The sequence below is a fragment of the Brachyhypopomus gauderio genome, chromosome 20 (genome assembly GCF_052324685.1).
Source record: "Brachyhypopomus gauderio isolate BG-103 chromosome 20, BGAUD_0.2, whole genome shotgun sequence".
NCBI lineage: Eukaryota > Metazoa > Chordata > Actinopteri > Gymnotiformes > Hypopomidae > Brachyhypopomus > Brachyhypopomus gauderio.
In genome coordinates, this window is record NC_135230.1 from 14752771 (window position 1) to 14879669 (window position 126899).

The 126899-nt window shown below is 43.6% G+C and overlaps 7 protein-coding genes and 1 pseudogene across 19 annotated transcripts; 4 read left to right on the top strand and 4 right to left on the bottom strand.

Annotated features, from left to right (window-relative positions):
* Positions 1-435: 435 nt before the first annotated feature.
* On the top strand, positions 436-4394 carry LOC143483973 (zinc finger protein Gfi-1b-like). 3 transcript variants are annotated; one of them, XM_076982370.1, is made up of 7 exons: positions 436-628; positions 1794-1932; positions 2325-2555; positions 3185-3357; positions 3523-3636; positions 3802-3967; positions 4181-4394. In XM_076982370.1, exons 3-7 carry the CDS (start codon positions 2348-2350, stop codon positions 4276-4278), a joined length of 759 nt encoding a protein of 252 aa, XP_076838485.1. In that variant the 5' UTR covers positions 436-628; positions 1794-1932; positions 2325-2347; the 3' UTR covers positions 4279-4394. The 3 variants fall into 3 exon arrangements, with proteins under 3 accessions (XP_076838485.1, XP_076838484.1, XP_076838486.1); XM_076982371.1 differs by lacking the exon at positions 436-628 and adding an exon at positions 673-1291; XM_076982369.1 differs by lacking the exon at positions 1794-1932.
* LOC143483969 (uncharacterized) lies at positions 4328-13820 on the bottom strand. 4 transcript variants are annotated; one of them, XM_076982359.1, is made up of 19 exons: positions 13679-13802; positions 13214-13485; positions 12360-12509; positions 12038-12156; positions 11210-11378; positions 10718-10821; positions 9957-10578; positions 8841-8965; positions 8206-8659; positions 7849-7991; positions 7524-7614; positions 6577-6699; positions 6264-6466; positions 5916-6013; positions 5646-5773; positions 5199-5379; positions 4858-5023; positions 4655-4724; positions 4328-4560 (listed from the first exon to the last, which is right to left on the bottom strand). In XM_076982359.1, the coding sequence occupies exons 2-19, from the start codon at positions 13410-13412 to the stop codon at positions 4520-4522; spliced, it is 3186 nt and encodes a 1061-aa protein (XP_076838474.1). In that variant the 5' UTR covers positions 13413-13485; positions 13679-13802; the 3' UTR covers positions 4328-4519. The 4 variants fall into 4 exon arrangements, with proteins under 4 accessions (XP_076838474.1, XP_076838473.1, XP_076838476.1 ...); XM_076982358.1 differs by having other exon boundaries at positions 13214-13490; positions 13679-13797; XM_076982361.1 differs by lacking the exon at positions 13214-13485 and having other exon boundaries at positions 4329-4560; positions 13679-13820.
* On the top strand, positions 13083-16310 carry LOC143483974 (epithelial membrane protein 1). 7 transcript variants are annotated; one of them, XM_076982372.1, is made up of 5 exons: positions 13083-13260; positions 15127-15245; positions 15409-15517; positions 15699-15839; positions 16054-16310. In XM_076982372.1, exons 1-5 carry the CDS (start codon positions 13224-13226, stop codon positions 16209-16211), a joined length of 564 nt encoding a protein of 187 aa, XP_076838487.1. In that variant the 5' UTR covers positions 13083-13223; the 3' UTR covers positions 16212-16310. The 7 variants fall into 7 exon arrangements, with proteins under 7 accessions (XP_076838487.1, XP_076838488.1, XP_076838493.1 ...); XM_076982373.1 differs by lacking the exon at positions 13083-13260 and adding an exon at positions 13847-13985; XM_076982378.1 differs by lacking the exon at positions 13083-13260 and adding an exon at positions 13850-13985 and having other exon boundaries at positions 15159-15245.
* A 1610-nt stretch (positions 16311-17920) lies between these two features.
* f8a (coagulation factor VIII associated) lies at positions 17921-24889 on the bottom strand. The gene is made up of 12 exons (XM_076982368.1): positions 24738-24889; positions 24316-24362; positions 24020-24092; positions 21706-21865; positions 21498-21566; positions 21093-21213; positions 20811-20903; positions 20150-20214; positions 19546-19627; positions 19377-19423; positions 18628-18683; positions 17921-18348 (listed from the first exon to the last, which is right to left on the bottom strand). Exons 1-12 carry the CDS (start codon positions 24794-24796, stop codon positions 18267-18269), a joined length of 954 nt encoding a protein of 317 aa, XP_076838483.1. The 5' UTR covers positions 24797-24889; the 3' UTR covers positions 17921-18266.
* Positions 24890-25595: 706 nt separating this feature from the next.
* nfam1 (NFAT activating protein with ITAM motif 1) lies at positions 25596-31163 on the bottom strand. Its single transcript, XM_076983013.1, has 7 exons — positions 30705-31163; positions 30443-30562; positions 27921-28187; positions 27416-27537; positions 27100-27204; positions 25859-25951; positions 25596-25761 (listed from the first exon to the last, which is right to left on the bottom strand). The coding sequence occupies exons 2-7, from the start codon at positions 30504-30506 to the stop codon at positions 25705-25707; spliced, it is 708 nt and encodes a 235-aa protein (XP_076839128.1). The 5' UTR covers positions 30507-30562; positions 30705-31163; the 3' UTR covers positions 25596-25704.
* Positions 31164-37231: 6068 nt separating this feature from the next.
* On the top strand, positions 37232-66843 carry LOC143484334 (uncharacterized). Of its 2 annotated transcripts, XM_076983014.1 has the most exons (4): positions 37232-37548; positions 39301-39441; positions 65135-65264; positions 65997-66843. In XM_076983014.1, exons 2-4 carry the CDS (start codon positions 39318-39320, stop codon positions 66358-66360), a joined length of 618 nt encoding a protein of 205 aa, XP_076839129.1. In that variant the 5' UTR covers positions 37232-37548; positions 39301-39317; the 3' UTR covers positions 66361-66843. The 2 variants fall into 2 exon arrangements, with proteins under 2 accessions (XP_076839129.1, XP_076839131.1); XM_076983016.1 differs by lacking the exons at positions 37232-37548; positions 39301-39441 and adding an exon at positions 64431-64641.
* Positions 57884-59004, top strand: LOC143484524 (alpha-amylase pseudogene; annotated as a pseudogene).
* A 7207-nt stretch (positions 66844-74050) lies between the features above and the next one.
* Positions 74051-111483, bottom strand: LOC143484135 (glutamate receptor ionotropic, NMDA 2B-like). Its single transcript, XM_076982680.1, is given in 15 exon segments — positions 74051-74164; positions 75038-76251; positions 78804-79042; positions 83009-83196; positions 85125-85285; positions 86741-86794; positions 86796-86971; positions 87988-88113; positions 88448-88601; positions 91082-91253; positions 99856-100064; positions 100277-100391; positions 108816-109008; positions 109831-110101; positions 111344-111483. Coding segments are annotated over 14 exon segments (3375 nt in total). The 5' UTR covers positions 111476-111483; the 3' UTR covers positions 74051-74164; positions 75038-75066.
* Between the last annotated feature and the right edge of the window lie 15416 nt (positions 111484-126899).

Here is a 126899-nt window from a genome sequence, read left to right on the forward strand (position 1 = left end):
GATTACAAGATCCTACAATCTTGTAATATTCGTAGCTTTCAATAATATGATGCCTTCAAACTTTTCAGCAATATTTGGAACAATTGGATAATAATTGGAAAACAGACCATTACCATATATAGTGATGCATTTTATCACCGAATATTAAGCAGTCTTGGTTAAAAAAAACGTATATTATACCTATGTTTAAAAGTGTGATCATTATCACTATTTAAACATTAAAGGCTGTTGCAGAAGAGCAATTTGTCTGCGGATTATAATTGTTTTGTAATGCGAGACAACTCAATGGAGATATTTATCTAGACAGGTGCTTTTTGCTGTGCCACATAGTCCCTCACGTGGATCTGTAACTGCTAAATACATGTCAGCGGAACTGACGCGTCAGTGCGGTCGCTCGGCGCTCAGCGCGAACGTTTCCTCGTGAAGTTTCAGTTTTACGCACGCGCAATAGTGCTCAGATTTATTGCTGATGAGACGAAGCGGGAATGAACACACTTGTTAACCTGTAAAGACTTGTTTTTAAATAACATATTCGCCTCATATTTAGAACTTCTCGCTGAAATACACCTTTCTTAATAACAATAGAACAGTAGCTACAGATTTGTGGAACAATTTTTACCTTCAACAGGTAAGTTCTAGCCAACTTCTAATAACTTATAAGGAAGATTAAATTAATTTAAATATATCAGTTTATTTTTAGGTCTTGTCTGTTTGTTTATACTTCAGAAAAGGTGAATATTTCGAAATAAGTAAAATTATGAATTTTCATACAATCTGTAAATAGCATTTAAAAGTTTAAAAATTAAATCAGTGTAGTAATGTAAAGATTCTAGCATGTTCTAAGAGTGTTTTATTTGTATTAGGCCCATTTAGTGTGCACAAACATTTGTCAGGTTGCATTATTGAAAAATGTTTTGGCTTAGCACACACAACATAAAACCTTATTTCTTTAATAAACAATTTATTGTTAAAAGTTTACAATTCGTTGTTTGACATCGACAATCTATTGTTTGCAGTTAACCTTGAACATATTTTGCATCATCAGTCATGAACTCAATGACTTGGTTATATACTTTTAAAACCCAACATTTCTTATGTAAGATCATTTAACTTGAAGTTTATTTAAACTGCAGCTGTAATAGTGTATTACAGTGTTTCTGCACCCAGTCCACAGGGCCAGTTGCAGGTTCCACGGCTTTGCTCTGTCCAAAATCCCCACAATAAGGTATCGGTTTAGAGCAAAAATGTGAAACCGTCTGGTGGGCCTCAAGACCTGAATTGAGAAACACTGGTGTGTTGCATTTACACTTTGACGAAAGAGGTAGCCTATACTAAGTAATGAAACACCTAGTTAACAGGCTTATATTTAAAATAATCCATCTGTAAACTGCTTCAAAGTAAAATTTGTACTCAAACAGCGGCGTTGACTGGTTTGCCCGGGAGCTTGTATTTCACCTCTAGTACGAATTGAGCTTAAAAGCAGTTGTTTGCTCCAGTGTTCCTCTTCACCAAACACCCTTCACGTTCACCACCTAGAAAACACTTCTACGAACACTGTGAGGACTGCAGCATCCATATATTATTAATCACTTTGTGAGGAAAAAAGAAGTGGAGAGCATTCTTACCTCTGAACTGAACTCTCACTCCTGCTGAAATCAATTTACATGCACTTGCATGGATGCTTTCTCCTCACTAATGAAACTTTTTGCATATAACATTTTTGTAACAGTTTGCATGCATTCTTTTAATGCAGACTTTTTGTGATTTGCTCCTTTTTTTGGGGGGGGGGGCAGCTGAGAAATGACAATCACAGCCAATTTTTGCCTAAAATTACTCCTTTGCTGTGGTTATCGGATGGACTCCTTTTCAGACCACATACCACACGTCTTTCTTCTGCCTCCAACAAGATTGACTCAGGTCAGGAAGGGCTAGGTAATTATCTGAGCTGTGTAAGATGTAGTAAAAAAGGACACCTCAAAAAAAAAACCAAAAAAACAAAAAACAATACCATCACCCACACAAACATGGCCTACTTTAGATCTTCAAAACCTCCAGCCGAGAATCACAAATTAGCACTGAAATCAAATCAACGTTTTTGGAGACATCACACATATTCTATACTGTTGTTGTAGAATTATAATAATATTATGTAGTAGACAAACCATCCACTTTTGAACCATGCAATTCTTTTGAAGCAAATCCAAATTCCAATTCAAATGATGCCACCTAGTGGACAAAGTCCTTTTCCTCCAGCCTCTTTTAAGGTTCTCTCCTGACTCTTGATCCTATGTTCTATTAACCTGACTGCTCCCCATTCTTTACAGCCTTCTGAGACTCACTACCCATCATGCCCCGCTCCTTCCTGGTGAAAAAACGCAGGAGGGGAGTGTCTCGCTCCCCTCGCCCGTCCGACTGGACACCTTGCCTGGGCATAACTGAGCCTGCAGCGCCACACAACTCCCCCATGACTCAGGAGAACCAGAACCAGAGTGTGGAACCCTCGTCTTCACAGGTGTCCAAAATGTACAGGGATTCTTTCAATACGTGGCACACTGGTAAGCACATGGTGGAAGTTCCCCATTCAAATCAGATCTGAAACCGGTCTTGGTGTCTTCATGACTAGGAGATATGGAGGATGAGCTTTTTGTTATGCAAAGCTTGCTAAATTATTATTTTTTCTAAACAACCATTGTCCAACTCCTCCTGTGCACTCTAAAGTACCCAAAACTAGCCTTTATAAGTTCGTCACTGCATACTGTAATTAACAAAAGGGTTCCATTTATATGCATTTAAATATCATTTGCTTCATTTAAGCCCTTTGACATACTAAAAAGGAAACAGCACCACAGCTAAGGATGAATCAAGTCTACCGAGTGACTTTCCTCAATGATAACACCAATTGTCAATCATTAGCACCCCTGCTCAGAGGCGGTCTTTGCATAGAGGCATGGCTAGGCAACTGCCTTGGGCCCCTCCAACTGCAGCCCACTGTAGGGGCAACCTGATTAGCTAAATTATTTCTCGCATATTAATGTTGATGGGCCCCCTAGCTAAATTCGCCTTGAGCCCCCAAATTGCTAAGTCCGCCACTGCCCCTGCTAGCACTTTGGGAGGAGAGGCTCCCATGCACTAATTAGCCAGCAAGGGATCATTCATTGGTTTTTGAACGTCTCCTTTGTCCCAGATAATACGAGTCTCTGTGAAGGTCCTTCCTTGGTTTCCTGGCACCACGTTGAATCCAGCAACACGCAGGACACATGGAGCCTGAGCACATTGTTACAGCCCTGCAGCAAAGAGCGATGCCAGAGGAGCCCCGTAACCACCCCCTCCACGTGGCACTGCCCTCTGTGCAGCAAGGTACAGCGCGGGCAGCCTCATGGCACGGCCTGCTCCACCACACCACCACCACCGCATCCCCCTGCAAGACTTGTGCAGCTTGCTTTGTGGACCTGAGCAGATGCTGCTGTCGGTCTAAATGAAACGTGCTGTTTCCTGTTCATCCTCCGCCGATGACACCTACAGGTCTTCTTCTCCATTCCTGGCTTGGAAGCCCATTTACACAAGTCCCATGAGGGTCAAAGGTCGCCTGTATTCTGTCACAAGGGGAACCAGCCTGCAACACCTTGCAGGACGAGGGTAATTATAGAGATTATTTTGTTTGCAGTCAAATCTCATTGAGCAAACATTTGTAACCAGGTTAAAATACGCTGGAGAACAGCCTTTTACTGAAGTGTGTCAAGTATGGTGTCACTAGAATCCTACCATAAATCTCAACTGTGTGTGTGTTTGTGTGTATACAAGGAGAGAACGTTCGAGTGTAAGGTGTGTGGGAAGGTATTCAAGCGCTCTTCCACACTCTCTACACACCTGCTGATCCATTCGGACACGCGGCCGTACCCCTGCCAGTACTGCGGCAAGAGGTTCCACCAGAAATCAGACATGAAGAAACACACCTTCACTCATACCGGTGAGCGCACGCATGCACACACACACACACCTTCACTCATACCGGTGAACGCACGCAAGCACACACACACACACCTTCATATATGCCTTTGAGACACTTAAATGAAGTATGCAGACCCAATTTCAAAACTGCATTATGTCAAAAGTAGACACGATTATACACACACACAGTGTTCAACGTGTGCACGGGTGCACATCTTCTCTTCTTGTGCAGGAGAGAAGCCACATGTGTGCAAGGTGTGTGGGAAAGCCTTCAGCCAAAGCTCCAACCTCATCACACACAGACGAAAGCATTACCGACCCTACAACTGAGAGCGAAAAAACACATGCACGGCCACAGGCAAACACGGATATAAACAAACATGAGACACGTGAGCACATATTTCCACACTGAAAAAGGGCTTTATGAGATGGCAATAAACATGTGAAACCAAATTATGCATTTTTGATTCATTTATTAGTTGTTCCAGGACTGCTCATATGCAAACTTATTTTTGTGAACCTTTGGTTGCCTAGGATATTATGAAAACAAAGCAGAGCGTGTTCAAAGACCTCAAAGGCTTCCTCCGTAGTCCTCTGTAGACTTCACTGACTCTACAAGTCCATAAAAACAAAAACAGATTTAATCTTCTAAAGAGAAAGGCAGTTGTGCAAATAACCAAATTATTACGTTTCACAAAAAACTCACGGCCAAAACATCCCTCTACGCAAGGGCCTTCAGAGGGCAAACACACCTCAGTCGCACACATAAAATAGATCTGGAAACACACGCGCACACACGAGCACACACACACGCAGCTGAAGACAACATAACGGGAGGAAGTTCTGTTTCTGCCCCAGGAGCCATGTCAGCTCTCCCCAAGGACCAGTTTTACTGGTTGAGATGTTTACCTCTTCTTCCTGATCTTCCTCCAAACCCCCAGGCTCCGAATGGCCACTATTGCTTTTCAGAAACTGGAAAGTGCTGATGGTAAATCGCTTCACATGATTGGCCACCGTTTCGTGAGGAGGCGGAGGGGGCACGTGGGATGCAGTCACGTCGAGAGGGTTCGGACACCTACAGAGCATGATGTGCATGTGCTTTCATGTCTAAACACACGATCATTCTTCAAAAACTCTCTGCAAAACTATCACTCTGCACAAAAAACACATTATCAACTACGAAGATACATTAAACAACAGCATGAACATGCCAGCAATAGCAGTGCCTACACTGTGTGAAATATACACACCCATCATGAATAAGGATCCATGCAGAGTGAGCAGACCGAGGGTAGGCCACACAGTAGTGCACCAGGAGCACCATGCTTGGGTCAGGAGGGTTCAGTAGACGCACCTCCAGGTAAAGGGGTTTCCCCAGCAGTTTACGCAGGGGCCGATGGAACTGAGGATAGTAGCTACTGTACTGCTGGTCTGGGATGGTCAGAAGTGAGAGTGTTAGAGCGCTCAGCAGAAAACGTCACAATCTTGACATTATCTTTACTAACAATTCTTGTTCTTCACTTTGTTACCATTATTAAGCGTAATTAAGCAAATTTCATTAATCAATTTACAGTTTGACAAGACAAAATTGTTAACAAAACCTATTGACCCTTTCAAGAATGATCTTTTGATCATTTCCACCAATAGCCACAGCAGTTTTTGTTATAGTCAACAGCATGGGAAAGAGGTGCGTATACCTTTAGCAATCCTGAGCTGAACTCCAAAAACTCCTTGTGCCTGAATGGATGGAAGGAGGGAGGGGCTCTTCACCAGGTAACCCACAGTAACCATGGCACCAGGCAGGTACCGACACTCAACCAACAACCTACAAGAGCCAGACAGTTAGCAATCAGCTAAAATGCTTTCCAAGTAAACATTGCAATACGTTTGTACTTTTAAGGCCTTCATATGCGTAGGAGTACTTTTTAATGTGTGTGGCATCCTGTAATGAAAGCAACTGTAAGTACCTAAAGGGTGAGTCTCTGGTGATGGTGCCATAGTTGACACTAAGGGACTGCAATGTGTTCAGAATCTCCAACATATAAATCACAGTGTTGCCCACTACCTAGCAACAACAGCATCTCGTTAAGTTACAGTCAAAATGCTTTGAACAAATAACATAAATCCCAACCTGGGCAAAGTGTCACAAGGACAATTTCACCTGCAAAAATGCTGAAAAGGATGTTTAAACCACCTGGACAGACAGTGAACAAACAGCTATTGATAGTTACTGATAGTTAGCCCCCATTTACACGCCTGTTAGAAAGCTTACTGACCTTAGAAAGTAAGCGTTTCATACAAGGTCTCATACATACATATCTGTGAACACCACAGCCTTCCAGTGGAATCTTAAATAAGGCAGCATCTCCAACCACCCTCTGCGGAGTGCAGGAGGTGTTGCCAGCAGCAACCAAGAAGGCAGGCGAGAGGGGCGGGTCCGTGAGGGGCGGGTCCGAGAGGGGCGGGTCCGTGAGGGACGCGGGAATGGAGAAAACAAAATGGTGGTCAGCTGTGCATTCTGAGGAGATAAGGGGGGGGAGGGGGGATAAAATAAGTTGGTAGATGGACGTTTCTGGGAGGTTCATCTGTCACGGCGGTTGTTGTGGAGGTGGGTGTGGGCCGAGTCACCGTCCATGGGGTAGTAGCAGTTTGCCGTGTCTGATGAGTAACAGCAACCCAGGTTATGACACTCAAGTGCGGAGGGGGAGCCGAGTCCACAGGGCAGCTGCTGCTCAGTCGGCAAACTACACTCTACCAGATAAAAACAACAGCATTACAACAGAGGCCGTCACATCGGTTCTGAGTGACCCCTATGTTACAATGGGGTCTTCATTTACATAAACCAGCGAGTCATCTGGCCAAATTGCGTCAGACCAAATCTGGTCAAATTGCGTGGTTCTCAAACTTTTTCTATCATTCCCCACCTCAGAAGAAGGGGAAATTCCATGCCCCACCTGTCCCATATCACCCAAACAAAATGGTAATAAAATACAAATGGGGGGTGGCGATCGTGATTTGTAGAAGGGGGGGGTTGGCAAACGTAATTTGTTGACGGGGGCGAGGGGGGGGGGGGGTAATCTAGCCCTGGTTCACACTGTTCCACAGACATTTTAAACATCCGGGGCTTATGCAAAACGACCAGGCATTAAAACGACAGGCTTAAAAAGGTTAATTTCTTCCAATTGCTAGCGCCCCACCTGCAATAACCATGCGCCCCACACTAAGTTAAGGGTAAATATGTCGATGAGTTAGCAGACGTCATCGACATTAAAAAACGGACTACTGCATCATAAAGTGAGACTAAACAACATTCTTGACATTAGTTTTAAATATGTTTATAATGTGCTACACCCAGGGGCGATTTTAGGATCTGGTCTTTAGGGGTGCCCAGCCCCTAGTGCTCACAGAGGCACAATACTAAAGTATTGCGCAGGTACAGAGCAATGTGTTGAGCCAGGGGGTGCTGAGCAACTTCACGGTGGTGCTCTAGCACCACTAAAAATACCCTAGCCTCGCCCCTGGCTACACCTATACACCAAGTTTTCTGTTGCAAGTTCATTTAATTTCTCCATTACCTTTGCTGGTAGGATCCTGACATGACAGCAAAGCCTCAACTGTATGACCATCTGCAATCTGATATTCCAATACAATTTTGTATTGGTCATCCTTAGAAAAAAAAAAAGATTGTTTGCAAACATGTAATTAATCAATGTTATTTCAGTAGTATTATAAAATCTAGACTTCTGGTTAATGTAGCTCTAACCAGATATTTTATGTGATAGTTACTGTAACTTCCCCATGGTTAGAGAGCACTGTTGTCTTTACGTTTAACACACCATGTATGTAAACCCCATTACAGTGGTTTCTTAATTTGGCAAGGATATGCACCACAACACAAACCTGATGGACCATGTGACAGGATGTGTAGGGTAGGAGGACATTAATGTAGCCAAGCTGGTCCTCATTCACCATGTATCCACACTGACTTGTGGTTGTATCTAGGGCCACTGGCTTCATTTGGTCTTTGATGCTGCTAGAAGGAGCTTTGGTGGGGGAGACATTATAACTGGCAAGACCCTGGGCAACAGGTATCCAGGATTAAATACCATAGAATATAAATGTACATGAATTTAATCTATCCCAACATCCCAAAATATCCATTTTCTGCCATACATATTTGAACAGTCTAGTTAAACCACTTAAAGCTCATTAACAAAAATCATGCCAAACTAAATGTGAACTAAAACCAAAACTCACTGTGAACAATCAAAGCTGTGATTGACCCAGGAGGAAGGGTGACACTCATATTCTGAGAGTAACATTTTACTTGGGGTGCGTCAACTTGAGGAGGCAAAGGTGTGATTTCATGGAGCAAAGTGTGTTCAGATGGCCAGGAATTCAATATATGTTTGGCCAGCTGGGAGGAGTGAACTCTGATTTTGGACAGAGCTGGGGGCTTTTCAGACAGAGGAGGCGGAGCCAGGGGTTTTCGAGACTGGGAGGGTTTAGCCGTTGGTTTGGATACACGGGAAGGTGAAGCTTTTGATTTAGACTTCAGAGTGGCTTCTGGCCAGATCCACGGTGCAGGTGGGGCTGTTGTAGCAGGAATCAGCACCCGAGGTGAAGCGTGAGAACACTGGAGTTGTACAGTACGATGTCGTCGCAGCGTACGGTCCCAGAACTTCAGAGAAAGAGACAGCATCGACGGGGACTGCAGAAGGGATGAGGACGTAAACGAGACGTACGACACCAAAAAAGTACAGGACAACCAACTAACGCTCATCACTCGGCGGTATAAATATACACTGTGTCCCTTCTCCAATTGTGACGTCTGGGGTTGTGGTCACACTGCTTTAAAGTGCAGACAGGACAAGAGCAGTGCTGTTCCTCACCAGAGCTCGCGTGTGACAGGCGGGGAGAGGAGAGAAGAGCCCCACCCACGTGTCTTCATTCAGCAGGGAGTATTTACAGCTCGCAGGAGTAGAGATCACGGGAACCCACACGTTCGTCTTCACGTCTACACAGACACAACAGCACGGCGGGCTTTCATCAGCAAAAGAAAACGATTTGGCCACATCTCTGTTCCACTCCATGCTGAACTATTTAAAGCATTTAGTCGACGCTGATCCTTTTATTTGCGAGACATGACGTGTGGCACCCAAACCCATGGTCTCTATGTGTTTGGCGCCTTGATATTCGTTCTACTACTTTAGTTAGAGCAGAAACCACTCTTACTCTGAGGAAACATTACTCATGGGTGGATGTTAATCACCGACCCTGCAGGTCAACTCCCAATGTGTTCTGCCAGCATGGTACACTGATAAGCTGCTCGCCACCCATAGCACTTCATATGAATTACCGTGGTTACAACAGAGTACAACTCTCAACCCTGATTTCCTGTCAGGTGTGTGAAGCTGCCGTAGCAGCAGTCTGTATTTCAAAACTAGGCCAGCACCATGGCATGGAAACTGATACAAAGATCTGTGTGATACTACACTGCAACCTCCATCAACCCCCACCTCCACCTTTTATGGACCACAATGGAAATCGGCCTTAACAAGTCATATTGTGTTATCTCCATCTGTGTCTATTATAATAGACATTCCCTCTTTCCGAAATGTAAGGAATATTGATTTCTTTGCCGATGACATTCAGGTCTCATTCTTCTTTCTGCTTTAGCAAAATCACTCAACCCACAAATATAAAGCTTGAACAAGGTGTTCCAATGATGTTCATTTCTGAGCCTTATTGACCAGCAACAAGCCTGCCCATTCACACCAATAACCAACAGTGTTTTCAAGTCACCACCAAGTTTAAGAACCACTCACCACTGCAGACTTTCCAAAGCCTTTCTGGTAACCAAATAGTGGTTTGGTTACCAAATAGTGGTTCACAATTCTGTACACTACACACAATCCACGCCAACAGCAAAGGAATCAACAACGTGGTCAAACCCCACGAAGATATGAGCCTCATCCACAGAGGAAACACCAAAGCACCCTTCCTACCTTTGACTTTAATGGATTCCATTTTTGCAGATGACAGAAGTACTACGAAATGATCCCTGCTGCAGGTGAAGGATGGTAGGGACATCTTAGGTGACGCACCTGGTGCCTCAGGAAATCCAGCAACCCGAGGCAACCAAGGCAGGTGTTTGCTGGGGTTAATCATCTGAGGCCTTGGGGTTGGTTTGGGAATAGGAATTCTCAGAGTAGGGTACTCCACAGTTGGCTGAACTGGTGGAAAAGGAGCTTGAGGGTAATGAGAATAGTTATAAGAGTAGAAGAAGGGACTTATGGGATAGAGAGTATGGCGGTGAGGAGGGTGGAGTCCCGTGGGAGGCTGAACAGGTGGAAAGGTCCCTTTGGTTGTAGCTGCTTTGGATGTCATAGGAGTGGTTGTTATACCAATGGGCGTAGTTGTACTCTGAGGTATTAGCGCCTGTGTATCAGGCACCGGTGGCATGTAATATAGTGGTATAGATCGATGTGGATGTTGTACGGGGGCTTTTTGGGCACTGCCGAATGGAACTGGCAGAACAAGGAGAGGTAAAGAAAAGAGTGTGGGAGAAGGCTGACACGTGAGAGTGAAAACCCTTCCATCCAGGAGGACCATAAGGGAACTTCCATCCTAAAGAAAAACAACAGAATCACACAATGAACCTGACAAAACAGCCATCCCTGATTAATCACCAGTGCATCAACTGCGACCCTACCGAATAATGGAGCAGTTCTGGGAGGAAGATGTTTAAAACCCCCCTGGAACTTACCATAGCACATAAGGCTGTGAATGAGATGATGAGCAAGTCTTCAGGTGGCAAACCCATATGAGATGCACACATGTCAGACACAAGAGGAACCCACTCCCCATACACTGAAGAGAACAGAAAAAAGGATTTCGTTAAATGTCTCAATGGATTAACCTTCAATTGGAACCTGACACCTAAAAATTAAGCTGATTGCAAAACTTGTAATCACACTGGCAAATTTGTTACAACAAAAACCAGAAACTGCAACAGAGCATAAATCATGTAACAAAATTTATTCAGGACTCTGCACCTGCCTTTTTAATCAGCATCTTTTTCTGGTGCAGCGTGTGGATACATTCATTTTATCTTCCTACACCATTACACTTGTTCCTACACAGTGAAATACCAAAACTTGACTGGCTACATTCTGATTATTTCCTAATCCTAATCTGATGGTATTTCCAAGTCCTAATCTGATTGTGTAAACTCGCATCAAGACGTGTTCCACTTCACCTCGGACACTAGATTTCTTCAGCGCTCCCACGGCCCCCCTCATCTCAATGACCATGCCGAAGTGAGAGCAGAAACCAGGAAGAGAGGCAGGGGTGGATACAGGAGTGATGGGGCAGGAAACCCTCACCGGTCTCCCCCACCACAGCAGTGGTAAGATATAACTGCCATTCTGAGAAGAGACAAAACACAGGGCAGGCAGGTTGCAACCAAACAAAAAGACACTGTAACAAAATACGTCGTCATGAAATAATTCCTGGAATATTTTTAAAGCCATAAAGATGTTCTCTAAGGATAGCTGTTCAAAACATGTACATTAAAATTATGTACAAAGTGGTAGACAATAAACAAACAACAATCATGTTCTCATTCTAAATCAAATGTGCCCCCCCCCCCCCAACAAAAAAAAACCTGTTTTTATAGACTGAAAAAACATACACACAACTTGATTGGCAAATGAATATTTTACACAGGAGGAAAGAAAGTGTAAGGGAATTTATAATTCATGATCTGTGACCCTTGATCTGAACATTGACCTTTTGTTCTATTATCCATGTGTCTGCCCCTCAGTTACAACTTCTCTTTTCCTTGCCTTGTGCTTCTCGCTACCCCCACATCCAGTCTGTCTCCACTGTCCCTCTTTGTCCAGTAAAGATCACACATTATTTTATATTTTACTTACAACGTTTTAAACCTCATTTTATTTCTTCCGTATTTACCCTCCTGTCTTTTTAAACTTCCTGACACCCCTTGTCTTGTGAATCTGTTCCCCTCTTTTGTAACACTGACTGTTCATGAACCCTGAGGGCTATGATCTACAGTCAACGGTACCTCGTGTAAGATGTAGCACCCATCATATGGAGCTATCAGGACCAGGTCTTTCCATGTTGCTCTCACAAAGAAGCCACAGTACGAAGGCACGTGTAACACCGACACCGGGGTCGCGTCCCCTGTAACGAGTCAGATTCAAGGGTTACACTATCCGCTTATTTAACGTCACGTAGCATCATTGTGTAGCGTTTTTAATAATACAAGTATTACGAAATGTGACACAAACAAATAAACAAACAAAAAACACCACAAAGTAACTAAAACAAGTCTACCTCCACCCTAATGTATCAAAGGTTCATTTCAGTGAACAAACCAGACAAACCTCTTTCCACAAGTAAATTGGTGTGCCCCCTTCCTTTAGCTGTAAGGGTCATGGCGGTTTCAGAACAATACACGGACACCCTCGTCTCCAGCCAGTCTGGTGTAGTATGCGGCCTATACATGTTTTCATCGGCTACTTCTTCGATGCGTCCTACACAAACAACATTCGGTGTTACACAACACTGATGTTTTCATCTTGTCGTTCAATTAAATATGGGTTCTCGCGGTAATAACAGAACAACACCTGGATAACCGGACTGAAATCCATCTCCTGCGTCTGAAGGCCCCTTTTGTGGGCCTAATTTTTCAAGTATCTCGCTTAAGCTGGGCGTACACTGTACGATATTTTAAATCGTGTACTCAGCTCCAGCTCAAACTGTACGACTAAATCGCAGGGTTTAAAAGTTCACAGCTCACGATTCATATACTCACACTATACGACCCGACGCTCTCATGCGATCTCACGAGGAGCGATTTGAATTTCAAACATGTTTGATATTCTTGCGACGCTGCGATTTCTGATCGGGAGTTGGTCGTGAGGTGTGAATCGCTCCTCGTTTACCTGTGTAAACTATACGATGCACGACACGCGATTGAGCCGAAACTCGGCCCGATCGAAAAATAGTCGCACGAGTGAAAAATCGGCTGAAAATGGGCCACAAATCGCACAGTGTACGCCCAGCTTTAGGGTGTCGTGTTTGTGAAAACCTGACGGACGAGATAATGAAGTGAGCGTATTTTTTCCTGGGAGAGAAAGTTCAGAGAAGTCGTAAGTTTCAGTTTTACGCCTAGGCAGCTCCACTTCGGGGCTCCCAGTGCCCCCACCCTTCGCCGCTGTTTTGGGGTGCTCTGTACCTCTCGACTGATGTCGCCACGGCCAACTCGCCTCTGCCAAAGAAGAGGTGCCCTCTTTTGATGTAGTTTGGTTTTGCACATCTATTTCTTCCTGAATGCTCCAGTTTACATCGGTTGCTGAGCCAATGTTTCTCAAACTAAGAGACAATGTTGCTGCTAAATATAAAAACGTCTTTCTTGATTGTTGATGGCAATACATGGCCTATTCGTTATTTCTGTACACATGCACGGACATCTGTCGGGTCACGAACGGGGAAACAACTTCACCTCACCTGTTCTTGTAAAAAAAAAAGCCAATTAAATTAACGTGGAGTTGATGTTGTCATTTTGTCGCTAGGTGTCGCTCCAAAACTGCATCTTTTACAGCAGCCATAAGCTGACTGAACCGCAGTTTTAACTGTCACCAGGCTTGACAAATAAATAAATAAAAATCTGTAGTGACGTGCTGGGTGCTTGTGGGCTTACAGTTGAGCAAACGGTGCAGGGAGTTTCTGGGAAAACTGATGGAGAACTGATGGTTTTCAAGCCGCCACTGTGTTCCTGGATGATTCGACCTTGCCTTGAGAACCGATACCGAAGGACGATGTCCAAATAAACGGACACGTAGTCGCGCAGTGTCGGCCCAATAAGAAACGTGAACAGCCTCTGCTTCCGATGTGACCTTCCTAAATACATCTAACCAGGGATGTGTAGTTATTAACGGAATGAGAAGAAGGAGATGAACTTAAACCAACGCGAGAAGGAGATGCGTTTGGGAACAGGCAGATAATACGCAAGTACCTGCTGCAAAAATATCCTGTTGTCTTTTACGATAACAAAGCCTGTCAACAGACAAGCAAACAGAATATATTATGATTTTAGTGTATGGTATTCGGCAAAACACATTTTATTATTATTTGTTATTATTATTATTATTATTATTATTATTATTATTATTATTATTATTAATTTTGAACTTTCGGAAATTTGCTGAAAGACTCTTGCAAGTCAACCTTGCGAGAGCAACATTACTGTTTTCTAAGTTCCCAGTCTAGACTGGTAAAAGTAATTGGGTGGGATGGGTGGGGTTTCCATTGCAGCAAAGCGGGCGGGAGGGGGAGACCGTCGGTCGGGGTGCGGAGGTGCCAGCGCTGCCTAGGTGTGGATACACACATTCTCAAAACAAGAAATATATTCAATGCGTAAATATTGCAGGTAACCTTTTAATATATGTGGCCTACAGTAGCGTAGCATGGCATATCTGGAATTATCTGCAGTGATGGGTGTTTTAAAAGTTAACGATTTAAATAATGACGTTTCTAAAATATATATATATACACAGATATAGGCTATAAATTCCAAAGAACTAACACGACAGCGCAGAGATTCATCGTTGATTACTGCGAAGTTCATCCTGCCTTGTGTTCAAAATCTGCATGCGGTATCCGATCTCATGACGCTGCACGAATTGTTTCTTTGTACAGGACATCTGTACGTGGAGAGGCGATGTTAACCGCTAGCAGAAAGTATTACGTGATTACACTGTCTTTAATGCAGATTTAAATCAAAATGAGATAAAACTGCTTTTTTATTGTTGCCCACATTAGTTGATTGGGATAAGAATCCATTGGGCATTAAGCGTATGCGTTGGCAGTAGGCATAGGTGTTAAACTGTTCAAGTATGCCTGACATTGTATTAAATAACAGGACAGAATTATTGTAAGATACGCTTGCCTATCCATCGGAAGCATGCGTCAAGAGCACACTAACCTGACAGATCAAGCATGGTGTCTAAAGGGGTCTCTCTCTCTCTACCTATCTTATCTCTTTGCATGCGACATCCGATCCCACGTGTGTCTGTGATTTTTCTACATTTGGTGCATTCCTAAATTCCTCAGTAGTCTTGTCATTGATTTCTTTTATATATATTTTAGGTAAAAAAGTCCGCATTGTCTTCCCCTCGCAGTCCAGGAGCATGTTGAAGGCTCTGTCTGGAATTTGTTTCCTGCATCTCACTACTATCTTCTTCTTATTTTGGGCCACTATCGATGATGTAAGTGGAACTTTTGGCATTTGTCCTCATGCCAACTTTTCCCTATAAACGCTATATCCGACATGGCTCAATAGTTCTCTAGATTTTATCCTTAATATATTTTTTCTAAGAGTCTAAAGAGTGATTGGTGGAGATTGGTTGATGGGAGGTCTTTTGTTTTTAGGCCTGGTGGTTTACAAGGACCATGTACACAGACTTGTGGGGCAGATGGGTGATGGAGAATAATGACGACGTGTGGGTACACATGGACATACCCACATCATACCGGAAAGGTGAGCGTGCACACACACACACACACACACACACAACGTGGTAGCGATGTCATTTTCAAATTCAAAATTATTTTAGTAGCATGGAAATATTGTATAATTCCACTGATTGTATTTAAGACCAAGAATCTGATGTGTGAAACTCTAATTAAGCCACCTTTAAATGTTATTTCATCTTCTGTAGATTACCTTCAGGCAGTGCAGGGCTTTGCAGTGTTGGCCTGCATCTTTGCTGTCCTCTCCCTGGGTGTTTTCATCTTTCAACTCTTTACATTGGGAAAAGGAGAGAGGTTTACGATCTCAGGAGTTGTGCAGCTCACATCATGTAAGTATGACACCAGACAGACTGTTTATCTAATATCTACTCGTTCCTTTGACTCTCCACCCATTCATCATCTGCTGAGTTCTGAACAGTTTCAGTTCATTTGTTCCAGTACTGGACATATAGAGTGTCCTCACTCAGCGAGCCTACCCTGTATAGTCCTGCCTTAGTCTTGTCTGACTCTTTGTCTCAGACTGGGAACGTTTCTCCTGTCTAGGTTTCTGCATCATGGTGGCCCTGGCGGTCTACACAGACCATTTCCACAGAGAGGAGGACGGCTGGTATGGCTGGTCTTACATCATGGCCTGGATTGGGTGGTTGCTGGCGCTGCTCACAGGGGGAATCTACATTGTCCTTCGCAAAAGAGTGGATTAAACCACAACAATGGACCAAAGCCAGGACACCAATTAAATCAATACATTATCAAAAAAAAAACACTGATGTTGCTGAAGGTGAACAGAAGCTAGGAAGAGCTAGGTGGCAAACAAGATAATGCTAATAAGTACCCAATGTCTTTTACATTTGTTTAACAATTTCTTTCTTGGTTTAATTATTCATTTTAGTCAAGATCTAGAGTAAAATTATATTTAAGAATACAATTATTGGACTAGATTAGATCCATATTGCAAAAGTGGACCTCTGGCTCCCAGTAGGAAGATAAAATCTTTTCCAGAACAAAATATCACATCAGTAGACATAGTCTTACCTCTCAAATCTTACACATTGGCCATTTGGGACAGAGTTCATGGTCTCATGCCCAACCATCACACAAAGCCCTGCTGAAATAACCACTATAGTCAAGTATATAGCTTTGACTATATTTGAATTGATGCCTTGTTGATAAATAAAAGTTTAAATCTAATTGACCAAGACCTCCCTATACTCCATAGATTACACAAGGAAGATTTCTGAGTACAGTATATGGATAAAACTGACCAGCATTTCAACAGAGGGAGAACTTGAAATGTTTGCAAAAAAAAAATTCAATTACTATCACACCAATAATGAATAAGAGTATTGTCAGTTTGAAATATTTAAAAAGGTCTTATAGCACAAGCTTAAAACATAGTATTTGATCATTAAGCCACTTTGCTCTGCTAAACAAATATAACTATAAACAAGTCAAATTTCCATGTCTATAAAAAAGCTGTAAGGCAGAGTGTCACAATGACGACCATAGCCGTTTTAAACATTTTAATATTTACATCTGCATATTTCCTATGAAATACATCTAAGAGCAAAGACAGCAAGAGTGAAAAAACATTGAGTTAGCAGAATTTAAGTTTCATGTTAATTAAAACATACCACTTGTATTCATTAGTACCCTTTAATGGAATAGTGAACAGAGGAGCAATGAGAGACCCAAGTTATGCAAAATAAGCTAGAGCACATGGACCTAATGTGTACAGAAAGACAGATGAATGTAAATATATAAATACTCTGTAGTAATTATAGTAATAAAATAATGCAAATCTAATTTAGATATAAAGATTGCCTAAGACATTTCCACCAGTTATTTCCATCTGAATGTCACATGATATTGTGTTTATGTTTACCTTGGTTTTGCATTGCATTTCCTTTGTCTGCAATGGCTTCAGCTTGGACGTATTGTTTTTCATTATTAAAACAACTGTTTTTTATTTAAATATTCTCTAGAGACACTTCAGTCAGGCTCAGGACCAATACAAGTATAAGATGAGTCATTTCTGTTATGTTTCTTACAGTCTGGTGCTGTATCACTTAAATGTGACTAGTAAATGCTATTAGAATACAAGATCTCTGTGGCTCTGCACACCCTCTGACACCTTGTTGTAAAGTGTATGCTTATCACACTATACAGAAAAGGTTTGTCATCTTGCTTGACAAAGATGATCTTGACCTGGGAAGATCTTCACTGGAACGACACTAAAGTCCCTTTACACTGCTGTTATGAAAGATCATGAATGTTAACATGATCATGATATGCTCATATAAAATATGGTGCTCCCAGTGCAAGTTGTATAGTAAAAGGTGCATTCCAGCTTTCATTGTAATGTCAAATGACAGTGTAAAGAAACACATTTCAATAATCACACAAATAAAAATCCGAACACAGCAACTTCACTTTATTTACAGAAATATCCAACAGACTGAATGTTAAAAACCTGTATTTAACTTTCACAATCCAGAATAATGTTCATGAACTCAAAATGGAGGACAAACTAAAAAGGTTCATGTTTAATGGCAGCCATTTTAAGAGTCGACATCAGGATTTTTTGTTGAGATGTCATTTTAAGTGCAACATAAAAATTTCTTTAACGAATCTCCTCACTTATAAATAGTTACACAGATGCATCACTGACCTTCTGTAAAAACCTCCACATAATACATTAGAAATTGGAAGAGGAATGTTTCATTGAGCAAGATTTTATAGGGGTGTGCAGGACTGAACTAAACCCCGTGACCAGAGGGGGTGATTCTCTCCTGGATGACTAGGTGGAGGAGATGATTCTGCTCTGCAGAGAGAAGAGGCCTGTATGTGTGTGTGTGTGTGAGAGAGAGAGAGAGAAGGAAGGGAAGATGGACAAAAAACAGATGGAGCGTTTAAGTGTAAATCCAAGAGAGAGGAAGAGATGGAGAGGATTTTATAATTATTGTCAAACTGGAATTAAACTTTTTTAATGAATTATTCATCATCCTCAGATAATTTGAAACCCCAAATTCAAAGTTCCTACTAATCTTTTATCACACTCAACTTTTGAATATGCCAATCACCATGTTTGAATGAGACAGTGAAGATCGAATAACTCACCATAGTTCTGTCTGGAGAGATTTTAGAGATTCTGTGTCTTTTTCTTGACATGCCATCTACAAAACAGAAGTCACACTGTTCCAGACAGCTGCACATCCTTACACAGACCTGAATCATGCTGTGGCTTTGTCTTTCAACAGAGATGTCACCATGCGAGTAGTGATCACAGTATCAGACATCTCAGTGTAACATCTCATCAGCGCCTCTACTTCCTCCACAAGCTGAGAAGAGGCAGGACATCAACACCCAGTGCGTGCACCTTCTGCAGAGGTGCCATCCAGAGCACACCATGTCCAGCCGTGCCGCTGTGTGGTACGGTGTGCGCACCACGTCCAGCCGTGCCGCTGTGTGGTACGGTGTGTGGCCCACCGTCCAGCTACAAGACCCTCCAGCGCACCGTGACAGCAGCTGAGAAGATCGCTGGCCCTGCTTTCCCTTCCAGGAGATACACAGCACCTGCCTCTCTCGTAAAGACCTCCACATGGCACCACCCACCACCCACACAGCTTCTTCAGCCTGCTGCCATCAGGCAGGAGACTGTGGAGATCCAGGCTGAGACCAGCGGTCTAAGGAGCAGCTCCTTCCACCACGCTGTCACTCCTTTCCTGCTCTGCCCCCGTTTCAGTGCGCATGACACCCATTAACTAGATCCTACATCCTGACTTTGAACTGCAGTGAACTAAAAATGAACCATGAAAATGCATAAAGGTTCCACACATAGAACCCCAGCTGACATGAAGGGAACGTACCACCACAGACTGCAGCAGGAGGAAGATATCTTCTGGGAGGAAGTTCACTGAAAGGGCAAAAATCAGTTTTCACTCAGTGAGACAAGAAAAAAAAAAAAAAACGAAGCCCAACGTGAGTCAGATATTAGTGGGTGTGGTGAGACTGCGCAGCCGGCTGCGATGTGCTGACCTTGGCCGTGCGAGTCGAAGGACTCCCAGGCATAGCGCTCCAGTGTCTGGGCGTGCTCTGGTAGCAGCTTCTGTGCTGGAGGCTGGAACACACAAATGCTGCGTTAAACACAACGCCCACTACGAGGACTCACCCAGGCTGGATTTGGGGGGGCTTTTTTGTTTTGCTTTTTTTTTTCCTGCCATGATGCATGGCAATGCATCTGCACAGATTCACAGAGCAGGGGTTTATGGGCAGTCAGCAGAATCGTGTGTTCATCTGCAGATCTGTGCAGCAAGCCAATGTGGACTGCTGCCCCCTAGTGTGCATTCTCTTATATGCAAGTATGTCGGACACCTATGCACACTGCCCACACAGGTATGAGGATTCGTGGACGAAGAGGCTACTACTATATTTTGGCCGATGCTACATTCCAGTGGGTTTACTTCTTGCCAACCAAGTAAAACCAAAATATCGCGTTTCTGTTGGTTTTACAGCCTACCTTTCATTCATTCCTTCAAATGCACAATGAAGCTGCCTCACACCCAGATGTCGATCACGACTCCCTCTCAAATATATAAATGAGGTCATTAGCATAATCATTAGCATAAAGGTTTGGGCCTACCTCAAGCAGCATGAGCAGCAGTACTCTGGAGAGCTCACACTTCGCTACTATGTCCATAAATGCACCTGAGTGGGTACAAGAAGGAAAGAGAGTGAGTTGAAGAATTCACAATTTTACTGACACACATGCACTGTATGTCGGAGCTTTTATCTCCAGTCTGATCTGGAATCAGTGGTGAATACTCTACCGATTAGTTTGGGGTAAAACATTACCACTGGCCCAGAATCCAGAAAGTTTATGGCAGATGGTGAGAGACGTAGCAAACACAGCACACAGCACTCAGAGAGCACTTAGACATATACACTTATGCATAATAGTGATAATGTGAGACCATCATATGGCTTTATCTACATTAAATGCTCTGGACTTATTTCCCCACCATACAAAACCTGACAAGCTAAGTGACGTGATAAGTCGAAGCAGCCATGTTGCAAATTGAAAAAACCAATCACGCAAGCCCACAAAACTGGCCACCAAATGCCTCCATTGTGTGATGAATCACACATGAAAAAAAATCAAATGTTATTCAGTCAAATGTTTCATTTGTTTTGATTTTTCAAAAGCTCCATTTATGACATCACTACAATATTCTGTATGAGATGAAGAGACGTAGGAGCTTCACATAAGTGTAACGCCATGGGAGAGTCCATTACGATCTCACCAGCAGGGGTGTTTGTGCCAGGCAGTTGCAACCCTCTCTCCTGACACATGACCTGCATTTCTGAAAGCACAGCCAACGCACCGTCGTAATCACCTGCCAAAAGAACACAACCATACCACAGCTTCTGAAACAATAGAATCAAGCAAAACCTAAAACTGGCCAATATAATTTCAACAATGTTTGCTTCTTTCTTTCCTTTATAATGCAAGAAGCAACCAATGTATCAACAAAGGTTGTGGATCACTGATTTGCAGGAGGTCTACTAGATGGCTGCATACTCACGGGTCAGGATTTTGCAGGAAGCCATCTCCCACAGAGACAACAGGGCCTCCATTGGGGACTGGACTTGGAGCTCTGCAGCTCGCTGGAAGTGGACTATTGCCTCTCCAGGCCTATTCATCTCCTACTCACACACACACACACACACACACACACACACACACACACACACACACACACACACACACACACACACACACACACACACACAAAACTCTGTGAATGCAATTGAAAGACAAAAAGGCTAGCCTTTAAATACACTGCACCTCACTCATAGACCAAGAGGTCCTGGGTGTGGTAGAGACCTCTAGTGTTTAACTCTCTAAGACAGGGACACAGATTGGCCACCAAGTGTCACCGCTGCGTGATGACTCACACAGCTGTCTAGCTACATCTGACAGTTCTTACCTTGAGAGCATTGCCAATTTCAAGGGAGAGACTGGCTGCCATCACTGGCTGGTTCATCTCAATATACACCTGTAAAACACATCAGCAGCACTGAGAATCCTCTCTCTTATTTAGCACTATACAAATGTGCAACAGTTTAAACGGCAAGAGTGCTCAGTGGCCAAGCTCTCCTCCAAGATCAGTGTGGGATTGCCAACAAACCCGGTACCTTTATGGCAAAGCTGTAGCAGTTGAGGGCGGCCTGCAGATGCTCATCAAAGCCTGGGGCTTGCAGTGCCCGGGTCTCCTGCTCTGAGGCTAGGAAGAGTCTGGCAGCATCGGTGAGTGCCAGGGCCTCCCCTGGAGCATTGAAAAGTGTCTGTTCGCACCTGGAGGAAAAGATAATCACGCTAGTAGCATAGTATGATCCCTTAAGAAACATTTAGGCATACTTCAGCATGGGCATGACATAATAGCAGTGCTTTATCTGTGTATTCATCAAGCACCTTGCCTGAAAACACATATAACAGCTACACTACCGTTCAAAAGTTTGGGGTCACTTAGAAATTTTCTTATTTCTGAAAGAAAAGCATTTTTTTTTTTCAATTTAGCTAACATTAAATGCATCAAAAATACACTCTATACACTATCAATGTGGTGAATGACTATTCTAGCTGTAAATGTCTGGTTTTTAATGCAATATCTACATAGATGTATGGAGACCCATTTCCAACAATCATCCCTCCAGTGTTCTAATGGTACATTGTGTTTGCTAACTGTGTAAGAAGGCTATTGGATATTTAGAAAACCCTTGAAAACCCTTGTGCAAGTAGGTTAGCACAGCTGAAAACAGTTTTGCTGATTAGAAAAGCTATAAAACTGACCTTCCTTTAAGCTAGTTGAGAATCTGGAGCATTACAATTGTTGGTTCGATTAAACTCACAAAATGGCCAGAAAAAGACAACTTTCAACTGAAACTCGACAGTCTATTCTTGTTCTGAGAAATGAAGTCTATTCCATGCGAGACATTGCCAAGAAACTGAAGATTTCCTACAATGGTGTGTACTACTCCCTTCAGAGGAGAGCACAGACAGGCTCTAACCAGAGTAGAAGGAGAAGTGGAAGGCCCCGCTGCACAACTGAGCAAGAAGACAAGTACATTAGAGTCTCAGGTTTGAGAAATCGACACCTCACAGGTCCTCAACTGGCAGCTTCATTAAATAGCACCCGCAAAACGCCAGTGTCAACGTCTACATTGAAGAGGTGACCCTGGGATGCTTCGCCTTCAGGGCAGAGTGGCAAAGAAAAAGCCATATCTGAGACTGGCTAATAAAAGAAAAAGATTAATATGGGCAAAAGAACACAAACATTGGACAGAGCAAGATTGGAAAAAAGTGTTATGGACAGATGAATCAAAGTTTGAGGTGTTTGGATCACACAGACGAACATTTGTGAGACGCATAACAACTGAAAAGATGCTGGATGAGTGCCTGACACCATCTGTCAAACATGGTGGAGGTAATGTGATGGTCTAGGGTTGGTTTGGTGCTGGTAAAGTGGGAGATTTGTACAAGGTAAAAGGGATTTTGAATAAGGAAGGCTATCACTCCATTTTGCAACACCATGCCATACCCTGTGGACAGCGCTTGATTGGAGCCAATTTCATCCTGCAACAGGACAATGACCCAAAGCACATCTCCAAATTATGCACAAACTATTTGGAGAAGAAGCAGGCAGCTGGTGTTTTATCGGTAATGGAGTGGCCAGCGCAGTCACCAGATCTCAACCCCATTGAGCTGTTGTGGGAGCAGCTTGACCGTATGGTACGAAAAAAGTGCCCATCAACCCAATCAAACTTGTGGGAGCGGCTTCTGGAAGCATGGGGTGAAATTTCTCCAGATTACCTCAGCAAATTAACAGCTAGAATGCCAAAGGTCTGCAATGCTGTAATTGCTGCTAAGGGAGCATTCTTTGACGAAAGCAAAGTTTAAAGTAGAAAATTATTTCAAATTAAAAAAAAAACCATTTTTTCTACCTTGTCAATGTCTGGACTATATTTCTATTCATTTTGCAACTCATTAGATAAATAAAAGTATGAGATTTCAGGGAAAACATAAAATTGTCTAGGTGACCCCAAACTTTTGAACGGTAGTGTATATAATTATACACTCACCAGCCAACTGCTCATTAATGCAAATGTCGAATCAGCCAATCACAAGACATTAACTCAATGCATTTAGGCATGTAGACATGGCCAATATGATCTGCTGCAGTTCAAACCGAGCTTCAGAATGGGGAAGAAATGGGAGATTCGCATCATGGATGTACAGCCGACAAATCTGCAGCAACTGCGTGATGCTATCATGTCAATATGGACCAGACTCTGTTTGGTTTGAATGTTTCCAGTACCTTGTTGAAACTATGCCACGATGGATTAAGACAGTTCTCAAGGCAATAGAGGGTCCAACCCAGTACTAGCAAGGTGTACCTAATAAAGTGGCCGGTGAGTGTATAACTGGATATAAGACCAAACGAGTACCTACCGAGCCATGGCCAGATTACAGAAGGCTGCATATTGAAGACAGTCCTGCTGTTTCAGCTCTTTAGCTAACTGACCTGTAGAGGGAAAAGTCATAAGATGATTAGTGTGTGTGTGTGTGTGTGTGTGTGTGTGTGTGTGTGTGTGTGTGACAGGAGCGTATGTATGGCTTCGTGAGCTAAAATCCGTAACTTTTGCTTTAGGTGTTGACGTTTGACAGGTCAGATAAACAGATATACTAGCTGGCCATCTGTTTATTTGAAATGTCAAACGTCAAGACTCCTAACGAGGGTAACTTACCAAATTGTTCACTCGCTTCAGCGACGTTAGGCTTCCGAAGAAAACGTCTTATTGGGATGTATAAAATTAGAACATAATAGTCAATAATACATTAAAGGCGAACTCCGTTTGCGTGTCCTTATGCGCACGTTTCAACCCAGAAAAGCAGGTAAAAAAATTAAACACAGAGCTAACAAGCTAACCTAAGCTGGCGAGCTGGCTACGTGATTCACACAAAAGCAGTTAACACATTTTAATGTGTTAGTTAGTTAGTTAGTTATCTAGCTATCTCTTCTGTGTCAACAGCTTTAGCATGGCACCTAATAATTAGCAAGCTGGCTTATTACTGTTTTTTTTAACCTTGGTAGTAATATGCCAATAACGTCTTATTAGACACTTAATATCACACTCAAGTAATATAATAAAGACAGAGGACGTCTTACTTTTTAAGCTTGTTTGACACTGCTCGGTAGCGCATCAAAAAATCTCCCTCTGCTGACATTGTTGGCGTAGGGGTAGGCCTGACGTCACTGGTACGCGACAGTAAGTCGACCTGACGTCACTGGTACGCGACTGCGCCGCTGCTGCTCGGTTGTTAAGGCACGACTAGGCGGGTATCGCACCTCAACCCAAGAGGTAGAGGTGCGATAACAACACAGTTGTAATCTGCATTTGTACCGTAAAAATGCGTTCGTGTGAGTCCAATCGTTTTTCAGTGAGGGCCAGATTTGGTGGAGTGAACATGTGTTGGGGGTAACCGTTCAGTCTGGTTACATATAAACTAGCTTTTTTAGTCCACTGCCATCTTCTGGTGAAATATAAAACGCTGTGCTCTACGGAGGATGCGGGCCGGAAAAGTTGGACGCGGGTCGCGCTTTGGACACCCCTGCACGGACGTAGTTTTGGGGGGGGGGACGGGGGGGACATGTCCCCCCCACTTTTTCAAAAGCCGGTTTTGGTCCCCCCCAGTTTTTACAGTTAAAACCAAATATTTAAGTAGTGACAAAGTCATGTCCCCCCCACTTTTTAACGGTAAAAAAACCAATATCCAAATAGCGACAAATCTAGCACTAAGATCATGCAGCACCCCCCCCCCCCCGCTTAACAGTTCGCCACCCCAGGTTGTGTCCCCCCCACTTGTGAAATCAAAACTACGTCCATGCACCCCTGTGTTAGTCCATTTAACTGGACAGTAAAATTATCCTCAGTAAACACATTGTTCAAAAATAACAGTTAGGTTAGGTTATATTGTTTGGTGAAACACAAGCACACAATACAGGAAAAAATCTTTTTAAAAAACAGCTTGATGTTTTTATTTGGTAAAGCATAAGAAAATATACAATCTTTTTAATCGTTCACAGACTTCATGAACATGTCTATATCATGGCATATACAAATATTAGTTTGTAATCACAGGTTTTCGTATACAGATTCAAACATCTCTTCCTCCTCTTGAGCGGTTTTGGCCTGAAAGAGAAACAGCCGATGTAATAATGTACTCAGGGAGTATATCACAATATTCTGAAGCTGACTTACTAACTGATGACTTTAGATTCAGACTAACCGTTTCCTCCGAGTGAAGTCTTTCTACGTTTATTCCTCTGCCCTCCTCATCACCCAGCACATCGTAGATGGAGACAGGTCTGGGTTCTAGCGCCTGTGAGAGGGAACGAGAGGAGGGAGGATGTTAATTTTAAAAAATGTGCCATATTTTGTCAATTGTGATTTTCCACCACAATCGAAATTTGTCCTCTGCTTTTTACCCATCTGTGCAGTTAGAACACACACACACACACACTAGTGATTACTAGGGGGCTGTGGATCACACGTGCCCAAAGCGTTGGGCAGCACTAGCCTGGTGCCCAGGGAGCTGTTGGGGTTAGGTGCCTTGCTCAAGGGCACCTCAGTCATGGCCTCAGGTCTGGGAATCGAACCCACGACTCTCCGGTCACAAGACCAGTTCCCTACCACCAGGCCATGACTGATTAATATTAAAGTATTAAAATATTAAGAAAAAGAATCTGAATCTCGACTTTAAAACCCATAACCACATGGGATCAGTAATAATCAAACACGATCATAACTACGTGTGGTTATCTCGTTATCATTATTTAGAAAAAACATTTCTCATTTATGGCACCATATATACACCTACAACTTTGTATTTAACACATACAAATTGTATATTTAAATATTTTTAAATGTGAAGTACCATAAGACATATTATGATTACACTTTAGTACAAAAAACATGCATAATGGTTCTGTAAAATTTATTTTTCACTTACTGTACAACCCAAGTGTTATTCTTTTAGAGCCTTTTAAATAGGCAAGCATGTGGACGTTACCTTACTACAGAACAGCAGAAGTGTTTGTGTAACTATGCACTGTTGCAGTGTTCACTTTATTCATGTATTTTATGCACAAACAAATCTATGAAGTTGAAGACACATTTATGAAGGTAAATCTAAGGCAGAAGGTACAACTGATTTTCTCTTTGTATTTTGTTCATATTTTTGTATTTTGAATGTCTTCCTTGACCACAGCAGTTGTGCTCCCTAAAAGATTTTGAGTGTCTCAGGCAATTTTGGAGGGTAAACAAACAGCTCAGCAACATGAATCCTGTGTGATGAATCAGCTATTTTCAAAATGGACACCCAGTTTCTTGCATTGCAAATATGTTCCCTACATGGGAAGTTCACAGACCATGAGTGATGATGTGTACATACGTCATGGATCTTAAAATGTCATATTTGAACTGGCTAATGATGAAGAACTGCTAAATAAAGAAACAAAACATGCTCACCGTGTACACTGAGTCAGAGGGGGGGGCCTCGTCCCTTGCGTCTGTGTTACTCTCTCTTTTGTTTACTTTTGTTCCTTCTCCACCTTCCCCAGAAAGAGGGTGGTCCTAAAAAAAGGTGTAGATGAACACTACCATTCCAGGGCTAACAAATGAATGTACCTGCATTTCTTTTGGGTTGCCTCTTTGAAATTGTGTATTTCTTGTCTAAAGAAGGAACTGCTTAGAGGTCATTTTCAGTTCAACGGTAAAGATGAAAACAATGGTAAAATGCTCAAAAAAACTAGTGTCGGTAGTCATCACTGTCCGTCCATATCACCTTGTGCCATTTGATGACGTACACTGATCCAGAGACACTGAATACAAGCAGGACAGTGCTGAGAACCAGCAAGGAGATGATGTCGATTGGTAAGTCCATATCTGGCTCACAATACCCCACATCTGAGAGAGAGAGAGAGAGAGAGAGAGAGAGAGAGAGAGAGAGAGAGAGAGAGAGAGAGAGAAACAGGGAAAGAGGAATCAAGCAGACAGATCATCCTTGAATATGGACTTTCAACAATTTTATTTGGTTGTTGTTCTTGCTTAATCCACATCGGCAGCTTCTTTCCAATATTTCATAAGATGCAAGTGCGTGGTGCATGTTGGGTAAACTGTAGAGTACAGGTTTGCTCATCTAGCACTGGAGTCTGTAATGACGTATGACCTACTAACATTTCTGTTTGATCTCCCTGGAGTTGATCCCAGGACCAAAACCAAACTCAGAACCATCCTCAGGGAACAAAATTGGACTCGTTCAGCATTACATGACCCTCTCCCCCACGCACCTCGTACAAGGACCACCCAGTGGCGCTCTTTGCTCTCATAGCTGATGTAGTATTCTCCAGAGTCTGAGCTGTTCTGCACGGTGATGTTCGCCCACAGCTTTGCAGTCATAGCAGTGCTTCTTTTAACGTCCGCCTTCCACACTTCAACCCCGTCTTTGAAGCAACGGACAATGTTGCTTTTGTTTGCTGGGACAGTGACTGAGATCCTATAGTGGAGTGTTTCTCCAGCCAGTGCAATGCTGGTTCTGTTTGCTATTGATAAGGAACCTTTTGCAGCAGGAGATAGAGAACACCACAGACATTAGGCTCGGTTAGGCTAAGCCGATATTTCTTCTGATTAGAAAAATTACTAAAATATCAGTTTTTGGTGGGTTGTTTGATTTCTAAAAAGCAAAATAAAAGCTCACACAGAATATAACTGTGACACTGTAGCCTGCAACACATCTAGTTGCATGTAAATATATTAGTAATTTATTAATGTCATTTTTTAACACATCAGCTAAAATAACTGGCACAAAAGGATCAATTGTCATCACAAATTACTTGCTACTGCATTACTTGCAAGAGATGTAATCAGCTTTACATTGGAGAAGGGAAGACTGCTGTTTGGTTTGCTGAACAACTTTGGGCCATCAAGTGGTAATTTTAGTGGCAAGACATTTTATGATTTAAACATCTACATTTTCATATATAAACTGGCTCTACTACTACAAATTCAGAACCACTTTCCTTGCACAGCTGATGAAGGACCTGAAACGTCCTGTTTCTCTGGAAACTGTGTGTACTTCACTACAATTTTTAATATCGCTAATTACCTTACTAAAGTGCACTGCAGTTGCTTACCTGGAATCTTCTCCAGATTTTTAAATGCAGTGCATTTGTAATGTATATATGTACATGTGTTGTTAAATGCTGTATTTTCCAGTTCTTTACATTCATTCATACAGGCCATCATTCCATCATTCAGCAGGGAAAGAAACTACTTTGTTTCTAATGAATCCCCAACAGCTGTCTGGATATCTGGGGCTCCATATTTCAAATATCCACAATACCTTTACACACACACACACACACACACACACACACACACACACACACATATATATATATATATATATATATATATATATATATATATATATATCAAAGCACTTTGAATGACCGTTGTGTATGAAAGGTGCTATATAAATAAACTTGCCTTGCCTATATATATATATATATATATATATATATATATATATATATATATATATATATATATATATATATCTCAGGGGCGGACTGGGGAGAAAAAGTGGCCCGGGAGTTCCTGACAGACTGGCCCACTAATATATATATATATATATGTGTGTGTGTGTGTGTGTGTGTATACTGTATATGAATCTATACATGGCACATAGTGTATATGATGGCGTTTATTGTCATATAGACAATATTAATTCCAGCAATAATAGGATTACAAAGCTACATAGTGGCTTTTAAATAGTCCATCATAAGACCACCAAACAAGTTGTTTTACGCAAAGTGCATCCTAAAGAACAACCTACAACTCTAACGTATTTCTTCCTCTTACCTATTTGTGGTGGTTAGTTTTAATCTAAGAATTTCAATAGCTTTAAAAAAAACAGTGCGCTGTGCTGAACCTTTAAGACCGCCACTTGCGTCCGTGTTAACCGTGTTAAGGTAATTTGTACATGGTGCCTTAGACGTTGCAGAGCCGACAGCAGTACATTTAAAATAACATGTTATCTACAATTTAAACTGCTGTATGTTTTCGTAGTCCGGCCCGGATTTTCTGGGACAATTTGGTTTTTTTTCTGATCTCCGCTGCATACCGTCAGCCCGCATCAGCTGGCCCAGTCCGCGGCCCGGTCCAACTCGTTCATGTGTTTACAGGATCAGTCCGCGGCCGCGTTGAGCAGGTTAGTCTGACTGGAGCGGGGGAGGTAATAACACCGTTAAACAGCAGCGTGACTACGGCCGGGGCCGCAGTGCGCGGCAGTGGCTCCTCCACGGGCCGACTAAAACCACCGGCGGCCCACTAACCCATCGGCCCACCGGGGATTCCCCCGGTAGTAATGTATGCTAGTCCGCCCCTGATATATATATATATATATATATATATATATATATATATATATATATATATATATATATATATATATATATATATATTGTTTGGTGGTCTTATGATGGACTATTTAAAAGCCACTATGTGGCTTTGTAATCATATTATTGCTGGAATTAATATTGTCTATATGACAATAAACGCCATCATATACACTATGTGCCATGTATAGATTCATATACAGTATACACACACACACATATATATATATATGCAAAATATGTGACAGAATATAAAGCATATCTAAGAAATGAGATGAGAAGATGGATTCTTTCATATGTGTGTTTGCAGCTGCAACCACAACACTAGGACACTTTGCCGATCATTATTTTCCTATGTTAGAATACTGAAATGCAGCAGTGATTGTACGTGACAAAACGAGCGCTTTACATACCTTGAGCCTTATTATAGAGGCATAGTGGAACAACGAAGAATAGCCCAAACCATTTGGAAAACATATCAGCGTCCCAATCGATGACAATTTACTTATAGACAAGTTCCTTTTTACTGCGCCCTAGGGAGAAGAGTTGTCAAAAAATGACTTCCAACCACAGGCTTTCATAGAGAAGTTGAGACGTTATGGACAAACGCCTGTGCTGCCCAGAAGAAGTGGTTATATTACTGATAGGAAGTTGTGTCATAAGACAGATAGCTACCAAAAGCAAACACTTCAAGCACACTTCCTCCGTGCAGAGCCTTCTTGAAGTCAACAGCCTAGTGTCTTAACTTAAATCCCCAAATCCAACTCAAATCACATCTGAAGAATGACCTCTCGAGCAGCGGAAGAGTTCTTCACAAAAGCAGGAGACCAGGTTCGCTGTATAACAAGACCTTGTGCTTTTACTTTTTTCCTGCACAAGTTCCTCTTTGTTTTTCTTTCAGCATCATTGCTTCCTCTGTTCTTCCCCCAGTGGACTAAAACCACTTTGCTCATTCTTGCGGACTAACCTTGAGAAAGACAGAACTTATAAAGAATGGTAAAGTAACCTTCTAGAATAAGATATTAACCACTCGCTTATTATTAATCAGAACCAAATCTGTTTTTGTCCCTCTTATCTACGTATTGTTATCCCGCTCTAACCACCACGCAGTGAAAGAACTGCAATTTGTCCCTCTCCTTCAATTAAGACTGCGATCAAGTTGTGAAAGTCGATGTTGTTTTAATTTCCGCCACTAGATGGCGGCAGCAGATTAACATCGCATTTTATTTAAAACTGAATCGTTCAAAACAGGACTGCACTAGCATGCCCACAATATTTTTCTGGTAATAGAGATCTTGTTTTGAGATTATGCATACCAACACACATATATGTTCTATTGTCTATTTATTATGAAAATTGAAGATTTATTGATGCACCCAAAATAAGTTTAGAGTTTTGTGTGCTTCACGCCTTGGTGGAGAGTTCTATTTTGTAGTTGTTTTGGTGTATATGTGACCGGTGTGTTTTGGTGTTTTGGTGTATATGTGACCGGTGTGTTTTGGTGTTTTGGTGTATATGTGACCGGTGTGTTTTGTTGTTTTGGTGTATATGTGACCGGTGTGTTTTGGTGTTTTGGTGTATATGTGACCGGTGTGTTTTGGTGTTTTGGTGTATATGTGACCGGTGTGTTTTGGTGTATATGTGACCGGTGTGTTTTGGTGTATATGTGACCGGTGTGTTTTGGTGTTTTGGTGTATATGTGACCGGTGTGTTTTGGTGTATATGTGACCGGTGTGTTTTGGTGTTTTGGTGTATATGTGACTGGTGTGTTTTGGTGTATATGTGACCGGTGTGTTTTGGTGTTTTGGTGTATATGTGACCGGTGTGTTTTGGTGTATATGTGACCGGTGTGTTTTGGTGTATATGTGACCGGTGTGTTTTGGTGTTTTGGTGTATATGTGACCGGTGTGTTTTGGTGTATATGTGACCGGTGTGTTTTGGTGTTTTGGTGTATATGTGACCGGTGTGTTTTGGTGTTTTGGTGTATATGTGACCGGTGTGTTTTGGTGTTTTGGTGTATATGTGACCAGTGTGTTTTGGTGTTTTGGTGTATATGTGACCGGTGTGTTTTTGTGTTTTGGTGTATATGTGACCGGTGTGTGACAGATCAACCTGGTTACATATAAACAACTATTTCAGGAAAAGTGCTGCTTAAAACACCAATTTACTTCGAAGATATAAAACACCTGTTTTATTTAAATACTTGGCAATGTCACATGAAGTATTGGTGCCACATGGTGTGAGCTTGCTTGGGTATGGAAAAATCAGAGTACTGTTCTCTCTCTCTCTCTCTCTCTCTCTCTCTCTCTCTCTCTCTCTCTCTCTCGCTAATACACTGAAAAAAATAAAGCATTTTTTTTTCATTGACTCAATCTAAAAAACTAAATTCATTTAGTCATGAATTAAGCTTTTTGGATTGAGTCAATGAAAAAAATTCGTGTGATTGATTAATTCAATTTTATTACATTGAGCCAATGCTTTATTTTTTTCAGTGTATGCTACAGAGCTGTGCAGAGGTTATGTGTATTCACTAAAGAACATATGCCAGCAGTTGAATATCAAATGTGACAGAGTGCTGAGCATTCAGGGTAGCACCGTAATCTATTCTATATGTGAGAGAGAGAGATCACATGTATAGGTGTTTCTCTTTTGCTGACTTGAGAGATAGAAGCAATTATGACAAGGTGCTGTCTGTGTTTAAAGGGCATTTTATCCTCAATGTCACATGATTTACAAATGGCCAAAGTGTCACTCCATACTGTAAACATGTTTCCTGTGACCACAAAAAAAAAAGAAAAAAGAAAAAGAAGGATTTGTGTGATCTTTCAAAGGCATAATGAGAATGTTAACTGTGAAAAATGAATTCTGCACACCATAGAAGACCTACTTCCCAAACCAACTGGCAGTACTGTCTTCTCTCATTTAGATGCAGCAAGTGGGTTTTGGCAGATCCCGCTGGAGAAAAATACTGAAAGCTCTTTATTCAGAATTACATCAGCCCCAGGAATATGACAGCGACAGATGTCAGAGCAGCTTTGCTGACGTGAAGGCCCTGTTATCTGCATGGGTGAAATCTTTGTATTTGGAAACACACACGATAGAAATGACATGAGGCTTCAGAAGGTGATGGACACCATCCAGTCTTCAGGCTTGAAGCTCAGTGAAGTTCAATGACAGCTTGGCCTGTCCGTTTCTGAAACAAGTAAGTGGGGACTAGCGTCTTGCAGAAGACCAGAGAGAGCTGTAGCCAAGACAAGCATGGGCTCACCCACAATTCTCAGTGCATGGAGAACTAGATTGGACGATACATCTCCAACCTCTCTAGTGTTTACTGCAGCCCTACAGCAAGCAGCTGAGGCCTGAAGCTCAAAGGGAAATGCCTTTGCAAACATGAACACATCATCAGCACAAGTCTTGGAGTTCTCTGACCATGTAAAACCCACTGTGGTCAGCGCACAAGAGCAGGTATGGACTTTGCAGAGTTCTAATGCAAAGCTATGATGCGAAACCAAAGCTAGTGCCGTTCTCTTTGAGAAGTTTTTATTTACGTAGACAATATGCTTTGTCCGTCATAGTCCCTCCCCGTGCTCTGTAACCCGGCCCCTCGTTAGTGTGATCAGGTGTTCATTGTTTTGTCTTGTGTATATAATCCCTGTGATTGGTTTTTTTGTGTTGTCGGTTATCGTTAGTAGTTGCGCTCTGTCGTTCTGACTTTATTTGTGTCTGTTGGCATTGTTCATTTGTTTAACGTTCTTGTAATTTAATTCACTGCGAGTGATTAACTCGGCGTTTGTTTTTAGGTTTTGTTTCTGGTGCTGTGTAATTGTTCTGTTTGTCGTCATGTCTGGCCCTTGCTTGAGTCTGTTTTGTTTCTGTTTCGGATTGCTGGGTCTTCACTCGGTGTGCTACACAGCAGTCTGTGCCCCCCAACCCCACTGGTCACTAACCAGATACAGAAAATCCCCTCGCGCTGTGGTTACAAAAGCATCTATTCAACCGCAACAACCTCCACATATACTTTTGGTTTTGGCTGCGTGGTGTGACGAGACCTCATGAAAGAGTCTGACCGTCTCGACAAACACTGCAGGGAGGCGTAAGCTGTTGCGCGAGACAGAGTGAACGTACAGGCGAGCCTCGGCTTGGTTCTCGGTGTGCTCTAAAACGCCTCTCCTCAGGGGAGGTGCAGCAGGTGTGGTAAGAACCACCGAGAGGTTTCCGTGTCTGTATGTTCTTCCAGGGTCTCCCAGGATCTAGTTGAAGTGGAGGAAATGCCTGCCACTCTGACTGCCCCGGTCTCCGGTGTGAGGAGCGTCACCCACAACTTCTAGTCCCTTCCCAGGTAGGAGAGAGGCCACATCCCCAGAACTCCCTCCACTCATCCTGCCAGCTGCAGCACCTCTCGAACCCCCAAAGATTTATTATTATTTTTGGGGAGGGGGGACATACATACTCGCCAGGTCGCAAAGCAGGGCACCAAGTGAACTGTTTCCGCGCTACAGGGCGACAGGTCAACGGCAGCCACGGCTGCAGCGCCCCTGGACGCTGTCTCCACGGCTGCAGCGCCTCTTGTGCCTGTGACCCGGAAAGGGTCACCTACCATACCTACGACTCTGAGGGGGTCTGTCACGGTTCCTGAGGCCCGCCAGTGGCTTGTTTCGGAGTATGGGCTGGCAATACTGGAGACCCAGAGAGCAGGACAGATGACACAACATGGAAGATCTATCATGGCCACCAAAGCCTCACGAAATGCAATGAGTGGGTGAGACGTGCTGTGTGGCCTCACCAGAGATATTCAACGAGTGTGTGTCATCATGTCAACACAAGACAGGTCAAATGCTGAGTTGATTCAGAGTTACCTGTTGACTTGTGCTTGAGATCCTGCAGTTGCCAACAACATGTTGTAAAACAGTTAGCTAAACACTCAAACATATTCATACACATTGGGACACCTGATGGGAACCTCAGGTCTCCACTGACCAGTTTCAGGTAGCAGACCATGACATTCAGCTCATTACTTCAGGCTGACATTACAACCAATCAAATGATATAGTTGGCTGTAACTATGGAGCTCTGTACAACATTCCCATACATCACGTTCCCAAACATTACGCCTGACCCAATGTGATCCAAACTCAAAACAACTAAACAGAAAGACCCAAACAAAACAGTCCTGTGGAAAGTACTTCAGTGGTGGGTCAAAACTACACGAACATTTGAGTTTAAAATTTTCTACCAGTGTTGGTCATGTCCAATTCAACCAAATTCTCCCCCTATTCACAATGATACTGAGGTGGTGAAGTTTAGTACACATGCAAACCAGCCAGCAAACCTTTCTGAACTGCTGCCAAATGGGATGTCACTGAACAGCTCAACGTACTTCAGCTCCACCATGTCAGCAAGGAGACATCTACATTGGCTAGAGCAAGGAGACAACCTCATTGGCTGGAGCAAGGAGACACCCTCATTGGCTGGAGCCAATGAGGTTGAATTCTTGAATTCTGGCCTATCTGTACTATTTCCTAGGATGTATTCTGTGATCAGAAGCAAAGCACTTTGTAAGTAGCTCTGCATAAGAGCGTCTGCTAAATGCCGTAAATGTAATGTAAATGGAGCAAGGAGACACCCTCATTGGCTGGAGTAAGGAGACACCCTCATTGGCTGGAGCCGAGACGATGAGGGATGAGGGGTGGGAAGAGCTGTCCGACGAGGGCAAGGCCCATAATGCTCTCTTGGGCTCTCAATCATCATCTGATGCTATGATAAAATGACCTGTGCTTGTGGCAGTCATATTATCTAGAGGTCAACTGAAGCATGACAGTGAACAACTCGGTCAAGACCTGCACCAGTGAAGCACCAGGAGATGTCTAAGCACTCTTTTATGCTGAGGTGTCAGTAGTGAGATGAAACACCAAGGGAAAACAAACAAGTAGTCACTATCTTGCAAAGTCCTTTGCAGCCCCCAACACGGAGGCTCACGAGAGTGGGGGGAGTTATGAAGACAAACCCTATGTCGTGACAACGGATCATTTTAGTGCCTCATCGTGTCAGGATTTTGTCAGAAAGAGAGAGGGGGAGGGGCAGTTGGGGGGGGGGGGGGGGAGTGGTGCAACAATATATTTGTATGCAATATCGTATTCATATGTAAACAAACATATGCAAACAAAAACAGCCATGTTGGCTTGGAATGAATATCCAATGCAGAATCCCAAGGGCGGATGCCACTGAGGAGAATGGAGTGAGGAGATGGAGGCGCACGTGCAAGAGGAATTTGCGCTGTGGTGACAAACGGCCTTGACCGTAATGAGAAGCAGGTGCACCGTGTTCTTTGTAGAGGATCGGCGGAGAGACCAAACGCACCAACCCAATACTCACACTTCTGTCATTCTAGCTTTACTGGGCCATCGGTTAGCCAAAACTAATCTCAGAAATGCAATGAAAACAAACGAGAGAGAGAGAGAGAGAGAGAGAGAGAGAGAGAGAGAGAGAGAGAGAGAGAGAGAGAGAGAGAGAGAGAGAGAGAGAGAGAAACATCTGGATGCCAGTGAATATAAATATTTCACATTTTATAATTTCCATCTTTCTCTGTCTTCTCTTTTATGGCTTCACACATATGGACACAATACACACAATTTATTATAGGGTGACTTGTCCATATTAGAAATTCACCTGTAGTTATGTAATACCAGGCACCAGAGAAATAATGATTTATTACATTAAACAGCCAATACATTTAATTGTGTGTGTTAAGCACAGTAGTTCTTTGGGATACAGATATGTTCAAGATATTAGCCCATTAAATTCCTCCTGGGGCATTTTTGCTGGAGCCTTCATACTCAACGAAAGGAAAGATTTGAGTGGAGCAGCTTTCACTGTCAGCTTTGCCAGCCTGTCAGTGCATTTGTGAGGACATGTGCATAAGAGCAAGTGTGTGCAAGACAGAGATGAGAGCATGTGTGTGTGTGTGTGTGTGTGTGTGTGTGTGTGAGGGAGAGAGAGAGAGAGAGAGAGAGAGAGAGAGAGAGAGAAGGTGCTGAATGACAGAAGGAAGGCGAGCAGATAAGTTCAAACTGAGAGACACATCTGGACACATTTGGAATGAGAGAAAGAAAGGGCGGGAGGGAGGGAGGGATGGAAGGAGGGAGGGATGGAGGGAGAGAGGGAGGGAGCATGAGATGAGATAGAGGGCAAGAGGGAGGGAAATAGTCAGGGACAGGCAAGAAAAATAATAATGACTTCATTCTGTGTGTGTGTGTAAAAGTTCGGCTGCTTTAGGTGAGGTACAGCCTAACTGTGCCTGCTCTACCTATAATCACACTGCTAATTATCACACCGCTAATAATCACACTGCTGCTAATACTCAGAAGAGAGAGGGAGAGAAAAGAGGAGAGAAGCACCCAGGGCTAACAGGACAGTAGCCAAGCTGAGGTCTGGAGCAGAAAGTCCTGTTTAAGAGGTCAGAGCTGCTGGAGGTATAATAGAAGAGACAATCAAACGAACTGCACAATTATCTTCTGAGTCTGTAAGTATTACTTTAATCTCAACATATGCCTGATCTACTTGATATGGTGTTTGGTCATATTTATTTAGTTAGGCATGCTATTCTTTTTCCTCACATTTTCCACTAATCGGCTTCTGATGTTCAAGCTCAAGCATTTCACCAACGTATAATGTCCCCAGTATGAATCAGACGTTGTCTTCTTTAACATGCGTGCCTTGTAATTGTGCTTGTGTGGAGGTATTTGGCATACCCCTCTGTGTCTGTCCTTCCACTTACGTTTTTAGGAGAGAACATATAATAGTCTTGACCACATCCATAAAGCACAGCCCAAACACCACATCCATAAAGCACAGCCCAAACACCACACTCATAAAGCACAGCACAAACACCACACTCATAAAGCACAGCACAAACACCACATCCTAGTATCCAAGCATGTCTAGGTAGGATAACCATTTTATACCTACATTTGTTTTGTTGTGCGTGGTGAACACGGTCAGCAACTTGATATGTCTCTGATTGAGGCTCAGCTCTCCTACATGAGGAAGCCCTGGACTGCAGACCTGGGATCCGTTTTGAAAGTTCAGTTTGTCCTTTTATCAAACACAGTTACCACAGTCTTGCAGCAGAGAGGGCTTAATCTAGTTCGGTTCTGTTGGGCTTCATCAGCCCTGGGACAGGATCCAGTTGGAGATATGCCTTTGGTGTGACTCACTCTTTGACAGCTCCCAGAAGTGATTACTTTCCCCTCTGATTTCTGTCTTATGTAGCCTAAGGGCCCGGACCATACACCCCCACCTTACTATCAGCACAGTTAGCTGCTAACTAGCCTAACTAGCCTCTCAAAGTCTTAAATTTTACCATCTGGGATTGTTATAGATTAAATCACTTTGCAGCACTTTTGCACTTTGGCCTGGGATCATGTCCTTAATAGATCTTAATGGAGCTTCGAGTGAAGGAATCAAGTTTGCGATGAGTTGTGACAGTCACAGGGCTGTTTGTCCCGTCCACCACTGTGGTGGCCCTGAGTACACAGGCAGAAATTGAGCTCAGAAAAGATGTGCGTAGTTTGGAGCACGTGCACTCGGAAATGTTTTTTCACTCTCTTCCTGGCCCGAGAGAAGACTTTGGGTATGGAAAAATCAGAGTACTGTTCTCTCTCTCTCTCTCTCTCTCTCTCTCTCTCTCTCTCTGTCTCCTCTCCTCTCCTCTCCTTCCCTTTGTTCATTCTCTCTCACTCTCTGACGTTAAAACCCAACACATTTTTACTCTCTCATTCACTGTGTCCCCCTCACCTGCTGTGCCAGAACGCACAGCTGACGTGGAGCCTGTGTTTGACCTCTTTTCTGGCTCTAGCTACTGCTGTGTTTTCCCCAAAACAAATGTGAAATGCTGAACAACAGTGATAATTAGCTAATTAGCATCACAGGGCCACAAAACCATGACACGCCACAGGCCAGTTTTAAGAGAAGCATCACCCAACCAACACAAAACACAATCCTTTCATCCCACTCGTGATTCCCCTGAGCCAGTCTAGTCTGTGAAGCTTCGCCACAGAAAGCTAATTGTTTTTTTGGATCAGCTATGACTGCTCTAAGTCGTCTGCCCTATGCCTCAATTCCATTGCATTTAAAATATCTCTGTCTCTCACTCTCTTCACCAACCTTAAACAATGTCCTGAGGTAGTGGCAGGATGAAGGTATAAATATGTTTCCTTCTCAGCAATATTTTTTATGTACTATTCAACTTTTGGAACCCTCTCTCTGTGTTCAGGCCCCTGAAATTTTGTCATGGCTGTTCCCCTGGCAACAAGGACTGTGATGATGCTGGCCGTCATTGCTGTGACGCTTTTGGATCCATCACTTGCGTTGAGCAATGAGCTGGATTATGGCAACTGGAACTACAGAGAAGGAGGTAAGCAAAAAGATAAATGTGGACAACCAATATGCAAAACATGAAATCTTTCTCAACCAACCCGATTTGGCGGGTTCTGGAACTGGACAGTCATTGGCTGAAAGCATGTTTCCTTACACTCCCATGAATTATGAGGACAGGGAAACCTTGTGACCTATACGTTTAACCTGAACGCCACATTAAGCTAGCTTTCAGTTTCTTGAACACTACATTGACTACACCAGGTGTATGCCAGGTGAACCTCCAAAGCTCTGTCACTTAATGCAAGTTGGTTGGACAGACAGAAATACAAACGCAGCAGTGGGGGAGTCCGGAGTGATGACACCATGGGCAGCCAGATGCTTTATATGCCCAGCTATCTACAGATGTAAATATTATTAAATCCAGGGCAAGTTTTGCATTTGACTGAGAGAGTTGAGAATAGTATATACTGATATATTGCATACTGGCACATAGTATATATTACTATACTACATACTAGTACATGGTATATATTGGTATACTACATACTGGTACATAGTATGTGGCTTCTATACATATTATAGTGAAGACTAAAGTCTATGGGTTAGAGTATATTGTACAGTATGGTATGAAGTCCATGCACATATAAGCATGATTCAAGTCTATTTTGTAAATTAATACAGTTTATTACACAGTATGCTGTTTATTGTATATAGTATAATGTGATCTCTGGATATCGTCTGGTTGTTGGTCTCAAATCTGGATGTCAAATCTAAATGTTCGTCTTGATTTTTTGTAAATTCTTTTTGTAATTTTGTACTCTCCTGTAGTTTATTAAAGCTGCACTAAGTACGTTTTGGGAACTCCAGACTGGTGGCAATATGTAATTGCATGAAACGTGCGGAAGAACATTTTGCAACGTGTGTTGTGCTGAGTTCCATTTCCCAAGAGTGGATTTATTTTAAGGTTGGTAGAGGGAGTATTCAAAGAGATGGCAATAAAGATGTGGCCTAAGTGAATGATCTACTATTGTAATCATATCTGTATCAGTATAATGTTGGATTCACATTTGAGACGTTTCAAATGCAGATACACATTAGAATAAATTCATATTCACTGAGTACAAAGTAAAATTTTAGCCATAAAAGGGTCTGGTCAATGTGACAGTGTGTCTGTTTTATCTGCACTGTTGTCATTACTCCTGTGAGCAGCTTAGTTAACCATTCAGGCTCAAGACAGAGACTCGAAAATGAGACCAAAATGTAGCTGTTTTTTGTTTGTTTTGTTTTTTTTACAGAATAATCTATATTATGTATAGCATTGTTTAAGATTCAAAATTCAAAGATTCAAAGCTTATGCATAGCATTGTTTACACAGTGACAGATGGAGGAAGGCACTGGAAATCATCCGACTATAATGACTAGCCTGGTTTATCAAACAAGAAGAGACCGACCCTGGAGAAAAAAAGCAAAACCTCTTAACAGTAGGATTATACAGGTAGCTGTTCCAACCTGCTGGGCATTGCTGCCTGTCGCACCTCCACCGGTGCCCATTGGTCAGCTGCAGGGTCACCAGCCAGTAACCACCATTCCCCAACGTTTCGCTCCTTTAATTCTGGCATAGATGTGATGATGTAGATGTACACATCACCAATAAGAGATATAATATAAGAATATATTATGATACTTACCTTTGACCAGTCTGCACCTGGTGGACCAAAAGAGTAAGAGTTCAAGACTCAGGGTTTTACTTACCTGGGCAGGTGTAACCTCTGCAGAAGAGGAAGGATGTACATTAACTGTACAAAACAGGATTATACAGGTAGCTGTTCCAACCTGCTGGCCATTGCTGCCTGTCACACCTCCACAGGTGCCCATTGGTCAGCTGCAGGGTCATCAGCCAGAAACCACCATTCCTCAACGTTTCGCTCCTTTAATTCTGGTACATCTCCTGGTGGCGGAGCAGTGACGGGGACGTCTCCCTGTCACCCCCTGCAGCTGATTGATGTTTTTCGTACGGCTGTTGTCTGGGGTTAGGTGTTCTTCCCCCAAGCTTTGTCCTTCCTCCTGAGCCAGAGCCAAAAGCTCCCTTTTTCAGCCTCCTCTGCCAGGGCCTTTGTTGCCTTCCTAAGCCTTCCTCCAGTGAGCCCTACCTCCCTCAGGAGGCATGTGGTTGACAAACCCATGAAGCCACAGCATCCGACCTCCACTGGGTAGATGGTGGTCTTCCAGTCAGCCTCCCGGCACTCAGCAGCCAGCTCCGAGTATTTCACCCTCTTGCGTTCGAAGGCGGCCTCAATCCCCTCCTCCATGGGCACCGTGAGCTCGATGACGATCACCGCTTGTGATGATGCCAGTAGCTCTGGCCCATCACCAAAAGACTCTATAGACATTCAGGTAATGGACAAAATGTTGTACTGACCTCTATGTGCGATTCTCAGGGGGACTGGCGGCCCAGCCAGCTCCTTCTCTTATAGTGGCCGAAGGGCCCTCGGCCTACTAAAGGAGGGGAGGGGGGGTTACAGGTCCTGGGAATACCTGAGGACAGATGTGCACAATGGATGGACATATTAATCATCATTATTGTTATGGTGCACTGAATGTGAAATGTCATGTATATATTGTTACTGCAGTAATGTTATGTAATGTATGTATGGTATGTTTGTGTTTATAGATAACCCCTGCTAGTGGTAATGGTATGCCCCAGCTTAATTAAGGGGAGGGGCTACCAGGATAAGAGGGCTTCCTCTCAGAGGCTAGAGGAAGGTAGATGGTGGAGAGGTTGATGTTGGTTGGTTATTGGTTGGTGGATATTGTATGTGTTGCGTTAAGCCCCAGGAAGTTAGGGGCTAGACTGGCTGCTGTTGCCAGTGCTTGTTTAAAAGTACTGCTTATAAGCCTTTGCGGGCTTGAGTACATTGTACATATTAGTTTTCCTTTATACAGTTTTCCTTTACGTTTATTCGTCAGTTATTTGTTTATTCATTGGATTTCAACATTAAAACACCTGGAACTGGAACTTTTGTGCGTGCATGTCCATCTCACTCTCTGTAGTGGACCCACCTCCATATTCACCCACTCGTACCACGTTCACACCGCTCTTGCCTTGGTTGACCACGCAACTATGTCTGGCCGGTGAGATGTGGTGGTGATCTCCATGGGTAACAGAAGCTTCCTGTCGAGATCGACCCTCATTCTCCACTCTTGGTCAGGGGAGAAGGGCCTTGATGCTTCTTTTGGCCTGATGCATCTCCTGACCCCTCCTTCTGCAACAAAGGTGATGCGGTCCTCTGCAGCTGATGGTGCATTATTTCCCTGTCTCCGCTCCTCCAGCACTTCGGCTAACTTTCTCAGGACTTGGTCATGGCGCCATCTATAGCGGCCCTGTGAGAGCGCGATCTTACAGCCTGACAGGATGTGCTGGAGGCTTGCGTTGGGAACACTAAAATGTGAAATGTGCCATATTTTGTCAATTGTGATTTTTACACCCCAATCGAAATTTGTCCTCCGCTTTTAACCCATCTGTGCAGTCAGAACACACACACACACACTAGTGATTACTAGGGGGCTGTGGATCACACGTGCCCAGAGCGGTGGGCAGCCCTAGCCCGGCGCCCGGGGAGCAGTTGGGGTTAGGTGCCTTGCTCAAGGGCACCTCAGTCATGGCCTGTCTGGGAATCGAACCCACGACCCTCCGGTCACAAGACCAGTTCCCTAACCGCCAGGCCATGACTGCCCCTACAGAGTAGGGATGCAAATTATCGATTAATTCATTAATCGTTAGTTGACTGATCTTATCGATCGACTTTCGATTAATCGATAAGCGGGGTTTTTCACCTGAATTTCAGTGTTTCAATAGGGCTTTTAAAAATATCAGCTAAATATACTGCTCAAAAAAATTAAGGGAACACTAAAATAACACATCCTAGATCTCAATTAATAAAAATATTTGAAATCAGTTGAAAATCTCTCATTTCTACCTGTTGTCTGTTCCATTTGCACAAGAGCAGTTGAAATTGATTAACAATCAGTGTTGCTTCCTATCTGAACACGAAGTGTGGATGACTTGGAGTTACATTGTGTTGTTTAAGTGTTCCCTTTATTTTTTTTAGCAGTGTAGTTAAAACACTTTGTTCAAAAAGTATATATTATATTATGATAATTATATTGTATTATATTATATATTGCTCAAGTAATTATGCATGAGGAAATTTTTATGGTATAACAAAATACATTCTTTCATTTTAAAAAAGGAATAAATTGAGGACTGGCTCAGTTCAATTTGAAACATTAGACATTAAAAAAATGTTTAAAAAAAAGAAGAAATTAAATAGAGAGCCTAAACAGAATATTATTGAGCCCATGTTTGGACAATGTTTCTAGCTTTGTAGTGAACACATGCTGTAACGCGACCGGAGAGTGCCCAAGTTTCCACAACATCATTGAGCTTGTCAGTTAAACTGTCAGCGGTGTGTCTATCCGACATGTTCGTCGTAATCAGCACTGCAGATTTTAGCTGCCAGTTCTCGTCAGTGTAGTGGCACGTCACAGTAATGTAACTTTCTGTTGTTAGAGCCGTCCAACAATCTGTTGTAAGGGCTACAGTAGTAGCAGTAGATAGCTTTGTTTTTTGCTCACTCATATTTTTTTGTAGCGAGCTTCGAAAACGCTCGCCTTCCCAGTGTAGCTGTGATTTTAGGTTGACCAGGTGCACTGGTGATATGCAGGACAGCTGCATGCATGGTGTTCAAATAATAATTGAGTGAGCTAGTGGAACTGTTGTACTTCAATACCGCATTACACACAGAACATTTGACTTCTTTGCCTAAATTAACAATGTTGAAATTGTAGCGACTACTACTCCTCACAGCGAATTCCCTAACAGACAGGCACTTGGCCCTTTAAGTGACACTGGGAGAGCGGTGCCTGCGCGCGCCAGGGGAGGGGAAGAGAACAGTGCTATTGTTTGAGTTGCGTGGAAAATAAAGTTTCCCTCCTTGGGATTTTCTGGATTACGCAGTTTCTGCCTCGTTTCCCGAACACGCTTCAAAATGGTCCCACACCGCACATCTTTTCGCCCGCTTCATTTTGTTTTCCACTCTGGTCTTTCGCGACACGTGTTCACCTCTCGTTCTTATGCTCTGTTCAAGTTAATACAGGAGCGCTCTCTAATGATTAATCGTGATTAATACATTTTGATCGAGTAACGTCTTAATTGACAATTAATCGAAAGTCGATTAATCATTTGCATCCCTACTACAGAGCGCACAACATTCCTCATTCCTGAAGCTCTGGTGGAGGTTCCGAGGGCAGGGAAGTGTGTCATATGTTGAGCGGATAAAGAAGCTGAGTCTTGCCTGTGGGATCTTCCACACATCTGACAAACTAATGCTCCTGTTTGTAACTCCCTCCCAGGTTGTCCAGCCTCCTTGCCGACTCTGTGACACGGCTTTGATCTTGTAGCGGTCTTCCTCCATCCTGGTCACCTCCGCCACCACCATTTCCTTCCTTTCCTTGCGGCTGGCCTTGGACAAGAAGTGTGGTGCATCTCCCCAACCCAGGCCAGTCCTTCCCACCTGGACTCTGCTGACAATCTCCTGATGTTGCAGGCAACTGATAGCTTGGTCAACCTTCGTCTGGGCATTCCACTTGCGGCCAGTAGGCACCCCTATGTTAGCGTTCCTTACTGACCTGTCTGTGGACTCCCTAAGCTCAAGGACCAACCTGTCATTCTCTTGCATGTAGCCCAGCTGTAGTGACTTCAGTGGTAGCTGTAATATGTTCCTTCCAAAGAGGCCAGCATTAGATAGGCACTGTGGCAGCCCCAACCACTTCCAGATTAATGAGTTGGCTTTCCCATCCATCTTGCTCAGTTGATGAGGGGATCTCGCTCATTTTTAGGGGCCACATTAGACAGTAAATTGATAGCACCAGACTTTATACTTCCCAAGGATTTGGCTTTGGTCGATCCTTGCCAGGCCATCACAGAGCTGTTTCATGACGGTTTTCCCCATCTGTTAGTCAGACAGCTCTGCGGTGTACTACCTCCCCAGGCTTCTGATGGATTGCTCAGCAAGGAGTGGTATCTCCTCACCTCCGACCACAAAGGTGGTGTGGTCGTCCCTGACTCCTCTCCTGAGTGACAGGCTGCGAGACTTGGAGGGCTTGATCTTTATTCTTGCCTATGACATTAGTTTGTCCATCCTCTTCAGCAGTCTTGATGTACACACCGCTGAAGGAGGGTGGTGATGCCATCCATGTAGCTCCTCGGTGGGGAAAGCCTCTGAACATTTGGCAGTTTGATCCCTCCTATCATCTGTCTTGCACCAATGAGAATGATCTCAAATGCTGCTACAAAAAGTATGGGAGAAATGGCACATCCCATTGCGATTCCAACTTCAAGCCGTTGCCACCCAGTAGTGAAGTCTTGCATGGAGAAGCACATCTGCAGGTTGTTAAAGTACTCTGCTACCAATGTCTTTACACAGGTGGGCATGTGGAAGAAGTCCATGGCATAATTGATCAGTTGGTGCGGGACTGTTGGTGCGGGACCATATGCATTGGCGAGGTCAAGCCAGATGACATGCAGGTCGGTCTTTGCTTTTTGGATCTGGTCCCAGATCATTGTGGAATGCTCTACACATCCAGGGAATCCTGGCACCTCTGCTTTCTGACAGCTTGTGTCAATATACCCATTCTCAAGCAGGTAGCTGGTCATTCTTCTGGCTAGTATTGAGAAGAAGATTTTTCCTTCCACATTCATTAGGGCGATGTTATGGAACTGGCTGATGTCCTTGGAGTTTGTTTCCTTTGGTATGAAAACTGCTACCGCTCTTTGCCACTCAGATGGGATGAGTTGCTTTTTCCTGGCAGTTCTCATTAGGTACCATAGTAACTTTAGTACCTTGGGGCAGTTCTTATAGAGCTTGTAGGGGACTCCGTTGGGGCCTGGTACAGAAGAGGACCTCGCCTTGCCCACGACTTGCCTGACCTCGCAGAGATTGGGGGGCTTGGTGTTAAACTCAGCTGTTGGCTGTGCAGGCTGGGGTACATATCCCGGTCTTCCTAGGAGAACGCTCTTTTGCGAATCACTGTACTGTTCTCCGACATGCTGCTCTAACTGCTCCCTGATGATTTCAAGCTTGCCAGTCTTCTTTTCCTCCAGCAGCTGTCTGGCATGCTTAAAGGGATCCTTGAAGAAACTGGCTCGCTCCTTTTCCTTCCGCCTGTTCCGTTTCTGAATGCGTTTGGCTCTGCGAAGTCCTGCTAGTCTTAACCTCCTCCCACAATGCTTTGATGCCAGTTCTTGCAGAGTTGCCGCTGCCTTTGCACCAACTGGAAGATTTCCTTCTCCCTTCTCCCCTTCTCTCCCAGGATGGTCATCTGTCTGGGGACAAACTCCCCGAACCTGTCCTTGCAGGTCTGATATCAGATTAAGCTTGGCTTCCACCCCTCCATGCAGCAATTCCTCTAAGGCAGGGGTTGTGGCGAACAAAAAGTTGTTGAGCGGGGGGGGGGGGGGGGGGTGGGGGGGGTGGGGGGGGCGAACGTAACACTCGTCTGAAAATAATTCTCCGGTTTAAAATATAGTCTCCCTTTAAAATTTTTTTGGCATTTGAGACCGTATCCAGTTAATCAGGAATGTGATTGGGTCCGGAGAGGACGGCGTTCGGGCCGTTTGGTGATACCTGCTCTAAGGTCTTGATCAGGTCTGCATCCAGTGCTCGCAATGCATCTGCTTCACTTGACTTTGGCCACTTGATCTTACTTCTTCTGGCTGGCTTCTTGGTCTCTGCATTTGGTTCTGTTCTGTCTGAGGTGGTGAGGACTAGGTCTTCATGCTCATGTTCGGGCTTCTTTCTGTCGTTCTCATGCCTCCAGCAACATTGGGTCCATTGGCTCTATGGTTTTTGCCCTGGCTTTTGGTCCCTCTTGTCTCACCTGCTGTTGCAGTGCAAGGTTGTTGTAGTAGCCAAAGGGCCCTCGGTCTACTAAAGGGGGGGGGATTACAGTTCCTGAAATACCTGAGGGGTGGAGACATATTAAATTGATGGACATATAATTAATTGTTCTTAGTAGATAAGTGCACTAAAACAATATATGACAATTTGGGGTGGGGCTACTGGCTTAAGAGGGCTTCCTTTTGGAAGGAAAAGAGTTAGGTCAGTTGGTCTTGACGTGAGTCTGTGTTCCTGTGTTTAGCCTAGATAACTTAGGGGCTAGACCTACTGGCTGCTGATAGCCAGTCTCAGTTCAGGAAGTGCTGCATATATATATTTTATACAGTCTTTTATTTTGTTCTAAATGTTGGTGGTTTGCTCATGTATGCTGGAACCAACGATTAAATACACCTGTGAATTGGAACTCAAATGACTGCATTCGACTCACTCTCTGTGGTGGACCCGTCTCCAGAATCTCCCACTCGTGCTCACATGCTCACAATTGGTGGCAGCGAACAAGGTCTTGCGCGGGTGACGCTGAAGGAAGACTGGCTTCATAGAGGCAGCCCCAGATGGTCACCTGCAGAAGAGAAACAAATCAGCATGCTCTTCTAAACAAAGACAAGCCACAAGACTGGAAAAAAGAGCAAAAAAAGAGTTCCAAGAGCAATGAGTCAACAGCAGCAAAGAGAAGACGACCCGGTTCTAACCTCAACTACTGAAGCTGTGTCTGGTGACCCACCTGCAAATGTAGATCAGCTTTGCGCAATGCTCCAGAGCTTTATGACAGAGCAAAAAGGAAGGGATGACTATCTTCAAAAAGAAGCAGTAAAACAGGAGCTAAGATGGTGCTCAATGCAGCACCAGTTCGGTTTACTGCAGGAAGAAGTCCAGGGTTGGGCCCTGCGAACAAGACCAGAGTGAAGAAACAACGGACTTTGCTCATACTCAGATTTTGCTGTGCACTCAAGCAGGAAGTGCAGACCAAATGAATGAAAGTAAAACGTGGCACCTTACATGGCAAGTTTTATCACACACAGTGTGGCCAACACCAAGGCTGCCAACGCTAAAAGACTCGGATGACATCGAACACTTCCTCACAATGTTTGAACGCATAGCGCAAACTGCAAACTGGCCAAATGGAAGCTGGGCGTTACATCTGGCCCCGCTTCTGGAAGGGAAAGCCAGGGCGGCATACGTAACTATGGAGGGCATGGACATCGGCAACTATCACAAAGTAAAAGATGCTATCTTGCGAAAATATGAAATAAATAAAGACACACAGAGGTTCCGGAGGAACTAAATACTCGAAGCAGAGACACTGTGATGTGGTGACCAGCGTACCCCATCACCAACTTGTAAGGTGGTCCTAAGGGACTATAGAGAGACATTAATGTGCAATTTAAAATGTACAAATGAATATACGGACCGGAGATCTGGTGGGGTCGACGGGTAGTGGAAGAGTGCCGGCTGGAGCAGGGGTCCCTTTTCTCTGGGCCAGGAGGATCCACTGGTTCGAGAGGGAAGGGGGGTTCATGCTTTGTGTGTTCCAGGTCCTGTAAGAAATGGATGTATTAAAGTGTTGCTGGAGATGTACACCCCTAGGACGGTACAATGGTTTGGCCTGGGCGGGGCCTAGGGTATAAGTCATGGGAGAGTAGATTCAGGGCCCGGACGGGCGGGATATAACGACTAGCAGACTGGGTCGTAGAAGTTATACCTTCGTTACCTACACATTTATACCTTCGTTTAATTTTGTGTTGTACAGTGTATTGTTTACCTTTTTCACGTTGCACAATAAATCACCTTCTGGGAATATATACATTGGAGTCCTTCCTGAGGTTCGCCAACCCACACTCTTAGGCCAACCGCTCAGACACGCGTAAAACCGAAAACCTCAACAAAAGAGGTAGCAACAACATCACATATGGTGGCAGCGACGGCCCGACATACGACCGTGTAAGTGGTCTGACTCGAGAAGGCGGTCGACTCACGGCAGCGGCGTGTGCAGGCGACAGCAATGGCTCCAAAGAAACAAGCACAAGTTCAGTTCCAAGAGGAGACCAGCGATGGAGAAAGAACAGAAACACAACCCACCTCGTCCGGCGAAGCGGTGGCCGCAACCGAAACAAACATAGAGAGAGTATGTGACATGCTGCAGACTCTAATGCAGGATCAGAGGAATAAAGATGAGCAGTGGAAACGAGAAGCTGCAAAACAAGAACAGCGATGGCGTTCGATGCAGCATCAGTTCAACCTACTCCAAGAACAAATGCAAAGAAGTCGGACGGCGAGCCAACAGGCAGAGCGCGACGAGGAGGAGGAGGACGACGAAAGAACGGCGCAGAGGCGAACGCGGATATTGAGGCCCACACCGACGGAATACACAACAAACAGACAGGTAGTACAAACGCCGGTACTGCCTAGCTGGCCAACACCGCGAATGCCAATGCTTAAAGACTCAGACGATATTGAAAATTTTTTTATCATGTTTGAGAGACTCGCACGGGCGGCGTCATGGCCACAAGAGAGCTGGGCACTACACTTGGTGCCGCTGCTAGACGGAAAAGCCCGCGCCGCTTACGTAGCGATGGACGCCGAAGAGGCGTTAGACTATGAAAACGTAAAAGAGGCGATACTGCAAAAATATGAAATAAACAAAGAAACTTACCGACAAAGATTCAGATGCCAAGACGTACACGAAGACGAAACACTGAAAGAGCTGTACACTCGCCTCAAAGGTCTCTATGAAAAGTGGATGACACCGAGCGAAAAGTCCAAAGAGCAGATCGGAGACGAAATCATCATGGAGCAGTACTTACGGATGATCAATCCTGATCTACGGAGTTGGATTATAGAACGCAGCCCGAGTTCAACTCTTCAAGCAGTCAAGCTGGCGGAGGCCTACGTTTCAGCAAGACGAGCCGAGGGGACATTCAAGCTGGGCAAGTTCACCAAAGAACGACGCCAATTCAGAGAGTCCGGTGAGTCAGGGGGTGGAGCTCGAGGTGGTTCAATGCCGCAGTACGTTAAATCTACCACAAGAGGGCAGTTTTACTCCAGATTTGGCAGGGACACAGATAGAGATGGGGGCAACGCTAAGATTAAACCAGAGAGAGTCCTTAGGTGTTTCAACTGTAATGAAGTAGGACACAGAGTGAGTGTATGCCCAAAACTTAACAGCAGTACTAACCAGCTATGTTATAGCCCTACTAAGAGCAATTTATATCCCAAAGATGCCAAAGACATGCTTTTAAATGTAAAAGTAGAGGGGAGGAAGCTAAAAGCTTTCATTGATACGGGGGCGAGCCAAACTATGATCTTGGCCTCCTGTGTACCCGAATACCAGCTTAACCGTACTGGTCAGCTCAAAGTCAAGTGCATACACAGGGATGAACAGACATACCCCACTGCCGAAGTAAAGGTGGAAATAAAGGAGCAGGTTTACTCATTAATGGTGGGACTGATGAATAGTTCACCATATTCGGTCATTTTAGGCAGAGATGTCCCAGTGCTTATAGATCTGTTGAGAGAGCAGCAAAGTGAAGCTGAAGTGATGGTTGCTACTAGATCAAGTGCCAAAAGAGCAGAACAGGAAAACATTAAGACCCTCAATGAGCTCCCCTACAGTGAAACTTATAAACCCAAAAAGACAAGACAGCAGAAAAGGCAGGCTAAAATACATGGCACAGAAATAAAAGAACAAGTGATAATACCTGAGCCAGATTTTAAATTGCCAGAAATAAATATAGCAGAACTACAGGAAAGGGACCCTACATTGAAGTCTCTTTTTACCAAAGCAGGACAGCACAAAGAGGGAACGGAAAACCAGTTCTTTGTGAGGGACAAAATATTATATAGGAGGAAAAGAGAGATGGAACAGCTAGTTGTTCCAAAAAGTCTGAGAACTGAGGTTTTAAAACTTGGGCACTCAGAGCCATGGGCGGGCCATATGGGAAATGCAAAGACGTTAAGTCGCATCTCTAGCAGATTTTACTGGCCAGGACAGCACTTAGACATTTTAAGTTACTGTAAGTCATGCCCAGAGTGTCAGTTAACTACCCCAGTCAAAAAGTCAGACAGAGCACCCCTCATAAATTTACCCATAATAGAGGAACCATTCTCGCGTATAGCGATGAACATAGTGGGTCCCCTCCCGCGCAGTAGGACGGGCAATAGATATATCTTGGTCATCTGTGATTATGCAACTAGGTACCCAGAAGCCTTCGCCCTCAAAAAGGTTAAAACACGACAGTTGGTAAATGCCTTGACTCAGTTTATCTCCAGGGTAGGCATTCCTAGAGAAATTTTAACAGATCAGGGCACTAATTTTACCTCAAAACAGATGAAAGATGTTTTTAACCTGCTAGGCATAAAAGGCATCAGAACCACCCCATACCACCCTCAGACAGATGGCCTGGTAGAGCGCTTTAACAAGAGCCTGAAAGCGCTACTACGCCGGTTTGTGTCTGACACAGGGTCAGATTGGGACATATGGCTACCCTACATCCTGTTTGCTTACCATGAAGTGCCCCAAGCATCCACAGGATTTTCACCATTCCAGATGATATTCGGGAGAGAGGTGAGAGGCCCATTGGATGTATTGAAAGAAGCATGGGAAGGCCAGGACACTACAAGTCAACTAAATGCTCTTTCACATGTGATGAAGATGAGGGAAAAGATGGCGAGTGTGACAGAGATGGTCAGAGAGAACCTGGAGCAAGCACAGCAGCACCAGAAGTGCTGGTACGACAAAGCGTCTAGGCCCAGAACATTGAAGCCGGGAGAGAAGGTGTTGGTGTTACTACCGACATCAGAAACGAGCCTGCTTGCAAAATGGCATGGCCCATATGAGGTGTTGCGACAAGTGAACCAGACCACATATGAACTGTCACGCCCAGACTGCAGGAAAACAAAGCAGTCTTTCCACATCAACATGCTCCGGCAGTGGAGAGAACGGGAACAAGAGACTGCAGAGCATTTATGGGTAAGGGCAACAGGAGAAGAGGAGGAGTGTGTGGAGCAATACTTTCCATCAGGCACCAAACACTCTGGAACAACACTGGACTTAAACCACTTGACACCAATGCAGTGCAGAGAATTACAAGCCATCATTCCCAAAGACATCTTCAGGGAGGAGCCTGGGAGAACAAAGACAATACAGCACAACATTAGGCTGTTGAAGGGAGACCCAATCAGGCAAACCAACTGCAGGGTCCCAGCACGGTTGATACCCAATTTCAAGGAGGAGGTGGAGAAAATGCTGGAGATGGGCATCATAGAACCCTCCAAAAGCCAGTGGTGCAGCCCAGTCGTCCTTGTACCAAAGAAAGATGGGGAATTAAGATTTTGTGTAGACTTTTCAAAACTCAACTCTGTATCAGCATTTGACCCATACCCAATGCCTAGAGCAGATGAGCTCATAGAGAGGCTTGGGAAAGCTAAGTTTCTGTCTACGTTGGACTTGTGTAAAGGCTACTGGCAGGTCCCATTGACAACAGCAGCTAAAGAGCTCACAGCGTTCCGTGCCCCTAACGGTTTATACCACTTCATAACAATGCCGTTCGGTTTGCATGGGGCCGCCGCAACCTTCCAGCGCCTAATGGATGAAGTATTGAAAGGAACAGAGGAGTTCGCAGCAGCTTACCTGGATGACGTGGTGGTCTACAGTGAGACTTGGCAAGATCACCTAAAGCATGTAGAAGCTGTGTTGAAGAGGATCCATGATGCAGGATTGACAGCTAATCCATCAAAGTGTCACCTAGCAAAAGAGACTGTGTCTTACCTTGGTTACGTACTTGGAGGTGGAGTCATCAGGCCACAGGTCGATAAAGTCGACGCCATAAAAACATGCCCAGCACCGACAACTAAGAGGAGGGTCAGGTCCTTCTTGGGACTTGTAGGATGGTATCGACGGTTCATTCCTGACTTTGCAGAACGTGCGGCACCACTTACAGAATTGACCAAAAAGGACAAACCACAGAGAGTGAAATGGAGAGAGGAGTGTGACAAGGCTTTCAGAGGTTTGAGAGACTGTTTATGTTCAGAACCGGTCCTGCAGAGCCCAGATTTCAGCAGACCCTTTACAGTCCAGACGGATGCATCAGACAATGGACTGGGGACGGTGTTGCTCCAGGGTGAGGAGGGCGAGCTGATGCCAGTTCTGTACATCAGCCGAAAGCTGTTTCCTCGGGAGCGGAACTACTCCACCATGGAAAAAGAGGCACTAGCGGTGAAATGGGCCCTGGACTCTTTAAAATATTACCTGATGGGCAATGACTTTGTGTTGGAGACAGACCATCGTGCGCTGCAATGGATGCGCCAGATGAAAGACTCTAATGCTCGCATCACAAGGTGGTACCTGTCACTCCAACCATTCAAGTTTCAGGTCCGGTACAAAAAAGGGACACAGAATGTCACAGCAGACTTTTTATCCCGTCACAACGACTTGTGACTGTGATAAGGAGGGGGATGTGTGATGTGGTGACCAGCGTACCCCATCACCAACTTGTAAGGTGGTCCTAAGGGACTATAGAGAGACATTAATGTGCAATTTAAAATGTACAAATGAATATACGGACCGGAGATCTGGTGGGGTCGACGGGTAGTGGAAGAGTGCCGGCTGGAGCAGGGGTCCCTTTTCTCTGGGCCAGGAGGATCCACTGGTTCGAGAGGGAAGGGGGGTTCATGCTTTGTGTGTTGCAGGTCCTGTAAGAAATGGATGTATTAAAGTGTTGCTGGGGATGTACACCCCTAGGACGGTACAATGGTTTGGCCTGGGCGGGGCCTAGGGTATAAGTCATGGGAGAGTAGATTCAGGGCCCGGACGGGCGGGATATAACGACTAGCAGACTGGGTCGTAGAAGTTATAGCCTTGCGGCTGACTTCATTCTTTGGTTTTGAGTATAGTAAAAACCAACAAATGTGAATAGTGTACACATTTATACCTTCGTTTAATTTTGTGTTGTACAGTGTTTTGTTTACCTTTTTCACGTCGCACAATAAATCACCTTCTGGGAATATATACATTGGAGTCCTTCCTGAGGTTCGCCAACCCACACTCTTAGGCCAACCGCTCAGACACGCGTAAAACTGAAAACCTCAACAAAAGAGGTAGCAACAACATCACAGACACCACGGGAGCTCTACATTAGGCTGAAGGGTTTCTACGAGAAGTGGATGACGCCACAGGAGAAATCCAAGGAAGAGATTGGCGACGAGATTGTGCTGGAACATCTGCGGATGGTCAGGCCAGAGCTCAGGAGGTGGATTATTGAGCATAGTCCTGGGTCAACTCTCCAAGCCGTAGAGATGTCAGAGGCATTTGTGGTAGCGAGACAGGCCGAAGGCAACTTCTGCTTTGACGAAGTTAACAAACCACGTCAGCATGACGAGCTGGGTAAGTTTGTCGGGGGACGGGGAAGTAGTCCTATGCCGCAATATAGTAGACCACCCACACAGGGGTGCTCGAGTGCAATTAATGTGAGAGCAGCTAGTGATAGATGCCCCGCAGATAAAACACTACGGTGCTTCAATTGTAGCCAAACCAGCCACAAAATTAGTGCCTGCCCCAATTTATCGAGTAGATCCAGGCATTTGTCTTACAGCTCAAAGAAAAAGTTTAGCTGTAAAACTGTGGATAACAGTAAAGACAGCACAATTATTGTAAGAATAGGCAGTATAAAATTTAAAGCGCTCATTGACACTGGAGCTAGTCAGATGCTGGTATCTGCTAAATCAGGTATCACCAAATGCTAAATCAGGTATCGCTCAACAACTATCGTTCGCCACCGCGAACCCGGACCTAAGGTCTGAGCTATCTGCCAAAAATGGACCGCGGAAAGATTTAATTGATTACCCCTGTGCTAAATGTTTTCCCAATTATGGAATAATGCACACTGGGAAGTTACGGGTAAAGTGCATACACGGGGATGAGCAGGTGTATCCCACGGCAGAAATAAGTAGAGGTGTCAATTCCAGGTTCAGAGATTAAAAGTCCTCACCAGGATTTTGCTTAGACTTCCTGGATTGTGTTGATTCCACTAATTTTACCCGGATTGCTAATTAGAAAATCTAGCAAGCTTGAGCAAAATCCTGGTGAGGACTTTTAATATCTGAACCTGGAATTGACATCACTAGAAATAAGCATAGTAATAATAATAATAATAATAATAATAATAATAATAATAATAATAATAATAATAATCTTTATTTGTATAGCACCTTTCATACATACATGCAACTCAAAGTGCTTTACAGTATAAATAAAATAAACATTAAAAGGAGATAAGACAAAAAGACAAAAGGAAAATGTTAAAAGAAATTAAAGATAAAAATATTAAAATAACATAAAAAGTAAAAAAGGTAAAGTAAATAAGATAATAAGAGGTAAAGTAAATAAGATAAAACTATTAAGATAATTGGATTTAGAAAATAATAGACAACATAATGTAATAAAGTAAATAAGATTGAGAATTTCTTAACTAAAAGCGGATCTAAACAGGAATGTTTTGAGACTGTTCTTAAAACTATGCAGGGATGAAATGCCTCTGAGCTGTTCAGGAAGAGAATTCCAGAGCTTTGGGCCATAGTGGCTAAAAGCACCCTCGCCAATCTTTAATCGGCTTTTAGGAATCACCAGTAGATTACTGTTTGAAGATCTGAGAGACCTGACTGGAACATATCTAACCATCATTTCACTGAGGTAAAGAGGGGCAAGACCATGAAGACATTTAAAAACCATCACTAGAACCTTAAAATCTATTCTAAAGCTGACAGGTAACCAGTGCAGTGAGTGGAGTGCAGGTGTAATATGATCTCTCTTTCTCCTGCGGGTCAGAACCCTTGCAGCCGCGTTCTGAACTCGCTGTAGGTGCGAAATAGAGCTCTTTGGAAGAGCAGATAGAACACCGTTACAATAATCTAGCCTTGATGTGATAAATGCATGGACAAGTTTTTCACTGTCAGCAGGAGAGAGCATATCTCGTACCTTAGCGATGTTTCGAAGGTGAAAGTAAGCTGTCTTGCATGTAGTCATGATGTGTGATTTGAAGTTGAGCTCATTATCAAAGGTGACGCCCAGGTTCTTAACACATTGTCTGGCATTCAGATTCATATGATTTAAATAAGTCTGGACATCATTCCTCTGTGAATCACTGCCAAGAACAAGAACCTCTGTCTTCTGTTTATTTAACTGTAGAAAATTGTCAGACATCCATGTCTGTATATCATCTATGCAGTCAAACAGTGAGCAAATTGATTTTAGGGCTTTAGGTTCTAGCGAGATATACAGTTGAGTGTCATCTGCATATTGATGATAACTAATACCATGTTTATTAATGATGTGTGGTAACGGAAGCATATATAGGTTGAATAGTAACGGCCCAAGAATTGATCCTTGGGGGACGCCACAAATTATTTTTTGACGTGTGGAGGAAGAGGTACCTAATGCTACATAGTAATCACGCCCAGTTAGGTATGATCTAAACCAGTCTAAGACTAAGCCACTAAGGCCTACCCAGCTCTGTAGTCGATCAAGAAGTATTTCATGATCAACGGTGTCAAAAGCGGCACTTAAATCTAGCAGTAAAAGGACTGAGAGTTTGCCTGCATCCTTATTCAATCTCAAGTCATTTACTACCTTAACTAGGGCTGTTTCAGTGCTGTGGAGAGCTCTGAAACCAGATTGAAAAGTGTCATTTATTTGATTTACTTTGACATAGTCATTCAACTGGATTGACACTACTTTTTCAATTATTTTGCTAAGAAAGGAAAGGTTAGATATAGGTCGATAGTTATTAAGAATTGTGGGATCAAGATTTCTGTTCTTTAATAGTGGTTTAACCATTGCAGTTTTAAAAATTTTAGGGAATTCACCCAATTGCAGAGACTGATTAACCATCGTTAGAACTTCATTTGCTAATGAGCTCAGAACCTGCTTGAAAAAGCTTGTTGGTAAAGCGTCCAGTTCACAAGTAGAGGATTTTAGTGATGAGATCACATCAAGTAGTGTTACCATGTCAACTTCTTGGAAATAAGACATATTAAAGTTAGGCTGAGTAACTGATGTAAGGGTTGATGGTCTATTAGTGCTTGTTGCTATGTTCTGCCTTATACTAGTAATCTTGTCCCTAAAAAATATAGCAAACTCCTCACATTTTTCAACTGAAACAGTCTCAGGGAAGCTACAGGAGGTGGGGTTCACTATGCTTCTGAACAAGACAGCTGAGTTATTATTGGATGAATTTATTAAGGTAGAAAAATAGTTTTTCCTTGCTGATTTCAATTCACTGTTGTAATTCTGCAATGTTGTTTTATAAATATCAAAATGTACTTGCAATTTTGACTTTCGCCAACATCTCTCAGCCTGCCTACAATCTTGCCTAAATTTTACAATAGATGGAGTGTTTCTCCAGGGCATCTTAATTTTACCAGAGATTATTTTAGTTACCTTTGGTGCCACAGCATCAATACAGTTCCTAACTCTGTGTGTGAATGTTTCAACTAGCTCATTCCCATTTTCTGAGAGGGGAGGGAGGGACTGTTATCATGTCTGTGAAGGCCACGGCACTGCCAGCACTGAGATAACGCTTGGTTATTGTACGCTTTTCACTGAGTGTTCTAGTAGATAATGACATATTGAAAAATACACCAAAATGGTCAGAGATTGCAACATCAGCAATTTCAGTATTATTAACCTCTATACGTTTAGAAATTATCAAATCTAAAATGTGGCCATGCTTATGAGTTGGGCCTGATACATGCTGTATGAGATCGAAAGAGTTAAGCATCCCTATGTCACCAGAGTGATGTCAAGCTACCATTGGGATCGCCACATCGTTGATGGAAAAGATGAGAACGATTGGGTCGGGCCTCCTAGTTACCCTGACGGCTCTACAAAGCCTGTTCCCATTAGTCCGGAGGGCAGCTGTTTAGATGGGTGGGTCTGTGAACACCGCTGGCCCCAGATCAGGAATATGGTCGCCTTCCGCAGGATCGTCAATGGACAGCCTTTATGCAACTGGTGGGACAATGGAGCCGACCAAATTGCATTTGGACGTGGTGATCGTGGTTTCATTATCATCAACAACGATAATTGTCCTTTAGATGCCACTCTGAACACTGGTCTTGCTTCCGGAACTTACTGTGATATCATCTCCGGCCAGAAGACAGAAGGACATTGCACTGGCAAGCAGGTTGTCGTGGATACCAGTGGGCGGGCCCACTTCAGTATCAGCCACACAGATCAGGAACCCTTCATTGCTATCCACACACATTCCAAACTGTGATTTGGTGGAAAAACTGAATGCAATTAGTTCATTCTGTTTTTGTTTTGTGAAATGTTTATTTGAGCTTTCCATGTTAATGCTGCATGCACAGCTACTTGTTTATTGATATTTATTGTTTGCTATGTGGCCAAGTGGTGTGAGTCATATGTGAGCGCAACAAAAAATCTTTTTTCACAACTGTGTAACTTAGACCATGTAGAATTAAATTGCCAATGTGTGTTTCTTAGATGGCAGCATTCTTAAAGTAGAGAGCACTGCCTTCAACTTGGACTTATCAGTATCAAATATTCTACAATGTCATGTTAAAGACTTTTTCTGCGTGTAATCACTTTTCTCTCCAGAGTAAATATGTGAATTCCAAAAAAAAAAAAAAAAAAGAAAGAGTTAAGCATCCTCATGAATTCTGAAGTGATTGGATTTGTGGATATATCCATGTGAATATTAAAATCCCCAGCAATTAAAACATAATCAAAATCAATTAAGATCCTTGAAAGCATTTCTTCAAAATCTTCAAGAAAATATGCATGTAGTCTGGGAGGATGATAGATAACAATCAAAAGAACTGAATAAGTACTGTTGAGTTGTACTGCCAGATATTCAAACGTAGGATGTTCCCCTAATGAGATCTGCTTACAGCGGAATGCTTTATGGTAAAAACATGCAACACCACCACCTCTCTTATTTACTCTGGAGACATAAAAATAGTTAAAGTCGGGAGGCGAAGCCTCATTTAGCACTATTGCTCCATTGCTATCAAGCCAAGTCTCTGTTAGAAAAAGAAAATCCAGACAGTAATCTTCAATTAATTTAGCTATTGCAAAAGACTTGTTTGTGAGTGAGCGGACGTTTAGTAAGGAGACTTTGAAGACTTGGTGTGTTTGATCAGCATCGCCTACATCACTTGTGCATTTCATTGGGATCAAATTTTGTTTGTTTGTTGCACAATGTTTTGTGCCCTTATGTTTTCTTCTGACTACATTTTTATTTCGATTCTGAGAGCCATGCCACCGGCTATTTAAAAGAACTGGAATGTAGCACTGACTAGGAGCATGGGTTCCAGTGTGTGAGACCTGAGAAATCACTGAGTGTGCAGGAGAAGTAGGTGACTGCAGACTGTAGTGTTGCAGAACCTCTTCAATCTCCTGGAGTTTACCTCTGAGACTGTGGACAGATTCTCTGACAGGAGATGGTGGGCTCCTTTGACTGACATTACTGACGTTACTGCTGGCGGTTGGGTGCAGATTCCACATGTGAGTGATTCCATACATTAGATTATCCACAAGCATTTGAGTCCCAGCCCTGTTAGGGTGAAGCTGATCAGAGTTCCAGGGGCAGGCTTATCTGCTAAACGTTGGTATAATTCAGCAATCTCCCTACTCTGTGATTTTGGCTTTTGGCTGTGATTTTGACTTTGGCTCCGTCACTGACTGGCGGCCCAGCCTGCTCCTTCTCTTGTAGTAGCCGAAGGGCCCTCAGTTTCTGAAATACCTGAGGGGTGGAGACATATTAAATTGATGGACATATCATTAATAGGGGTGTGACGTAACTCCGCGAGATTTCTCGTCGCGTTAAAAATCTGTCTCGCAAGATTTGTGATTACTATTGAAGATGCCCCTGCCACTTTCAAATCGTTTGTTTGGCAGCATTTTGGGTACCCGGCGGAAATGACAAACGGCAAGAGAGTGTCTGATAAGACGCGGACCATATGCAAACATTGTATGAAAATAATTCCGTACACCGCGACTAATACGAGCAGGATGCAGAGACATTTACACCACCACCACAGCTCAGTACTCAAATCAACATATCTCACTTGAACAGAGGTAGCAGGGACAGAAAGGCGCTTTGGCAAGTTGAGACAGCAAAGGATATCGGGAGCAGTGTGGGGATGCTAATATTCTTAAAAATGAACATGACACTGTATGAACTGTATGAACATTGTATGAAAATAATTCCGTACACCGCGACTAATACGAGCAGGATGCAGAGACATTTACACCACCACCACAGCTCAGTACTCAAATCAACATATCTCACTTGAACAGAGGTAGCAGGGACAGAAAGGCGCTTTGGCAAGTTGAGACAGCAAAGGATATCGGGAGCAGTGTGGGGATGCTAATATTCTTAAAAATGAACATGACCGTGTAGTTGCAGCAAATTCAGTGACATACTTGGTCAGGCTCTGTTTGCACTATTTGCACTCTGTATTGACAGAGAAAACCTTTTTGTTTTGCACATAATACAGTGAGTCCCCGCTTAACGACGGGTCTGGTTAACGACGGAACTGAGTTACGACTGACTTTTTATTTTATTTTGCGTGGTGCGCGGAGAAGCAGTGGCAGCACAGTGGAGTGTTGTGTACGATAAGCCCATCTCGGCAACGCGATCGCTGTTTCTCACGCTGTACGCACGAGAGCATTGATAGTTTTTTTTCTATACTGTATTTACGATCAAAGCGTATTTAAATCTGGGGTTGCACTTAACTGCTTTACGATGGACTTTTCAGTCTCTAACACCGTCATTAAGCAGGGACTCACTGTAATATTGTTTGAGCTTGAAAAAAGGCAAACATTTTTTTATTTTATTTATTTTTATTTTTATTTTTTTCATAAATTTTATGAAATTTTATTTTAATTTCAATTTGTAGAAGAAGTTTATTAAAAGTTCATGCTTACATAATGCATGTTAAGAGTTATAATAAATAATAAATCATTTCAAAATGCATGTGTAACTCAGTGAAATAAAAGTCTGTTGTCCAGTCAAATAATTTGTAATTTTAATGTTCTTAAAATCTCGTCTCGTCTCGTGAACCCAATATTATGTCTCGTCTCGTCTCGTGAGCTGAGTGTATTGTCACACCCCTAATAATAAATTTTTCTTAGTAGATAAGTGCACTAAAACAATATATGACATGTCTGTATCTCTTGTTACTGCAGTATAGTGTGTATGTCATGTTTGTGTTTTTAGTTAGGGCCAGTAGTAGTGGTGCTGCCCAGCTTAATTGGGGGTGGGACTACCGGTTTAGGAGGGCTTCCTTTCGGAAGGAAAAGTGTTAAGTCGGTTGGTCTTGACGTGAGTCTGTGTTCCTGTGTTTAGCCTAGATAACTTAGGGGCTAGACCTACTGGCTGCTGATAGCCAGTCTCAGTTCAGGAAGTGCTGCATGTAAGTTTTTGCAGACTTAAGTACTTTTTATATGTTTTTTTCTCTTTTTATACAGTCTTTTCTTTTGTTCTAAATATTGGTGATTTGCTCATGTATGCTGGAACCCACGATTAAATACACCTGGGAATTGGAACTCAAATGACTGCGTTCGACTCACTGTCTGTGGTGGACCCGTCTCCAGAATCTCCCACTCGTGCTCACATGCTCACAGTCACTCTACAATAGAAGGAACAGGAACACTTTGTTGTCCAACAAAGTCAGTCCCAGTCATCTAATGTGCCATCTGACCGAATAAACACATTCTCCTCATGAGAGACACACTGCATAAAACCACAAACTGCTTAAAATACATAGCCTTTCTTCATCTTGGGTATGGTTTAAAATGGGAAACACATTACAATGTGGTAAAATTAAGTATAAATATAGTCGCAAGCGGTGATTGGTGGGTTCACACACGAATAGGCATTTTGGGCTCAATAGGCAAAAAGAAGCCCAGAAGGTCCTTTAGACCTAAAAGTGAAAAGAAGCTGTTTCAGTCAGAAAAAATGCCTAAATAAATCAATGTGCAAAAAATGATTCAACTGAGGCACTTTGTGTTGTCTTTCATGTAACAATACTTTTCAGTCAGTTCCAGTACTTGGCCAGTAGATGGAGCACAAGTACTACCATACTGATATTACAGTAATGAAATAAGACATTTCAGTGATTGAAAAGGTTCATTTAGGTGAAAAGAAGCTATTTCAGTGGAAAAAATGCATAATATGCAAAGAAATATTCAATTGAGGCACTAAAGGCCCAAAAGGATCAAATGAATTTGTATTGGAAAAATGATTTAGATCATAGAACTAAATCACATGCTGAGATTTGCTTTGTGTGTATTTGTGTGGTCTTTCATGTAAGTGATACTTTTCAGTCAGTTGCAGTACTTGCCCAGGAGATGGAGTCCAAGTACTACCATACAGATATTACAGTTACAAAAAGATATTTTAGTGAAATAAAAGGTTCATTTCTGGTCAGGCAGTGCACTTTTTGTTATGAGATGTAATTTGAAAGTTATTTACCTCATTGATCTGAATCATAAAAGCCCCATTACTTGTCTATTCTGCATAACAGCTTTGCAGCATGAGTTTTTATGATTTCTTATGATTTTGGGCACTATAGCGCCCCCGACAATCCAATTTGAACCAAGCTTGGCATACTTCACAAGGGCCTCAGTCTATAAAATGCTGTCAAATTGGGAATTGATTACTTACATGGTTTATGAGTTATAGCAATATAGGTCATATATGGCATGGCCACAATGATATAATTGGAAAATGGACCAACCTGAAAATATAAAAATCCAAATTATTTTTCCAAAATTATTACCCTACAGAGTCTATATATTATGACCATACCTATATTGCCATGATTGGATCAAATTTCTAGGACTAGTTCGAAATGTGCTATTTTCAAACAATCAATGAAAGTGACAAACGTATGCATTTTTAAATAGGACTTGTAATGGCAAAGTTGTCAGATGTACTGCACGGAATCAAAAGAATCAAGTTGCATGTTCCTAAACAAAAATTTGGAGGAGTTATGCATGATTTTCACAAATAGCGCCACCTAGTGGCCAAATGTTTCGAAAACGCACAGTGATAACACAGAGTCCTGAGGTATGCATAGTTGTCAGGTTTCATGTCGATTGGCCAATGTTAAGTCTGTCAAATCACCAAAACCAATTGTTTTTTGAGTGATGACATCATCATTGTGAGCCTTTATAGAACTTGACTTTATAGAACTTTATAGACATGATGCTGCATGTAAAGTTTTGGCTTGATGTGACCAATGGTTGATGAAAGACAGTTTTTTCCATGTTATAGCGTCCCCTACTGGAGAATTGTGGCCAGCTTTTGACCTGTGACCTCAAACCCATGAGCCTTATCAGCTTATCAAGTTTCATGAAGATTGGTCAAAGAATTGCTGAGATATAGCTGCTGATATGCAAATTAGCAAAAAATCTAAGTGGGTGGAGCTTAATGGTTCTTGAGCCAAGGAATCCATCAGAAGTGGAATTTTGTTTCTAGACCCTACGGTGTGGGAGATATGGACCAAAACACAAAATGGTGTGCTATAGCTCTACCATCAGGCCAATGTGGGTCCCTGTCTACATTTCTCTCATTGTACCTCTGCTGCACCTTGCTGCCAAGTTTTATGTTTCTGGGCCACTACGTTTGTGAACCCTAAACATTCTAGCAATTACAATAGGTTTCCCACACTATGTGTGTGAACCCTAATTATACTCAAAATCTTAGTTTGGAACCATTTATCCAGATATTCAACACTTCTGGGAGATCTAAACTAGGGGTGACCTGCAATAGTCGCTGATTCGACTATAGTCGACTATACCCCCTAGTCGACTATGAATGTCATAGTCGAATGTACCATTCTAACTGCATGGGGGTGCCCAAGGACGCTGCTAAGCATTAGTTGTTACATTAAATGTCTTTGTTTTCGTTATATATAGCCTTTTGTCAAATAAAATCATTCTAATTTCTGGTAATAAATATTTAAAAATGATGTGTGCGCATTAACAATAGGCATCTTCCTTACTACACATTAATACATCACACCCTGCAGTTGCACAATCCAAACGAGCGGAGCTGAACACGCTACAGGATCAGCGTCTACTAAAAAAACTTCAAAAGTATTTTGAAAAAGATAAAGATGAATCAAATAAAGTAAAGTGCAAGTTATGTCGTCAACGTCTTTTATTTCGCACGACAACAACCAACATGGCATACCATTTAAAACGCGTAAGGCGAAAAAAACGTTTGCCGTTTGTCGTCTCGTCGCGGTGCGTCTCGGCAAGTAATCCTATAAACTTCTGTCACTGATAGTTTTGGTTGCAAATAACCCAAATATTAGACTGTATGAGACTGTAACACTGTTAGACACTGTTAGACTGTATTGGATTGTATTAGATTGTTTTATATACAGTATTAGGCTCTAAAACACAATCTAAATTAGATTTAGATTGTATTAGATGTATTAGATTTAAAACCAATACCTACAACTATGGCAAAGCCTTCATGCAATGAGGTTCTGGACGTCACATGATTGGTTCTCAGCAGGCCTCCAGTAAACCTGATAGCCTGCTGTTTGGTGTCAAAGGTCAACTCTATGTCCAGGTTTCCCTTTAGATGTTCAGTCTTAACAACTGCAAAAGCAACAGATGCATGAGAGAAGGCACCAGCTTAATGAACTCATTATTTCCTTGACATTTTTGGCTTGAGATTGCGTGCCGTCTCCTTCGGCTCGTTAGTGCCCCAACTTGACTGTTCCTTGTTGTCATGGCAGCGGAGAACGTGAACGTGGCTAATGTTCGGAGCGTGACCCGGGTCCTGGACGCGTGGGGGAAACGCATCTTTAACGAGGTCAAGGCCCTACTGCACTCGCAGCCGAGCTCCCTGCTGCCCGACTACTCCAGGTATGACTCTGGGCCCCAGACCACGCCCACAGGCACCCCAGGTATGGCTCTGGGCCCCAGACCACACCCATGGGCATGCTAGCTAAAAAGGCAATCAGGGATTGGGGAAATGTCATGACCAATCAGAGTTCATGTGTCATATCCCCTGAAAACTGTTTAGAAGCCTCATGAATGAAAGCTATAAGAAAAAATAAGACAATCAGATGACCAAGAGATAACAGGTCAAATTAAACAGTATCTTCATCTTAATATCCTGAAAAGACTTATATTAAGCAAATATTACATTTTTTCACAGATTGTTGAGACTGCTTCATGAAATAGGCATAGGAACAATAGCAAAATCTTTGCAGCTGCTCTCTAGAATGTACATCAAGTCTGTTGCTGTGTCTTTGCACGTATTGACCGTGTTATTTAAGGCTGGATAGCGAGGCTCTAGAGGTTGATATGAAATCATATTTTTAGTTTGTTTCATTGTATTGATTTTTCTGTGAGCTGAAAACATTCCAGGACTTGAAGGCTGACGCACACACACACACACACACACACACACACACACACACACACATGCATTATAGCATGCATTCTACATATACATAGTCATATGCCCCTATTCACACACACATGCCTTTTTCTCTTTTGTACAGGCACACACACTTTCTTACACTCTTTGTACCAATCTATCTTCAATATATACAATGTTTCTTTCTAGAACTTTCTTCCCTTGCTTCACAGGGTCCGTCCTCTCTCCGAGTCCCTCAACGATCTCTTCAGAGAAGTCTCCCACTTACAGAGGCGCATCACGGACCTCAATAATCGCCTAGCAACCTTGGAACCTTTCCTCCATCGCCATGGTTACCACAAGGCGGGGCAGCAGGGGGGGAAGGGCAAAGAACTCGTCCCGCAGAGCGCGAGAGGGGCAGGGACGAGCCTGGCGAAGTATCCACGGCGATACCGGGTTCGAGTCCTGCGTCCCGTAGGTCGGTCAGTACAGAGCAGGAAAATGAGGACGCACAAGGACGAAAAAGGGAGGGTCATCGTGGGAATGAAGGAGAAAGGGAAGCAGAGAGGGGAAGAGAGAGAAGATGAGAAGATATGAAACAAATGTTAAAATCCCACTTTTCAAATGTTTTTAAACATAGTACAAATGTATTAAGCATATGTTCTTTGAGGTTTTCTTTAAAAAAAACTGCATTATGTTGAAAGTTAACTGTCACTACCATATCACACAAAAGGAATCATATATGGCACATAAACACAATGCAATGTTCTCCCTCTGTAGCCTGCAGTAGCTCAGATCTCCCAGGTCTAATCAGTGTTCGCTGAGTTGCGCTCACGTGGCCATGACTAACTCCTGATGGGTAGAAGACTTTGTCTAGAAGGGAGGAAAGAAGAGGGAAAACCAACAGTGTCTTTGCTAATTTAACTTTTCAACCATGTTCCCATGAATTAAAATACATTTAAAACACACAAGAATTGTCTTTGTAGGAAAAGCTTACTTAGCTCTTCTAGACAAAGCAAGCTAATGCATGACCGACAGAGTTAAATTAACCCTTAAATAAACCCTTTGGCTTACCAGGTTTCCCCTGTGTGGTGAGTCATTTCTGGTTATCATTTCAAGTAATCCCTGAAAAAAAAAAATTTGTACACAGATGTAATTAAGCAAAAATAATGCCTTGCTGTAAACTTTGCAGCAATTTCAGGAGGTGTGATATAGTTACAGTAAAACGGAATCACTTTTAGTGAATGCAAATTTGGTAAACAGGCACAAACTCATCCACAATGTGTGTGCTACGGTTTATAAACATTACACTGCCATCCAGTAAAAATGGTTACTGCGATGCCTGCGAACGCTGTTGAGAAATACCAAAGCAATACAATTGAAAGGCGCACTGTGTTATATCAGCCACAAGGGGTCAGGCTTGTGACACTTTGGGTTGCTGTGGCCTCTATTTTGAATTAGACGCCCACGCAAAGCTCATTGCATTTGATTTAAGAATTAATTTTGTGAAATTAATTACTGATACAATATAAGTCACTACAAATGGGGGGTTTTGACATTCAGATTAGAGGTTTTGACAAGTTCTTGATGTAACCTGTAATCTTTAAATCTGAAAAGTCTGGATTTTTCCTCTACAATTCAAGCACATATGTATGGAAGCCCATTCCACCGCTTGAAGAAAAACGTCCTTACAGTATCTCATAAATATGACTTAGCATCTCATAATGATGACTTACTTTGTTGTATCTTATTATTATGACTTACTTTTTCTTAAGCACGAGTTAGTATCTCGTTGTTGTTACTTACTATCTCGTAATAATGAGATACTAAGTCATGAATCATTATTTAGTGTATAGATATTTTTTACTAAGTAGTATCTCTTTATTGCAAAATAGTAAGTCATAATAAAAGAAATAGGTTTCCATAGATATGTGTAATCTATAAGGACAGAGTTGCAGGTTCCAGTTAAAATAAGAGTTATTAAAGTTGTAATGTTTTTTTTTCACCGAGATACAGCACACGGGTACTTAGATCATTGCCGATGTCCATCGGGAGAATTTGTGGACACACAGAAATCTGCACGTCTAGCTCTTCGATTATGGAAAAAGTACAATCTCTTCTTTACACCTGCGACAGCGACAGACATCTGTGTGGCGTCTGTTGTGTAGACGTGGGCATTGCTTTGTGGTTTACTTTTTACTGTAGACGTGTCTCTGTGTGTGTGTGTGTGTGTGTGTGTGTGTTGGGGGGGGGGGGTTGTTGGGGGTGTTCTGTATGAACTGTGTCCTCATTAAAACTTAGCACGAAAACGCGATGCTCTGTCTCTTAGGCAACAAGCGCCCGTTCCCTCCCGCTTTGGAGATGATCGCGGTTCTCCGACCCCCTACAGCCAATGAAGACGCTCCTCTCCGGGGCCGACCCGATCTCCTCCGTCACCACTCTGCACGGATGCCTTCCTCCCCTGCCCATCCCTCGGTCTCTCTGTCCATTCTTTCTTCTTTGCTCCTTCTCTCTATCTCTCTGCATATCTGATCTCTCTCTCTCTCTCTCTCTCTCTCTCTCTCACTCACTCTCTCTCTCTTTCTTTCTCCTCGGCTGAGTGTGGGTGTTGAGCTCATGCTGCACTTTCCCTTTCTGCATTGTGTGTTGATTCATTGTAGCATCCAATCCACCAGGACATGGCGGGAACGCATAGCGAATCTTCTCTCTCTCTCTCTCTCTCTCTCTCTCTCTCTCTCTCTCTCTCTCTCTCTCTCTCTCTCTCTCTCTTCTCCCTCTCTCTCTCTCTCTCTCTCTCTCTCTCTCTCTCTCTCTCTCTCTCTCTCTCTCTCTCTCTCTCTCTCTAAAGAGCCAGTTGCTAGGTAACGGTTAATTGTCAAGAAGTAGTTACATGTGTTGCAATGTATTCCAGGACTGGTGGAGTTTGGGTGTGTGCAGATTGTGTGTAGATTGTGTGTAGATTGTGTGTAGATTGTGTGCGTGTTGATGGTGAGGGGCGGGGGGGGGGGGTTGTTGGGGGTCAATGGGGAGAGAATATCATCAAGGAAAAATAAATGCACCTATTTTTTAAGCCACACATTCAGTAAATATTTTATAGACGTTTATATCAACTACGACCCACTTCCTTGTGTCGGTTATGCACAATTTTACAGAAGAAATTTTGATTTGACAGGTAGTCCACCGGCAAAACAAACAAAGAAGAAGGCTTGCTAGTGGTGCTCCGTGCAATCGTGAACTAGCCGTATCCATGGCAACCGTAGCAGCCGTCCCTGACGCCGCTCTCGGCGCGCGCGATGAAACCATACAGTCATACAGATGAAAACTGACATACAGATGAAACTGAGAGTTGTGCGCATTAATACAAGAGCGGCCCACTCTCTGCCCCATCACCTGTGGACAAACATCTGTTACTGCGCGCTGGCCTTCTCCGCCTTAGCGCTCATTGGCGCGTCAAGGACACCCCAGCAGGGAACGAAAAGGGAGATTGTTGTGGGTACAAAGTGACTGAACTGCCGCTAGAAACACTGACGCATTCAGGACAAACCCAAAAAGCAGATAAATGTGGACAGACGTCGCCTGTTAGCTACAACGCAGAAATGACCAAAACAATGTAATGTGAGATTTCTCCCTTTTATTTATTGTCAACACTGTTTTGTACAAAGAGACAGAAGAATATATCTTAGCACTTATGTTCACACATACTGTGTCTGTATTCTCAATATCTTAAGTATTGTGAAATTTCTTGTTAAATTATCATCGTAATCTTAACACAGGTAATCTGTCCCTATACAAAAATGGAATAAGAGAAACATTTGGTCATATTTACACAATCTGTACATTTGTAATCTTTGTGTAACATTTAAAATATGTGTTGAAAACCGAGGAAGGAAAAGAGAGAATTATAAATATCAATTTGATATTAAAGACAACAAATGTGAACTTTTTTCTCTTAAAATTGGTTCCTTTAATTCCAATAGAGTATAATTATTACAATTCTGTCCTTGGTGACATTAACCTACAAAAGCTTCCTAACAAAAGAGTTTCCCATATTTCCATATTAGAGTAATTTTGTCTATATATTAAAAATTATGGAAAAGGGGTGTTATTTATGTACAGCAAAATTCAGACATTACAGTAGACAGCCATTGCACTGTGCTCTGTGTCTTGCACACATATCAAATGGACGTGCATGTGTACACACACACCTGCATGCGTGCGCACACACACACACACACACACACACACACACACACACACACACACACACACACAGGCAGAGGTAATCAAGCATGAGTCCAGGCACATGTACAATATCTTGTGACGTACAGTACCAGAGAGTGGACATGACTGGCAAAACAGGGCAAAACGTCTAGCCTACAAAGACTGATGGTGCACTCTGTCATACAAGACCAAATCCCACGGACCTTATACATTAGTGAGAACGATCACAGACAGCAAAAGTAATATGTAGGCTACCATTTCTCTCTCTCTGTTGCACTCTACCTACATTTAGCAAATGATGCTAGGCTGCTATCATGGTGTCTCTGCTGAAAAGGTACGAGTTGAAACCGAGTGTTAAAGGAAGAAAGGGTTTTTTTTTCTGAAAAGCAAAGCCAACCCCCTTCCTAGCACAGACACAGAGATAGACACACTTGCTCAAGTGCTCTCTCTCTCTCTCTCTCACACACACACACACACACATACACACACACACACACACACACACACACACCTGCCCTGTGCTATCAAAGAGCTATGGGCGAAATTTCCGCATTCGAATTACAACGCCTGATGCTGAACATAGTGGTCCAAGTCTGTCACCACATTTCATAAACACATTTTCGTAAATACACCAAGCTGCAGAATGGCACTGAAGAGTAGACTGCCGTGACTGAGGGAAGAGTGGGTCCCCCACAAAAAAAAAAAGGCAAATAAAATAAACCTTAAGGGTTTTTTAACACAACTATGAGAGATTAGGATGCTTAGATTAGGATTTCAGATGCTTTAATTGACAAAATTAGCCCTGTAAGAACACAAGAATGAAAATAACGACGTCCTAATTCAAGACCTCACAACCTGGGTTTGTTCTATGACATGAAGTAGAACTTTAGGCCAAGGATTTGACAGTGCTTTCTGAGAATGCAAACCTATATCTACTTCTCAGTATCCATATTCCAAAATGATAAATCACGTCTTTCCCTGCTTGCATTTCCACTAGCATGTCTCACTGACTGATGAATGTACAACTGATCAACGCTGTATGGCACTGACTGGTACAAGTTAAGCAAAAGAAAGAGACACTTTTTCTGCACATGAAAAAACACCAGACATGGTCTTTGAATTCTATGTCATCTAAAAGCAGAAATGTAAAACATGTCAAAATAGAAAGAAAGGTGCATGCATGTCTCTCACAATACACTCACAATTTCACAAACTCTCACACAGACTTAGCAAAGAAATTAACAAATGTAACAATAAATGTGTTTTTTTTTAAGTTCACAAAACCAATAGTAATATACACTTCAGTTATAAATCAAATAGTATAAACATTGTGCTTAAGTTGGAGATCTGTTTGGCTGATAGTATGTTTACAAAATTTGAATAAAGAAAATATATATCACACAATCAACAAATTGAGATCTACTGACACATGGAAGAAGAACTTTACTTCTAGGGCTTGTGTTTACTGGTGGCTTTGAAAATAATAACCAAAAGTAAATATGTCTCATAAAAGAATTAATATCACTAAAAATGCACACGCTCATTATGGAACTAAGAGCTAATTGACGGATCTGTTTTAAATAACTGGCTAAATACAAAATGAGCTTTTTTGTGAATTGTGCCCATTTTCCAATAATACCAGACAAAATATCTTGATTACATATTAAAATAGTGATTATAAAGTGTAAACTGTAACAAACTTGGAGTGGTCAAGAACTTGTGTTTTAGCTTACACTGTTTGACTGGTAGGCCTCATGAACATACATAATAAATACTTTGTTCAACTGTTAATGACTAAGCACAGTTTCCACTGAAACATGTTTAATTAGGATAAAAAAAAAAAAAACACATGCCAATCAAATATGATAACACACAACCAGGGTAAGAAATTGTAGTGGGGGCAAAATCAACCAGTCATCATCTAAACAAGGAGGGTGATTCTCAACCTAAGATATGTATGTCCCTACAAGAGCTAGTCAGATTACCATCTGCGAAAATTGTAATGATAATAAACCAATAAAGACAAAGCTGACAACTGAACTGTAATTTTCTAATTTAGGTTAGATTAGTTAGTCAGTCTGTAATCATGTTTATCTAGATAATTTTCAAAATTTACATCCGTGCTGTCTGCGCACTGTACAGTGTGGAAAAAATGAATATTTACATTAAAAAACACAACAAGGAGATGCTGAGACAAAGAGCTCTTTCATAATATCCCATAACAACAAACTCAGTGTAGGCCAAGTGCTTCCCAAAGGTAAAACTGTAAAAATGAATGAATAAATAAAATAATCTAAAATAATAATAATAATACTAATAATAAGGAGCACACTGTAGGGGTAACAAAACCATGATACTGGTTTTAATTTGCACGATTTAGGCTTCTAACGTGCTCAAGGGATGGGAGCATAAATGAGAGGATTAACTGGTTTTTCATATTCAGGCTTTTAAAATAAACACCCTGAAGCGAATCTCTGTACGAGACAAAATGTGCTGTGCATTGATCTATAACCCCTTATGCATATATTTTCCTGGTTTTCACTTCATTTCATTAGTTGCTTAAGAAACTAGGCTCTGATACTAATGAATCCACTCAGGTTTGTGTCTAGAATTTGCTATACACTGAATATTCCATGTCAGGTGATTACATCATAATGAGGATAATTCCAGAATAATAGATGAATCATCCACTGACCAATCTGTGTGCAGTGAACAGAAAGTTACCATGGCAATATGACCTGTATAATTAGTTTTCTGGGACTTCTGATAAGGCACATAATGTGCAGTATATTAAACCAATGTTCTATTGATAATAATGTTATAAAAATTGTAAAAACATAAGAAGAGATCATAATAAATGTCCTTCACAATAATATCTCAAGTACAGCTGAAGTACTTTGCAAATCATGCCTTACACGTACATTTTACAGCACTCCATATCAGAAGTAAAATGAACATGAATAATTCATAGTAAAGAACTTTAAAGGAAACCAAGTTTGACTACATTTCTTCTAGCTTGGCATTGTCTCTGGCATTCTGCATGGTCCTGGAGTTTCACATCAGGGCAGAATGGCACAATGACGCAAGACAATGCAAGCACAATTGACAAATAAGTTCAAATAAGATCCAATGATCAAATAAGAAGCTGCAAAGTGGTGTGCTAACAAAGAATTTTAACTAGAGTACAAATATATAACAGCATATAACATCCAGAAATCAAGCCCAAACTGAACATCATAAACATTGTAATTATATCTAATATTATTGTTAACAACATTATCAATACAGTTATTGTAAGTTTTACCCTGTTATTTTTCCTCAAGAGAACCGTAAACTGATCTCCGTTCATGATTGTACTATGTCTCCGTACCTAAGCTGGATCAAACGTTTCGTTTTGGCGTAAGGAGCAGAAAAAATGGACAGGGTGAGAAAAAGACGAGAGGATAAAAGAGAGGGATACGTATAGGTCTTTAACCTTCTATTCTCATCTGAGAGCAGGTCCCTTATCTCTATTTACAAGCTTGGCCCCAAAAGCTCTCCATCTGCCTAAAGCACAGGTCATTTCCTCTTGTTCACATTCTTCTTCCTTTCTGCAAATGTTAAGTATAAAGTTGGTAGACACTGTCTGTTGGTTTATTCCCTTATCGCTGTCAGTGTCTGCTGTCTCCTTCATTTGACTTTCCATTTCTCCTTCTGCTTCACTCCCCTTTTCTCTTTGTCTGTCTCTCTGTCTCTGTCTCTCTCTCTCTCTGACTCGTGATTGATCCTCAGACATCAGACTCGATGCTGGAGAGCTTCTCGTATACGTGTCCGTTACTCGAGCCGTTGAACGGTCTCTGTCCTTGCCCCATCCCTAACCCGTCCCTTGCTGAAAGCAGCTTGTTGTTGCCTGCCCCCCCTCCGTGATGGTTGCCAAGGGGCCCGCCCAAGCACAGCTCCTTGGGGAACCGGGGTCCCACGTTGGACATGACCCCAGCAGAGGCAGAGGCCGGTAAATAGGAAGTCACCCCCATGGAGCCTCGGAAGTCACCCCGGTTGTTGTTGAGGAGCTGTTGCTGCTGTTGCGTCTGTTGCTGCTGGGGTTGTGTCTGCTGCTTTTTGACGTAGTACGATTTGGCGCCATGTAATAGGCACTGGTCATCGCCGAAGGTTGGGATGAATGGGTTCTGGTTCACCTTATCTGGGTAGAGAGATTTAGACAAGGAGTAAGTCCCGACCCGTCGGGTACCGCCCATACCTCCTCCTCCCATCATGCCTCTATCCCTGTCCCTCATGTCTCTCTCGCCTACCGAGCGACGATGTAACCCACCTTCACCCCCACGGAACAAGCTAAACGACGAGCCCCCGCCCTTCTCTCGGTCCCCAGCTGCAAAAAACGACGTCTCCCCTCCCGCATACTGCTCGAACATCTGTGCATATGGGCTTGCACCTTCCATGTAGCGATCTTTGTCTTTCAGGCTCACGCTCCGGGGTGGAGGCAGCATGGAGGCACCCCCACCGCCTCCGAACCCTGAGCCTCCCATCCTGCCTGCCCCTTCTTTCTGCAGGTCTACGAATGTGTCATAAGAATGCTGCCTGCGCAAGACCCTGCCCCCCGGGCCGAACTTGCGCCTTTGCACCTGGGTTTGGGCCCCTCCGCCACTGCTGCCCCCCTTTCCTCCCTCCACAGAGAACTTGCTCCCTATCTGATCCAGGAGGAGATGGTTGTCCTCACTGATGTCGTACAAGTTGCCCGGCTTCTTGCACGAATCACATCGTTTGCAGGTGGCCGAACTCGGGCGGCTGGAGACTTGTCCACTCCCCCCACCTCCCCCACTGGATCCCCCACCACCCCCGGCTGCTGGGTAGCCCGTGCCCACTCCTCCCCCGTGCATGCAAACAGGCTTGCCTCCTCCGCCTCCAACCCCTCCGCTGTGGCAGTTACGGCACTCCCAATCCCCGCCGGCCAATCCACCCACCCCTCCAATGTTCTTTTCCCAGCATGCATGGCCCTGCTGCCCAGGAGATCCTCCTCCTCCCATTCCACCCTTACACTCTGTCTTCTTAGATTTACCTTTCAAGAAATCGTCCACGGGGACCAAACTAGTGCACGCTCCCCCCGACACCACCACTGCCGACTACGGCTCCACATCCGCCCCCACCCAGACCCCCTCCGCCGCCCATTCCTGGTGCATCACTTAAATCCCATGGTGACGCCCCTTCCTTGGATCGGAACTGGTCCACGTAGAAGTCCCTTAAATTCTCTTTGTCACGGAACATGTACGAGGAGCAGTTGGCCCCTCTTTGACTCTTGCGTTCCACGGGCGGTGTGGCTGAACGATGTCCCTGTGTGACTGGGTGGTGGTGATGGTGGTGGTGGATGGTGTGGTGGGTGCGCCTCCGGAAGCCCAGCTCGATCTCATCATGTTCGCGTCGGGACTTTGCGGATGCCGGCCTCTTTTTCAGGCTGTCCCTGTACTGCTTCCGCCGCTTGGCATTGCCTTCGAGATTGCCATAGGTCACGGTGTGAGTAGAGATATCCGACACATCTGAGCGGATATTCCCGTCGTCCCCTCCCGAGCCCGCCCCACCTCCCCCGCAGTACCTGTCATGTCCCGCGATAAACCCTGAACTGGACGCCCCACCTTTGAAGGAGAACTTCCCGTACAGATCGGGCAGGCCGGACTTGAAGCTCGACTGGGTGGGGTGGCCTGCAATCAGGTCAAACTTTTCCCTGTTCCTGTGTGTCAGTGACTGGCGGGGCTGGGTGGTGAAGATGGGTGCTACCCCTCCCCCTAAGCTGTCGCAATCGTACATCCCCCCCTCCAAAGAACTCGCACTCCCTAAGCTACGAGGTCGGTTAGGCAAGGGACCCGACATACCCAGAGCCAGTCCGGATCCCGTGCCCCCGTGGTGGTGCAGGTAATGATCCTGGTACAGGTTACTGTCCTTCAGGTGCAAGTTCCCAAAAGTCCTCTCCACATCACTCACGTAGTCGCTGAACATATTGTCTTCAGGCAAATATGGTGGCGGGGGCTTGCAGTCAGCATGGCTCACCAGACTGCGTCTATGTTCACTAATGTCATAGACAGCCGATTCACGGTGGCCATAGTCCAGGGCACTGTGTGGGGAGCCGTTGACCCCAGGCACGGAGGTCATATTTTTGGCGGTGCGCAGCAGACGGAGGATGTTGGAATGGGTGTTGTTCATGTTCATGGTGGCCGAGGGGGAGTTAAGGCCCGACTTGTTCTCCTCGATCTGAACGCCGTGGATGCAGCTGTAGATGCCCTGTTAGATAAAACAAAGAGAGGGATGGGTGGAGAGGAGGGAAATGAGACAAAAAAAAACATTTCAGTATGCAACAAGCATTTATGGTACAGTAAAGACCTACAATTTCCAGGTATCAATGTCCTTGTCCCATTCCCTTTCTGATAGCCTGTCATATACTGTAGGCGTAAGTATGCACATTGTTCTTACACAGTTTTGGTATGTTGCAGTAAACTTCACCAGTACATCTCCAAAATGAATTTCAGTACATTGCTTTGTATTTTATTTGACTGGAACACAATGTTCTCCAATTACGTCTGTTTTGTGTAATGTAGAGTTCAAATTTAAATCAAGAAACGAACAAAGAGTAGAGGTTAATGCCTGAAAAACACAGTGGGACTTGATAAGACTTTAATGATGAAGGGACGAAACAATTGAGTGATGGGTTCATTAAAGCTTCATACATCAAAGTCTAACCCAGCATGGTCACAGATGGAGGAGTCAAAGAGAAAGAGAAAGAAAAAATGTAGAATAAGAAAATGACAGTCAGAACACAGGCTAAAGCAATGGATGATAATAGTGTTGCAGAGAGGCTGGACAATACAGTCAATCTCTTATTTATATTTTTGATATGTCTCTCTAAAACCAAGGAGACATCAAGCAAAGTAATTGTACAACATTATCTATACCTCTTCAGAATGATCAAGATAATTGATGACTAACTACACTTTATCAATAACAATCAAATAATAAAAAGGCAGGAATTTTGATGTCTAATTTTCAAAGTGGTTGTCTGCTCAAATGATCTGAAAATATAAAAAGGTCACAATGAATTAGTACATACATATCAACAATCACGATTAGGAGCGTTAGTGACATTAGAAACATTATGGACGCTAATAGAATCCCCTCTCAAAAATGTTAAAAGGTAGCTCTCCTGTTGGGGGTGCACAGCCCTGCTGAGAGATCACGCCAGAAACGGTTTCTTGCCTGTTTCTTAGACAAATGGTTTCTTGTCTTTTTCTCTGTTCCTCGCCATGCCTACCCATTCTTCTGAGAGCTTCCTCCATGTATGTCTTATCTCCTGTGCCTCCTGTCACCCAGGTCATCCTTGCCAGCTTCAGTCTTTTCTCTTATTCATCTCTTGACCCCTTCATCTGATTGGTCTGGTACTGACATATTCTTACATCTCTTCTATCTCATTCCCTACTCTGTTATTCGCCCCTCTAGAGTCTGCCTCTTCTTTTTTATTGCCTGTTCCTTTGTCTGATTTTTCCTCATTCATTGTTTAATTTTCTGACTCCTGACCTTTTGTCAGTGCTCTGCTCCTGCGATCTTCAGTATTTGAACACATTTGTTACACAACTAAAAATAAATGTGACAATCATTCTACCTATTCTAAGATGATGAACCGTTCAGAGAGTTACTGTAGAGTTGGTGCACATCTCTCCACAGCCCACAGTCTTAACATACAATATCCACAGGGCTGTGTGTTGAGCCCACTGCTCTACACCCTGTACACGTACGACCATGTCATTAGCCACCCAGACAATGTCATAATCAAATTTGCGGATGACACCACCATGGTTGGGCTAATATTTGACGGCGTCGAAACAGCATACAGGGAGGAGATCCAGAGACTGGTGGGTTGGTGTGCAGACAACAACTTAACCTCCAAGACCAAATAAATGATTGTAGATTTTCTGGAGGAACTTCGATCCACAACCAATCCATATTAAGGGGGAGTGTGTAGAGGGTGTGCTCTGCTTTGGGTTCCTGAAAGTACATATGGATGCAGACCTCCAGTGGAGCTCCAACACCTCTGCAGTTGTGAAGAAACCCCACCAGCGTCTCCACTTCTTGAGGATCCTCAGGAAGCCTAACGTGCTGAAGCTTAAAGTGCTGACTGTATTTTACTGTGGCTCTGTGGAGTATGCTGACTTATTGCATCTCTGCGTGGTTTTCCAAAAGCACACAGAAAGACCATACAGAGGGTCATCAATACTGCCCAGAAGACCATCGGTCACCCCCTCCCCTCCCTGGAGGAACTTTACAGTAACCACTGTCTCAGGAGCACAGACAGAATCATGAGAGACAGAGACACACCAAGGACACTGGACGTTTGAACTGCTGCCCTTTGGCAGATGTTACATACAGCATAAAATAAGGACAAAGACTGAGACACTGTATACAAACATGCCACAAAATCCATTTTCTTTTTCAATGGGGTAAGTGCAACATCTGTTTATTCAATGGGCCAATGTGCAATACATTTTTTTTAGCTGCTTTATTTACCTGCTTATTCATTTTTTTTGCACTGAGGGGACTGCATTTAGAATTCTGTTGTGCAAGTGTAGATGTACAATGCTCAATGATAATAATTCAGTCATTCATTCATTCATTCTAGATGATTCAGGATTCTAGAGTGGGGCTTTGCGGGAGCCTCTGGAACCCGATTACACACAAGCTAGCTATTCAGGACTGTACCCAGCGGGTTGGGATGGGACGGGCTTTGAAACAGCCCACACCCTGCATGAAGCTGCAGGTGGTGAAAGCCGTATGGAGGCGCTCACCCTGCTGATGGAGAAGGTGACGCCAGGCTTGCCCGAGCACACGCCCATGAAACAGAAGCGCAGCTGCCAGTAGAACAGGTGCTCGGCTATGAAGGTGATGAGCGACAGCGCCATGGCTGCCCCCAGCATGTAGAAGACGCCGGCCATGTTGTCGACGTCCAGCTGACTGCTCATCACCTCGTTCTTCTCGTTGTGACAGATCCCCGTCAACCACAGAGCCTCCAGCTCCTCCATCTCACCTGCAGGGGGAGAGAGGGAGAGAGAAAGAGAGATGGACAGAGACAGAGAGATACAGAGGGTGGCAGAAAGGGGTGGAAGCCAGAGAGAACAGACAGAAAAGGAAGATGGAAGTGATGGAATGAAGAAGAGTAAGGGACAAAAGGGAGGTGTGGAAGGATGGATGGATTATGGAAAGAGAGAAAAATGGCTCTCACAATGGAGAGATTGTGACAGGTAAGATGGTGTTTGTTTTTGGTGAAGGACAAAGAGGTTGAGAGAACAAAGAGAAATTAAGATGAATGTGACATCCTGTGTTTTGGGCGTGAAAACAGTGACATTTTGGTGCATTTTGTTTAAATCTGCGTCATGATAACCCCCCCCTTTTTTTTAATGGCTGTGTGGCTAATGTCCTCTGGCTGATCCTTCTTGAGCTTATGCAATAATGCATGTTTGCTTATATTTGCTTGTGTCTGTCTTCATCTGTGCCTGTTTGTTTAGAATTCTAATTCGGTAAACAAACAAAGGCCCCTGGAATGTGTGACATTTGTCATGTCACATTACTCCCGACGCAAGACCCCCCCCCCCCCACGGATCGGCTCCTCATTACCGATTGATTACAAGTGTCACTTGTGATTTGGCTCCCGGAGGCTAATGGGTGGGGACCTTAAGAACCTGGAGGTCTTCAAATAAATCAAAGACACCAGGAGCACGCACGTAGGCCTTGATAGATGAGGGTCAAGAGCGTTGGAGTGGTTCAGCTGCTGTTGTCACGCCCCCCGTACAAAGCGGATCTTCTTGAGTGCTCCCCAAGTCATTCTGACGCCCCGGCTGCTGAACTGATGCCTTTTTTCGTCAGTGGCCTACTTAAAGAGCGTGACAGAAAAGATCTGAAAAGACCTACAGCCTTTTCCAGCCTAAGAGCTATATCTTTCTCAGCCGCATATATTAGTTATCTCTTGGTGAAGGAGACTTGTGCGGCTCTGAGAGCCGGCTCCCCTCGGAGGGGCGTGTATGTATGAGAGAGAAAGAGGAGGGAGACAGGAATCAAGGGAGAAGAACTTCAGCTGTTCACATGTGCGGTGCATGTTTCTGACTGTGTGTGTGTGTGTGTGTGTGTGTGTGTGTGTGTGTGTGTGTGTGTGTGTGTGTATGCGTAGTCTGGCACAAGTACTTTTGACGTCATCCCCAATCCACTTGAGAGCCACCACAAGCTTGCCTTGACTCATCTGAACTGGACACAATTCCCAGTCGTGGATTCTATATAAAATTATATAATTCCAGTGGCTACAAAATAACAATGCATGGCACACTTGGACGAACCTACGGAAGACCTCCAAACAGGCAGATGCCACAGACTGAGCTAACTAATGTGTGTTGCTAGCAGTGCCACATGCATGAACAGTCACTCAAAAGGTAGCCCAGTAACTAGGCCAGAGCTAATTTAGGCTAGCAAGAACAGCACGATCCAGCTCTGATAGATGTAGAGCATGCGGTCAAGGATGTCAAATCCAGTCAGTGTTATTTGTGCTCCGAGTGGAACAGGTGTTCTTTGTATGACTTCAGGTCAGGTTTGAAGTAGTTTGTTTACTGTTCAGATGTCAGAAAACAGGATTGTGAAGGATTCCATTGCTCATTTAACAGAAGAAACAGGAAGCAGTGGAAACAGTGGAATACAATAAGCAGACCAATGTTTATATATATATATATATATATATATATATATATATATATATATATATATATATATATATATATATATATATATATATATTTGTGTGTGTGTGTGTGTGATGTAAAATTAAAATTCACTGTAACAAACCTGGTTTCAAGTTACTTTATGCACAGTATACACATACACTACACAGTCCCTGTCATGTCCTATTTGGGAGTGAGCATGACGCCTGCCTTCTTTGGGGGGAGCTATTCAAGAACCTTTAGGAGTTCTAAAAGATTAATAGAACCTTAATAGTACAATTAATCATACAAGAAAGCAGAAGTTCTAGATTATGTGTACCGGTATATATGAAAGTTTGTGAAACACCCAACCCATTGCTATATATATATATATATATATATATATATATATATATATATATATATATATATATATATATATATATATATATATATATTTTACTCAACAAAAGTAATTTCTCTCTCCAAACACCATAAATCTGCTAAGTGCAAAAGTATCTTGTGGCACCTCCTTTTGCAGCCATTATTTAAACTTAACGACTTTGGTTGAAACGAGTGTCTCACTGGGGATTTTTGCCCTCTCCTCCTTGCAGAACTCCATCAGTTGAGAGAGGTTAGAGGAACATCTGGCATGTACCACCCACTTCAGATCTTGCCACAGCATTTTTATGGGATTGAAGTTTGAACAGGGCCAATCCAGCATGTAAATCTTCTTTTACTTAAGCCATTTCTTGGTAGTTTTGCTGAGATGCTTTGGGTTATTGTCTTGTTGCATAATCCATTTTCATCCCTGCTTCAACTCCCGGACTGACAGCAAGAGATTCTGGTCAAGAATGTGTTGATAGGCCTGATAATTGATGGTTCCTTGGATGATATTTATCCAGGTCGTCCAGGTCCGGATGCAGAAAAGCAGGGCCAGACCTTCACATTTCCACCACCATGCTTCACTGTTAGGAGGAGGTTCTTCTCTTTATATGCAGTGTTGACTTTTCTCTAAACATGGCACCTGTGACTGTGGCCAAATAATTCAGTTTTAGACTCATCTATCCAGACCATGGATTTCCAGAAAGCCTCAGGTTTGTCCAAGTGCTCTGGCAAAGTTTAAAACAGGCAGCTTTGTTTGTTCTTGAGAGCAGAAGCTTCCTGCTAGCAGCTCTCCCATGAATGCCGTGTTTATTGATTTTTTGCTTGTAGACGCATGTACATTTTTCCCAGATGCTGCCAGAGAGGTGATGTGTGGGTTGGCCTCGACCTGAATTATTATTTTTCTTGTGCTTTTTGGTGTAAGTTGATGGTCTTCCACCTCTCAGCAGAGATGCCATGATGCTGAGTGACCTCTATTTGTAAATGATTTGTCTTACAGTGGGTGAATGGAGCTCGAATCTTTTGGAAATGGTTTTGTAGCTTTCGTCGGCTGTCAGCGCTTTCATCTTGATGTCCTCTGAGGTCTCCTTTCATATCAGCATTGTTGATCTGTGCTTTATGCCTTGACATGACAGTGGTTTGGTGGGTTTTCTCTCACTTGTAATCAGTGTGGCTCAAATCTTGGTCTGCTTAATTGACTTCTTGAGCACTCACACGTGTTTCACATGAGTCTTTTACCTAATTGACTTTACTAATGCAGCTGTGGTTCATTTACTTTTACACATGCTCTGACTCCATGTTTCATGTAGTCTGCTGGAAACTCACACATTTCCCTCAAAACAAGTAAATGGAATTGATGACATTTCATATACAAAAACTGGTGATGATAAAATAAGAGCATCCTGGTAAAGCAACAGAAAAATCTAAACTACTCAATGAGTTGACAAACTCGTATATATATATATTTCATATGAAAAGCATTCCAAATTCAAAATAATAAGAAAAAGCATTCCAAGTAAGTACTTAGGTAAGATACAAAGAAAGTGTAGTCAAGTACCACTTTGTGCTTGCACAGCTGATGAAGGTCAGAAACATCCTGTTGCTCTAGAAATGTTGTGTACTTCACTACAATTTAATATAAATATATTAAGCCTGCACCTGTGTTGTCTTCACTACAATTATATATACACACACACACACACACACACACACACACACACACACACACACACACACACACACACACACACACACACACACAAAGCATATATACAAAGCCTCTACAAAGTATTAACCAGAAGGCATTCACTGCAGTGCCTGTGTATAGAGAATTAATGTTAACAGGTTGTCTCTGCTCTTGTCCAGTCGCGAAAATGAAGCATGATTAATTTCTGTGGCGTTTCTCAAATAAGAGGAGCAGGCCTCACCATCTCCAAACAGCTGCAGAATGGCCAGGTCCACCGGTCTCTTCCAGCCTGCGTCTTTCTGGATGGCGATTCCATAGCCCGTAGTAGCGAATATATAACCACTGCCAATGGTCACCAGCTTGCATCCTTCATCTCTGCCTGCCATGTAGTTCAACACAGCGGCATCGTAGATAAAAGCGTCCAGTTTGCTGGCGAGAACAGAGAGGGAAAGATGATTCTACCGCTGCAGTGGTCTCCGCTGTAGCTAACACAGTACTGTACTTGTGTTGTCTTAACCCACATACATATAGTGTGTTGAATTAACACCAAGCATTGAATTATTTCATATCATTATTGTAAAGCTACACATACAGAAGTTTTATTTTGCTTTCTGGGCAAGGCCAAACTACAGATGAAGTGTAGCTGCTTTATCTGTAGCATCAGGGGGTGCTTGTACACGCAAGTGTAATGTACAGTAAATTGTCAACGTTTTTTTTTTGTGTGTGTGTTTTGCATGTGCTTTAATCCTGTATTTGGACACAGTTCCAAATGACAACCAAAAAAGCCTGCACACTGCTTTAAACGCATCATGACCCATTTGTGTGGTGTCGAGGACGGCAGGGTGCGCCCCTGTGGGGTTCCGCTTCTGAACAACTCGTCTGAGTCACACCAGGAAATGTGAAATCACGGACTCCACTATCAGAAGAGCAGCGCACACAATGAACAGGTGACGGATGTGGCAGCTTTTCAAGGTCTGCTTCTTTATTTTTAAACCGCAGGCGTTAAGATAGCATATATTACACTAGCAAAAAGTACTGAGACGTGTGTAACTCAGCGCAAACATACTTTGAGAGCAAAATGTCATTGTAGATCCACCCGTGGATCCATCCTTGGGCTCTCCACCATTCGTTTTGGCGTGATGGTTGAGAGAAAATGTGCTTCTTTCACATCTCACTTCTTTTTCTCTATGGAGATCACTCTACCTCTGCCGTCTGTCTGCCGACCATGAAGTAATGCAATCAACCCCCTAATGTGGCAACAATCGAATGCCTGAGAAGTATTGATGGTTGCCCATCTTGCAGTCAACAACTCCATCGTGTGTATGTATGATCCTTTGAAGTCTTAACCCTGACAACTATCAACCCCCCCCCCCCCCCCCACATACATTGACCCCTCCTTAAACTCCTCTTCCCCCTCTCCTTCATCCCCCACTTACCCCTCCTTAAACTCATCCTCATCCTCTTTCCTCCTCCCACATTTCCTGATGTATATAAGGTCCTCACAAATAGACTACGCCCGGCCTGGTCGTGATCAACCATATGCCATATACTATGTGTGTCAATAAACTCGTCAATGCTGAAGTCGTCCAGTCTCCTGAATCTGGACCTGATTCCTGAAGGCGGAATTTCTAACAAGGTGGAGCCGCCATCTTAGGTTCAACAATGAGTGTCTGAATTCATCATCTCTACTTCTGCTGGTATTTTAGGCCAATCAGTCTTCCCTCCTTTGTTCAGGACATGAACATCAGGATGTGAACAGCTGGCTTTGGGATTGTTCAGTTGCTGTGTACATGCAGTGACATATCCTGACATCTGTTCTCAACTGCACTGAATAACTGTCCTCGTCTTGGCAATTTCTTCTGTTGTAGTACTAATAATGAAGTAATTAATCAATTAATTAATTAACTGGTTGGTTTTTCAAATGTTAATTTGCTAAAAGCTAATTTGTATACATCACGGAACTGTAATCTGACCTGTAAATAGAGACGAGTTCCAAAGACTTTAGTAGAGTCCTGTTTTCATTTAGTATGCAATGCTGGTGTTAATACATGTTGACACTTTACATATGATATGTAGCATCCTACATGACAGTTTAGTGTGTGAATGATTGTTAAGCCTGTATAGCAGTGCTGACGTATGTTGATGATATGCCACAACTGCAAATGTGTATGGTTTAACTACACAGTATAGTGGCCAGTCCAGTGTTTCATTAAGTCCATGCATTAAATCATCTTGAAATCCACCAACCTTGGACGATCATCAGTTACCACCCACTCACTTACATTTATGTCTTATCCTCTCTCTCTCTCTCTCTCTCTCTCTCTCTCTCTCTCTCTCTCTCTCTCTCTCTCTCTCACCCAGTCTTCAAGCTCTGGAGGGCCTCGTCTACATTTTTCTGGTGGAAGCTGGTCATGTAGCTGTGCATCTCTTTGTAGTTGTTCCTAATGTTCCTTTCCGTGCTGCCATTGGGAACCGTGCCGAATCGAAACGGGGGAGAGAAGTCGTTCGGGCGCTGGAACTGAGGTGGGGGGTGGGAGCGGAGATAAGGGAGGTGGGGGTGGAGTTAGGGGGTGGGGGCAGGGATTATGGGGTGGAGGCAAGGATAAGGGTGGGGGTGGGGATAAGTGGGTGGGGCGGAGATAGGGTGGGGGCAGGGATAAGAGGGGTGGGGCGAGAGTGGGGGCGGAGATAGAGTGGGGGCGGGGATGAGGCAAAAAGTGTGAGCCGCATGCAGAAAAGAGAATCAAGCAGAAGGCTAAACTAGTTAAGACCGCATTTATTAAGTCAGCTTCAGACTCTAATGTGTAATCAACAGTAGGGCCAAATTAATTCAAATGAATAGCTTATGGGGAGGATTAATACCTATCATGCTTTCAAACACACATAAGAAATGTTGAGTTATTGTTAAAATTCTATGGTAGTTTTGGTAGCAAAGAGAAAACTTTGCTGCTTTAGACCTTAAAAGAAAAATATGTTTTTCATGTTTTCTTTCATTTCATGAGGAAACAGTGTCAGTGTATACTGTAAATTCATGTTGCTACATCCACATAAACACACACCAGCTTTGTCAGGCATGAAAAAAAAGAAAGCACAACTTTAAAGAGGAGTAAAATCTCAGCACATGCATAATTCAGTGCTTACAACAGCCTTGCAATTCTCCTTGACTTGCCTGTTTTAGCAGCTGTAACCCAGTTCCAATTAGCCCAGTAATTTCTCATTTATAAAGGCCAACTATGAAGCCACAAGAATAACACATACACCAAATACAATGAGGACAGACATGGCAATTAACATTACCAACCACTGGCAAATTACACGTAATTTAACTGAATTTACTTACATCTAAATTGCAATGAAAAACGTATACAGCATACATAATGTAGTACCATATGAGTCAAAAGTGCATTGTTTCCACAGCTTGTCATCCTAATACAGACTGACAAATTTAGACCATACTGAACTAAATCTGGTCTTTTCTATCAGTATCCTTCTTGCATGATGTCAGTTGCAGTACACATGATATTTCCATTCTCATTAAGGAGAGGAAATATATCAATGGAACATCTGAGTTACTTGTTCCAAACACCAATAATTACTCTTCTAGAAGTATCAGGTAATTGTATTGTTCTTTAAAAGAAAAGTTGAGATAACAGCAAATGATGGTCAAGTACTGCGTACTGATACGACTGCTTACGCTTAAGATGTATTGGTAGGCAGATCACAGATTTTAACCTCTCAAAGCTACGTACGTGTTTTACAATTAAATCAGCTAAACGCTGTCATTCTTCAAGTTTATTTTGACATAAACTGACGTTAGTGCTGCTAAGTTTACGCACAGCTATCAAAGTGAAAGTAACATGTTCAGTGTAACCACTCGTGTGTACATTAAAAACCAAAACTGCAAGCTCTAAAAAATCAATCTCATGGTTTGTCTGCTGGGGCTTTGTGGCATTTACAGGTGAAACCACGATACCTTTTTGTCACTGAGGCCAGACACCTGATCAACATATTCCTCTTGGATCATGAAGGGCTGCCAGGTTAGCTGTGTAGCTGGCGAGGAAGATGACGGCGAAGAAGGCCCACACGGACACCATGATCTTACTGGTGGTGCCCTTGGGGTTCTGAACGGGCACAGAGTTGTTGAAGACCAGACCCCAGAGCAGCCATATGGCCTTACCGATAGTGAACGAGGGGCCCCCAGGTTCTGGAGATGAGACATAGATGGGGCAGAGGGGTGGGGTGGTGGGGTGGAAAGACAGAGTTTAAGAGGATGAGGAGAGTGAAGAGAGGCACAGAGGAAAAGAAGTGAAGGACAGGGTACAAGAAGCAGGGATGGAGGTGATCAAGGGAGATGGTGGGAGAGAGAAGGAGCATAAGTAATGTTTAGTTAGATATATTTATAAGTTAGATTATATGTATGTGAGCATAATTCATGTTCTAGAACAGTCACAATAGTGATTTTGGGTGAACAAATGCAGTCTGAAAGCTAGATTGAGAGAGAGAGAGGAGAGAGAGAGAGAGAGATAGAGAGAGAGAGCTCTGTGGTAATTATAGAGTCAGAACAGTGTTTTAAACTCCAACACGCTTATGTAATGGAGGCGTGTCATTATGCACACGCCCGTGGGCGCGAGAGAAATCAGCGGGCCGTGTTTCACCTTCATGTTTCAGCTTATGGCCAGTTTCAAGTGGCCTGCAGGACATACAGGACAGGCTACAATTGGAAACTACAATATGACCCCAACTGAGTTTATCTGAATAAGTTTAGTTATGTATTTTTAACAAGTCAGCACTGGGATCTAAATAAACTCTATGTATTATTCTTTATACTTAAAATTTATACTTATGCCTTTTAAAATTATTTTTACAACCTTGGTCAGTACACTGTAAAAATAATAATTGTTTAAAAATAAAGTGTCTGAGATACCTTAAACATTTGAATAAATATATAAAAAAATAACAAGACATTGTGCTGTTAACTAATTTTAACTTTAATAGGCCTTACATTTACTGTTTTAAGTCAGCAATTTGTTAAAGTGTATGATGGAGAGAAGCCTATATTGTCTATATTGGTTGTATGGACCTCACTGGATTGGTTGTGACATGCAGGCTACAGTGTCACAGGGTGTTTAATAGGTGTTCTCCGACTCTGGAAGTGTGAGTGTGTGTGTGGGTGTGTGGTGGGGGGTGTGTGTGTGTGTGTGGGTGTGGGTGTGTGCGCACCTCGGCCATCTGCAAGACAGCGATTATAACCGACAGGACTGAAGTACTCAAATACAAAGACAGCCACTGCTGAGACAATCAGAAGCATCACGAACATCATCACCCAGACGTCGGCACTAAAGGGCTCTGAAAGAGAGAAAGAGCATGTGTGTGTGAGAGAGAGAGAGACAGACAGATAGAGAGAGAGAGAGAAAGGAGAAAGGGAGTGAGAGGAAGACATAGAGGGTCTTATAGATGAAGTGCGCTTGTTAAGACATGAAGAAGTGATCTTGTCTTAAATGCCACTTCATTTGACTTATTGAGTATGTCTGACTGCCAGATAATGTGTGTCAGGAGGGGGCCTTTGTACTGCTGGATGGCCTGTTCTCAACATGTCTAACACTGAAATGTTCTCAGTCAGCTAAACAAAATAAGAATGTATATGTATTAACATTTGTGTCTGTGCGTGTGTATTCCTTACCAAGAAAAGCAGAAGGGGAAACTGTACCATTGCTACGTGAGACCATGACACTGATACCCGTCTCTATGAAGGGCACAGAGAAGTCAATGACCTCTGACCTTTCCTCATTGATGGTCAGAGAGCCAACTGCCATGTGGGCATTCTTAAACACCACCTACAGTTTGAGAGAGAAGGGAGATGGAGGGAGAGAGTAAGAGTGTGTGTGTCGAGGGGGTAGAGAGAGGGAGAGAGAGATATAACAGAAGAACATGTTACGGAAAAGCAACATGGACATGACGTACATGACTGCACTGATGAATGAAACTGCAGAAGAAAAGAAGACACTGGAAAACTGAAAAAGACCAGAGTGAGAACCGATGTCCAATAGAACATCCCAAACCACAGCAGGACAAAGGAGACAGGCAGAAAAACAAGCCAGGTTACTCCAGTGACTCGTTGTCCCCCTGCTCCACACACACACACACACACACACACACACACACACACACACACACACACACACACACACACACACACACACACACACACACACACACAAACACACTGCTCCCCCCAGACCCATCTTGTTTTCAGGTCTGTTCAGCTTTAAATATCGACGGCCCTAGGCTACACGGTAAAATGGGGGCGAGGCAGACTGAGTTAACGAGGTGGACATATGCTTCGGAGACACTCCGTCCACACTCTGCCCCAGTGCCACATCATAAAAGATGCCATCATCTGCATGTACATTCAAATAAAAGTGTGTGTGTGTGTGTGTGAGAGAGAGAGAGAGAGAGAGAGAGAGAGGGAGAGAGAGAATGTGCTTGTGTGTGTTTATTGGGGGCATTAATAATAAGATATTGTGACATCTTTCGACATCATGCACACATATTGAGCAACAAGTACTCAGAAGCAAACAGCAGCCTGCACCAAATGCTGGAACAGATGTGATGATAATTAATATGACTCCCAATGAACAGGAATGAGACAAACATGCCACATTAATTTAAAATGTTGACTAGTGCGTGCCTCTGTAATGGCTATTATTTGATATCTATGAAATCTAATCTGTGAATTCAAGTACCAGCTGGGCATTTCCTTGCTGTCACCCACCCTCAATTCTGATTGGTCTACACCAGATCTGGCTCCGCCCAAGGACTAGTTACTTATGGTCGCTTGCAGCTGCTTCTTGTTTATGGTCCCATCAGGAATCCCCTGTTTGCTTTGGGTCTTTGTAAAGTCTTGTGGATATAATGCAAACGCTTTGTCCTTTCCCCTAGTTCCTTTGTTGTTTCAAGCTTAATTTTCCTTGTTTGTGTTTTCAGTATGCTGCCTGTTTGCAGCACATCTGCACGTACTGTATGTGAACAGGCAGTGAACAGTGAACAACACATCTGCACGTATGTGAACAGGCAGTGAACAGTGAACAACACATCTGCACGTATGTGAACAGTGAACAACACATCTGCACGTATGTGAACAGTGAACAACACATCTGCACGTATGTGAACAGTGAACAACACATCTGCACGTATGTGAACAGGCAGTGAACAGTGAACAACACATCTGCACGTATGTGAACAGGCAGTGAACAGTGAACAACACATCTGCTTGTGCTGACCCCGTCTGCCTGCTGCCTAATCTAACAGATTCTCTATAAGGCCCCAACAGCAGGATTTGCCAACTGCAACCACTTCAACTCTTTCTCTCTCTCTCTCTCTCTCTCTCCTCTCTCTCTCTCTCTCTCTCTCTCTCTCTCTCTCTCTCTCTCTCTCTCTCTCTCTCTCTCTCAAAACTCTACCCCTTGCTTTTTCAGAAACACTTCATATTCTATCAACCTCATGCATGAGCTAGAAAAGCTCAAATAAAGATGCAGTAACTACTGCCACTGCTCTTTAGAACCATTTTAAATAAAAGACAGTATCTGCTACCGCTTTTAAGTACCATTTAAAATAAGACAGAGTACCCACTCCTACCCTTAACAAGTATTTTAAATCACAAGCCCTAAAGCCCTTCACAAACATGACCGGCAGCAGCACACATCGGTGTACCGGAGCCCTGTATAATTTGACTTTAGACGCTGCACTGCAAAACCACACACTGCTCATCTCGTCTCGAGTCAAGCTTGCGGATACCCATCTCAGCGTGAACACTGGCACGCCTCAGCTTCTCCTGCGTTACCGTTGGGAGTGGCATAATGTGGCGGGTAACAAAGGGTGCCTGATAACGGCTCGCTGCAAGGGGACCGAAAGGTCCAATAGACGTAAGGCAAAATGTGCTTACGCAGCAAACTGGCTGCGGTTTTTTGAATCAGCGTTATCAGGTCCTTCAGTAACCATATGAGCATGTCATGGGGAAAACAGGGGGAGCTAGGAAATAGCCTTAGTGGCCTGGGAGGAGCATGGGGCAAAGTAAATCTAAAATCATATTTTAAAACGAAACATAAAAAAACAGCTGTAGTCCCTTACAAACCCTTTCCAGTCAGGGTGTGTCATGTAAGTCAATCATCCAGTTGCAATTGAAAACCCATCTCAGGAAAACCCACCACACGGAATGACCATTTATCCACAGTGTGTTCACACCGAGCCCCTCTCTCCATGATATGGGATGGTCGTGGAACAGCTCGGTCAGACTCTTCTGGAAGCCGTCACCCACCTCGCCAACCAAGCCGTTCCACGTGCCATTGATCTTCTTGCCGTGCTTCCCGTTGGTCACCAGGTAGAGGTCGTAGGTGAACTTCACTGTCTTGGCAATCTTCTTGAGGATGTCTATACAGAAGCCCTTACAGCAGCGCTTGATGTAAATCCCTGAATCTCCGGTTTGATTTCTGAGAGAAGAAGGAAGCAGGCACATGTGAGAAGGGCAAAGGTTCAGGACACGTCTCCTTTAGGCTGTTAACCACGAGCAATGAGACACGATTTTAAATTAAATTACCTTAAAGATAAGAGCGACTGACAGATCACTGTTGGGACACTTAGCTGAGACTTGTGCCCAAAGTGGCTTTTGCATTAACCAATAATGGGGTCACTTAATCGGGGCAACCTGGGGTTAAGTGTCTTGCTTAAAGGCACAGTGGCGGGTAAAACGTGTTATGCAATAGGACCAGATGCCTTTTAGTTCTATGGTTTGTGACTAACTGCTGGGTTAGTTCTACCCATGAAAACCTGAGGGCAAACATTTTTCTCTATATACACATTTTATATTCAGTTTGAGAATGAAACCACATAACTGTAGTTAAAGGAACCATATTAGTACCAAGCAAATGTATCAATATATTACAAAATATTAGCATGTAATAAAGAAGTTGTATAGTTAATAATGGTCAACTAATACCTTTAAAGATAAAATGATAACAGATGACATTTTCTAAACAAATGACAGGTCTATACAGCTACTGACTAAAGTCAGCACTTAAACTGGACATCAGTCTCTAATGGGACAACAGACTCAACACTATGTTCAGTTTACTGTCTTAGTCAATAGCAAGAGCATGTAGCTAATTGGTAGCTAATTAATCTTATAATAATATCAATCTAACCCTGTTGTGAAGTAACTTATTGTTAGCACATGACAATCATTGTTCTACTCTGTTGTGGTCAATGCTAGCACAGACAGCAATTGTGAATAATCTGACAAAAAAAAATAGATTAAGGTCTATATTTAGCAATGAAAATGAAAAGTACAACTGATTCTTGCAAACACCCAAAAAAAACTGAAATCAAATTAGCAGATTGTTCCATTTTAAGGTAAATAAACACAGAAGAAAAACATCAGTGTGATGACAGAGGATCTTAGAAGGATCCGTTAGCAGAGTAAATTTATATTCAAAGGCAAACTTATCAAAGTATTGCCAAACATTTAGTAAAGCATTATCAAGCTATTCTTGTCTCTAAAGCCTTCTGTGTACTTACCTTAGCCTGTCTTCTGGATTCTGATTCACATTTTGCCCCGGGTACTTTTTCTATCTTTGTCTGCTCTGGCTCGTTTCGGATTTTTGCCTCGTCTTGCCCTTTTGAAAAGCTTTCCATTAAATATAATTGTATCTCTTGGTTCAGCAGTTCCACTTGGCCATTAGACGGGGGTGATAGCCTGAAGTGAGACTAATGTTATTGTTAAGTAGGAAACAAAATGAATGCCACACTCTGGATGTGAACTGTGTGTCCCTGTCCGAAATTATGTCGTTGGAAATATCGAAACGTATTTAGAGATTGTCCTTGCTGTTGGAATAGTTGTAGGGAGCTTTAGCAAAGGAATGAGCCTGCAGTCCTTTGAGAAACGGTCAATAACTACCGTAAAACGTGTTACCTTGCAAGCGGGGTAGGTCGGTGATTAAGTCAATTGCCAGATGAGACCACGGGCGATGGGGAATAGGAAGCTGTTCTAGTAACCCTGTCAGCGGGTGACACTGCATTTTGTTTTGGACACACACCTCACACTGCTTTACACAGTCTGCTAGTTGCTGGGATTGGTCAGGCCAGTAGTATTTATTCTGCACTAGTGACAGAGTACGCTGAGTTCTAGGATGACCTGCAGTGGGAGAAGTGTGAATCCACTGAATGAGCTGTGAGCATAGAGAAGAGGGCACGTACTGTTAATCTGGAGGAGAGCTGTCGGTGGAAGTTCTGTAGATTGTTCCTGTAGGATTTGTGTCTCTATGTCCCATTGTATGGGGGCTACAATGATGGAGGAAGGAATTATGGGAGTGGGGGATTCTGAAGTGTGGTCGTTTTGCATTCGAAACAAGGTGTCTGCCTTAATATTCAGAGTGTAGTTAAACCGTGAAAAAAAAAACTAAGCCCAATGGGCCTGCCTGGCATTTAATCGTTGCTCTGCCTGTAGATATTCCAGGTTCTTGTGATCAGTAAGTATGAGAAAAGGGTGCGCGGCACCCTCTAGCCAATGTCGCCACTCCTCAAGGGCTAATTTAATAGCCAGCAGCTCCCTGTTACCCATGTCATTGTTCCTTTCTGCCGGGGGGAGCTTGTGGGAATAAAAAGAGCAAGGATGTAATTTCATTGGTGTGCCATGATGTTGGGATAAGATTGCGCCAACACTTGTCTCAGAGGCATCCATGTCCAACAAAAAGGGTAAAGAAGGATCGGGCATTTTGAGACTGGGTGCTGCGGTGAAGTGTCCTTTCACAAAGGCATTCCAAGTCTCAGGATTCCAGTTCAAAGCACAGGGATTTCCCTTTAGAAGTGAGGTAAGGGGCAACTGAACCATATGATCATAGCAAACATAGCCACTCCCTGCAGACCAATGATGTAGCCTAGAAACCTCACTTCTGACTGGTGAAAGACACATTTCTCCAGTTTTACATACATCTCGCGGACGGTGCTTTGACATGACATCTGTGTTTCTCTATATTGCAAGAATAAACTAGAATATTGCCAATGTAACGTATTACCCACCAATTGAGCATAACTGGAAAAACTTCACAAAGGTCTGGAACATGGAAGGGGCTTTGCCCAACCCGTATGGTATAACCAAGAACTTCTATTATTTGTTAGCGCTAAAAATCATCTTCCATTCATCCCCTCCCTATGTCGGATCAAATTGTAAGCACGCCCTAGTTAAAATTGTAGCCTGTTAAGAATTGTTCCAAGGCTACAGGAACTAGGGGAAGAGGATATTGGTTTTTAACTGTGATGGCACTCAACTCCCCCCATTCAAAGTCTAAGGTCCCCATCCTTTTTCTAAATGAAGAAAGACCATGCGGCAGAATGAGATGTTGATGTAGCTGATGTAGCTTAACCTTATCAAGAAAAGCAGAAGGGAATATTGTGCTATTGCTACGTGACATTGATACTGTGCCATTGCTAACCCTAACCCTAACCCTAGGGTCTCACTTATGTATTCTTCCATGGCCTCTGACTCTGGGATAGAGAGCAGGTATATGTTGCTCTTGGGCAATATATTACCAGGGAGTGTTTTGATGGCACAGTCCCATTGATGATGAATGGTAACTGGGTTGCCTTGGTTTTGCTGAATACATCGGAGGATGCACCATAGTAAAAGGTGATATCAGGATACTCTACGCTAGAGTCTACGCTACTAGTCAGGCACGACGTGGCTAGACAGTGGGTGCGACAATACGGACTCCATTTCACTAGTTCTCGTGTCTCTTCCAAGACAGTATTGAGTCATGTTTTTCCAACCAGACAAACTCCAGGACAATGGGATGAAAGAGAAATGGTTCTGTAACATCTACCAAGAGTTTGACTGGTACAGTGAGCTCAAATATAGTTCCATGGCCAAAAGGGTTTCCATCAATACTCTTTATGTTTAAAGGGACAACACTGGGACAAACAGGAATACGTTTCATCAATGATATTCCCAGATGCTCCTGAATCGATCAAGGCGGAAATGAGAAGGAGTTACATTGCAAGTCAATTTGACTGGAACGGCAAATCTTCACATGTAAAAAGGGGAGGTAGTGTTAGCACTAACGCGCACCACGGCCCTTAGAGATGCACAAGCCGTCTGGAAATGGCCCTTCCTTCCACAATACAAACCGAGCTTGTTCGCCTGCTGTAGAACTCGTCTGAGACGAAGAAGCTGTCTGCCGGAATCCTCCCCAGTGCGAGTGTGATCGATGACCTCACAAAAGTCGCATTCAAAGGGAGCATATGACTGAACAATGGGAGAAGCTGTCTTCCAAATAGCGCTAGATCACTGCAGAGCTTTGCTGGTAAGTAAGGTTATTACAAGGCTATCTTAGAGGAATCTGTATGAAAGGCTGACGCCATGAGGCTGAAGTACAAAGAGCACTGAAGCAGAAAATCTGAAGCACTGAAGCAGAAAACAAATGGAAGGGTTTAGTTCCTCCACAGCCAGGCTGAGATGTTGTAAATGCCTACAGTGATCATCGAGCACCTGTCCCTGTGACAGCGCATACTGAAACTCCGCTGGATCCGTTATAGGCGAAGTACTATGTGATGACCGAGGGTCTTGAGAAGGATCCATTCACAGAGTAAAATTATATTTAATGGCAGACTTATCAAAATGGCAAGATGAGGCAAAACCCAGATCAGGCAAACAGAGAAAATGTACCAGTGGCAAAGTGAGAAACAGAATCTCAGGGACCAGGCTAAGGTAAGTACATGGAATGGTTTAGAGACAAGAACGGCTTGGTAATGCTTTACTAAATGCTTGGCAAAATGTTTCTGAACAATTCAACTGAACAGTCTAGAGGGGTTAAATAGACTTCCCTAATGCAAATTAACACGAGATTCAGGTGAACGTTGGCGTCAGTATTCAGGTCGCCAGACAATAGAATACTGACATTCACCTGGATTAAAGTGATTGTGATACAGTACAGCAGAAGTTTAGCAAAGATATGAAGACAAATGGGTACCACTTCACATGGAGAGTATGCTTCTAAAAAGTTCATGAATGGTTTGAAATTGGTTTATTAATGTTCATTAAATACAAAAATAATGTCAACAGTAATATGTGGCTTGTCAAATAGTGAACTCATATTTATAATGCTAGACTTAGTTCTGCTGGTTACTTACTGGGTGCATAGTTTGTGTTCTCTATCAATCATTCTTCATTATGAGCAATTATGTAAATCTAGAGTAAATCTAGCCACCACCTGTCAGAAATCATAATCTGCCATACGGTAACATGCATATACAAACTTACATTCTATAGGTTAACAAGTCTTTATGGCCCCATTTTTCTTTATATGTACTCTAACTGCTCATTGAATCTTAAAGTGTTTATGACCTAATTAAAACCATTATCTCATTTTAAGCACTCACAACCTATTAATTAGAGCAGGCTTTTTACAAAGGGGAACAATGGAAAATGGCATTCGAGTAATTAACACTGAACCAACAGTGAGCTTTGAGTACTCTCAAAGTTGGAGAACTTTTCTGTGATATCTACACCAACACGAACTAGAGCACATTGAGCTGGAGAAGGTGGATTACTAATTCATAAACGAGGTGGTCATGGCTGCAGTGTAAAATTGAGATGGGTGCAAAACATGTAAGTCAGTGGTATCCTTCCTTTCCCTCCCTCAACTTCAGTCTGTTTTTTCTTTTCATTGTGTTCAGGCGATACTGGCTAGCTTTAGCACTCACAAACCATCAGCAATGTTTTTGTGAATAGCGCTAAATTGTGAAGGACTGCCTAACAAACCCCCACGGCTCTTTTTCAGTGACTGTGTCTGTCTCTGAAATCATGTATTTCCAGACTGTGCTTTTTTTTTTTTTTTTGCATGACTGAACGATTAGTGTGGTCACACTGCAAAATTGTCGTAATGTAGAACACTTAAAAGAAACTGGATGCTGTGCAAAATCCTGTAGAGGACACTCGTCACTACTTCAAACCTGATGTGCACCACGAGAAAGAAGAGCTGTGGCTCCACGTACGAAAACATTAAAGAACACATGTAGTTCAGCTCTGGCTGCACCTTTATGGAGTAAGAAAACAGGTTTTCTTATTTCCATATTCACTTTACATTTTTAAAATGAATTCAATCATCTAGTTTATATTTTAATGATGGTTAGGTCACCATCATTCCATGATTACACCATGCATCATACCCTTTGCATTTAAGTGCATTTAAGAAGTTTAACCATACACTATAGTACTTAACCATATGCTATAATGTTTAACTATAGTGTTTAGACATACACTATACTATTTGACCATACACTACAGTAGTTAACCATACACTATAGTATTTAACCATAAAATGTAGTATTTAACCATATACTACAATATTTAACTATGTACTATAGTATATATAAGCATATGTACTCTTCTTAATTATATAGTTGCATTTGCTCATAATCCAGAGATGAGTGTGCAGTATTTACTCTGATAAACACAACATAGTAGACCATTTCTGATGCAGCCTGTGTCTGTGGATTATGTGCAATCAAAAATAAATGTGCCGCTTTGGGGGACTGGGGTGTTACCTGCGACTGTTTATGTAGCTGGCTGACACATTGCATTGTGGATGTTTTAACAGGTTAAGATTATGGAGGCTTCATTGGGAATGTTTGTATATCTCTATTCTATCCTATTCTTTACTCATTTGTTTTCAGAGCACCACAATTTCCACAAAATTCTGAACAGCAGTAAACCACCTCTGACTGTAATCCCTTTTTACTGTAATCTGTTATATTTAGCAGCATTATCACTGGACAGCTAAATATATTACTTAATTAATAAGTCATTATTTTATTGTAGTTTACAGTGAACTTTCACTGGTAATAATGAAAATTCCACCATCAAGTAACTGAAAAAGTATACTGAATAATATACTCAAACATATACCTATATTTATCAGTGAGAAACACATGTTGGATGCTTATGTCTTAAGCTATAACTGGTTGACATGGTTGACAGTGGCTACAGGTATTTGTTCCAGCCTGGCAGAGTGCCGCTCGGTTTGCTAATTGACCTCCCTAACAGAAGAGCTACCCAGGATGGACAAAAATACTATACTGCAATTATCTTGATGCATTTTGTGATTGCAATATGTCACCAACACACCGACGAACCCGTGATATGAAAAAGTTAAATGCTATTTTTGTATTTGTTTGTTTGTTTGCTGTACATTTTCAGTCCAAACAAACTTTTTCCAACTACGGTAGTTAAATCGTCTGATCTGTCACACAAGCGCTGCTCCACAGACCTGCGACCACGTACGCCCTTTGTGGATAAGATCGCCTAATGCTGGTCCATTACATTCATCACTGACAACGCTAGCGAAACTTAGTAATGCTTGTACTGCACGTCAGTTAAAAAAACATCAGAACGAGCCCTCAGGGAAATGTGGTTAGCTAAGCTATGAGCTACACTGCAGAAATATGTCGCACTCTGAAGTTACACCAGGTGTTACTGAATGAGCAACTGCTAAAGGTTGAGATGGGAAACATGACACAATCATCACATTATATCTATACTTTCAAGTTTATATATTGACACAGACATATATTGAAGAGGGAAAGAATAATTGGTTAAGAAATTTGGATGTGGGTTCACTAATGATGTGAGGAACAGCTAATGATGTCCTTGGCAGTAGGTGCATTATGACTGCAACACTGCAGGCTTCTTTTCTCCTGAGCTAACTAGGAAGCAGGTGCGTTTTTGTGAATCGTATGATCCGAATCGGATGATCCTAAGTCAGTGATTGGCCTGGCCTCAACCTACAGCCCCGACTTCATTAGTATGAGCAACTGCTGTTTGTGGAGTACAAGTGCATGGTTTTCACAGAGCTTCAAACACTTCTCAGCTGATATGCTGAAAATGGTCAGAGATGTGCACTTCACTGTAAAAGCAGCTTTCCTGCTTTGCATATTTTCCAGAACTAGTTTTGCTGCCACCATGCTGCAGAGAACTTTAGTTAAGATAAGGGCTTAATGAATTCTACAATAAAAAAAACCCATTAAGTTTATATTTATCAGTGTATAAAGTAACGGTTCTGTGCAATGCCTCAATTACCAGAGTGGTGTTACCAGAAACGAACTATAATGCACTTTTACACTGATAAGACTAAGCCGTATAAACACTCTGACCATGTTAAGTTCGTCTCCCGCTTCAAGGTCTACATTTTGTGCTCGTTACACGAGGGTACATTAGGGTCTAGGCTGTTTCCAGATTTTGTTCTCATTACACCAGGGTACATTAGGGTCTAGGCTGTTTCCAGATGGCAGCCTTTTATCATAAACATCGCCATGCGGAGTAGCAGGGTGTAATTATGCCTTTTATGTGCTTCTCTAAGCCCGTTAGCCGAGCGTGCGCATGCCACCGCAGTTCCTCCTCCTTCAGGCCGACTTTTTGTCTTGTGTGGCACGATTCAATCGTGCTTTTTGACGCACTACCCCTCGATACCAGGGATGCGTGAAACAACCACATTCCACAATGACAAGCAACTGGGCTTCATAAGTAAAGAGAGGTTTAGACCAGCTTTAGAGAGTTTTTTAACAATCACCGGTGACTCTGCGATTAATACTGCATAGTGACAAATTACATAGAAACAAACAGCGGACCGCTGAAGTGTTTTGTTACCATGCTGACTGTACCACAGTGAGATTAAAAACGCAGACTGTGCCACAGTGAGTTATACACCGGATTACCACAGTTTTCAAACCCTTTCATATTCTTTTGCCGAGTCATTTTCATTCCTTTATTTTCCATTTGTTAACTAAATGCCTTTTGAGTGCTGTGGTATGTTATTGCCATGATGACTTCCTTTACCTCTTGCAGCAATGATTTGACTATTTCTGTAACGGACACACATGTACCATGGCCATTCAGTTATTTAATCAACCACACTCAGATTTCCCAGGCGACTCCCATTACTTTAAAACCTTAGTAAAGCTTTGACAGCTGTATACGGTACATGAATGGTGAAGCGTGTAGAGAGCCGTGCATGTGTAGGTGAAGGCGGTGGGTCAGGCTCTCACTGGGCTTTGAGCTGCTTTCTGCAGGGGACCGTGTTCCTCATGCATGTGCCACTGAGGGGGTCCACGTCCTCAACGATGACAAACGGGGCCTCCTCCAGCGTGACGATCGACAGGTGGTCGTCCTCCCTCTCCTCGGCGTCCGAGTAGAGCTCGAAGCGCGGCCACACGTGGTACTTCATGGTCAGGGAGCCGTTCTCCCATTTGCCCACCTAAACAGGAGGGGGATGGGGGCGTGTGGGGGTGGAGAGGGGAGACAAAGAAAGGTTAGCACCAGATTAATCTGCTCTCAGTTTGAGTACGGCTGAATAGCGAGAGTTCAGGAAGCAGAAAGGCACGGACAGGGATGGGGCTGATTATGACGGCGAGGATGTGCGATACAGGCATTAGAAATGCAGAGGAAGAGGAAGCGAGAGAGACTTACTCTGTCCCACTGTCTCTCCTTATCCAACAAAATAATAACCAGCTTGGGGTGCATCTGATAGCCATCCTCACTGAAGGAGAGATTTCGCCCCTCAAACGTCACGTTCATGAGGTATCTGGGGAGAGGAAGCATTTAATATAAACAAAAACCCAGAAAATCCAAACTAGGTCAGACACATTTGGGAATGACTGAGGTTCCAGAATCCTTAACCATTGCATACCCTTTATAAACCCCACATCTAATTACTGTACATTTACCCAGTCCTGAAAGCTGAAGCTTTCTACTGAAATCATGTAGAAAAATACAGTAGATCACCAAATGTAGCCTTCAGACTACAGGTGTGCATGTATATACACAGGCCCCCATTACACAGGAAGAGGGGAGGAGAGAGAGAGAGAGAGAGAGGGAGAGAGTTGGTGGAGCTGGGCCAGGGACCATGACAGAGTGGACAGACAGGAAGTCTGATAGTTTCAGCAACCTTTGGTAATCCAGATGGGAGATCTTGCCTTCTCCATGACAGCTCCATGACTGTCACAGTACACAGCACATGTCATGTAAGGGGGGAGGTCTGTAATGATCGTGGATGATGTGAGATTACACTGGCCACACAGGATAATGACCAGTGACAACAACCTGCAGTGTGTTGTTTTTATTCCTGTAAATCAGTTCTATGGATGTACGTTTCTGCATTGACACGAGTTAGACGGTAATGCACATCAGCAGAAAGGCCAGAAATAGAAGAGTTGCGTTAGCTGGAATCAGTGAGGTATAATCACCAGCCCCATGTGGATCTACAGCGCTGACCCACTTTGGACAGTGATTGTGAATCAGTCTGTCACCAGGTGTGTGTGTGTGTGTGTGCACCCTGAAGAGTTCAGAGACACAGATTTTCATTGACGTGTTGGTAAAGCAGCATGTATGTGTGTGTGTGTGTGTGTGTGTGTCTGTGTGTGTGTGTGTGTGTGTGTGTGTGTGTGTGTGTGTGTGTGTGTGTGTGTGTGTGTGTGTGAACAAGTTTGTGCCTTTGCCAGTGAAAACTCGTCTCCTTGCCTCACTCCAACCCCCCCCCCCCCCCCCCCCACATTACACAAACACACACACACACACACACACACACACACACACACACACACACACACACACACACACACACACAAACACAACCCGCTCTCAATCTGTAGGCTGCCATCGCCATGACAATGCTCAGCCACAGAAGAACGACTCATCGTGCAAGAAATAACTATCTATTCAACATGGCGGGGGGACGAACATGAAATAGAGAGAAAGAGAGAGAGAGAGAGAGAGAGAGAGAGAGAGAGAGAGAGAGAGAGAGAGAGAGAGAGAGAGAGAGAGAGAGAGAGAGAGAGAGAGCACAGAGCATGTGAGTGTAGGACGATGCCTCATTTATGACAACAGTCATAGTGGCATAGCCCCACCACTCAAACAACAGTGAGAGGCAAGTGTTAGCATGCTACACCACCCGTGCTACATCACCTGGGTGACGGGGCCTGTGTTGACCTACACCACCTGTGCTACATCACCTGGGTGACGGGGCCTGTGTTGACCTACACCACCTGTGCTACATCACCTGTGTGACGGGGCCTGTGTTGACCTACACCACCCATGCTACATCACCTGGGTGACGGGGCCTGTGTTGACCTACACCACCTGTGCTACATCACCTGTGTGACGGGGCCTGTGTTGACCTACACAAAGGCCATGGCAAAGCTGCAAATGAATGGTGACTGCAGAGAGTTCTGACTGATTTGCATGTATCATGAATTGCGATAGAGAGAGAGAGAGGGGGGGGGGGGGGGGGGGGGTAAGTGAACGAGGGAGAGAGAAAGACTCGCTGGCATATGAAGCGTGTTACCATGGTGCCCACAACCACAGTGATTTCCTAGCAATCTGCTGTGTTGCCATGGGAACAATAATCTCACCAGAAAGAGAAAGAGAGAGAGAGAGACAGTGTGAGGGAGAGAGAGAACCCGAGTGAGTCTTTCTTACCCAGACTGTTGCCCCCACACCCCTTCATCTGTGCCCCCCCCCCATCTCACAGTCTCCCTCTCCATCCCCTTTAGGTAAAATACGGACATGATCCAGAAGCCCCCGATAAATCCCTGCCTCTATAAATACAGACAGATCAATAGAGCTGTATGATAGGCTGGTGTTTGCTCAATTACCCTTTCACACTGCTTTGTGATCAGTGCCACTATTTCCTTCATAATGGCAGAGTTCAAGTGCTGGCTAGGGAAACTGTTCCTAGAGTAGAACATCTAAATGCTCATGTAGGTACCACACACAAGCACCTCATCTGAACATCTGATTCCATGATCAACAATGTTTGATCAACGCCAGGCAGCGTGCACACAAATGCAGATCACTCCCGTTTAAATGCAGTCTATGAAATGCGGTCACATAAATTTATTTATATGAACTGGTGTACCATGTAAACGCACATGAAGCGATCCTGTATTTCCGAACTCCCCTGTCAAGGTGTGCGAGGCGCAACGTTGATGCTCCTCCCTCTAGTACAGGGGCTGGTGAAGACCTAATAATAACACACCGACGCTGGTTCACTTGTTTTCCCTTCTCTCGTTCTCCGCTCATCACCAGCACGAGTGCGTCACTGATCTCGCACGGATTTAGAACGAGTTGGTTGCAAAGTGGCATTGTGACATCACTGCGGTAGGCCGTCTAATCGGGATTTAGGGATCACTTCTGCACCAATGAGAGATGTGACAGCACAGTTGTGGCACCAGATCTTTCTTTATTTCTTTCGAGCTCACAGGCCAGTGTGCATGTGCACCCCCCCCCCCCCCACCCACCCACACCCCCGACTTCCCTGGGGAGACAGTTAGATGATACCGTGGCAACCGACCGACCCCACACGCTCCAAGCCTTCTGAAAATTATTTATTCATCTACAATTAATCTACAGATCACAAGCAGCTGTGATTAAAAATACATTCACCAGCATGTGCACATCCTCCAGAGAAGGCAGGGCAGATGGAAGGATAGTAACTGCTGATACAGGATTTTGAGCTTCTCATAGGAGACACAGGTTAGTTTGAGGGGCTGCCATGGTGGGCAAACATCATATTCCCTTGTGCGGTAGGCAGGGTGTAGGGTAGATGCGGGCCAAGGCCCAAGACCCGGCCCGAGACCCGCCTGAGAGCTCTACCACACAAGCAGTGAACCAAGACAACATGAACATGATAGACGTCAGAAGTCACTGCCGTCGAGAGGCCAGGTGATGCTGACCTAAAAGACAGAGGTGGGGACACACACACACACACACACACACACACACACACTCAGGGGATATGACGGCAGGATGGAGGCACACACAGAGGCACGCATGGGTAAGACATAACTGACAGATGGAGAGAGGACCGCAGAACAAACACCAATAAGACAAACACTGGAACATTCAGACAAACACACAGACGAACACTTAAGTCCTGTTTAATTCTTCCATCGCTCTCTCCCCCTCTCCCGTGTTCACACTCAGCCCTGGACCCATCTGTGTGCACCCCCAGGACCTGTCCGGATATACGCCGGTCCTGACAGAACTACAAGGGGCGCACGGCTCATGTTCCCGAATGACAAAACGGCATCGGAGAATGTCAGCTCTGTCGTCCACATCGCCATGGACCCAGGCCGTTACTAGGGTCAGAGCAAAACACTGCTTTTTAAAACCACTTCATTGTTCTTCACTCAGGCCTTTATAAGGTGGCTTGGAGAAAAAACAAAACAAAACACAGCTTCCTCACCATTACACATCGTGTCTGATGCAATAAGCCAGAACTGTAGACATTGGCTGGTCAGCTACGTAACACTGGATTTAATGCTACTGTTCTACAAGCTTCCACAGGGATTCATGTTAAGCACATATACAGTGGGATTACTGATTACTGATCCATCAGCATGCTTCCTTCTCAGAGGGCAGACCGAGGGTGTCAGTCAACGATAACTGACACCTGGAACGGCTTGGGAAGACATATACATGTCACCTAAGTGATTTGTTTTGGGCATCTATAATGCAATATCCTATTATATATACAGTACTGCAATACAACACAACACACTAGGTAAACTAAAGTGTGACCACCTTAATGGGTTGTTTGGTAACCAGGACTTCTCTAAGGGCGTGAAATATTTAAGGAAGTGTGTCCCAACCACCGTCACCTACCAGGAACGTGAATGCTCTTCTCCCGAGCGTTCTGAATGCAACACGGACCACTGTAATTAAGGCATCAGAAGTTGTGCCAGAGTTTGTTCACATACGTCTGTCACATACGTCAGATGTAGCTCCCCACAATTCCAAGTTTAGTGTTGAATATTTGAGAGGGTTTATTCTTGTCGGTGAGTGGGGGTGTGGAGGCGCACACGTACACATTGTTGTGTGTTTAAAAGCGCAGCGTAGTCTGTCTAAAACCACACACACACAAACATACACACACACACACACACACACACACACACACCCCTCCCAGACAACAGCCTCCTGTCGCTCCAGAGTCCACTACGAAAGCAACAGCTCAAACAAGCAACTGCTTTTGTGCATTTAAAGATACATGGAGACAGAGACAGAGAGAGAGAGGGAGAGAGAGAATGAAAGGGAGAGAGTGAAAGAGAGAGAGCATGACAGCTTTGGAAGGGGAAAGGAATGAGTAAGAAATGAAAGACACAGAGACAAAGAAAAGTGAGGGATGAGAGAAACTGTTGAAACTGGGAGACGGTGCAAGAGAAAAGCGAAAGAGAGAGAGATACAGAGAAAGAGAGAGAGAGAGAGAGAGAGCACACAAAACAATCTGCACACACCAAGGGGAAGTGGAGAAGAGGGGAAAAAATTAAATCATAAAGGTCAAAATATAAAGTGACAGAGGCAAAGAAACAAGAGGGAGGAAGGAGAGAGAGAGAGAAGGGATGGAGAGAAAGGCTTGAAAAATGGAAGAAGAGTGCTAAACTGAGGAAGCGTGGATGAGGAGGCCATCTCCCGCTGCTGTGCTGATCCGTCTCAACGCGGGCTCTGTTGCGAGCCTGTTACCAACCCGGTGGCACATCAAATGGCCCAGCTAGGTGCCAGATTCCAGAAGCCTAAATGCTAATTAATAATTAGTGATCAATGCCCCCTCCGCGCTCTGTGTCAAGCACAAAAAACAAAAGAGAGGAAGACTGATTGACTGAAAAGATTTTTTTTCACACCGTGATTGAAATGGTGGGTGTTTGTAAGATCACAAAAGCCAGCGTAATAAGCAGACACGTTGCATGCTGTCAGAATGTCAAATGGGACGCCCCCCCCACACCACACCCCCCCCCCCACCATATCTCACTCCTCCCCATATCTACCCATGTATCTCACTACTCCCTGTATCTCCCCCGTATCTCACTCCCCCTGTATCTCCCTTGTATCTCCACCTGTATCTCACTCCCCCCTGTATCTCCACCTGTATCTCACTCCCCCTGTATCTCACTCCCCTTGTATCTCACTCCCCCTGTATCTCCCTTGTATCTCCACCTGTATCTCACTCCCCCCTGTATCTCCACCTGTATCTCACTCCCCTTGTATCTCACTCCCCCTGTATCTCCCTTGTATCTCCACCTGTATCTCACTCCCCTTGTATCTCCACCTGTATCTCACTCCCCTTGTATCTCCACCTGTATCTCACTCCCCTTGTATCTCCACCTGTATCTCACTCCCCCTGTATCTCACTCCCCTTGTATCTCCGCCTGTATCTCACTCCCCCTGTATCTCACTCCCCCGTATCTCACTCCCCTTGTATCTCCGCCTGTATCTCACTCCCCCTGTATCTCACTCCCCCGTATCTCACTCCGCTTGTATCTCCACCTGTATCTCACTCCCCCCTGTATCTCCACATGTATCTCACTCCTCCCTGCATCTCACTCCCCTTGTATCTCACTCCCCCTGTATCTCCCTTGTATCTCCACCTGTATCTCACTCCCCCCTGTATCTCCACCTGTATCTCACTCCCCTTGTATCTCACTCCCCCTGTATCTCCCTTGTATCTCCACCTGTATCTCACTCCCCTTGTATCTCCACCTGTATCTCACTCCCCCTGTATCTCACTCCCCTTGTATCTCCGCCTGTATCTCACTCCCCCTGTATCTCACTCCCCCGTATCTCACTCCCCTTGTATCTCCGCCTGTATCTCACTCCTCCCTGCATCTCACTCCCCTTGTATCTCTCCCCTTGTATCTCCACCTGTATCTCACTCCCCTTGTATCTCCACCTGTATTTCACGCCCCTTGTATCTCCACCTGTATCTCACCCCCCCTGTATCACACTCCTGCCTGTATCTCACTCCCCTTGTATCTCCACCTGTATCTCACCCACTGTATCTCGCAAATAGTTTCAACAATAGTTTTAGCAACTACACATAGATTTCTCAGCTCCTGCACAAAACGTGTGACGAGGCTTTAGAAACCTGTGTAGTCTGAAATTTAAGAACACTCCTATATTGCATCATGGAGAACATTAAGAAGAGCAAAGGAAAAGAAAAGAGGGGGAAGCTCTCACGCCCCCAAGGAGTTCAGTCCAGAGGTGGGGAGTTCAGCTTCACAAAGGAAAAGTCCACCCCAGGACTTGGGCCCAACCACCTACACTTGCTAATTAGATCTGGCCTGCTTCTAGAATTAATTGGTGATATTGAATGGGGTGATAGAAAATCATGGCAGGATTTTTACTTTTTGACCTTTTTTGAAGAAAGTTAGTGCTAAGTGCCATACTTTAAATTATCTCCTGAATCATGAGTCTATTCCAGCCATACAGCGAGGGTCATGCCATTTAGACCTCCTCATTTAGACCTCTTCATTTCTTCAAGGCCTGTTCTAAGGACCCTGGCCAGTGGAGTTTGCTTTTGTCAAAGGCATAAAAAGGCCATGAACTGTGAATTATATTTTAACAAATGACCTGATGAGAGGCAAACCATTTATCAAACAAAAAACACAATTTTTAATACAACTACTCTTAGCAGTCTTAACAGAGTATAATACCAGAAATAATGATTTTTTTTCATGCATTCACAAATTCTGTTAAGCTAGATCAGGACCTTCCAGTGGAAATAACAGGCTGACATCATGATAGTGGCTGATCACTAGTTTAATCTAGATTAAACTAGATTAATCACCTGGCTGAATGTCTTGTTCTTTGATTGAAATCCATCGCTACCTGCTGTCAGCTGTGAAAGAGTGGCAGATTGCCTAATTCAGAGGGCCATTACAAAACCTATTCAAATGCATGACTCTCACAGACTTGCACTCTCTACAATTTGTGTGATGCAGTGCTGATACGAGACGAGACAGCCAGAGGTATTTAATAACAGACCCATGTCATGGTAATAAGAAGGGTAGACGCCCCCCCCCCCCCCCCCCCCCCCCCCCCACCCCCCAAACACAGCGAAACATTTGCTGGGTGTCGGAGGACCCTCCCTCTCAGTCACACCGTGCTTCAAATTCACCTCACCTCACTCTTTCTCTGGACCTCTTGTCTCACTCTTTCTCTGGGCTCTGTGCACCTCTCGTCTCACTCTTTCTCTGGGCTCTGTGCACCTCTCGTCTCACTCTTTCTCTGGGCTCTGTGCACCTCTCGTCTCACTCTTTCTCTGGGCTCTGTGCACCTCTCCCTGCGTCCCACATCCCCTCCAGTGTGACGGGGATAATGACGCAAACGCTGCGCTTCATTTGGCCAATTGGGAAAACCGCATTCTGGCCGACTACAAAATGCACCGTTCTTCCTTTTGTCTTCCCGGGAAAACGTCCGGCAACTGCTATAAGGAAGGGGAGTGGAGGAGGGTGATCTGATATGCACATAGAGTTGTTAAGGAGGGTGATCGGATATGCAAATGAAGTTGTTGAGGAGGGTGATCTGATATGCACATGGAGTTGTTAAGGAGGGTGATCTGGTATGCACATGGAGTTGTTAAGGAGGGTGATTGGATATGCAAATGAAGTTGTTAAGGAGGGTGATCTGATATGCAAATGAAGTTGTTAAGGACAGTGATCTGTATGCAAGTGGAGTTATTAAGGACAGTGATCTGATATGCAAATGGAGTTCTTCACTGACCAATGGAGGGAACATTGTTACCCAAGTCACCAGCAAACAGGAAATGGATTTTCAATGCCATTTAAGTTTGTGCACAAGTAAATTAGCTGCCTCTAATGGTGCTCTTAGCAAATCACACACTTTGTCTCCCTATTTCTTTCCCCCTTTCTCTCCCTATTTCTGAAGGCAAATTGAATATATGTATGTGTGTGTTTGCGTGTTAGTATTTGTCCATTCTGTACCTCATTACATATGAGTAACATATTAAATATGAGTTTTTGCTAAAAGTCAAAGCGGACCAGAGGGAATAAGAGAAACAATAATGATAACCAATGTACGTTTCTCACTAAAAACCTCATTCTAGGTGTGTGTGTGTGTGTGTGTGTGTGTGTGTGTGTGTGTGTGTGTGTGTGTGTGCGTGTGTGTGCCTGTGTAGGCTTCTGACACATTTGCGTGGGCAAGTCTGACTCACCTAAGCACTTCGTTGGGGTTTCCTCCCTTCATGCCTTTCTTCTCAGGCGCACCGTGGCAACCCGACTTCAGCAGCGTGTGGGGACCTCGGTCCAGCATCATGGTGGAGGTTGCCATGGCAATGATGGCCACGGCATCACGCACGCGGGCCTCCAGCCCATAGTCCCACTCGTCATAGGACACGGAGATCAGGCCTGTTGACAGATATTGACATATCCTATGTCCTTATTATTGTACCATGGTGATCAGACAATGCATAGTCAGAATTCAGATATGAATCTGATAACAGATATTAAACTTTGATGCTTGCCTACAAAGCCAAAAATGGACCAGCCCTTCTCTACATGATGTCTATGGTCAAAATCCGATCTGTACCATGAGCACTCCGAATCTCAAGTATGGTTCGACCCCTAAACACCATGCTTAAAGTCTCACGGAAGACAAAACTCAAGACTATTCTATCCGTCCTGGCTCCAAGATGGTGGAACGATCTTCCATTAGCTGTTCTGACTGCAGAGACTCTTGCCGTTTTCAAACGTAGACTGAAGACTAATCTGTTTGTTGAGTACTTAAATGAGCACTAACACCACAGATAGCACTTGTTTTCCTTGTTCTTTAAATTGTATGTGTGTTTATTTGCACTTCTTGGTGTACATTTTTAATTCCTGTCTAAATGAGTCTATGTTTATTTGCAATACTAGGTAATGGCATCGATACCTGTATTTTAGTAGTATTCTGGCTCAAGCGTATCTTGAATTCTGACATACTGTATCTAAGCTGAGATCTTCCCTTCTGTTTTAAGATAATCTGTTTCAGCATATCACACTTTAGAGTCTCTCAGATCTTTCCTTCTGTTTTATGGTAATGTTTCAGCATATCATACTTTTAAAAAGTCTCTCAGTTCTTTCCTTGTTTTAAGATAATCTGTTTCAGCATATTGCACATTTACAAAGTCTCTCAGATCTTTATGTTTTCCCTTCCTCCCTCCTCCCTCTCCATTACCCCCTTTTTCAGACCTGTAGGAAAGACAGTTGGCACATTGTCGGCATCCCCCGCTACCAACGCTGGTACGATCCAGGTGTAACCGTATCCAGTGAGGCCGACGGAATGCGCCACCTCGAAAATGGTGGTGGCCTCTTCTTTAGTGCAGTAGAGAAGTATAACAGGGCTCTGTAGTTTCTTCATCTGGTTCTGAATCTTAGAGTCCCCATCGTCCACTGACATATCCAGAAGCAGCACCTCCTCCAGTTCCCAGCCTACAAAGCTGTTCTCTATAGTACTCCGGATCTGTGGGGGGAAAAGATGGCCAAACTACATTTCCCAAGTATGACTACTACAACTACCTGGAAACAAAGCTGTTCTCTGTGGAGCTTTGTATCTGGAGGAGAGAAGGATGTTAAGCTCACATTTTCCACAATGGTCTAACCAAAATTCCAGCCCACACTGGATCATAGATGTGGTACTGTAAAACTTTAGACAACTACATTTCCCACTATGCAACTACTATTCCCAACCCACAAAATTGACAGCATTCAATTCTAGAAATTACTGTAATTATGAGCTCCCAGCTGGGGAAAAAATGCTCAAGTGTCACTCCGAAACATGATTTTGAGTTGTAAGCTCAGCCAAGAAAAGGAGTTGTGACGTAAAATGACTGGCTCTCATCTCCACACACTACAAACATGCAAAAACTGTAAGTGCTTCCAATACATTCTAGTAATCAACATGTAAAACTATTTCATTGAATGCAGCTGTGACCCAATAAGAAGAGAAACACTACCCTGATTTCTTTCCCCACAGTTGTGTTTGCTTGTTTATTTCTAGGGCTTTAAAAGAAAAGCGCAAAACTACACATTGTTATACTCTGCTACGTTACACCCGTGACCGCACAAAAATGTCTGCAATAGCATCAACTCTCTTATCAGAGAAGTGAAAAGCAAACACAAGTGGCCCTCTCTCCCACGACGACTCGACTCCCGGTGACACTCTGGCATCTCTGTGCTCATCCAGATGGGATTTCAAAGACTCTTGTGCAACATGAACATTTTGTGGCCCAACAAAATAGGCTGTGGCACCAAAACCTGCCAATTCAGATCTAGAACGTGGTTATAGATGCCTCAGTGTGCACACAAATGCACTATACAGCCCCTTAGCAAAATCACACGTCACCCAAATCTGATTTAATATCACATATTACATCTTATTCAGATTATACCTTATTCAGATTACACCAGGCATGCGCACAAATGTATGCATTTGAAACTGTTATCAAACTTCCTTAGAACCACTACTTAGCTACACAAAACATAGTTATGTTTATGGACAGAATAAATAGACATTTAATTTCTGAGACCTAAATTCTCTCTCTCACGCACACACACACACACACACACACACACACACACACACACACACACACACACACACACACACACACACACACACACACACACACACGTATGAAGTGTAAAAAACTCAGCAGACTTGCATGTGAAATCACACACACACACGCACACACACATCTCTCACCCTATTGACGAAGTCCTGGTATCCGGGGTAGTACGTGGTGACGATGGAGAAGATGTACCAGTCGTACTCCTCCATGATGTTGAGCATGACGGAGGCCTGCTGCTCAATCGACGGCCCGAACTGGAAGAACATGGAGTGGTCATCCTGCAACATACACAGAGAACCCTCTGAACACCTTGAACATAAACACACAGATGCAAACGGGGGTGGGTCAATAACTGACCGTTCATGACAGACATCACGCTCTTGCGAAACATCTTATTCGTCTAGTCATTGCAACGTTGGTCTATATTTGCGAATCATTTGTTAGAACTCGCGCATTGTTGAAATGGAGACGTGAAGGGGGTCTATGAAGGCTGCAGCGGTGGACTGTAGGCTTGTCCCGATCCGATATTTGGATCGGATTGGCCGCCGATATTTGCAAAAAATGCGTAAATTTGAAGTTATCGGTAAAATGTCAGTTGTGTGGGATTATTTTACCTTAAAGGACGACAAAGACGAAGAGCTAGAGTGCAACATATGCCACAATAAAGTCAAGCGTGGTGGTAAAGCTGTAAGAACTTTTAATACAACCAATCTAATCAAGCATTGAGCAAAATACCACCATAAACAACATGAAGAGTTTCTAAAGAAAACCAAAGACAAAAAGAAAGGTCCTACACAACTAACACTGGCAGAAATGTTTGCGAAGCGTGTCAAACTGCCACTTTTTAAAATACAATTTACAATATTATTTGCACTTATGGCTTTTTAAGTCTTGGTTTACTGATGCCATTTCTGTTTGTTTTTGTATTTATTATTTTATTTATTTTGATAGGCCGGTATCGGTATCGGCCGATATCGGTATCGGAAGTTCAAATAAATATCGGTATCGGATTGGAAGTTCAAAAAGCTGGATCGGGACATCCCTAGTGGACTGCAGTGTAGCTGATGTGGTCAAACTGAATGTCAGCTATAGCTTGAACAGATACCTCATGCAGTGTTAGACCAATCGCACGCCTCTGGTGAATCTAAATGTCCTTGACCTCAGTTGTTGAGCGTGTCGAAATCAATTCTGCACGGCCTTCTTTGCATGTAATATGATGTAAATGCACTCTTATCTAGAAGGCACACCAGCTTTGAGTGGTGTGCATGTGTTTTTGTGTGTGTGATTGTTGCCAAAAGGCAATCATGCCAGTAAATTACAGTTCTTTGTTCATATGTTTATGCATCATCTGTTTGTTAGTTTCTGGTCCATGAACATGGTATTCATGCATAAGAGTGTGTGTATATAAGGGCAGTTGTTGATGTAAGGAGTGTGCTTGTGGGTAAAATCTTGTGGGTAAAAATTTGCTGTCTTTCCTGTGTCACATACTGCACTAGCTCCTTGTCTCGGCATATCTCTCGGGTCTCGACATTCCTCGTCCTCTTCCCCCCTCCCGGGAGAACAGAATGGACTGATCCGTTACCTTGATTTGGCTTTAATGAGATAACAGCACTGACAAGGCAGAGGCGAGTGGAGGGGCCAAGCTTCCAGTCAAATCCCCAACGTTCGATTAAAGCTGCCATAAGAGATGTTTGTAGTTCTTGTTACTTTCGAATAGACAGCCCCTGAAAGAGTCCACTCCCTCATTTAAATCCTACGCCCTCCAATCAAAATGTCTCTCCAAAGCCCCTCCCTTAGCCCACTAAGTGCTGTCCATGCAAAATAACTGACAGAGGGCCCGCCTCCCAGCAGATATGTTAATTGTGCCATGCTGTTTAGAAATGTTGGTGATTAAAGAAACCAGGATGTTACATGAATTACATAAACACCATGGGCATTCATTTAACACTGTAATGTAGGGTTAACATGAACACATCTTAACATCCTCTATGAAATGTAAAGGATGTAAAAGACTCAACAGACATGAATGTGAAAAAAGAGACACATTTTCTTGAAGTCACAAGAACACATATGCTTTCTTGAGATCTCATGTATGCTATAAGACACACACATTTATTTTATGTTGATCATGTTTATCCAACAATCCTGTGGGGGTCATGCATATATCACATATCTGTGTATTATTCATATGCATTTATCAATATGTAATGATAATTTCCTATGCCTAAAACAAAAGTAAGCAAAGTAACCAAAGCCAAATGTTTTTTTTTGTTCTTTGAGTTATAAAATATGAAGCTTTTCTAAAATTCACGTCACTTTATCACAACTATTTTGCTAGTCCTGATAATGTAGGTTAATTCAGTTTTCCCACTTAGTCAGGACATTTTTCGTGTAAGAAAACAAATGCACTCTCTCTCTCTCTCTCTCTCTCACACACACACACACACACACACACACTCATATGTTTCATATTCGTAGCATCCTCTGTTGCTTCTTCCACTCTAGAACGCTGTGTATAATTCTGCATATATATTTTTTGTCATTCCCTTTGCCATCTCTGATTTCTGTCTGTTCAGACACTAGAGAATTCAGACCCCCCCCAACTCTCACTCTCACTCTCTCTCTCTTTCTCTCTCTCTCTCCCCCAGTCACTCCATGTTTCACCACCATCGCGTGTCCTTCACAGATCAGACAGAGCTGAATCTGCAGAACTCCTTCATTGACTTTCTTCACCGCTTTACCGTGTTTACACTGAAATGGCCGGCTCTTCTCTCACCATCGCCTGCCGCGGGAACCGCGGGACACTAACGCTCATGAAGACCTCAGCATCAACCCCCCTCCTTTCTGTTCCTCTTGCTCCTGTTAGCAAGTGGGATGAGAGAAAGGCTGTAGAGAAGCGCCCTGTTGAGCCACTGTAAGGGAGGCATAACTCTAATACCAGACATGGTAATGAGGCCCTTAAATAATTTCACGGGGCTAGTGTGTGTGTGTGTGTGTATGTGTGTGTGTGTGTGTCTGCTGCCGGGCACGTGCTGCTCAAGACAGGTCCTGAGGAGAGGGCAGACTGGGGAGGGATTTGAACAGGACCGAGCGTGTGAGTTCAGCAGGTTGGGATTCTGTGTATTATTAGGGAGGAAAAGCGCAGAGCTGCTGGTGGTTTCTCAGGAGGGCTGTTCACTCTCCTGCTCACCCTCCTGTTCACTCTCCTGCTCACCCTCCTGTTCACCCTCCTGTTCACTCTCCTCTTCACTCTCCTCTTCACCCTCCTATTCACCCTGCTCCTTTGGCTCTAGCAACAAACCTAGGAAGAAATCATTCTAAAGGTTCAAGTTCTAATACCAATAAAATCAGAACTCCAAACATAGTATACATCAATCTGAAACTATTCTGAATCTACCCAAATCTTAAAACATAATCTTAAACAAAACCGAATCGGGTGATCTACTTGGGTTTTGAGCTCAAGGACAAGAACAGCCTAACTGAGCAACCATCCCAGTCAGGTACGTGAACATCAGATCGGGGCCAGACACAGCCAGAGTGGGACCAGACACAGCTGAGTGGGGCCAGACACAGCCAGAGTGGGGCCAGAAACAGCCAGAGTGGGGCCAGAAACAGCCAGAGTGGGGCCAGACACATCCACAGTGGGGCCAGACACAGCCACAGTGGGGCCAGACACAGCCAGAGTGTGGCCAGACACAGCCACAGTGGGGCCAGACACAGCCAGAGTGTGGCCAGACACAGCCAGAGTGGGGCCACACACAGCCAGAGTGGGGCCAGACACAGCCACAGTGGGGCCAGACACAGCCAGAGTGTGGCCACACACAGCCACAGTGGGGCCAGACACAGCCAGAGTGTGGCCAGACACAGCCAGAGTGGGGCCACACACAGCCAGAGTGGGGCCAGACACAGCCAGAGTGGGGCCACACACAGCCAGAGTGGGGCCAGACACAGCCAGAGTGGAGCCAGACACATCCACAGTGGGGCCAGACACAGCCACGGTGGGGCCAGACACAGCCAGAGTGGGGCCAGACACAGCTGAGCGTGGCCAGACAGGCCAGAAGGAGCCTTGTCTCCACAGAGCCTCGCCTCCACAGAGACACGCTGCAGAATGTCTATATATCAGCATATATACATACACACAAACAACATGGAATCAGCATAGAACCAAACACTTGTAAATAAACGGTATGATCACAGTAAATATGTAAAGAGGCAGATGAAACCCATTTTGCACATTAAAATCTATTTCATCACATAATAATTTACAATATCCATACACAGTACAGCCGTGTAGAACGGAACGGCAATAGGGTTAGGACAGAATGCTGGATATAACAGGAATCTAGTTACTAGATGAGTCAGAGCTACTTGTGAGGCAGAAAAGAGATCAGGAGAGAGAACCAGGGAGCCTGAGAGAGAGAGAGAGAGAGAGAGAGAGAGAGAGAGAGCTCAGTTATTAGAGGATTAGGGAAAACATGGGCAGGAGTGGCTGCGTTCTGCAGATGAAGCGTCCCGCATTTCTGGATGAGCCTCAGTTAGGGTCGCACTGCTGAGGGTGTGAGGGGCCCCCTACTGGAAGGACAGACTACTGTTAAAAGAAGAGTGAAATACCTACTGTCTCAAAAACCCCAGAATCAGCCACCTGTGTAACATGTCAAGTCTCTTTTTTTAGCAAATATTACAGCCTATGACACGTGTGACAGCACTGCGGTGGTACTCGTGATATACACATAGCCAGACAAGTGAATCATAGATCTTTCAGCTATGCTGTGCAAAGGTTCAGAAGCACCTAATTGTCCCAAAATAGCAAACTTATACAATATGACTACAAATACCTGACCAATCACGTCCCCTGAAGGAATTAATGTGAGGAACTGTGGGATATGAGGGAACTGAGGGAGGTAAAATTGGAAACTCAGTCCTTTCTGTTTTAAAATGTAAACATTAAGTATTAGTTAATTAATAAAACATGTTTTGAAATGACTGCAAGATTCTCTGAAGGAAAATGATTACTTCAGTATAAAAAATTCAGATGTTGGCGACTTCCTTTTAATGCATGACAAGCAAAAATAAATTGAAGCAGCATATTTTGAGGACAGTTCCTAATCATTTTTGTCCTTAAAAGTCTAAGCCAGAGTGCTGTGTAATACACAACAGAAATATAGATTGATGAGATATATTAGCTGTTATACAGCGCCATAGTGTACTATCTTAAAGATAGGCCTGTGGTATCAAACATTATATGGCCGTTGTATTGGGTACTAGATTTAATCTAAAGAAGGTAATTCGTCTTCACTGCTTTAAAACGTGACAGATCCGACTACACGTCCCCTATCGTCCATCTGTTCATCCTTACTTGGACGTCTCTCTGGTTTTGTCCCTCATTGTCTCTGCTTAACACCACATGCGGCCTGTTACGCAACCCTTCGACCGTTTCTCACATCGCTGGGACGCATTTTTAATCCCAGCCCGCCCTTTCAATCATTTTAAAAAATTTGTTGAATTCAGTTGGTTCCTTTTTTGATTGCTCTCCTCGGTTTTAAAACGTTTTTTCGCTCACACCTCATGTCTTCACTAATCCCGTACCGATCTCCAACTGCTCCTCCTCTGTCTTTTCACTACACACTCTTGCCTTCTACACTATTGGAAATACCTTTTTTCCCCATAACTTCCATCAAATTCTAATCAAACACACTCCAAATTAATCACACGTCACATGCAAAGTGTAATTAACGACTATGACCCTAATTCTCGTTATATCACCCCTTCCCTCCCTTTTCTTTGAAATCCATTTTTCTAGAAAGCCCATAATTGAAACATTGATTGAAACATGCAGCTATTTCCATCCAGTGGAGATAATTCATGTATTTTGTCTTCTCTCCCTCTCTGAGTCTCTACCGATATCTAGACATCCTTCTTTTTGCATAACGCCATGTGCACATCTGCAGCACATCTGTGTACCTTCACCCAGCGTCACGGTCAGGGGAGTGTCTACTAGCAGCTGGCAGCACTGGCAAGGTAAGCCCTGCTGCTGGAGAAGCGTGGTGGGCCCTGAGCCTCTGCCTCCATCACCTCCGTGCTCGTGCTCCTCCAGAGCCTCCATCACCTCCGCGCTTGTGCTCCTCCAGATCCAGAACGAAAAACACACTAATGGATCACGCAAGCTCCATACGCCTCTGATCTGTGTCGGGGGAACGTAAAGGCCCGTCTCCTCAGCTGACGCCTGTCATAACAGATTTCGACGAGACAGCATAATGGCTTGAAAATAAAAAGCGCGACACCTTTCAACCTCGTCTTTGATGCGAACGCAGCCGCCGGGGCCGAATTGGGCGTGAGTGGAGATTTGAGTGCTCCTGGCTGGGGGGGTGGGGGGGGGGGTGGGGGGTGTGGGACTGCAACCACCCTGAAGGCGACATGCAGACGGCCATGCTGCTGCACAGCATTGTGGGTCTCAATAATAAACTAATAAGGTTTAACAGCTGCACCCTAGTTCCCTATTTTATCTTCACAAAGTAGGCTAGCGTATCCACGCTCGCCGTGGGCGACGACCTAAGTCATTTTCTGTGTCACAATGACCTCTTTTTCTCTCCTCCTTTGCGGCGTTTTCGAGTGTTTTGAGCCTGAAGGTTGCTCAGAGGGATACGAGTCCTGAGGCTCGCGGCCCGTTCCCCTCCTCTGTGATCCCTCCTCCTCTCTGTTCTCCTCTCAGAGAAAATGAGATCCACTCATTAATTGTTGAAAGTATCTCTTCAATTATGATTGCCTGTTATACCAAGCCTCTTCCTACCTGCAGACACCTCTTTCACTCCTGTCTGTCTTCCCCTCATCATCCACTTTTCTTCATCTTTGATCTGCACTTTGGTCTTATCTCCTTTGTTCATCCAGGTTACCATCCCCACCTGGTGCCTCTTCTGGCTTCAGGGTTCCTGTCTAAGTGTTCATGTAATCTTCAGTCTATTAACCACACCAGCATTAACCCCCCAATCTAACTGTGCCTCTCTGTTGTGCATTTTACTGAGATATAGAAACATTCAAAAATTCAACATTCTCTCTCTCTCTCTCTCTCTCTCTCACACACACACACACACACACACACACACACACACACACACATACTTTGCATGACTTCAGATGAGACTACAAGCATAATGTTGTGTTCACGCATCTGGCTCTAATAGCCAAGTATAAATCATGCATAAAACACACAAAGCATAACAGAGTTATGACTCACTCTCGACAGTGCAGTGGGGTTTGGAACAGTGGGGTTCAGAACAGTAGGAACAGTGGGGTTCAGAACAGTAGGAACAGTGGGGTTCAGAACAGTAGGAACAGTGGGGTTCAGAACAGTGGCAACAGTGGGGTTCAGAACAGTAGGAACAGTGGGGTTTAGAACAGTAGAAACAGTGGGGTTCAGAACAGTAGGAACAGTGGGGTTCAGAACAGTGGCAACAGTGGGGTTCGGAACTGGTAAATTTGCAGGGAAGGCGATGATGAAAATAAAACTGAAGATGGTGATGATGAAGCACATACAGAAAATGTTGACGATGACTGGTGATTGCAGAAAGCATTGACGTGGGTAGCTATGGTGACAATAAAGTAGATAGCAACAGCAAGGCAGTGAGGACTGGATGATGGTGTGGATGGGGGATAACCGTTATGAAGGTCATTGTTGTTGTTATGGCGTTTGACTGTATTTTACACGGAGGGCTGGTAACTGCTGCAATTATGGTAAGAGTTAAAGTTGTGCAAACTTCCCAGCTGACTTTGCACTCCATGTCTTGGAGTAGGTGAAGTCTGAGCCCTATATGCTCCGTAGCAGACCAAGAGGACTCACTCCTGCTGAATTTAATGAGACTTCCTGCATCTCATATAGAGGTCGCAGTTATGCTTCTCTTGGCTCTCTGACTAGGCTTTTGCAAAGAGCAAAAGAAAACATGTCTCTCTCTCTCTCTCTCTCTCTCTCTCTCTCTCTGCCTCCACCCAATGGCCATAGACTTTAATTTTTTTATTCCAAATGTATGATGATTTTACTACTCGGTTATTTTCAGCAATAAAATCCAGGACTTTGTCATAGTAATTTGAAGCCATTAATGACCGAAACGCTAATGACATCTCCGTTTGGATGGTTAGCGTGCTAATATGCAAACAATTTTTACGGTCCACAGATTTGCCATTAATTTGATGTGTGTTAAAGCAAATTGAGTGTGAATAATAGAAGCCCAAATACCCCATTCATACCTGTAGTAACATAATGATTACTCCCCTGCTGCCCATTTCAGCCATGACCCCAAGACGTCTTCAATCATTCCATATTTTACACAGATGCACTGAAAAGGTATGGATCTAGGTCTGAGCAATGGAGGGACCGTGAAAGGTACTGAAATAGGTCTAGACAGTTTTATACTTCCAAGAGTTACTAATTAGTGTGTTGTACCAACATACCATGGGGATCTTCTTGGTTTCATGATTCAATATATCATACTGGTTCAAACATCTTAAATATACTGCCCAGGTCTTACATAAGATTTTTTAAATAGGAAGCAAAGAGAACAAAACGATGCCACCATATTAGAGTTGACCATTATCGATCAGATTCCAGTTCATTCTAACGCTCCATATCATTGTCAAATTCAGGCCATCTGCAGCTTAGGCTGCTGTAAACAGTGACAGAAGCATAAACCCCATCGGCCATCGGCCCGCACTGATTCCCTAGTCAAAGCTGAAGTGACTTCTTGTCCAAAGTTATAGTTCACTTGCACAGCCTCCATAAAAGCCCTAATGTATTACGCTGTGTTTCCATAAGACGGGCTCGTAAAGCCCAGCGAAGAAACGTTTATGGATGGGTATAAAGCAGAGAGTTAGAAAGAGGCTTTTATGACTATATGCAATAGTGCACGCACACCGTGCTAAAAATACCCCTCGGGCCGGAATGACTCTCCAAAATACCCCTCGGGTCGGAATGACTCTCCAAAATATCCCTTGGGCCGAAGTGACTCCCTGACACTTCCTTTAGAGCACATAAGTATGTGGCCAGACAAATCGCTATGATAACACCCCCACCTCACACAAACACACACACACACACACACACACACACACACACATCACCATGCGGTGCGGTGGCATGCCGACCTCGTTCTGGCCCCATGTGTTTGCATAACGTCAACAGGTGGACCGTGAGATGTCGACACCGACGAGCATACAGAGGGCAACTGTTGAATATGCGTGTGGGCAGCCCAGCGGAAACAGGCTACAGACTGTAAGGCTACGTAAGACTACGTATGTTACTGATACTGCTGTAGAAGGAACGCAGAAACAAATACACATCACGCATCCACACTCCATATAGGTTTACAGTGCGATTCTGTTAAAAGATGCTCAAACAGTAAGAGGAAAACATAGAACCACGATGTACTCCTCGAGAGAAACCACATCATACTCCTGGTCTTGCGTTCCCAGATATGGGTGCCCATACACACACATACACACACACACACACACACACACACACACACACACACACACACACACACACACACACACACACACACACAGCCCTTTGCTGTGACACAGACAGATGAGCTTCAGTCAGAGTGAAATAGGTTGTAATAACATAGGAGCTGAGTACACTTCATCTTCCAAAGACACACACATGCACACTCTGAATGAGTACACTTCATCGTTCAAAGCAACAGCTACCATTGCTTAGCATTACAAATTACTACAGCCTACAACAAGAACACAAACACCCACACATCATACGCTCACCTGCAAAAGAATGGACATATACAGAAAACATATGTTCCCTCTTGTGTAATGTACACATTTCTATACTCTTTAACTCTCCTTAACTCTCAATCTAAATCCACAACCTGGGTTTTAATAACATAATTAGCTAATAATAATTAGCCACTGTGGCCACTTCACACGTTTATTAAACTGCCAGCCCAGCTTAATTTGCGCACTTTCTAAAATATACACCCTTTACAACAAACATTTTCACTACAGTCCTGCACAAGATCCCTAGCCTGACACTGGATATAGAGCAAATTACATACAGTCAGATTTGGTCAGAATTCATAACATTAGTGTTACCATTATGTGATGTTAGCTATTCCAAGCTTCTTCTTTTTTGTGGACTATGCTGACAATAGAAATGAGTCAGATAATGATGACTGTGAAACACATAAGGTCCTGGGTTGAGTTGAAGAAATTATTTGTGGTGGTACAGGATGATTTTGAGAAGGAGGTCCTGTCAGGCATGGACAAAGTCATTCTTTATCAAGAGTAGCTTTAATGCGAAGTATGAATAGATGAAAGATATCAGATAAATATTTCATTTTTCAAAGCATTTTTTGGTTGTTAATTGTAAATAAATACATAATAAACATTTTTTAACTTTGGGAGTGGCCATAGGACCCAGTGTCCGGACCCAGTGTCTGGAGAGGCCACTGAACATTTTTATATTTGTCTATTGCTTCTACATATTTAGGGCGTACTCACACTAGGCTCTGTGATCCGGGCCCGGGCACGGTTCCCTGCCGAAGCACGGTTCGTTTGGCTAGTGTAAGCGCTCCAACCGTGCCCGGGCCCGGATCAGTTAACCGTGCTCGGGCACGCTTGAAGAGGTGGGCCAGGGCATGATTCATGTGGACTCGGGCATGGTTCGCTTCTAGTGTGAGCACTATCCGTGCCCGGGCCCGCTTGGTGCCTCGTCTGATTGGTTCATTTCACTGGAACTCAAACATGACGTCAGTGATGCGACGCTCACGTTAAACAGTCATGGCGGCAAAGCGATTAGCAGACAATCGTTGTGTTAAATGATCGATAAATCTGTGCTTGCACCGTGTTTCTGCACTCCCAAAACGACTCCAAAAATACAATAAAAAGAATTGTGAACTCCATGTTGTGTTGTGTTGTGCGAGTGCGCTTTTATTCCAAATAAAGTCACGTTGTGATGACGTAAGCGTGCTCGGGCCGGGTTGATGAAGCCAGTGTGAGTGTAGGCCAGAGGGGGAGTGGGGAGGGGGGATAACCGGGCCCCAGCACGGAACCAGCAAACCGTGCCTAGTGTGAGTACACCCTTATTTAATTGGCTTTTTGGGGAATACAAAAAAATATATTGAACTATAGTTGAAATATATGATATTCGTAATTAGAAATAATATCTTCCTATAATATTAGAAACAATATTTTCCTAAAATGCACCAATTTACCTAACATTAAAAGGCACTGATTGACCTATAATTAAAATGCACTGGTTAGTCTATAAGTAAAACCCTTTGCCAGTGTGTCCCGTGTGTAGTTACACCAGTCCCCAGTATGTGCTATGAGCACTGCTTTGACACGCAGAGCTCGGTGTAACGTGTCTCCATGTCACACCAGCCCTACAAAAATTCTTCAGCGACAAGTTGTAAAAAATGGTCGATTTCACTTTCTCTTCATGTCTTTTCCACGTGTAGGTACAGCGACTTCTTTCCACCTCCCCGCCGCTCCGAGTCTTCAAAGAGGAGCACAAGCTCCTTTCATCTGTCCTTTATCCTTCGATGAATTCGTAATCAAAGGAGATCAATCTTCAGGGTCTAAAATTATCCTTGACGGCACATTCTAATCACAGAGAAGCCTCCTCGCGTCTGGCTGGCGTACCGACGCTTCCCTGGGCACCAGCATCTCTCCTGCCTCCCACCACTCCTACCGCTCAGGGCACTCACGCAACCAATACAGGAAGAGGGGCGTGGCCTACAGGCCTGTGGGGGGAAGGGGGGGGGGGGGGGGGGGATCCTAACCTTCACCTCTGTGCCAATATGTCAGGCATGCCAGTCAGTGCAGTCAGAAGCGATGGAGGGATATGGATCGAGAGAGAAAGAGAAAGAGAGAGAGAGAGATAGAGAGAGAGAGGGAGGGAGGGGGAGAATATGAGAGACACTGGAGATAAAGAGGAATGGGGCAAGAGAGAGGGAGAGAAAAAGAGAGATTGAGAAGGAGGGAAGAGGGAGATAAAGGAGTGAGAGAGAGTAAGGGGAGAGAAAGGGACAGGGAGTTTAGAGGTGAGAAATGAGAGACAGGGACAATAAGAGGGTGGAGTTAATATGTCTCAGTGCCCTTCAACCCTGGCAGCTAATTCAATTCTCAGTCCTTCGGAGTTCATTAAGCTTGTTAGCCAAAGAAGGGATAAAGGCCATTAATCACTTGCTGACATTGTGCACACACAATCACAAGCGCACATAACAAACATGTACATAAAGTACCATAAAGTGCAAATTCGTCCATGAGTGTTACACAGTGTATTACCCTGGCGATTCGCCTCCGTCCATGAGTGTTACACAGTCCATTACCCTGGTGATTCGCCTCCGTCCATGAGTGTTACACAGTGTATTACCCTGGCGATTCGCCTCCGTCCATGAGTGTTACACAGTGTATTACCCTGGCGATTCTCCTCCGTCCATGAGTGTTACACAGTGTATTACCCTGGCGATTCGCCTCCGTCCATGAGTGTTACACAGTGTATTACCCTGGCGATGCGCCTGCTGTGTTCTGTAGTCACACTGGACTGTGAAACAGACAGGCAGACGCACAAAGAACCTGACACAACAGAGACGAGGTAACAGCTTAATGGTCGTCCATTAAGAACAGTGATGGCTGTGTATTGTACATAGTGAGGAGGAGCAGATGACAGAGAGGTGAGAATATAGGGGAGGTGGGTGAGGGTGAATGAGGGGTGAGAGAGGTGAGAATATAGGGGAGGTGGGTGAGGGTGAATGAGGAAGAAGAGATGGAGAGAGATACAAGTGTGTGTGTGTGTGTGTGTGTGTGTGTGTGTGTGTGTGTCCAACTGCAGAGAGGTCGATGAGTATGAGCTTAACACTGTTAAGAGCTTGTTCCAAGCTGTGGGATTCAGAATTGAGGAGGGGCGCACACACACACGCGCATACACACACACACACATGCATACACACACAAACACACACGCCCACACATTTGCACGTACCCACACACATACGTACACACACACACACACACACACACACACACACACACACACACACACACACACACACATACACACACACACACACATGTACACACACACACACATGTACACACACAAACATGCCCACACACACACACACACACATACACACACACACACATGTACACACACAAACATGCCCACACACCCATCACTCGCGCACACACACACACATGTACTCACACACACACACACACACACACACACACACACACACACTCGCACGTACACACACACACACACACATGTACTCACACACACACACACACACACTTGCACGTACACACACATACACTCGCACACATACATACACGCACACCCACCAACTCGCACGTACACCCACACGTACACGCATGAACACACACACAGCTAATGGGTTGTTCACCTGTAATGTTTACTGTTTTGTGGACAGATAAATTACATTTCATTAGCTGAATCAATCACAACCATTCACGGTGCTACAAAACTGAATATAGGAAAATGTCTTCTCTGTAGGATGAGCTCTCTCTCTCTCTCTCTATTCCAGCCTTCATCTCTCTCTCCACTCAAACTCCTACTCTACCCTTCAGTGCTGTCTCTCTCCCTTTGTCCTTTCCTTATCCATCTTTTCCCATTCAGGTTTCCTTCCCTCTCCTCATTCAGATTTTTTCAGTCTCTCTGGTTCTCTCTCTCTCTCACACACACACACACACAGTTCTTTCTCCTCCAGTTTACTCTCTGAATGTCTCTCTCTTACACACACACACACACACACACACACACACACACACACACACACACACACACACACACACACACACACACACACACACACACACACACACACATTTGTTATCCACTGCTTCTCTTCTTATCTTTCTGCTTTCCTTTCTCCCCACTCCCTCTCATGTCTCTCCTTTAAGATGATCATTATTCCATTTTCAAGGAAGTTAATTTGTCTCCAAACCCCACACCAATCTTTAAATGAAGACAACCCCATATCAATCTTTAAATGAAGACCACCACCCCCCACATCAATCTTTAAATGAAGACCACCCCCACCAATCTTTAAATGAAGACAACCCCATATCAATCTTTAAATGAAGACCACCCCCACCAATCTTTAAATGAAGATGACCCCATATCAATCTTTAAATGAAGACCACCACCCCCCACATCAATCTTTAAATGAAGACCACCCCCACCAATCTTTAAATGAAGATGACCCCATATCAATCTTTAAATGAAGACCACCCCCACCAATCTTTAAATGAAGACCACCACACCAATCTTTAAATGAAGACCACCACCCTCCACATGAATCTTTAAATGAAGACCACCACCCCCCACATCAATCTTTAAATGAAGACTACCACCCCCACATCAATCTTTACATGAAGACCCCCACAAACCAAACTTTAAATAAAGAACCTGACACCAATCTTTCTTCATCTCATGCAATGTCTTTTCTTCTTTCTCAATCTCACACAAACTGTCCCCGAATGAACAGAAGAACATATCTGCATCAACTCTTTCAAGCTAGGAACACCTGCACTGTCAAGAGGATTTAAACACACCTCTGGGTCATAAAAACGCAATATATGAATATAGGCAAACCCATCAAACTCATAAGAAGCAAAAGAGATCTGCAGTCTAAGGACACACCCCCCTCGCATGTCTGGCACACAGAGACCGTAGCCCAGCCCACAGTACACATGCCATTCTCAAACATAACCGCACTTAGAATTACAGTATTTCTCATGTCCTGTATATGTACAGTGAGGTAGACAGACAGACAGGCAGATGAAGAGACAGAGAGAGACAGAGAAAGGCATAGAAAGCGAGAGAGAGGCAGAGGAATTGGCGAGAGCAGGGAGAGTTTTCTAATTCAAAGAGACATGCAGTGTTTCCTTGGCAACGTGGTTGCCATCGTAACAGTCTTGCTAAAGATGCCATTAGAGTGAAAAAAAAGCCCACTAGTGCTCCAATCCACTGTACACAAGCACACATATACATGAGAATGTACACATATACAGGAAATACACACATACAGGAAATGGCACACATCACTCACTCCGAACAGACACAGAAAAGTAACATCCAGCAAACACACACACACACACACACACACACACACACACACACACACACACACACACACACACACACACACACACACACAATAATACACACACAAATTTGTCTTATGTAACAATGAATTTGATGATTTACTGAGTGAGTGAATGAGTGAGAGAGAGAGAGAAAGAGAGAGAGAGAGTTTCAGAGTATAGAATGACTGGACCACACATGCATAACTACATTCTCAAAACTGCTGAACCAAACACATTTTACCTGGTGCTGAATGGTGTACATCAATACCACTGTATCACCCTGTATTACTGCAGACCTTGGGAATACTAAAGACCATTTAATTAACTATTGTCTATGTATTATCTATGAGACGTGTGTGTGTGTGTGTGTAAGTAGTGTGGTGTAATGATGTAATGATATTGACATCGTATTGGAAAAATACAATGTTATAACTGACAGTTGACACTGTCTTTGAGCTCATTTGGGGGTCCTGTGTTTGGCGGTCCAGTGTGTGGCGGTCCTGGGTTTGGGGGTTCTGTGTTTGCCGGTCCTGGGTTTGGTGGTCCTGGATTTGGGGGTCCTGGGTTTGG

Coding starts and splice junctions, on each gene's coding strand:
- LOC143483973 (XM_076982370.1), top strand. CDS start 2,348: ATGCCCCGCTCCTTCCTGGTGAAAAAACGCAGGAGGGGAGTGTCTCGC. Junction 3,358..3,522: donor ACTGCCCTCTGTGCAGCAAG/GTACAGCGCGGG, acceptor TGACACCTACAG/GTCTTCTTCTCCATTCCTGG. Junction 3,637..3,801: donor CAACACCTTGCAGGACGAGG/GTAATTATAGAG, acceptor TGTGTATACAAG/GAGAGAACGTTCGAGTGTAA.
- LOC143483974 (XM_076982372.1), top strand. CDS start 13,224: ATGTCGCCACGGCCAACTCGCCTCTGCCAAAGAAGAG. Junction 15,246..15,408: donor TTTGGGCCACTATCGATGAT/GTAAGTGGAACT, acceptor TTTTGTTTTTAG/GCCTGGTGGTTTACAAGGAC. Junction 15,518..15,698: donor ACCCACATCATACCGGAAAG/GTGAGCGTGCAC, acceptor CATCTTCTGTAG/ATTACCTTCAGGCAGTGCAG.
- LOC143483969 (XM_076982359.1), bottom strand. CDS start 13,412: ATGTATTGCCATCAACAATCAAGAAAGACGTTTTTATATTTAGCAGCA. Junction 10,822..11,209: donor GAAGAAATCTAGTGTCCGAG/GTGAAGTGGAAC, acceptor TGTTCTCTTCAG/TGTATGGGGAGTGGGTTCCT. Junction 6,014..6,263: donor GCTGTGGTGTTCACAGATAT/GTATGTATGAGA, acceptor TGTTGTTGCTAG/GTAGTGGGCAACACTGTGAT.
- f8a (XM_076982368.1), bottom strand. CDS start 24,796: ATGTCAGCAGAGGGAGATTTTTTGATGCGCTACCGAGCAGTGTCAAAC. Junction 24,363..24,737: donor GTGTCAAACAAGCTTAAAAA/GTAAGACGTCCT, acceptor CATCCCAATAAG/ACGTTTTCTTCGGAAGCCTA. Junction 20,215..20,810: donor TGGCACAAACACCCCTGCTG/GTGAGATCGTAA, acceptor GTACCCACTCAG/GTGCATTTATGGACATAGTA.
- nfam1 (XM_076983013.1), bottom strand. CDS start 30,506: ATGTTTTCCAAATGGTTTGGGCTATTCTTCGTTGTTCCACTATGCCTC. Junction 27,538..27,920: donor CTGGGTGGTCCTTGTACGAG/GTGCGTGGGGGA, acceptor TCTCTCTCTCAG/ATGTGGGGTATTGTGAGCCA. Junction 25,952..27,099: donor CCTCTGACTCAGTGTACACG/GTGAGCATGTTT, acceptor TCCCTCTCACAG/GCGCTAGAACCCAGACCTGT.
- LOC143484334 (XM_076983014.1), top strand. CDS start 39,318: ATGGCTGTTCCCCTGGCAACAAGGACTGTGATGATGCTGGCCGTCATT. Junction 39,442..65,134: donor CTGGAACTACAGAGAAGGAG/GTAAGCAAAAAG, acceptor TTGTCATGGCAG/CGGAGAACGTGAACGTGGCT. Junction 65,265..65,996: donor CTGCTGCCCGACTACTCCAG/GTATGACTCTGG, acceptor CTTGCTTCACAG/GGTCCGTCCTCTCTCCGAGT.